Source organism: Ranitomeya imitator, chromosome 8 (genome assembly GCF_032444005.1).
Source record: "Ranitomeya imitator isolate aRanImi1 chromosome 8, aRanImi1.pri, whole genome shotgun sequence".
Taxonomy (NCBI): domain Eukaryota; kingdom Metazoa; phylum Chordata; class Amphibia; order Anura; family Dendrobatidae; genus Ranitomeya; species Ranitomeya imitator.
The window spans coordinates 80,040,770-80,184,948 of record NC_091289.1 but is presented as its reverse complement, the minus strand read 5'-3'; positions in this window follow the sequence as shown (position 1 = coordinate 80,184,948).

Genomic DNA, 144,179 nt, shown 5'->3' with positions numbered 1-144,179 from the left:
CAATCCGGTGTCTTTTCGTTTGGCTCTTCCAGCCTCTTTTGCCATTCATAATGTTTTCCATAGATCTTTGTTACGGAGATATGTGGTGCCCGTTGTTCCCTCGGTTGATCCTCCTGCCTCGGTGTTGGTTGAGGGAGAGTTGGAATATGAGGTTCAGAAAATTTTGGATTCTCGTTTTTCGAGGCGGAGGCTTCATTTTCTTGTCAAGTGGAAGGGTTATGGCCAGGAGGATAATTCTTGGGTTGTTGCCTCCGATGTCCATGCCGCCGATTTGGTTCGTGCTTTTCATTTGGCTCGTCCTGATCGGCCTGGGGGCTCTGGTGAGGGTTCAGTGACCCCTCCTCAAGGAGGGGTACTGTTGTGAATTCTGCTCTTGGGCTCCCTCCGGTGGTTGTAAGTGGCACTTTTGTGAGTTCTGCTCTTGGGCTCCCTCCGGTGGTTTTAAGTGGAATGGCTGCTCCTTGGATTTAGCAGTCAGCAGTGTTAGGTGTCGAGTTCCCGCTTCTGCACAGGGGGAATCTCGAGCCATCTCCGCTGCGGTCTCCCATTCTTCTCCAGCCGCAGTGGAGTCTGCTCAGTGGAGACGTCGGTCCCAGCGTCTTGCTCAGTCTCACTCTGTACAAAGAGTTACTGCTGCTTTTCCTGCTTCTGCCATTGAAGTCAGTGTTGGGCAGCGGCGAGCAGATGCTTTTGGGGCTAAGTCCTGCTTTTCTCTTTCTGAGCATGCCCAGGGCAAAATCTCCCATTGGAGATCGAGGGTCACATGCGCAGGAACTGCAGCACATCCCATTGGTCCTCCAGGAAGGTCCTGAAAGGGCAAAACTTCGGTAGCAGCTTTCCATTGGTCCTTTATTGGAAGGTCCTGAATGTGCTGCAACTATATAAGCTGCGCATGACCGCACGGCCATGCGCTAGTATAGACTTGAAAATGTGTGTGTGTTGATGGATGTTTGTCGATGGATGAAAGCTCCTAATCATTCCCATTCCTAGTGTTGTTGACTGGTCGCGAATGTAGGATTGCTATCTAGCGCCCGACTTAGCCATCAGCATGTAAACACACAATACAGCGTCTTATTGCTTTGACCGCCAGTGCAGCGCCTTGTGCTTTCACAGCGCTTTCCTGACCCAAGCCTGGGTGGTTAGTGGCGTTCGCCAGTGCGGCACTGCATGCACTCTCGTGCTCCTAATGCTGTCACTCTGACACCCCAATAGCGGTGTCGAGCGCATGAGGTCTATGTACTCAAATCCTGTGCCTTGGGATTGAGTTCTGAGTCTCCTTGCTTGCGCTCTTGGTGTGGTACCGCGGCCCTCTGACGCAACAGGGTTCGCTTCCTTCACACAGGGTGAGGTTAACCCGTGTGTGTATTTACTTTGTACCGCCATATAGTCCGTCATTGCTTGGCAGCAGGTTCCATCTCTGCACGGTGGACCCCGGGCTGTGAACGCACCATACTCTCTCTGTCTTATTATTTGGTGCGTTCTGCTAGCCCTAACATTATACTAGCGCCAGGGTCTGGCTAGTAATGATGGACAAACAGCAATCCTTGCGGTATATCCAGCAGCTGGAGGATAGGTTGGCGGCTCTCGAGAGCTCAACCTCAGCTGTGGATGTTACCGCAGTTGCTGTACAGGCTGCTAGCGTGGCTGCAGCAGCCTTGTCCATTGCCACCCCTGTTCCGACATTATCTCGCCTCCCGCTGCCAGAAAAATTTTGTAGGGGATTCGTGAGTCAGTGCTCTATTCACCTCGAGCTCCTGGCTGCACGTTTTCCCACAGAGCGGGCTAAGGTGGGATTTATAGTGTCTCTCTTGTCGGACAGGGCGTTGGAATGGGCTACGCCGCTGTGGGAGCGTGGCGATCATGTGGTGCAGAGTGCTCCGCTGTTCCTGAGCACTCTGAAATAGGTCTATTTAGGACCTCAAGTCACCCATGATACTGCGCTCCAACTGCTCGCACTAACTCAGGGTGAGTCCTTGGTCAGTCATTTTGCCGTCCAATTCCGCACTTTAGCTTCTGAGCTGGAGTGGTCGGATAAAGCCCTTATCCCCATATTTTGGAGGGGCCTGGCTGATCACGTTAAGGACGCTCTGGCCACTAGGGAGATTCCTGCCACACTGGAGGAGTTAATAACTGTCTCTACTCGAATTGACCTCCGTTTTAACGAGCGGAGGTTAGAGTAAGCCCAGTGTAGGCAGAGGTTTCCGCTGGCTCCTACCTTCGCCAAATGTTAGGGCTAGCGGAACGCACCAAATATTAAGACAGATAGAGTATGGTGCGTTCGCAGCCCGGGGTCCACCGTGCAGAGATGGAACCTGCTGCCAAGTAACGACGGACTATATGGCGGTACTCATAAGTATACACACGTGGGTTAAACTTCACCCAACGTGAAGGAAGCGATCCTGTTGCGTCACAGGACCGCGGTACCGAACATAGAGCGCGAGCAAGTAGTCAGCGAACTCAACCCCAACTAGGATTGAAGTCCGATTAGACCCTTGCTGGCATAACACCACAACTGGGTGTGTAAGGAAACTAAATAACAATTTTAAGGCACAAGAGTGCATGCGGTGCCGCACTGATGAACGCCACTAACCACCCAGGCTTGGGTAAGGAAAGCACAGAGGAAGTGCACGGCGCCGTACTGGCGGTCACAACAACTGGACGCTGTAATGTGTGATTCGTGCTGTAGGCTAAGTCGGGCGCTAGATAGCAACCATACACCTTCTGCGAACAGACATTCAATAGGGTAGGGGTATCCAAGGACGACTTGCACTCACAACATACACACATTAACAATTGTACACTAGCGCATGGCCGTGCGGTCATGCGCAGTTTATATAGTTGCAGCACAGGAAGTGGCCACAGAAACTTTGCCCTTCCAAGACCTGCCAAGAGGACCAATGGAATGTGCTGCAGAGCCTGAGCACATGACCCTCGATCTCCAATGGGAGATCTTGCCCTGGGCATGCTCAGTGTGTGCAGACAAGGACTTAGTCCCAGAGAAGTCCGCTCGCTGCTGACCAGCACTGACTTTAATGGCAGAAGCTGCAGAAGCAGCAGTAACTCTCTGTACAGCGTGAGACTGAGCAAGACGCTGGGACCGACGTCCCTGCTGAGCAGACTCCACTGCGGCTGGATAAGAATGGGAGACCACAGCGGAGATGGCTCGAGATTCCCCCTGTGCAGAAGCGGGAACTCAAGACCTAACACCAAACCTCTGGAATCTCCAGTCCTGGTTCCTGAGTCACATGAGGTCATGGAGATGCCACAAGCGGGATCTAAGTCCCGGACCGCTTGTGCACTCAAGGTTTCTCATGTTTGCCAGCAGTCAGGGCATCTAGCCACCAGGTGTCCTCAGTGGTCGAGGAAACATCAGCGTATAGTGGTAGTAGGTGGAGGTACACTAGACACGGCGACGTTTGCCTCCAAATTGTCCTTTAAGGGGACAATTATTATAGGCTCATTCTCCCTCTCGGTAGAGCTCTGCGTGGATTCTGGGGCGGAGGGCAATTTTATGCCTTCTGCCTTCGCCCAACGTCACGCAATACCCCTGGTTATGCTAGCTCAACCAGTAATGGTACGAGTGGTGAATGAGTCGACACTGCCCTCACAGATAACACACCAGACCATCCCTTTTACACTGTCCATGTCACCATCTCATCAGGAGATTATATCTCTGCTCGTCATTCCTGAGGGAATTAATGAGGTCCTGTTGGGAATGCCTTGGCTACGGTACCACTCTCCCCATATCGAGTGGTCCTCAGGCAGAATTCTGGGATGGGGCGAATCTTGTGGGGGTAGGTGTCAGAGGGAGTGCGTTCAGGTTGCTACTACAGAGGTACCCGCAGATCTATCCTCTCTCCCCAAGCAGTATTGGTCTTATGCAGACATGTTCTCCAAAAAGGCGGCGGAGACCCTTCCGCCCCATTGCCCCTATGACTGTCCTATTGATCTCTTGCCTGGTGCTGAGCCTCCCCGGGGTCGAGTCTATCCGTTATCTCTCCCGGAGACTGAGGCAATGTCACAGTACATCCAAGAAAATCTGGCAAGAGGATTCATTAGGAAGTCAGTGTCACCTGCTGGGGCAGGGTTCTTCTTCGTGCAGAAGAAGAATGGGGAATTGCGTCCATGCATAGACTACAGGGGTCTTAACGCCATCACCGTTAAGAATAAGTATCCTTTGCCCTTGATATCTGAGCTATTCAATAGGCTTCGGGGAGCAAGGGTATTTACTAAATTAGATCTGCGGGTTGCTTACAACCTGATTCGCATCCGTGAGGGGGACGAATGGAAGACGGCTTTTAACACCAGGGATGGGCACTATGAATATCTGGTGATGCCCTTCGGGCTCTGTAATGCCCCAGCCGTTTTCCAAGACTTTGTGAACGACATCTTCCGGGATATGCTTTCCACCTCGGTCGTAGTCTATCTGGATGATATTCTCATCTACTCTCCAGATATTGACTCCCACCGGAGAGATGTTTGCAAAGTCTTCGACCTCCTACGGGCAAACTCCCTCTATGCCAAGTTGGAGAAGTGTATGTTCGAGCAGGAGCCCTTACCTTTCCTAGGCTATATCATCTCTGCCCAGGGATTGGCTATGGATCCTGCCAAACTACAGGCTGTGATGGACTGGCAGGAACCCCATTCTCTTAAAGCGGTGCAGCGCTTTATGGGGTTCATTAATTATTATCGCCAGTTCATTCTACACTTCTCAACTTTGGTAGCTCCCTTGTTTGCCCTCACCAAGAAGGGGGCAAATCCCAAATTGTGGTCTGAGGAGGTCTCCAAGGCCTTTAACTCCATAAAGTCACACTTCGCTAGCGCTCCCATCCTACATCGCCCCGATGTTGATAAGCCATTTATCATGGATGTGGATGCCTCTTATGTTGGTGCAGGAGCAGTCCTCTTCCAAATGGATGCTCAAGGTCGGAAGCATCCTTGCTTCTTCTTTTCTAAGACCTTCTCACCAGCAGAGAGGAATTATTCCATCGGGGACAGGGAGTTGCTAGCCATGAAGTTGGCTTTCTCGGAGTGGAGACATCTCTTGGAGGGAGCTCGTTTTCCCTTCCAAGTCTTCACAGACCATAACAATTTGGTGTACCTGCAGACAGCCCAGCGGTTGAATTCTCGATAGGCCAGATGGTCCTTATTCTTCTCCCGGTTTCATTTCACCCTCCATTTTCTTTTCTGTCATCTGCGGAGGAGGAAGAGGAGCCTCGGCTTATTGTCCCCACCGAGAGCTTGAGAACTGTGGCCCCGGTTTCGCTAGAGTCTGTGCCTCCGGGCAAGACTTTTGTACCATCCAGTTTACGACCGGAGGATCTCTCTTGGGCACACTCGTCCAGGGTGGGTGGACATTTTGGTTCCAAAAGGACGTCTGAGTTACTGGCGAGGACATACTGGTGGCCGCATATGGCTCGTGATGTCGCAGAATATGTTCGGGCATGTGTCTCTTGCGCCAAGAACAAGTCCCCTTGGCAACGGCCAGCTGGTTTGCTTTACCCTCTGCCGGTGGCAGACAGGCCCTGGGAGATGGTCGGGATGGACTTTGTGGTGGGCTTACCCAAGTCTCGTAACTGCACCATTATCTGGGTGATCACCGACCATTTTTCCAAAATGGTGCACTTGGTGCCTCTTACACGGCTACCTTCTGCACGGGCTTTGGCTGTCCAGTTCATCAAACATATCTTTCGACTACACGGTATGCCAGACAAAATTGTTAGTGACCGGGGTCCCCAGTTTGCGTCTCGATTCTGGAGAGAGCTTTGTCGTCTACTCAGTATTGAGTTGAATCTCTCTTCGGCATATCATCCCGAGACGAATGGGTTGGTAGAGAGGGCCAACCAGACCTTGGTCACATATTTACGACATTTTGTTTCTGCCAGGCAGGATGACTGGGCATCCTTGCTACCGTGGGCAGAATTTGCGCTTAACAACGCCGTAGCCGACTCCACCGGTCAGACTCCATTCCTCCTAAATTACGGCCAGCATCCGCGTGTCCCTGTGCCCATGCCTGTGTCTCCGGCTGACTCAAGGGTGGAAGACTGGGCTGTGGAGGCACGGGACATTTGGGACCGCACTCAGGATGCCATTCGGGCCTCCAAGGAGAGAATGAGGTCCTCCGCTCCGACCTTTGCTCCTGGCGACTTAGTGGGGCTCTCCGCCCGTAACATCAGGCTGCGTGTTGAGTCCACTAAGTTTGCACCTCGCTACTTGGGTCCCTTCAAGGTCCTTGAACAGGTTAACCCTGATGTCTACCGTCTGGCCCTTCCTCCACGCTTGGGTATCACCGACACCTTTCATGTGTCCCTCTTGAAACCCGTATACATGTCCCGGTTTTCCGAGTCATCTGCCGGGACATCGGATTCGTCTACGGACGATTACGAGGTGAACGCTATTTTGGGGTGCAAGGTGGTACGTGACAAAAAGTTCTATCTGGTGGATTGGAAGGGTTATGGCCCAGAGGACAGGTCCTGGGAGCCTGCTGAAAACATTCGGGCCCCACAGCTCATTGCTGCCTTCGAGCTTAGCGAGGTCCAAGGAGGTGGGCCCTAGGAGGGGGGGTAATGTTAGGTGTCGAGTTCCCGCTTCTGCACAGGGGGAATCTCGAGCCATCTCAGCTGCGGTCTCCCATTCTTCTCCAGCCGCAGTGGAGTCTGCTCAGCGGAGACGTCGGTCCCAGCATCTTGCTCAGTCTCACTCTGTACAAAGAGTTACTGCTGCTTTTCCTCCTTCTGCCATTGAAGTCAGTGTTGGGCAGCGGTGAGCAGATGCTTTTGGGGCTAAGTCCTGCTTTTCTCATTCTGAGCATGCCCAGGGCAAGATCTCCCGTTGGAGATCGAGGGTCACATGCTCAGGTACTGCAGCACATCCCATTGGTCCTCCAGGAAGGTCCTGAAAGGGCAAAACTTAGGTAGCAGCTTCCCATTGGTCCTTTATTGGAAGGTCCTGAATGTGCTGCAACTATATAAGCTGCTCATGACCGCACGGCCATGCGCTAGTATAGACTTGATAATGTGTGTGTGTTGATGGATGTATGTCGATGGATGAAAGCTCCTAATCATTCCCATTCCTAGTGTTGTTGACTGGTCGCGAATGTAGGATTGCTATCTAGCGCCCGACTTAGCCATCAGCACGTAAACACACAATACATCGTCTTATTGCTTTGACCGCCAGTGCGGCTCCGTGTGCTTTCACAGCGCTTTCCTGACCCAAGCCTGGGTGGTTAGTGGCGTTCGCCAGTGCGGCACTGCATGCACTCTCGTGCTCCTAATGCTGTCACTCTGACATCCCAATAGCGGTGTTGAGCGCATGAGGTCTATGTACTCAAATCCTGTGCCTTGGGATTGAGTTCTGAGTCTCCTTGCTTGCGCTCTTGGTGCGGTACCGCGGCCCTGTGACGCAACAGGGTTCGCTTCCTTCACACAGGGTGAGGTTAACCCGTGTGTGTATTTACTTTGTACCGCCATATAGTCCGTCATTGCTTGGCAGCAGGTTCCATCTCTACATGGTGGACCCCGGGCTGCGAACGCACCATACTCTATCTGTCTTATTATTTGGTGCGTTCCGCTAGCCCTAACAGCAGCTGCTTCCACTAATTGTCTATTCTGCTTGGCTATTTAGCCTGGCTCTTCCCTTCAGCTTATGCCAGTTGTCAATGGTTCCTGGTTGGATTCACATCTCTGCTTGGATTTCCCTGATATCCTGACCAGTTCAGCAAAGATAAGTCCTTGCTTTGCTCTTTTCTGTCCACATGTTGTGGACTTCATTGTTCGGTACATTCTATGTTTTTGTCCAGCTTGTCAGTATGGATTAATTCAGTTAAGCTGGAAGCTCTGGGAAGCAGATTTACCCTCCACACCTTTAGTCAGGTGTGGAGATTTTTGTAAACTCTGTGGTGGATTTTTCTAGTTTTTAATACTGACCACACAGTATTCCGTCCTGTCCTATCTATCTAGCTAGACTGGCCTCCTTTGCTACATCCTGGTTTCATTCTACGTATGTCTTTTCCCTCTCCACTCACAGTCATTATTTGTGGGGGGCTATCTATTCTTTGGGGATTTTCTCTGAGGCAAGATAGCTTTCCTGTTTCTATCTTTAGGGGTAGTTAATTCTCAGGCTGTGACGAGATGTCTAGGGAGGGACAGGAACATCCCACGGCTGCTTCTAGTGTGGTGTTGAGCTTAGGAACTGCGGTCAGTACAGGTACCACCTCCTTCAGAGCTTGTCCCATGTTGCTCCTAAACCACCAGTTCATAACATCTCCCCTTCTTTTTTTTATGGGAGACTAGTGAATAAATCTGGCCCACTGTTTTACAGTATAGTTTCTGTGGCAGAGAATGACTGACAGATACCACAGACTGGACTGGCACAGATGCACAGATTTGGCAATATTAATCTCACCTTCTTTTTTTTTATGGGAGACTAGTGAATAAATCTGGCCCACTGTTTTACAGTATATTTTCTGTGGCAGAAAATGACTGACAGATAACACAGACTGTACTGGCACAGATGCACGGATTTGCCAATATTAATCTCCCTTTTTGTTTTTATATGGAAGACTCGTGAATAAATCTGGCCCACTGTTTTACAGTATAGTTTCTGTGGCAGAGAATGACTGACAGATAACACAGACTGGACTGGCACAGATGCATAGCTTTGCCAATATTAATCTCCCCTTTTTGTTTTTATATGGAAGACTAGTGAATAAATCTGGCCCACTGTTTTACAATATAGTTTCTGTGGCAGAGAATGACTGACAGATAACACAGACTGGATGGACTGGCACAGATGCACAGATTTGCCAATATTAATCTCCCCTTCTTTTTTTATGGGAGACTAGTGAATATATCTGGCCCACTGTTTTACAGTATAGTTTCTGTGGCAGAGAATGACTGACATAACAGACTGGACTGGCACAGATGCACAGATTTGCCAATATTAATCTCCCCTTTTTGTTTTTATATGGAAAACTAGTGAATAAATCTGGCCCACTGTTTTACAGTATTGTTTCTGTGGCAGAAAATGACTGACAGATACAACAGACTGGACTGGCACAGATGCACTGATTGGCAATATAAATCTCCCTTTTTTAGGTGTGGGACAGTGCAGAAAAATACAGGCCCACTGTTTCACACTACACAGTTTCAGGGGCAGAAAGTGGCTTGAAGATATATATATATATATATATATATAAAAAAAGGGACTGTACTACAATTACTATCTCCCTACAGTAATCTCAGAAAAGTATGGCAGGCAGCAATAAAAAGGACTGCTGCACACAAAAGTGTGGACAAACAAACAAGATAGCTGTGCAGAAAGGAAAGAGCAACAGGATCTGTGCTTTGAAAAAAAGCAGTTGGTTTGCACAGCGGCATACAAACAGCAATGCAGCTATCAGGGAGCCTTCTAGGGCAGTCCAATAAGCTACAGAGCTGATGCACAGAAATCTAGCCTCCACTGTCCCTGCAAAGAAAAGGTGGTGTTGGACAGTGGATATCGCTACAGCACGAGCGGTTTGGGGGTTTATATTCCCTGCCTAACGCTATCCCTGCTTCTAACAAAGCGGCAGCAACCTCTCCCTATGCTCAGATCAGCAGCAGTAAGATGGCGGTCGGCGTGCACGCCCTTTATAGCCCCTGTGACGCCGCAGAAAGCAAGCCAATCACTGCCATGCCCTTCTCTAAGATGGTGGGGACCGAGAACTATGTCATCACGCTGCCCACACTCTGCGTCCTCCTTCATTGGCTGAGAAATGGCGCTGAACGCGTCATATGAAATGCGACTTTGGCGCGAAGGTCGCGTACCGCATGGCCGATCCCACGTTGGGATCGGATCGGGTTTCATGAAACCCGACTTTGCCAAAAGTCGGCGACTTATGAAAATGACGATCCGTTTTGCTCAACCCTAGCCCCTGGCTACCACCTCCGCTAAATCCTTATCTCTCTCTAAGATGTGCCAATTCTTTCTTATAGAAGCCAGAATCTGCTGGTCCATAACGTTATATCCAAAACAAAAATTGAATCTTTTTTCTCTTTTCTTTTTCTTATTTTCAACTGACATGCTACCCTCTTGGGCCTTCGTACCTCCTACCATACCCCTTTTTACCTTCTCAAATGTTGTGTTCAATAAATCCTCTGGGTAGCCTCTTTGTCGAAATCTATCATACAGCTCCCCTGACTGTCTCAAAAAGCTTTCCTCTGTGTAGTTAACCCTCCTGATCCTTAGGAACTGACTATAAGGTAGTGAACGTTTTACGTGTGCGGGGTGGAAGCTATCATAATGCATCATCATGTTTGTCGCCATAGGCTTCCGATGTACCGATGTGCACAGTGACCCCTCCTTAATCTCTACAAGTACATAAAAAAAACTCCAACGGCTGTCCTCCAAACGCGGCAGTGAACGTCATATTCATTGTGTTGGTTGTATTAAGGTGGGTTACGAATTCCTGAAAGGTTTCCACAGACCCATCCCACACGATGAATCTGTCGTCGACATATCTTAAATATAACTTGATATGTTTCAAAAATCCATTTTCTGCGCAATATATGTATCTCTCCTCAAAGAGTCCCAGATACAAGTTAGCGAACGTGCACGCTGCCGGAGTCCCCATCGCTGTCCCGACCTCTTGGCGGTACCACCTGTCCATGAAAGTAAATGCATTGTGGGATAGAACAAATGATAATCCCTCACACACAAAATCTGTGAATAGACAATTCTTTCCTACTGTGCTTAGTATCTGGTGGACGGCTTGAACCCCCATATCCTGAGGAATTCTCGTGTACAAGCTTTCGACATCAATAGATGCCAAAGCAAAACTGGGTTGCCATGTAAACCGCTGCACATTGTCTAAAAATCCATTGTTGTCTCTCAAATAAGATGGCATATCTTTCAATAGTGGACGTAAAAGCCAATCAATGTACTGGGACAGGGGCTCAGTGAGCGACCCTATCCCAGACACGATGGGCCTTCCCGGAGGGAAAATTATGGATTTGTGAATCTTGGGAATGTGGTACCAATGTGGTCTCGATGGGAACTCCGGCAGCAGTCCCTCCGACTTCTTCTGTGATATGACCCCCAAATAAACATATTTTCTTAGGTATGACATTAATTAATTTCTATACCTGTGCCCTGGGTTTCCATCTAACGGTTTGTATGTCTTAGTAGCTGTCTGGTGGCTTCTGTTATATATTGGGGTCTAGGGAGCAAGACCACCTTGCCCCCTTTATCGGCCAGTCAAACCACCGTATCCCCCCACCCTTTTATCTCTTTTAGTGCCTTTATTTCCGAATCCGTTAAATTTGATGGAGCCTTCTGATATACCAGAGCCTCTATATCCCTGATCACCTGTGTTTCAAATAGGTCAATCAGGTTACCCGGTGCTACTGGGGGCATATAACTAGAGGGAACCCCCCCAAAAAAGGGGTTGAGTGCCTCAGTTTCACTGTCAGCCATCATCCCCTCCTCCCCTGTCAAACCTACCAATAGTCTAGCATCCCTGACTGTATCTGTTGATGTATCCATATGGGCTAAAAAGCCTAGAGGACCAATGCTGCATGGGCTTTCACCCTCTAACACCACATTGGCAGGAGATTTATTCAGGAAGGCTTTATGTAAATGGATCTTTCTGACTGATTTGAACAAATCAATTCTGAAATCAACAAGATCAAACTCCTCTGGGATATTAAAACTCAGTCCTTTGGAAAGTAATAATAAATGTGCTGGAGTCAGCTGATGTTCAGTAACATTCAATACGGACTCCTCTAATGGGGCAGTTAGTATCTCCGTGTTCACGAAACATGCTTCCTTTTGTGCTGATGTACTAATCCAGTGTTTGTTTCTCCCCCTCCGTGTCCTTCTCCTAAAGGGACAATGGTGTCGCTTGTCTGGCCGCAATCTGCTGCCAATTGTTCCACCGAGCTATTGGATGCGACTGCTCCCTCACTCAAACTGGAGTCTGATTCTGTGGTCAAATAGTCTCTTCTCTGTTTAGGACTCCTGCTCTTATCGAAATTCCTCCTTCTTCTCCATTTGGCAGGGTTTCTTCCTGATGTTGCATCTCCAGGCTGCTGTTTCCATTTATTCCAGGAGAAAACTTGGCCGGTTTCAAAATCTATTTTATCTCGTATGAACTTATCACGCTTTCTCTGTTTTATGTCAGCTTGTATAGGTATAAGAAAACTTGGCCGGTTTCAAAATCTATTTTATCTCGTATGAACTTATCACGCTTTCTCTGTTTTATGTCAGCTTGTATAGGTATAAGTTTGCTGTCCATTTTCTTATTCAACATACTCCATTGATTCTCAGTTAACCGTCGCTTTAACTCCTAGGTGCTAGTCAAGTTCGCATTTAGTGACTCGTAATTGAGTACATTTGTTTTTATGACAAGTTGTAACAGTTCTTGCGAGCATTTCAATATTATACAGTGGAGCAGATGGAAGTATCAAAAAATGTAGTAAGGCCGCACCCTATAATTACATTGTCTCTATGGACATCAGGGCTATAAATTCCAGATGAGGCACAAAAACAGCAGGTGCTTGAACGGATATCAAGTACTTGTTCAAGTGGGCTCTCCTCCACCTCAACTTCAACATGACAAATACTCCAGTCCTCAGAGGTGTCACCCCAATCGCACTTGCTTCCTTACAGCTCCCAAATCTCCAGCATTATGTTTTGCTGTTATCCATATATCCATGCTTAGGTAGTGGTGTGACAGATATATATATATATATATACATATACATATACGGATATCTCAAGGCTGCGATAGTCTAATCTCCACCACCAATAATGAACATCAGTATATGGCTATATATTAATCTCACTGTGTTACGCACAGGTGTTCGTTTTGATGATATGGATTACAGAGCCAAAGAAAAAGCGTGGCTCAGCCAGATGGACTAGACCTTTGGTACCAGTGGGGTTAATACGCAGCAGTGTGGTGACCTGAGATTTGATGATAAATTAGCAATGATGCTAGTAAAGGCTCTAGACCAGTGGTCCCCAACTCCAGGCCTCGAGGGCCGCCAACAGTGCAGGTTTTCAGGATTTCCTTAGTATTGCACAGGGGTTGGAATCCAACCCCTGTGCAATACTAAGGAAATCCTGAAAACCTGCACTGTTGGCGGCCCTCGAGGCCTGGAGTTGGGGACCACTGCTCTAGACTGTGGTGGAATCACATATTTCTGGAAAAGTATATGACCAATAAATTGGTTCCATGGGGGTTACGTGTCCGTGTGATTCCGACTTTCCCTGTTAGTGATGATTTATTTATTCGGAAATGGAGCAATTTATGCTCTTTTACTCTTATGCAGCTCCTAACTGACTTGAATACCTCTAAAATCAATGAGTTGGACAAAAATATAGATGAAATGCAAGCCACACTAAAGACTGAATGCCTAAAAGAAAAACTACAAGTTTGATTCGGATCTGGAGAAATCCTTAGACTCCTTGGCCAAGAAAATTCAGGAGAATCAATCATCTAAGCATAATAGGGACCTTAAAGATTACCAAACAAACAGGGTATAACTGTGGAGAAACGTTAATCTTCCTCGCATTTCATATAATACATCATTATCCTCTATGTGTGGACAGTCAGATATATCTGTCTCCTCTGGATCCACACACCTAAGGGATCATTCTTATCATCCCTATAGGAGATAGCTGAAATATCCGATGGAATCCGATAGTAAAAATAATCGGGTAATCGATTTGAGTCATTATTCACTCTCTCCCGCTGATCTTTCACAACTTGGCAGAGGTTTTTCCTTCTCACAGAATATGGTAAGTTTACCACTGTTAAAGATTTACATCTTTTTGCTAGATCATTACTGCTGAGACGTCATTTCTATGATAATGAAAGTAATTTACTTTTTCCTACAGAGGAAGAGCAGACTACATTGAGAATTCTGGAGGAGCTGGTGGTGGAACATGTCCATGAGGGAGGTAAGATAACTCCCTCTATTTGTTCTCGGTCAACCAAGTTTCCCCCTCTGGCTACGTGTTCGTGTGTTGAACTTTTTGTCCGGGTGGTGACTCAGGATCTGTGTCAAATTCCTAGGTTCTCACACTCTGATAATTTGTCTAAGATGGAACGTAAGCGACTGGACTACTTTAAAAATATGCCTGATGCATTACTAAAACCTGCTGACAAGGGAGGGAATGTCATCCTGTGGCCCACAGGAATGTATGAAAAGGAGTCCTTCTGCCAGCTAAATAATGCTGTTTGTTACAAAAAATTAACATATAATCCATTGAGTCCATATTCTGGCCAACTAGTGACTATTAGGGTTGAGCGAAACGGGTCGAACATTTTCAAAAGTCGCCGACTTTTGGCGAAGTCGAGTTTCATGAAACCCGATCCGACCCCTGTGCGTGGTCGGCCATGCGGTACGCGACTTTCGCGCCAAAGTCGCGTTTCAATGACGCGAAAAGCGCCATTTCTCAGCCAATGAAGGTAAACGCAGAGTGTGGGCAGCGTGATGACATAGGTCCTGGTCCCCACCATCTTAGAGAAGGGCATTGCAGTGATTGGCTTGCTGTCTGCGGCGTCACAGGGGCTATAAAGGGGAGTTCCCGCCGACCGCCATGTTACTGCTGCTGATCTGAGCTTAGGGAGAGGTTGCTGCCGCTTCGTCAGAAGCAGGGATAGCGTTAGGCAGGGTCCATTAACCACAAAACCGCTTGTGCTGTAGCGATTTCCACTGCCCAACACCACCTTCGGTGTGCAGGGACAGTGGAAGCTCCTTTTTTTTTTTTTTTCCTCAGCGCTGTAGCTCATTGGGCTGCCCTAGAAGGCTCCCTGATAGCTGCATTGCTGTGTGTACGCCGCTGTGCAAACCAACTGCTTTTTTCAAAGCACAAATCCTCTTGTTCCTTCCTTTCTGCACAGCTATCTTGTTTGTTTGTCCACACTTTTTATTTAATTTGTGCATCAGTCCACTCCTTATTGCTGCCTGCCATACCTGGCTGAGATTACTGCAGGGAGATAGTAATTGAAGGATAGTTCCTTTTTTTTTTTTTTTTTTTTTGTGGGAGATTAAGATTGACATTTCTGCTAGAGTGCCATCTCTGTCTGTGTCATCTCTCACTCAGTGGGCCCTAGAAAGCCTATTTATTTTTTTGCTTGATTTGGGTTCCAAAATCTACCAGAAAAAATCACAACATCAATCAGTGGGAGAAAAATATTGGCCTCAGGGCTTGTGTGCCACTCCTTACTCCTGTGTGTGCCATCTCTCACTCAGTGGGCCATAGAAAGCCTATTAATTTTTTTGCTTGATTTGGGTTCTAAATTCTACCTGAAAAAATCAATAAATCAATCAGTGGGAGATTAATATTGGCCTTTGGGCTTGTGTGCCAGTCCTAAGCGTGCCATCTCTCTCTCTCAGATAGTGGGCCATAGAAAGCCTATTTTTTTATTATTTTATTGGGTTTATAAATTTTCCCTGGAAAAAAAAAAAAAGTGGGAGATTAATATTGGCCTCTGGGCTTGTGTGCCAGTCCTGAGCGTGCCATCTCTCTCACAAATAGTGGGCCATAGAAAGCCTATTTATTTTTTTGGTTGATTTGGGTTCATAATTCTACCTGAAAATATCAATCAATCAATCAGTGGGAGATTAATATTGGCCTTTGGGCTTGTGTGCCAGTCCTAAGCGTGCCATCTCTCTCTCTCAGATAGTGGGCCATAGAAAGCCTATTTATTATTATTTTTTTTATTGGGTTTATAAATTTTCCCTGGAAAAAAAAAAAAGTGGGAGATTAATATTGGCCTCTGCGCTTGTGTGCCAGTCCTGAGCGTGCCATCTCTCTCACAAATAGTGGGCCATAGAAAGCCTATTTATTTTTTGGGTTGATTTGGGTTCCTAATTCTACCTGAAAAAATCAATCAATCAGTGGGAGAAAAATATTGGCCTCAGGGCTTGTGTGCCACTCCTTACTCCTGTGTGTGCCATCTCTCACTCAGTGGGCCATAGAAAGCCTATTAATTTTTTTGCTTGATTTGGGTTCTAAATTCTACCTGAAAAAATCATTAAATCAATCAGTGGGAGATTAATATTGGGCTTTGGGCTTGTGTGCCAGTCCTAAGCGTGCCATCTCTCTCTCTCAGATAGTGGGCCATAGAAAGCCTATTTATTATTATTTTTTTTATTGGGTTTATAAATTTTCCCTGGAAAAAAAAAAAATGGGAGATTAATATTGGCCTCTGGGCTTGTGTGCCAGTCCTGAGCGTGCCATCTCTCTCACAAATAGTGGGCCATAGAAAGCCTATTAATTTTTTTGCTTGATTTGGGTTCCAAAATCTACCTGAAAAAAATCACTAAATCAATCAGTGGGAGATTAATATTGGCCTCTGGGCTTGTGTGCCACTCCTGACTCCTGTGTGCGTCATCTGTCACTCAGTGGGCCCTAGAAAGCCTATTTTTTGTTTTATTTGTTTTCTAAATTCTCCCTGAAACAATCATTTTATTTTCTTTGGTTTCTAAATTATTCCTGAAAAAAAATCATTTTTTTTGTATTTTTTTTTCTCTCAAGTCTCCCTGAAAAAAAAAAAAAAAAAAAAAAATCTGTGGGAGATTCATATTGCCCCTTCTGCTTGTGTGCCAGTCTTGACTCCTGGGTGTGCCATCTCTCTCTCTCTCCCCAATTGTTGGCCACAGAAAGCCTATTAATTTTTTTGCTTGATTTGGGTTCCAAAATCTACCAAAAAAAATCACTAAATCAATCAGTGGGAGATTAATATTGGCCTCTGGGCTTGTGTGCCACTCCTGACTCCTGTGTGCGTCATCTGTCACTCAGTGGGCCCTAGAAAGCCTATTTTTTGCTTTATTTGTTTTCTAAATTCTCCCTGAAACAATCATTTTATTTTCTTTGGTTTCTAAATTATTCCTGAAAAAAATCATTTTTTTTGTATTTTTTTTTCTCTCAAGTCTCCCTGAAAAAAAAAAAAAAAAAAAAAAATCTGTGGGAGATTCATATTGCCCCTTCTGCTTGTGTGCCAGTCTTGACTCCTGGGTGTGCCATCTCTCTCTCTCTCCCCAATTGTGGGCCATAGAAAGCCTATAAATTTTTTTGCTTGATTTGGGTTCCAAAATCTACCAAAAAAAATAACTAAATCAATCGGTGGGAGATTAATATTGGCCTCTGGGCTTGTGTGCCACTCCTGACTCCTGTGTGCGTCCTCTCTCACTCAGTGGGCCCTACAAAGCCTTTTTTTTTTTTTTTTCCCTAAATTCTCCCTGAAACAATCATTTCATTTTATTTGTTTTATAAATTCTTCTGTAAAAAATAATTTTTTTTAAATTTTTTTTTTTCTGAAGTCTCCCTTTTAAAAAAAACAAATACAAATCAGTGGGAGATAAATATTTACATTTGCGCTTCAGTGACAGTCCTGCGTGTGTGCCATCTCATTTGTTGCCAACAACAACAGAGTGTGTAACATTGTGGCTGATTTTCGTTGTGGTCTCACCCACCTGTAAAGGGGTAGCTAAATCATACTGAAGTTATAGCTCACCGTGTAAGTTGTGTGACAGCAACAAATACCGTTCGTTTGTTAACGTTTTTAAAACAATGAGAAAGTCTGGTGGAAGAGGTCGTGGCCGGGGGCTTTCATTGTCAGCTGGTAATGAGGGTAGTGGTAGTGGTGGAGCATCAGCTGGTCGTGGGAAAAAAAATATTGCACCTAAGTCTGGAGCTGTGGAGCCAGGTTCGTCGTCTGGCTACACAAGGCCTCGAACGCTCCCTTTTCTGGGAGTAGGAAAACCGCTTTTAAAGCCGGAGCAGCAAGAGCAAGTTTTGGCTTATCTTGCTGACTCAGCCTCTAGCTCTTTTGCCTCCTCTCGTGAAACTGGTAAATGTCAAAGCAGCGCGTCGTTAGTGGATGTTCACGGTCAGGGACAAGTCGCTTCCTTGTCCTCTTCAGCAAAAACAACAACAGAGAAGAATGCAGCAGGCGACACAACGGGTTACTCCATGGAGCTCTTTACACATACCGTCCCTGGCTTAGAAAGTGAAGCAGTTAACAGTCCATGCCCATTACAAGTTGAATCTGACATGGAGTGCACTGATGCAAAGCCACAGCCAGACTACTATCCTGGTCCTTTGACTCAGACCACAACATTGCCATCGCAGGGTGCTGATCAAGAATCAGACCCTGATGAGACTATATTGCCCCATCACGAACGCTATACCACCGACCGCCACGGTGACACAGACGAAGTTGCACACGAGCTACAAGAAGAGGTAATAGATGACCCAGTTCTTGACCCCGATTGGCAGCCATTGGGGGAACAGGGTGCAGGCGGCAGCAGTTCTGAAGCGGAGGAGGAGGGGCCGGAGCAGGCATCAACATCGCAACAGGTTCCATCTGCCGGGCCCGTATCTTGCCCAAAACGCGTGGCAAAGCTAAAACCTGTTGGAGGACAGCGTGGCCATCCGGTTAAAGCTCAGTCTGCAATGCCTGAAAAGGTATCCGATGCTAGAATGAGTGCAGTCTGGCATTTTTTTAAACAACATCCAATTGATCAGCGCAAAGTCATCTGTCAAAAATGTTCAACTACCTTAAGCAGAGGACAGAATCTGAAAAGTCTCAATACAAGTTGCATGCATAGACATTTAACCACCATGCATTTGCAAGCCTGGACTAACTACCAAACGTCCCTTAAGGTTGTAGCACCCTCGGCCAATGAAGCTAGTCAGCAACGCAACATCCCTTCCGGCAGTGTAGGGCCACCATTTTCCGCACCACCTGCAGTATCTGTGCAGGTTTCTTTGCCAGGCCAAAGCCGTCAGGGTCAGGGAATCACCAGTTTCGTAGTAGGAAACACTGCACCTAGGGCACCGGTGGCAACAATACCATCTCCCACCGTCTCTCAGTCTGCCATGTCCACCGGCACCCCCGCTAGTTCCACGATCTCCAGCTCTCCAGTCCAGCTCACCCTACATGAGACTATGGTTAGAAAAAGGAAGTACTTAGCCTCGCATCCGCGTACACAGGGTTTGAACGCACACATAGCTAGACTAATCTCGTTAGAGATGATGCCCTACCGGTTAGTTGAAAGCGAAGCTTTCAAAGCCCTGATGGACTACGCTGTACCACGCTACGAGCTACCCAGTCGACACTTTTTTTCCAGAAAAGCCATCCCAGCCCTCCACCAGCATGTTAAAGAGCGCATCGTCCATGCACTCAGGCAATCTGTGAGCACAAAGGTGCACCTGACAACAGATGCATGGACCAGTAGGCATGGCCAGGGACGTTACGTGTCCATCACGGCACACTGGTTAAATGTGGTGGATGCAGGGTCCACAGGGGACAGCAAGTTTGGGACAGTTCTGCCTAGCCCACGGTCTAGGAAACAATTGGCTGTAGCCGTTCGCACCCCCTCCTCCTCCTCTTCGTCCTCCTGCAGAAGCGAGAGCTCGTCCACAGACCGCAGTCGCACAACCACTCCATCCGCAGCTGCCACTGTTGCACACCAGGTCTCCCATTATGGGGCAGCTACTGGCAAACGTCAGCAGGCTGTATTGGCTATGAAGTGTTTGGGCGACAACAGACACACCGCGGAAGTTCTGTCCGAGTTCTTGCAGAAAGAAACGCAGTCGTGGCTGGGCACTGTAGATCTTGAGGCAGGCAAGGTAGTGAGTGATAACGGAAGGAATTTCATGGCTGCCATCTCCCTTTCCCAACTGAAACACATTCCTTGCCTGGCTCACACCTTAAACCTGGTGGTGCAGTGCTTCCTGAAAAGTTATCCGGGGTTATCCGACCTGCTCCTCAAAGAGCGTGGACTTTGCTCACATATCCGCCGTTCGCCCGTACACTCCAGCCGTATGCAGACCTATCAGCGTTCTTTGAACCTTCCCCAGCATCGCCTAATCATAGACGTTGCAACAAGGTGGAACTCAACACTGCACATGCTTCAGAGACTGTGTGAACAGAGGCGGGCTGTTATGTTTTTGTGGGAGGATACACATACACGGGCAGGCAGTAGGATGGCAGACATGGAGTTGTCAGGTGTGCAGTGGTCGAAGATTCAAGACATGTGTCAAGTCCTTCAGTGTTTTGAGGAATGCACACGGCTGGTTAGTGCAGACAACGCCATAATAAGCATGAGCATCCCCCTAATGCGTCTGCTGATGCAAAGTTTGACGCACATAAAGGATCAGGCGTCTGCAGCTGAGGAAGAGGAAAGCCTTGATGACAGTCAGCCATTGTCTGGCCAGGGCAGTGTACAGGACGAGGTAGCGGGCGAAGAGGAGGAGGAGGACGAGGAGGATGATGGGGATGATTATATTTTTAATGAGGAAGCTTTTCCGGGGCCACTGGAAATTGGTGGCGCGGCAAGGCCGGGTTCTGGTTTTTTGAGGGACACAAGTGACGTGGATTTGCCTGAAACTGCCCCTCAACCAAGCACAACCGCAGATTTGAGAACTGGAACTTTGGCCCACATGGCGGATTATGCCTTACGTATCCTCAAAAGGGACACACGCATAACTAAAATGATGAATGATGACGATTACTGGTTGGCCTGCCTCCTTGATCCTCGCTATAAAGGCAAATTGCAAAATATAATGCCACATGAGAACTTGGAACTAATATTAGCAACCAAACAATCAACTCTTGTTGACCGTTTGCTTCTGGCATTCCCTGCACACAGCGCCCGTGATCGTTCTCACACGAGCTGCAGGGGCCAGCAGACCAGAGGAGTTAGAGGGGCAGAAATCAGAAGTGGCGTTGGCCAGAGGGGTTTTCTGACCAGGTTGTGGAGTGATTTTGCTATGACCGCAGACAGGACAGGTACTGCAGCATCAATTCAAAGTGACAGGAGACAACATTTGTCCAGTATGGTTACAAACTATTTTTCATCCCTTATCGATGTTCTCCCTCAACCGTCATTCCCATTTGATTACTGGGCATCAAAATTAGACACCTGGCCAGAATTGGCAGAATATGCATTGCAGGAGCTTGCTTGCCCGGCAGCTAGTGTCCTATCAGAAAGAGTATTCAGTGCTGCAGGTTCAATACTAACAGAAAAAAGGACTCGTCTGGCTACCCAAAATGTAGATGATCTAACCTTCATTAAAATGAACCACAACTGGATTTCGAAATCTTTTGCCCCACCTTGCCCGGCTGACACCTAGCTTTCCTATGAAAAGGTCTTGCCTGTGGACTATTCTGAATGCCTTTTCCAATCTCGTAATTTTCAGCACCTGATTGTCCAGCATACGACATGTTTACACCTCACTAAATGGCCAAACTCCCCACACGGGGCCGTGGTATCGACACTTGGCGACAGCACCCGTGAGAGTGCAGTTTGTCTGAAGAGGTGGGTGAGCCCGCTTTTCGTCGACGGCACTGCCACTGGGTCCCTCCTAGTACAATAAAGTGTCTCTGGCGGTGGTGGTGCGCACCCAACGTCAGACACACCGTTGTAATATGAGGGGCCCTGGGCCTGTACCGCCGGCCACAAGACAGTTTCCCCCCACCCCAGCTCAAACAGTGCTCTACCACTTGCAAAATTATCTCACAGCTCCACCAATGTTTAGTCTATGCGCTGACATCCTTCAATGCCTGCCACTGACAATACCATTGTATTGACATTTTTGTTATGTTAGGCCTTCGATGCCTGTCTGTGGTCACTCCTTCCACTAGGCCTCCACTGACCACACCACTGCTGCCCGTGTACCCCTGGAACCAATTTAAAATTGCCTACAGCCATGTGTTATTATTTTAGGCCTTCAATGCCTGTCTGCGGTCACTCCTTCCACTAGGCCTCCACTGACCACACCACTGCTGCCCGTGTACCCCTGGAACCAATTTAAAATTGCCTACAGCCAGCCCAATTTTTTTATTTTAGGCCTTCGATGCCTGTCTGCGGTCCATTCTTTCAACTACTACTACACTGACCAGGGCACTGCTGCCCGTGTACCCCTGGAACCAATTTAAAATTGCCTACAGCCATGTGTTATTATTTTAGGCCTTCGATGCCTGTCTGCGGTCACTCCTTCCACTAGGCCTCCACTGACCACACCACTGCTGCCCGTGTACCCCTGGAACCAATTTAAAATTGCCTACAGCCATGTGTTATTATTTTAGGCCTTCGATGCCTGTCTGCGGTCACTCCTTCCACTAGGCCTCCACTGACCACACCACTGCTGCCCGTGTACCCCTGGAACCAATTTAAAATTGCCTACAGCCAGCCCAATTTATTTATTTTATGCCTTCGATGCCTGTCTGCGGTCCATTCTTTCAACTACTACTACACTGACCAGGGCACTGCTGCCCGTGTACCCCTGGAACCAACATCAGAAAATATAAAAATAAGTATTTTGCTTACAAAAAAGAAAATACTGGAGAGATATCAAATGCAGACATTTTAACATTAAAAACAAACACACAACTAAAATCTGGTACAGTACTTAAAATGGCCACCAGCTACAATTACTTTCTCCTGCAAGTAGTTAACTGAAAGGTTTTTTAAATTGAAAACACACATATGGCATCCACCGAGTGTTGTCCTGTCGCGTCTTCTTTATATTATTGCCGAGAAGATGCAAAACAATGAAAATAATAAAATCATTAATTACCAAAATAATAGAGAAAGTCAACACCACATTGCAAATAAACATTCATTCCAAATAAAGAAGCAGGGCGCGTCCGAGGGTGAGTATATACCTAATAAGAATATAATCACCCTCGGACGCGCAATGCTTATTTCCAACAGCCTTCCTTCCTAAGAATCAGCCCTTCCGTGGTGTAGAGAGACGTTGTGTTACACTCCAAGGTGTTCCCCAGGTTGCCTTTCCTGAGCTTCGATCTTCCGGCTCTCGTTTAGTAGTTGTTGGAAACTACGCTGCATTAGGCCTTCAAATTGGGTATGGGGTGTAGAGAGAGGGTGTGTTACACTCCAAGGTGTTCCCCAGGTTGCCTTTCCTGAGCTTCGATCTTCTGGCTCTCGTTTAGTAGTTCTTGGAAACTACACTGCATTAGGCCTTCAAATTGGGTATGGGGTGTAGAGAGAGGGTGTGTTACACTCCAAGGTGTTCCCCAGGTTGCCTTTCCTGAGCTTCGATATTCCGGCTCTCATTTAGTAGTTGTTGGAAACTACACTGCATTAGGCCTACAAATTTGGTATGGGGGAAACATTGGCGCATCTGCGGTCCCTCCTTCCTCTAGGCCTCCACTGACCTGTCTACTGCTGCCCGTGTTCCCCTGGAACCAATTTTAAATTGCCTACAGGCAGCCCAATTTATTATGTTAGGGCTTCGAAGCCTGTCTGCGGTCCCTCCTTCCACTAGGCCTCCACTGACCTGTCTACTGCTGCCCGTGTACCCCTTGAACCAACATCATAAAATAAAAAAAAAAGTATTTTGCTTATAAAAAAGAAAATACTGGTGAGATATCAAATGCAGACATTTTAACATTAAAAACAAACACACAACTAAAATCTGGTACAGTACTAAAAATGGCCACCAGCTACAATTACTTTCTCCTGCAAGTAGTTAACTGAAAGGTTTTTTAAATTGAAAACACACATATGGCATCCACCGAGTGTTGTCCTGTCGCGTCTTCTTTATATTATTGCCGAGAAGATGCAAAACAATGAAAATAATAAAATCATTAATTACCAAAATAATAGAGAAAGTCAACACCACATTGCAAATAAACATTCATTCCAAATAAAGAAGCAGGGCGCGTCCGAGGGTGAGTATATACCTAATAAGAATATAATCACCCTCGGACGCGCAATGCTTATTTCCAACAGCCTTCCTTCCTAAGAATCAGCCCTTCCGTGGTGTAGAGAGACGTTGTGTTACACTCCAAGGTGTTCCCCAGGTTGCCTTTCCTGAGCTTCGATCTTCCGGCTCTCGTTTAGTAGTTGTTGGAAACTACGCTGCATTAGGCCTTCAAATTGGGTATGGGGTGTAGAGAGATGGTGTGTTCCACTCCAAGGTGTTCCCCAGGTTGCCTTTCCTGAGCTTCGATCTTCCGGCTCTCGTTTAGTAGTTGTTGGAAACTACGCTGCATTAGGCCTTCAAATTGGGTATGGGGTGTAGAGAGAGGGTGTGTTACACTCCAAGGTGTTCCCCAGGTTGCCTTTCCTGAGCTTCGATCTTCATGCTCTCGTTTAGTAGTTGTCGGAAACTACGCTGCATTAGGCCTTCAAATTGGGTATGGGGTGTAGAGAGAGGGTGTGTTACACTCCAAGGTGTTCCCCAGGTTGCCTTTCCTGAGCTTCGATATTCCGGCTCTCGTTTAGTAGTTGTTGGAAACTACACTGCATTAGGCCTACAAATTTGGTATGGGGGAAACATTGGCGCATCTGCGGTCCCTCCTTCCTCTAGGCCTCCACTGACCTGTCTACTGCTGCCCGTGTTCCCCTGGAACCAATTTTAAATTGCCTACAGGCAGCCCAATTTATTATGTTAGGGCTTCGAAGCCTGTCTGCGGTCCCTCCTTCCACTAGGCCTCCACTGACCTGTCTACTGCTGCCCGTGTACCCCTTGAACCAACATCATAAAATAAAAAAAAAAGTATTTTGCTTATAAAAAAGAAAATACTGGTGAGATATCAAATGCAGACATTTTAACATTAAAAACAAACACACAACTAAAATCTGGTACAGTACTAAAAATGGCCACCAGCTACAATTACTTTCTCCTGCAAGTAGTTAACTGAAAGGTTTTTTAAATTGAAAACACACATATGGCATCCACCGAGTGTTGTCCTGTCGCGTCTTCTTTATATTATTGCCGAGAAGATGCAAAACAATGAAAATAATAAAATCATTAATTACCAAAATAATAGAGAAAGTCAACACCACATTGCAAATAAACATTCATTCCAAATAAAGAAGCAGGGCGCGTCCGAGGGTGAGTATATACCTAATAAGAATATAATCACCCTCGGACGCGCAATGCTTATTTCCAACAGCCTTCCTTCCTAAGAATCAGCCCTTCCGTGGTGTAGAGAGACGTTGTGTTACACTCCAAGGTGTTCCCCAGGTTGCCTTTCCTGAGATTCGATCTTCCGGCTCTCGTTTAGTAGTTGTTGGAAACTACGCTGCATTAGGCCTTCAAATTGGGTATGGGGTGTAGAGAGATGGTGTGTTCCACTCCAAGGTGTTCCCCAGGTTGCCTTTCCTGAGCTTCGATCTTCCGGCTCTCGTTTAGTAGTTCTTGGAAACTACACTGCATTAGGCCTTCAAATTGGGTATGGGGTGTAGAGAGAGGGTGTGTTACACTCCAAGGTGTTCCCCAGGTTTCCTTTCCTGAGCTTCGATCTTCATGCTCTCGTTTAGTAGTTGTCGGAAACTACGCTGCATTAGGCCTACAAATTGGGTATGGGGTGTAGAGAGAGGGTTTGTTACACTCCAAGGTGTTCCCCAGGTTGCCTTTCCTGAGCTTCGATCTTCCGGCTCTCGTTTAGTAGTTGTTGGAAACTACGCTGCATTAGGCCTTCAAATTGGGTATGGGGTGTAGCGAGAGGGTGTGTTACACTCCAAGGTGTTCCCCAGGTTGCCTTTCCTGAGCTTCGATCTTCCGGCTCTCGTTTAGTAGTTCTTGGAAACTACACTGCATTAGGCCTTCAAATTGGGTATGGGGTGTAGAGAGAGGGTGTGTTACACTCCAAGGTGTTCCCCAGGTTGCCTTTCCTGAGCTTCGATCTTCCGGCTCCCGTTTAGTAGTTCTTGGAAACTACACTGCATTAGGCCTACAAATTGGGTATGGGGTGGAGAGAGATGGTGTGTTACACTCCAAGGTGTTCCCCAGGTTTCCTTGCCATTGCTTCGGTCTTCCGACTCTCGTTTAGTAGTTGTAGAAAAGTACACTGCATTAGGCCTACAAAATGGGTATGGGGTGGAGAGAGATGGTGTGTTACACTCCAAGGTGTTCCCCAGCTTGCCTTTCCTGAGCTTCTATCTTCAGGCTCTCATTAAATTGTGGTTAAATGGAACAACTGCATTTGGCGTACTAGTTGGTTTGGGGCCTACTATCGGTGTCTGCCACTCCTTGCTGTTCTCCTGGTTTCCTGTCCTGAAATTCCATTTTCAGGCTCTCGTTAAGTAGTTGTTAATGTTAGACTGCATTTGGCCTACTAGTTGGGTTGGGGCCTACTATCGGTGTCTGCCACTCCTTGCTGTTCTCCTCCACTGAACAAAGCTGTGCCGCCTGTTTACTACGGTTGCCAATTTTGAACTGCATTTCGACTACATACTGATTTGGCCCTACTCTCTGTGTCAGCCTCTCATTCCAGTTGTCCTCCACTGCAATGCCCCCTGGTTATTCCTGTGTTACCAATTTTGAACTGCATTTAGCCCACTTTATTCTTTGGGCCTATATCTGTGTTTCCACTTCATCGTGCCCATTGCCCAGCCAGTGATAGATGAGTCTGCTGGTACATTGACCCATAACGCAACATTCCCCGTGCATGCTACACAACAACATTGTGACCCTGCTGAAAGTCAGGTTGCTCTTCCCGCATACCATACCACCTTACATGGGGACAAAGAGGAAGGTGCAGATGAAAGTGCAGGTTCCTTCATCAGGTGGGGGGAGGAATACTAGTTGGCGACGTCACTGGCACAGGGCCTCTCATAGTACGCAAAAGTGTTGCTGCCGGTGGGAGGCGCCCCCGCCGTGCAAACACACCGCTGTACTTTGAGGGGCCCTGTGCCAGTGCCAATGCCAACAAGTGGCCCCCCCCTGCTTGCTCAGGATCACAGCACTTGCAAAGTTGAAATACTTACCTCTCCCTGCTCCACTGCCGTGACGTGGTCCAGATTTCCTGGGCCCACTAATTACTTGAACCAGCCCTACCCCACACAACTTTAGCCAAATGACCCCCAATTTCAAATGCCTTCCAATTATTATAAGGTAAATTACGCTTGACAAGCTTCATTAAGAAGAATGGATGGTTTTGACATTAAAATGGGCACTCTAGGTGTTTTCCTGGCCCCCACTCACTGCCGACTATGCTGCCCCATTGACTTGCATTGGGTTTCGTGTTTCGGTCGATCCCGACTTTACGTCATAATCGGCCGATTTCACTCGACCCGACTTTTGAGATAGTCGGGTTTCGCGAAACCCGGCTCGACTCTAAAAAGGTCAAGGTCGCTCAACTCTAGTGACTATCGTTAAAGGGAACCTGAATTTGGCGGGACCGGTTTTCGGTCATATGGGCGGAGTTTTTAGGTGTTTGATTCACCCTTACCCGCTGGCTGCATGCTGGCCGCAATATTGGATTGAAGTTCATTCTATGTCCTCCGTAGTACACGCCTGCGCAAGGCAATTGTGCAAGGTGAGCTGCTCCACAGGGTCGATGGCCTTAATTTTGAGGGTGAATCTCTACTGGTTTCAGCAGATGTGGAGTCCCTCTATACAATCATTAGACACAAAGACGGCATCGCCGCGGTCAAATTTTTTCTTGATACATCTACATTGTCCACGGGTCTTAGGGGACTCCTGTTGGAACTACTGGAATTCACCCTCACACATAACTTTTGTACTTTTTTTTGTAAATACTTTATTTATAATAAAACACAAAGAACATTACAGATGTTTTAGAGTAGTAAAAATGAACAATGATTGCTCCAGAGTGATGATGGACCAGCACAACAAGGGAGGGGAGAGGGAAAATAGGTAAAGGAGAAGGGAAAGGAAAAGGGATAGGAAAAGGGAAGGGAATAGGTAAATTCTGGTGGGTAGGAAAAAAGACTAGGTGTAAGAAGGGGAGGGAAGGTAGGGGGAATCAACATTAAATGTAAACAACTTAACAAGCACACGTGTGGATACATCTACTATATAAAGCTGAATGTGTGTGTGTGTATGTGTGTATGTCCGGGATTGGCATCTGCACCGTCGCAGCTACAGCCACAAAATTTTGCACAGTCACACGTCTGGACCCCGAGAGCGTCATAGGCTATATTGTGAGGCGAAATTTTAACCCCGCGCGTTCCAATTCACCAAACAATTTTGCCCCTATCTACATAATGGGGAAAAAAGTGAAAGGAAAAGTGTTGGAGGCGTCGCAGCTACAGAAACAAAATTTTGCACAGTCACACGTCGGGACCCTGAGAGCGTCATAGGCTTCGTTGTGAGGTGAAATTTTAACCCCGCACGTTCCAATTCACCAAACAATTTTGCCCCTATCTACATAATGGGGAAAAAGTGAAAGGAAAAGTGTTGGAAGCGTCGCAGCTACAGCAACAAAATTTTGCACAGTCACATGTCTGGAACCTGAGAGCGTCATAGGCTATGTTGTGAGGTGAAATTTTAACCCCGCGCTTTCCAATTCACCAAACAATTTTGCCCCTATCTACATAATGGGAAAAAATGAAAGGAAAAGTGTAGGAGGCAAATTGACAGCTGCCAGATGTGAACAAGGGGGACTTAAAGAATGAGAGCGATGGCGCCAAAGAGTATATACCGTACAGTTGCTAAGGTGGGGCCTCGACATGGGATACTCACTACACACGGGGATATGAACACACACAAAAAGCGCCACACACTACCACGTGCTTGAACACATATTACCCTCAGCACACATTTCACCACAAATACACCAACCTCGCCACATAAAAGTCAAAACACAAAAGTCGCCACTCAAAACTCGCCACGCGCAGAACTCGCCACATGCAAAAACTAGGCTCTTGCAAAACTCGCCACAAGTGCAAAATTCTCCTCATGAAAAACTCGCCACACGCAAAACTTGCACACGCGGAAAAATTGCCACATGCACAAAAGTTGCAACACATGCAAAAGTTGCCTCACACAAAACTTGCACATAGTCAAAAGGCACCACACATAATACTCGCAACGCGCAAAACTCGCCATGCGCAAAACTTGCTGCACACAACTTGCTACACTAACCTGTCACATGCAACTCGACACACAAAAAGTTGCTACACACATGTTGCTACACAAAACTCATCTCACAAAAGTCGCTACATGCATGTCGCCACACGCAACTCAACACACACAACTTGACAAACGAAAATCGCCCTAAAACACACACAAGTCTGGTATTAGCCTTCAAAAATAAAATTCTGATTAATAAGCAGACAAACTACAAGAGCAACAAATGTACCATATAGGAAATACGGCAGCTGTCAGTCACATGACCTGTCTATTATGTGTATGTGTGAGCTAATATATACTGCCAGGAGGAGGGCCTCCTGTTGGCTGGGGATTTATCAGGCTGCCAATTTAGCTTACAAATACTGAGGTAAAAATACTGAGCAAATAACGTGTGAACGAGGTCTAATACAGGAGGAGATGACACACAGGTATATACTATATACAGGGGAGATGACACACAGATATATACTATATACAGGAGAGATGACACACAGGTATATACTATATAGAGGAGGAGATGACATATAGGTACATATATATACAGGAGGAGATGACATACAGGTATATACTATATACAGGAGGAGATGACATACAGGTATATGCTATATATAGAAGATGACATGCAGGTATATACTATATGCAGAAGGAGATGACACTCAGATATATATTATATACAGGGGAGATGACACACAAGTATATACTATATACAGGAGGAGATGACATACAGGTATATGCTATATATAGAAGATGACATGCAGGTATATACTATATGCAGGAGGAGATGACACTCAGATATATACTATATACAGGGGAGATGACACACAGGTATATACTATATACAGGAGGAGATGACATACAGGTATATACTATATATAGAAGGAGATGACATTCAGGTATATACTATATATAGGGGAGATGACACACAGCAGGTATATACTATATACAGGGGAGATGACATACAGGTATATACTATATACAGGAGATGACATACAGATGTATACTATATATAAGGGAGATGACAAACATGTATATACTGAGGTGATGAGGTGAAAATGAGAGGTGTGAGGTGAAAATGAAAAGGTGTGAGTGCAAAATCAGAGGAGTGAGGAAAAATAGTGGAGTGATCAGAAAATGACAGATGTGAAGTTGAAATGACAAGTGTTAGGGGGGAATGAGAGGAGTGAGGGAGAAAATGAGAGGTGTGAGGGAGAAAATGAGAGATGTGAGGGGGAAAATGAAAGATGTCATTGGGAAAATGAGAGGCGTGATGGGAAAATAAGAGAAGTAAGGTGCTATAACTAACCACAGATATTTACTATGCCCAGGCAACGCCGGGCTCTTCAGCTAGTCTAGTATATAATCAATACAGTAGCCGATAATATGCGAAAGGGCGAGAGCGGGCAAATAACATTGTTAAGTCTTATCCGTTTGCATGTTTTTCCAGGGAGACCAAATCTTCAGAAACAGGTCGTGATTATGTACCTCCCAGCTCGAGAGTTCCTCTAGTCTGTAGATTAGTTCTATTTTAGTGATCCATTCACCTAACGTAAGAGGGATCTCACTTTTCCAGTGTATTGTTATTAAATGTTTTGCAGCACTTAATAATAAGGGGAGAATGCCATGCTTAGATGGTTTTAAATTGTTTGTCGGACATGAGAGAATAGCCTCGGAGGCTAATAGATTAGTTTTGATTACTTTTAGCTTTTTAAGGGTGAGGTTTACATCATCGCAAAAATGTCTGATTAAAGAGCACTCCCAAAATATATGTGTATGTTTGCCCTGACACCTATGACACCTCCATCATAAGTCAGAAACAGATAGACCTAGATGATGGAGTTTAACCGGGGTCATCTAGTTAAAATTTGGTATGAGTTTTCTTGGAGAAGGATACAGCGAGAGAAACCTCGAGCATAGAGCAATATTTTAGTAATCTGGCCCTCAGAAAATTGGGTATTTAATTTGGATTCCCAAGAATATATAAAAGATGGTTTAAAATTTTGAGGAGGAGTAATAAGGCGGGAGTAAACACGTGATATAATTTTAAATCTTGGGGATGCTGTTTTAAACATCAGCCACGACCAGTTGGATTTATGTGGGTATTGTTGGCGAAATTGTAGGAGAGTCTGTTTAACATGTTGTTCTTGAAGGAAATTTTTTTGGGAAACCAGAGCGTTACTAGGCCAAATGTCATCTTTGAAGATTTTCTTGTCATAAAAGTTGTTTAAGAAGTCTTTAGGTAGTATCAACCATAGATTGTATGGATCCTTAAAATTAGGATTAACTAGGTATGGTATGGTTGCTATAGGAGTTAATGATGAAGGGAATGACTCTGGTGGTAGATCGTTGAGTATCAAGCGCCTGACTCGTACGGTAGTCAGAGTAATTTCGTCTAATCTCAATGAGCTAGAAGGCTTTGATCGAGACCATAAAAGTGGGATTCCTTTAGTGCCCAGTAAGGCTAAGTCGATGGTGTTCTGTACATCCCTTTCAAAGCTAAGCACAATTATCAACCATTTACTCAAGTGAATAGCTTTATAATAAATATAAGGGTCCGGTACTCCTAAGCCTCCGCAGAAGGTGGGATAAGTCTGTAGTTTGTAGGGCAACCTAGCTGTTTTATGTCTCCATATAAAGCTAGATATCAGAGATTTTATATTTTTGAAAAAGGTATGAGGGAGATAAATAGGTACCATGTTCATGTTATATAAAAGTATAGGCATCAGGTACGCTTTTAAAATATTAATGCGTCCCACCCATGATAGAGTAGGTAAGTCATAAGACTTCATCAGCGTTTCTAGTTTCATTAATCAGGGGGAAAAATTGGAGCTAAATAGATCAATAGGATCTCTAGTTATGTATATCCCCAAGTATTTCATAGAGGGTGTGGACCAAGAGAAGGGTGTTAGTTTGTGAATTTTAGATAACTGAGAGTGTGATAAAGTAATGTTAAGAGCTTCTGATTTTGAGTTGGTAATTTTGAAATTTGATAGTAAGCCGAAGTAATTGAGAATATTGAGAATGAGAGGGAATGCTTTAAAAGGAACATAGATAAGGAAAATTTTCCTATTTGTAATCCCTTGATCTGTTCATCTTGTCTAATTCTTTGAATCAGCGTCTCGATGGTTAGTATGAATAAAGACGGGGACAAAGGGCACCCTTGTCTAGTGCCGTAATTAATCTTAAAATTGTCTGATAGGGTGCCATTGACTCTAACCTTGGCAGTGGGAAAGGAATATAGAGAAAAAATTGCTGAAATTAATTTGCGAAGGGAATCCGAATTTAAACAATACTTTCTCCATATATCTCCAACTCACGCTATCGAAAGCTTTCTCAGCATCTGTGGACAGGAGAGTTAGGGGGATGTTCCATTTCTTAGCGTACATTATGGATCGGAGAATTTTGGCCGAATTGTCCTTGCCCTCCCTCCCTCGTACAAACCCTGCCTGATCTGAGTGTATTAGTTTAGAAAGAATGTTTCCCAGCCTTGTCGCTAAAATTTTTGCCCATAATTTTGTGTCGACATTAAGGAGGGATATCGGTCTATAACTTGCGCAAAGATTGGGGTATTTCCCTTCCTTTGGCAGTATTTTAATAATGGCTTCCAGGGCTTGTTTCGGAAGGGAGTGTCCTGTAAGATAAGAATTAAAAAGAGCTACTAGGTGAGGTAACAGTGATTTGATTAGTTTTTGTAATAGATGATTGAGAAACCATCAGGGCCCGGGGCTTTCCCATTAGCAGTAGTCGAGAGAACCTCTAAAACTTCTTCAGGGGTAATTGGAATCGTCAAACATGCAAAGTCATCTCTAGATAGTGAGGGGAGTTTCAAGGAGGAGAGGAAGTTATCGATTGCGTCAACAGCAACTGAAGGGTCTTCCATTTCCTCTGGTGTTTCTAAGTTATAAAGGCGTTCATAGAAATTCTTAAATTCCCTGGCAATATCAGTAGTCCCCGTAACCATTGTAAAATTTAAGGCTTTTAATTGTGTAATAAAAGTTTGCCCACTGCGTTTCTTTAGAAGAGAGGTCATGAGTTTACTGCCTCTGTTGCCATGGAGATAGAACCTCTGTCAGCTCCTCATATAAATCTTAGCAGAGTGAACATTAAGGAGATCCCCTAGAGTCCTTCCAACAGTTATAAGTAGGGTTGAGCAACCTTGACCTTTTTAGAGTCGAGTCGGGTTTCGCGAAACCCGACTATCTCAAAAGTCGAGTCGAGTGGAATCGGCTGATTATCGCGAAAAGTCGGGGATCGACCGAAACATGAAACCCAATGCAAGTCAATGGGGGAGCATAGTCGGCAGTGAGTAGAGGCCAGGAAAACATGTACAGAGCCCATTTTACTGGCAAAAACATCCATTCTTGTTACTGAAGCTTGTCAATCTTAATTTAGCTTATAATAATTGTAAGGCATTTGAAATTGGGGGTCATTTAGCTAAAGTTGTGGGGGGTAGGGCTGGTTCAGGTAATTAGTGGGCCCAGTAAATCTGGACCACGTCACGGCAGTGGAGCAGGGAGAGGTAAGTATTTCAACTTTGCAAGTGCTGTGATCCTGAGCAAGCAGGGGGGGCCCACTCGTTGGCATTGGCACTGGCACAGGGCCCCTCAAAGTACAGCGGTGTGTTTGCACGGCGGGGGCGCCTCCCACCGGCAGCAACACTTTTGCGTACTATGAGGGGCCCTGTGCCAGTGACGTCGCGAACGAGTATTCCTCCCCCCCACCTGATGAAGGAACCTGCACCTTCATCTGCACCTTCCTCTTTGTCCCCGTGTAAGGTGGTATGGTATGCGGGAAGGGGGACCTGACTTTCAGCAGGGTCACAATCTTGCAGTGTAGCAAACAGATATGGGCCCAAAGAATAAAGTGGGCTAAATGCAGTTCAAAATTGGTAACAGGACTAACCAGGGGGCATTGTTTTGCTCAGTGGAGGACAACTGGAATGAGAGGCTGACACAGAGAGTAGGCCCAAATCAGTAAGTATTCTAAATGCAGTTCAAAATTGGCAACAGTAGTAAACCGGCGGCACAGCTTTGTTCACTGTAGGAGAACAGCAAGGAGAGGCAGACACAGATAGAAGGCCCCAACCCAACTAGTAGGCCTAATGCAGTGTTGTTTTCAACAACTACTAAACGAGAGCCAGAAGATCGAAGCAATGGAGAGGAAACCTGGGGAACACCTTGGAGTGGAAGACACCGTCTCTACACCCCAGACCCAACTTGTAGGCCGAATGCAGTGTTGTTTTCAACAACTACTAAACGAGAGCTTTAAGATTGAAGCAATGGAGAGGCAACCTGGGGAACACCTTGGAGCGGAAGACACCGTCTCTACACCCCAGACCCAACTTGTAGGCCGAATGCAGTGTTGTTTTCAACAACTACTAAACAAGAGCTTTAAGATTGAAGCAATGGAGAGGAAATCTGGAGAACACCTTGGAGCGGAAGACACCGTCTATACAACCCAGACCCAACTTGTAGGCCGAATGCAGTGTTGTTTTCAACAACTACTTAAGAAGAGCCAGAAGATAGAAGCAATGGAGAGGCAACCTGGGGAACACCTTGGAGCAGAACACACCGTCTCTACACCCCAGACCCAACTTGTAGGCCGAATGCAGTGTTGTTTTCAACAACTACTAAACGAGAGCTTTAAGATTGAAGCAATGGAGAGGCAACCTGGGGAACACCTTGGAGCGGAAGACACCGTCTCTACACCCCAGATCCAACTTGTAGGCCGAATGCAGTGTTGTTTTCAACAACTACTAAACGAGAGCTTTAAGATTGGAGCAATGGAGAGGAAACCTGGAGAACACCTTGGAGCGGAAGACACCGTCTCTACAACCCAGACCCAACTTGTAGGCCGAATGCAGTGTTGTTTTCAACAACTACTAAACAAGAGCTTTAAGATTGAAGCAATGGAGAGGAAACCTGGAGAACACCTTGGAGCGGAAGACACCGTCTCCACAACCCAGACCCAACTTGTAGGCCGAATGCAGTGTTGTTTTTAACAACTACTTAAGAAGAGCCAGAAGATCGAAGCAATGGAGAGGCAACCTGGGGAACACCTTAGAGCGGAAGACACCATCTCTACACCCCAGACCCAACTTGTAGGCCGAATGCAGTGTTGTTTTCAACAACTACTAAACGAGAGCTTTAAGATTGAAGCAATGGAGAGAAAACCTGGAGAACACCTTGGAGTGGAACACACCGTCTCTACAACCCAGACCCAACTTGTAGGCCTAATGCAGTGTTGTTTTCAACAACTACTAAACAAGAGCTTTAAGATTGAAGCAATGGAGAGGAAACCTGGAGAACACCTTGGAGCGGAAGACACCGTCTCTATACCCCAGACCCAACATGTAGGCCGAATGCAGTGTTGTTTTCAATAACTACTAAACGAGAGCCAGAAGATTGAAGCAATGGAGAGGCAACCTGGAGAACACCTTGGAGCAGAAGACACCGTCTCTACACCCCAGACCCAACTTGTAGGCCGAATGCAGTGTTGTTTTCAACAACTACTAAACAAGAGCTTTAAGATTGAAGCAATGGAGAGGAAACCTGGAGAACACCTTGGAGCGGAAGACACCGTCTCTACAACCCAGACCCAACTTGTAGGCCGAATGCAGTGTTGTTTTCAACAACTACTAAACAAGAGCTTTAAGATTGAAGCAATGGAGAGGAAACCTGGAGAACACCTTGGAGCGGAAGACACCATCTCCACAACCCAGACCCAACTTGTAGGCCGAATGCAGTGTTGATTTTAACAACTACTTAAGAAGAGCCAGAAGATCGAAGCAATGGAGAGGCAACCTGGGGAACACCTTGGAGCGGCAGACACCGTTAGTAGGCCCTACCGAAGTAGTAGTAGTAGCCCCAATGCAGTTTCCAAATTCCTATAGGCTGAAAACCAGACTATTGACGCTCAGCTTTTTTAAAAGGAGGACAGCTGTATTGAGTGGCGCAGACAGACACAAGTAGTAGGCCTTAAACACATCATTTGGCTCAATGCAGTTTAAAAAAGGTTACAGGGGTACACAGGCAGCATTGGTCTGTTCAGTGGAGGACAATTTAAATTATGGACCACAGACAGAGTTTCTATGCCTACTAGGATGCTCTATGCAATTTAAAATAGGTTCCAGGGGTACACGGGCAGCAGTGGTCTGGTCAGTGGAGGACTAGTGGAAGGAGGGACCGCAGACAGGCGTAGTATGCCTAACATAACAAAATTTGGCTGTAGGCACTTTTAAATTGGTTCCAGGGGTACACGGGCAGCAGTAGACAGGTCACTGGAGGACTAGTGGAAGGAGGGACCGCAGACAGGCGTAGTAGGCCTAACATAACAAAATTTGGCTGTAGGCACTTGCAATTCTCTTGCAGGGGCACGCAGGCAGCATTGGTGTTGTCAGCAGAGGCCGATTGTAATGAGTGTCTGCCAGTTAGTACTCCAATAAAATAAATAGATGTTAATGTCTCGCATTACAACAAAACCATAACACAAAAGGGTGGAATACTTAGGTACAGGGGTGGGCTCCTCTACCGAGTTTTAGACCTAGTAATTTGGCGCTAATTATTTACTGGTGTAAATATAGGACACTGCCCCTGACTATGTTAAGTACCATCATACATGTCAACACATTGGTATTGTCAGTGCCAGGCATTGAATGATGTCAGCGCATAGACTAAACATTGGTGGAACTGTGAGAGATAATTGTGCAAGTGGTAGAGCAATGTTTGAGCTGGGGGGGGGAACTCTCTTGTGGCCGGCGGTACAGGCCCAGGGCCCCTCATGTTACAACAGTGTGTCTGACGTTGGGTGCGCACCACCACCGCCAGAGACACTTTATTGTACTATGACGGACCCAGTGGCAGTGCCGTCGACCAAAAGCGGGCACACCCACCTCTTCAGACAAACGGCACTCTCACGGGTGCTTGCGCCAAGTGGTGAGACCACGGCCCCGTGGGGGGGAATTTGGCCATTTAGGGAGGTGTAAACATGTCGTATGCTGGACAATCAGCTGCTGCAAATTACGCGATTGGAAAAGTCAGTCAGAGAAGTCAACAAGCAAGACCTTTTCATAGGAAAGCTAGGTGTCAGCCGGGCAAGGTGGGGCAAAAGAATTCGAAATCCAGTTGTGGTTCATTTTAATGAAGGTTAGATCATCAACATTTTGGGTAGCCAGACGAGTCCTTTTTTCGGTTAATATTGAACCTGCAGCACTGAATACTCTTTCTGATAGGACACTAGCTGCCGGGCAGGCAAGCTCCTGCAATGCATATTCTGCCAATTCTGGCCAGGTGTCTAATTTGGATGCCCAGTAATCAAATGGGAATGACGGTTGAGGGAGAACATCGATAAGGGATGAAAAATAGTTTGTAACCATACTGGACAAATGTTGTCTCCTGTCACTTTGAATTGATGCTGCAGTACCTGTCCTGTCTGCGGTCATAGCAAAATCACTCCACAACCTGGTCAGAAAACCCCTCAGTCCAACGCCACTTCTGATTTCTGCACCTCTAACACCTCTGGTCTGCTGCCCCCTGCAGCTCGTGTGAGAACGATCACGGGCGCTGTGTGCTGGGAATGCCTGAAGCAAATGGTCAACAAGAGTTGATTGTTTGGATGCTAATATTAGTTCCAAGTTCTCATGTGGCATAATATTTTGCAATTTGCCTTTATAGCGAGGATCAAGGAGGCAGGCCAACCAGTAATCGTCATCGTTCATCATTTTAGTAATGCGTGTGTCCCTTTTGAGGATACGTAAGGCATAATCCGCCATGTGGGCCAAAGTTCCAGTTGTCAAATCTGCGGTTGTGCTGGGTTGAGGGGCTGTTTCAGGCAAATCTACGTCACTTGTGTCCCTCAAAAAACCAGAACCCGGCCTTGCCACGCCACCAATTTCCAGTGGCCCCGGAAAAGCTTCCTCATTAAAAAAATACTCATCCCCATCATCCTCCTCGTCCTCCTCCTCCTGTTCGCCTGCTACCTCGTCCTGTACACTGCCCTGACCAGACAATGGCTGACTGTCATCAAGGCTTTCCTCTTCCTCTGCTGCAGACGCCAGCTCCTTTATGTGCGTCAAACTTTGCATCAGCAGACGCATTAGGGGGATGCTCATGCTAATTATGGCGTTGTCTGCACTAACCAGCCATGTGCATTCCTCAAAACACTGAAGGACTTGACACATGTCTTGTATCTTCGACCACTGCAGACCTGACAACTCCATGTCTGCCATCCTACTGCCTGCCTGTGTATGTGTATCCTCCCACAAATACATAACAGCACGCCTCTGTTCGCACAGTCTCTGAAGCATGTGCAGTGTTTAGTTCCACCTTGTTGCAACATCTATGATTAGGCGATGCTGGGGAAGGTTCAAAAACCGCTGATAGGTCTGCATACGGCTGGAGTGTACGGGCGAACGGCGGATATGCGAGCAAAGTCCGCGCACTTTGAGGAGCAGGTCGGATAACTGTTATGTAGGCAATCCAGTGACACAGTGTGCCAGCAATCAGAGCACATACAGTGATCTGACAATAACCCAAAAACAATAGAACGAGCTCTGAGACGTTGAATCTCTGTAGACCGCAATACCTGAACCTATCCTAAGCACAACTAAAGGCAGCTGTGGATTGCGCCTGACACTACCTATGCAACTCGGCACAGCCTGAGGAGCTGACTAGCCTGAAGATAGAAAAACAAGCCTGACTTGTCTCAGAGAAATACCCCAAAGGAAAAGGCAGCCCCCCACATATAATGACTGTTAGCAAGAAGAAAAGACAAACGTAGGGATGAAATAGATTCAGCAAAGTGAGGCCCGATATTCTAGATAGAGCGAGGATAGCAAAGAGAACTTTGCAGTCTACAAAAAACCCTAAAGCAAAAAACCACGCAAAGGGGGCAAAAAGACCCACCGTGCCGAACTAACGGCACGGCGGTACACCCTTTGCGTCTCAGAGCTTCCAGCAAAACGAATAGACAAGCTGGACAGAAAAAGTAGCAACAAAAGCAAAAAAGCACTTATCTAAGCAGAGCAGCAGGCCACAGGAAAGATCCAGAAGCTCAGATCCAACACTGGAACATTGACAAGGAGCAAGGAAGACAGAATCAGGCGGAGTTAAATAACAAAGCAGCCAACGAGCTCACCAGAACACCTGAGGGAGGAAGCTCAGAAGCTGCAGTACCACTTGTGACCACAGGAGTGAATTCAGCCACAGAATTCACAACAGTACCCCCCCCTTGAGGAGGGGTCACCGAACCCTCACCAGAGCCCCCAGGCCGACCAGGATGAGCCACATGAAAGGCACGAACAAGATCTGGAGCATGGACATCAGAGGCAAAAACCCAGGAATTATCTTCCTGAGCATAACCCTTCCATTTAACCAGATACTGGAGTTTCCGTCTAGAAACACGAGAATCCAAAATTTTCTCCACAATATACTCCAATTCCCCCTCCACCAAAACCGGGGCAGGAGGCTCAACAGATGGAACCATAGGTGCCACGTATCTCCACAACAACGACCTATGGAATACATTATGTATGGAAAAGGAGTCTGGGAGGGTCAGACGAAAAGACACAGGATTGAGAATCTCAGAAATCCTATACGGACCAATAAAACGAGGTTTAAATTTAGGAGAGGAAACCTTCATAGGAATATGACGAGAAGATAACCAAACCAGATCCCCAACACGAAGTCGGGGACCCACACGGCGTCTGCGATTAGCGAAAAGTTGAGCCTTCTCCTGGGACAAGGTCAAATTGTCCACTACCTGAGTCCAGATCTGCTGCAACCTGTCCACCACAGAATCCACACCAGGACAGTCCGAAGACTCAACCTGTCCTGAAGAGAAACGAGGATGGAACCCAGAATTGCAGAAAAATGGAGAGACCAAGGTAGCCGAGCTGGCCCGATTATTAAGGGCGAACTCAGCCAACGGCAAAAAGGACACCCAATCATCCTGGTCTGCAGAAACAAAACATCTCAGATATGTTTCCAAGGTCTGATTGGTTCGTTCGGTCTGGCCATTAGTCTGAGGATGGAAAGCCGAGGAAAAAGATAGGTCAATGCCCATCCTACCACAAAAGGCTCGCCAAAACCTTGAAACAAACTGGGAACCTCTGTCAGAAACAATATTCTCAGGAATGCCATGCAAACGAACCACATGCTGGAAGAACAAAGGCACCAAATCAGAGGAGGAAGGCAATTTAACCAAGGGCACCAAATGGACCATTTTAGAAAAGCGATCACAGACCACCCAAATGACTGACATCTTTTGAGAAACGGGAAGGTCAGAAATGAAATCCATCGAAATATGTGTCCAAGGCCTCTTTGGGACCGGCAAGGGCAAAAGCAACCCACTGGCACGTGAACAGCAGGGCTTAGCCCTAGCACAAATCCCACAGGACTGCACAAAAGTACGTACATCCCGTGACAGAGATGGCCACCAGAAGGATCTAGCCACTAACTCTCTGGTACCAAAGATTCCAGGATGACCAGCCAACACCGAACAATGAAGTTCAGAGATAACTTTACTAGTCCACCTATCAGGGACGAACAGTTTCTCCGCCGGACAACGATCAGGTTTATTCGCCTGAAATTTTTGCAACACTCGCCGCAAATCAGGGGAGATGGCAGACACAATGACTCCTTCCTTGAGGATACTCGCCGGCTCAGATGTACCCGGAGAGTCGGGCACAAAACTCCTAGACAGAGCATCCGCCTTCACATTTTTAGAGCCCGGAAGGTACGAAATCACAAAATCGAAGCGGGCAAAAAATAACGACCAACGGGCCTGTCTAGGATTCAAGCGCTTGGCAGACTCGAGATAAGTAAGGTTCTTATGATCAGTCAATACCACCACGCGATGCTTAGCTCCTTCAAGCCAATGACGCCATTCCTCGAATGCCCACTTCATGGCCAGCAACTCTCGGTTGCCCACATCATAATTACGCTCAGCAGCCGAAAACTTCCTGGAAAAGAAAGCACATGGTTTCAACACTGAGCAACCAGAACCTCTCTTTGACAAAACCGCCCCTGCTCCAATCTCAGAAGCATCAACCTCGACCTGGAACGGAAGAGAAACATCTGGTTGACACAACACAGGGGCAGAACAAAAACGATGCTTCAACTCCTGAAAAGCTTCCACAGCAGCAGAAGACCAATTAACCAAATCAGCACCCTTCTTGGTCAAATCGGTCAATGGTTTGGCAATGCTAGAAAAATTACAGATGAAGCGACGATAAAAATTAGCAAAGCCCAGGAATTTTTGCAGACTTTTCAGAGATGTCGGCTGAGTCCAATCCTGGATGGCTTGGACCTTAACCGGATCCATCTCGACAGTAGAAGGGGAAAAGATGAACCCCAAAAATGAAACTTTCTGCACACCGAAGAGACACTTTGATCCCTTCACAAACAAAGAATTAGCACGCAGGACCTGGAAAACCATTCTGACCTGCTTCACATGAGAGTCCCAATCATCTGAGAAGATCAAAATGTCATCCAAGTAAACAATCAGGAATTTATCCAGATACTCACGAAAGATGTCATGCATAAAAGACTGAAACACAGATGGAGCATTGGCAAGTCCGAACGGCATCACTAGATACTCAAAATGACCCTCGGGCGTATTGAATGCAGTTTTCCATTCATCTCCTTGCCTGATTCTCACCAGATTATACGCACCACGAAGATCTATCTTAGTGAACCAACTAGCCCCCTTAATCCGAGCAAACAAGTCAGATAACAATGGCAAGGGATACTGAAATTTAACAGTGATCTTATTAAGAAGGCGGTAATCAATACACGGTCTCAGCGAACCATCCTTCTTGGCTACAAAAAAGAACCCTGCTCCCAGTGGTGATGACGATGGGCGAATATGTCCCTTCTCCAGGGATTCCTTCACATAACTGCGCATAGCGGCATGTTCAGGCATGGATAAATTAAATAATCGACCTTTAGGGAATTTACTACCAGGAATCAATTTGATAGCACAATCACAATCCCTATGCGGAGGTAGGGCATCGGACTTGGGCTCTTCAAATACATCCTGATAATCAGACAAGAACTTTGGGACCTCAGAAGGAGTGGATGACGAAATAGACAAAAATGGAACATCACCATGTACCCCCTGACAACCCCAGCTGGATACCGACATAGAGTTCCAATCCAATACTGGATTATGGGTTTGCAGCCATGGCAACCCCAACACGACCACATCATGCAGATTATGTAGCACCAGAAAGCGAATAACTTCCTGATGTGCAGGAGCCATGCACATGGTCAGCTGGGTCCAGTACTGAGGTTTATTCTTGGCCAAAGGTGTAGCATCAATTCCTCTCAACGGAATAGGACACCGCAAAGGCTCCAAGAAAAATCCACAACGTTTAGCATAATCCAAATCCATCAGATTCAGGGCAGCGCCTGAATCCACAAACGCCATGACAGAATACGATGACAAAGAGCATATCAAGGTAATGGACAGAAGGAATTTGGATTGTACAGTACCAATGACGGCAGACCTATCGAACCGCTTAGTGCGCTTAGGACAATCAGAAATAGCATGATTGGAATCACCACAGTAGAAACACAGACCATTCAGACGTCTGTGTTCTTGCCGTTCAACTCTGGTCATAGTCCTATCGCACTGCATAGGCTCAGGTTTAATCTTAGACAATACCGCCAAATGGTGCACAGATTTACGCTCGCGCAAGCGTCGACCGATCTGAATGGCCAAAGACATAGACTCATTCAAACCAGCAGGCATAGGAAAACCCACCATGACATCCTTAAGAGCCTCAGAGAGACCCTTTCTGAACAAAGCTGCCAGCGCAGATTCATTCCACAGAGTGAGTACTGACCACTTCCTAAATTTCTGACAATATACTTCTATATCATCCTGACCCTGGCACAAAGCCAGCAAATTTTTCTCAGCCTGATCCACTGAATTAGGCTCATCGTAAAGTAATCCGTGCGCCAGGAAAAACGCATTGACATTACTCAATGCAGGGTCTCCTGGCGCAAGAGAAAATGCCCAGTCCTGAGGGTCGCCGCGCAAAAAATAAATAATAATCAAAACCTGTTGAATAGGATTACCAGAAGAATGAGGTTTCAAGGCCAGAAATAGCTTACAATTATTTTTGAAATTAAGAAACTTAGTTCTATCACCAAAAAACAAATCAGGAATAGGAATTCTTGGTTCTAACATAGATTTCTGATCAATAGTATATTGAATCCTTTGTACATTTGTAACGAGATTATCCATTGAAGAGCACAGACCCTGAATATCCATGTCCACACCTGTGTCCTGAAACACCCAAATGTCTAGGGGGAAAAAAAGACTGAACACAGAGCTGAGAAAAAAAAATGATGTCAGAACTTCTTTTTTCCCTCTATTGAGAATCATTAGGTAGGCTCCTTGTACTGTTATGTAGGCAATCCAGTGACACAGTGTGCCAGCAATCAGAGCACATACAGTGATCTGACAATAACCCAAAAACAATAGAACGAGCTCTGAGACGTGGAATCTCTGTAGACCGCAATACCTGAACCTATCCTAAGCACAACTAAAGGCAGCTGTGGATTGCGCCTGACACTACCTATGCAACTCGGCACAGCCTGAGGAGCTGACTAGCCTGAAGATAGAAAAACAAGCCTGACTTGCCTCAGAGAAATACCCCAAAGGAAAAGGCAGCCCCCCACATATAATGACTGTTAGCAAGAAGAAAAGACAAACGTAGGGATGAAATAGATTCAGCAAAGTGAGGCCCGATATTCTAGATAGAGCGAGGATAGCAAAGAGAACTTTGCAGTCTACAAAAAACCCTAAAGCAAAAAACCACGCAAAGGGGGCAAAAAGACCCACCGTGCCGAACTAACGGCACGGCGGTACACCCTTTGCGTCTCAGAGCTTCCAGCAAAACGAATAGACAAGCTGGACAGAAAAAGTAGCAACAAAAGCAAAAAAGCACTTATCTAAGCAGAGCAGCAGACCACAGGAAAGATCCAGAAGCTCAGATCCAACACTGGAACATTGACAAGGAGCAAGGAAGACAGAATCAGGCGGAGTTAAATAACAAAGCAGCCAACGAGCTCACCAGAACACCTGAGGGAGGAAGCTCAGAAGCTGCAGTACCACTTGTGACCACAGGAGTGAATTCAGCCACAGAATTCACAACAGATAACCCTGGATAACTTTTCAGGAAGCACTGCACCACCAGGTTTAAGGTGTGAGCCAGGCAAGGAATGTGTTTCAGTTGGGAAAGGGAGATGGCAGCCATGAAATTCCTTCCGTTATCACTCACTTCCTTGCCTGCCTCAAGATCTACAGTGCCCAGCCACGACTGCATTTCTTTCTGCAAGAACTCGGACAGAACTTCCGCGGTGTGTCTGTTGTCGCCCAAACACTGCATCTGTTGTCAGGTGCACCTTTGTACTCACAGATTGCCTGAGTGCATGGACGATGCGCTCTTTAACATGCTGGTGGGGGGCTGGGATGGCTTTTCTCGAAAAGAAGTGTCGACTGGGTAGCTCATAGCGTGGTACAGCGTAGTCCATCAGGGCTTTGAAAGCTTTGCTTTCAACTAACCGGTAGGGCATCATCTCTAACGAGATTAGTCTAGCTATGTGGGCGTTCAAACCCTGTGTACGGGGATGCGAGGCTAAGTACTTCCTTTTTCTAACCAGAGTCTCATGTAGGGTGAGCTGGACTGGAGAGCTGGAGATCGTGGAACTAGCGGGGGTGCCGGTGTATTGTTGCCGCCGGTGCCCTAGATGCAGTGTTTCCTACTACGAAACTGGTGATTCCCTGACCCTGACTGCTTTGGCCTGGCAAAGAAACCTGCATAGATACTGCAGGTGGTGCGGAAAATGGTGGCCTTACACTGACGGAAGGGTTGTAGCGTTGCTGACTAGCTTCATTGGCCGAGGGTGCTACAACCTTAAGGGACGTTTGGTAGTTAGTCCAAGCTTGCAAATGCATGGTGGTTAAATGTCTATGCATGCAACTTGTATTTAGAATTTTCAGATTCTGACCTCTGCTTAAGGTAGTTGAACATTTTTGACAGATGACTTTGCGCTGATCAATTGGATCTCCCTAACAACGTGGGAGATTAATATTGGCCTTTCTGCTTGTGTGCCAGTCCTGAGTGTGCCATCTCTCTTAAATAGTGGGCCATAGAAAGCCTAGTGTTTTTTTTTTTTAAATTTGGTACCTAAATTTTCCCTGAAAAAATAAAAAAACGTGGGAGATTAATATTGGCCTTTCTGCTTGTCTGCCAGTCCTGAATGTGCCATCTCTCTTAAATAGTGGGCCATAGAAAGCCTAGTGTTTTTTTTTCCATTTGGTATCTAAATTCTCCCTGAAAAAATAAAAAAAACGTGGGAGATTAATATTGGCCTTTCTGCTTGTGTGCCAGTCCTGAGTGTGCCATCTCTCTTAAATAGTGGGCCATAGAAAGCCTAGTGTTTTTTTTTTTAATTTGGTATCTAAATTCTCCCTGAAAAAATAAAAAAAAATGTGGGAGATTAATATTGGCCTTTCTGCTTGTGTGCCAGTCCTAAGTGTGCCATCTCTCTTAAATAGTGGGCCATAGAAAGCCTAGTGTTTTTTTAAAAAAAATTTGGTATCTAAATTCTCTCTGAAAAAATAAAAAAACGTGGGAGATTAATATTGGCCTTTCTGCTTGTGTGCCAGTCCTGAGTGTGCCATCTCTCTTAAATAGTGGGCCATAGAAAGCCTAGTGTTTTTTTTTTAAATTTGGTATCTAAATTCTCCCTGAAAAAAAAAAAAAACGTGGGAGATTAATATTGGCCTTTCTGCTTGTGTGCCAGTCCTGAGTGTGCCATCTCTCTTAAATAGTGGGCCATAGAAAGCCTAGTGTTTTTTTTTTAAATTTGGAATCTAAATTCTCCCTGAAAAAAAAAAACAGTAGGAGATTAATATTTGCCTTTCTGCTTGTCTGCCAGTCCTGAGTGTGCAATCTCTCTTAAATAGTGGGTCATAGAAATCCTAGTGTATTTTTTTTTAATTTGGTATCTAAATTCTCCCTGAAAAAAAAAAACGTGGGAGATTAATATTGGCCTTTCTGCTTGTGTGCCAGTCCTGAGTGTGCCATCTCTCTTAAATAGTGGGCCATAGAAAGCCTAGTGTTTTCTTTTTTTAAATTTGGTATCTAAATTCTCCCTGAAAAAAAAAAATGTGGGAGATTAATATTGGCCTTTCTGCTTGTGTGCCAGTCCTGAGTGTGCCATCTCTCTTAAATAGTGGGCCATAGAAAGCCTAGTGTTTTTTTTTTAATTTGGTATCTAAATTCTCCGTGAAAAAAAAAAAACAGTGGGAGATTAATATTGGCCTTTCTGCTTGTCTCCCAGTCCTGAGTGTGCCATCTCTCTTAAATAGTGGGCCATAGAAACCCTAATTTTTTTTTAAATTTGGTATCTAAATTCTCCCTGAAAAAATAAAAAAAAACTTGGGAGATTAATATTTGCTTTTCTGCTTGTCTGCCAGTCCTGAGTGTGCCATCTCTCTTAAATAGTGGGCCATAGAAAGCCTAGTTTAAAAAAAAAAAAAATTTGGTATCTAAATTCTCCCTGAAAAAAAAAACAGTGGGAGATTAATATTTGCCTATCTGCTTGTCTGCCAGTCCTGAGTGTGCCATCTCTCTTAAATAGTGGGCCATAGAAAGCCTAGTGTTTTTTTTTTTTAATTTGGAATCTAAATTCTCCCTGAAAAAAAAAACAGTGGGAGATTAATATTTGCCTTTCTGCTTGTCTGCCAGTCCTGAGTGTGCAATCTCTCTTAAATACTGGGCCATAGAAAGCCTAGTGTGTTTTTTTTTTAAATTTGGTATCTAAATTCTCCCTGAAAAAATAAAAAAAAACGTGGGAAATTAATATTGGCCTTTCTGCTTGTGTGCCAGTCCTGAGTGTGCCATCTCTCTTAAATAGTGGGCCATAGAAAGCCTAGTGTTTTTTTTTTTTAAATTTGGTATCTAAATTCTCCCTGAAAAAAAAAACAGTGGGAGATTAATATTGGCCTTTCTGCTTGTCTGCCAGTCCTGAGTGTGCCATCTCTCTTAAAAAGTGGGCCATAGGAAGCCTAGTGTTTTTTTTTTTAAATTTGGTATCTAAATTCTCCCTGAAAAAAAAAAAACAGTGGGAGATTAATATTTGCCTTTCTGCTTGTGTGCCAGTCCTAAGTGTGCCATCTCTCTTAAATAGTGGGCCATAGAAAGCCTAGTGTTTTTTTAAAAAAAATTTGGTATCTAAATTCTCTCTGAAAAAATAAAAAAACGTGGGAGATTAATATTGGCCTTTCTGCTTGTGTGCCAGTCCTGAGTGTGCCATCTCTCTTAAATAGTGGGCCATAGAAAGCCTAGTGTTTTTTTTTTTTTAAATTTGGTATCTAAATTCTCCCTGAAAAAAAAAAAACAGTGGGAGATTAATATTGGCCTTTCTGCTTGTCTCCCAGTCCTGAGTGTGCCATCTCTCTTAAATAGTGGGCCATAGAAACCCTAGTTTTTTTTTAAATTTGGTATCTAAATTCTCCCTGAAAAAATAAAAAAAAACTTGGGAGATTAATATTTGCCTTTCTGCTTGTCTGCCAGTCCTGAGTGTGCCATCTCTCTTAAATAGTGGGCCATAGAAAGCCTAGTTTAAAAAAAATAAAATTGGTATCTAAATTCTCCCTGAAAAAAAAAAACAGTGGGAGATTAATTTTGGCCTTTCTGCTTGTCTGCCAGTCCTGAGTGTGCCATCTCTCTTAAATAGTGGGCCATAGAAAGCCTAGTGTTTTTTTTTTAAATTTGGAATCTAAATTCTCCCTGAAAAAAAAAAACAGTAGGAGATTAATATTTGCCTTTCTGCTTGTCTGCCAGTCCTGAGTGTGCAATCTCTCTTAAATAGTGGGTCATAGAAAGCCTAGTGTATTTTTTTTTAATTTGGAATCTAAATTCTCCCTGAAAAAAAAAAACAGTAGGAGATTAATATTTGCCTTTCTGCTTGTCTGCCAGTCCTGAGTGTGCAATCTCTCTTAAATAGTGGGCCATAGAAAGCCTAGTGTTTTTTTTTTAAATTTGGAATCTAAATTCTCCCTGAAAAAAAAAAACAGTAGGAGATTAATATTTGCCTTTCTGCTTGTCTGCCAGTCCTGAGTGTGCAATCTCTCTTAAATAGTGGGTCATAGAAAGCCTAGTGTATTTTTTTTTAATTTGGTATCTAAATTCTCCCTGAAAAAAAAAAACGTGGGAGATTAATATTGGCCTTTCTGCTTGTGTGCCAGTCCTGAGTGTGCCATCTCTCTTATATAGTGGGCCATAGAAAGCCTAGTGTTTTCTTTTTTAAAATTTGGTATCTAAATTCTCCCTGAAAAAAAAAAACGTGGGAGATTAATATTGGCCTTTCTGCTTGTGTGCCAGTCCTGAGTGTGCCATCTCTCTTAAATAGTGGGCCATAGAAAGCCTAGTGTTTTTTTTTTAATTTGGTATCTAAATTCTCCGTGAAAAAAAAAAAACAGTGGGAGATTAATATTGGCCTTTCTGCTTGTCTCCCAGTCCTGAGTGTGCCATCTCTCTTAAATAGTGGGCCATAGAAACCCTAATTTTTTTTTAAATTTGGTATCTAAATTCTCCCTGAAAAAATAAAAAAAAACTTGGGAGATTAATATTTGCTTTTCTGCTTGTCTGCCAGTCCTGAGTGTGCCATCTCTCTTAAATAGTGGGCCATAGAAAGCCTAGTTTAAAAAAAAAAAAAATTTGGTATCTAAATTCTCCCTGAAAAAAAAAACAGTGGGAGATTAATATTTGCCTTTCTGCTTGTCTGCCAGTCCTGAGTGTGCCATCTCTCTTAAATAGTGGGCCATAGAAAGCCTAGTTTTTTTAAAAAAATTTGGTATCTAAATTCTCCCTGAAAAAAAAAACAGTGGGAGATTAATATTTGCCTTTTTGCTTGTCTGCCAGTCCTGAGTGTGCCATCTCTCTTAAATAGTGGGCCATAGAAAGCCTAGTGTTTTTTTTTTTAATTTGGAATCTAAATTCTCCCTGAAAAAAAAAACAGTGGGAGATTAATATTTGCCTTTCTGCTTGTCTGCCAGTCCTGAGTGTGCAATCTCTCTTAAATAGTGGGCCATAGAAAGCCTAGTGTGTTTTTTTTTAAAATTTGGTATCTAAATTCTACCTGAAAAAATAAAAAAAAACGTGGGAAATTAATATTGGCCTTTCTGCTTGTGTGCCAGTCCTGAGTGTGCCATCTCTCTTAAATAGTGGGCCATAGAAAGCCTAGTGTTTTTTTTTTTAAATTTGGTATCTAAATTCTCCCTGAAAAAAAAAAACAGTGGGAGATTAATATTGGCCTTTCTGCTTGTCTGCCAGTCCTGAGTGTGCCATCTCTCTTAAAAAGTGGGCCATAGGAAGCCTAGTGTTTTTTTTTTTAAATTTGGTATCTAAATTCTCCCTGAAAAAAAAAAAACAGTGGGAGATTAATATTGGCCTTTCTGCTTGTCTGCCAGTCCTGAGTGTGCCATCTCTCTTAAATAGTGGGCCATAGAAAGCCTAGTTTTTTTTTTAAATTTGGTTTCTAAATTCTCCCTTAAAAAATAAAAAAAAACGTGGGAGATTAATATTTGCTTTTTTGCTTGTCTGCCAGTCCTTAATGTGCCATCTCTCTTAAATAGTGGGCCATAGAAAGCCTAGTTTTAAAAAAAAAAAAAATTTGGTATCTAAATTCTCCCTGAAAAAAAAAATGGGAGATTAATATTGACATTTGTGCTTGAGTGACAGTCCTGCGTGTGTGGCATCTCTGTGATTTGGTGCCACAGAAAACAGAGTGTGTAACATTGTGCCTGATTTTCCTTGCGGTCTCACCAACCTGTAAAGGGATATCGAAATCATACTGAAGTTATAGCTCACCGTGTAAGTTGTTTGACAGTAACAAATACCGTTACTTTGGTGACGTTTTTAAAACAATGAGGAATTCTGGTGGAAGAGGTCATGGCCGTGGGCGTTCATTGTCAGCTGGAAATGATGGTAGTGGTAGTGGAGCATAGGGTGGTCGTGGGAAAAAAAATATTGCACCTAAGTCTGGAGCTGTGGAGCCAGGTTCGTCGTCTGGCTACACAAGGCCTCTAACGCTCTCTTTTCTGGGAGTAGGAAAACCGCTTTTATAGCCGGAGCAGCAACAGCAAGTTTTGGCTTACCTTGCAGACTCAGCCTCTAGCTCTTTTGCCTCCTCTTCTGAAACTGGTAAATGTAAAAGCAGCGCGTCTTTTGTGGATGTTCACGGTCAGGGACAAGTCGCTTCCTTGTCCTCTTCAGCAAAAACAACAAGAGAGAAGGATGCAGCAGGCGACACAACGGGTTACTCCATGGAGCTCTTTACACATACCGTCCCTGGCTTAGAAAGTGAAACAGTTAACAGGCCATGCCCATTACAAGTAGATTCTGACATGGAGTGCACTGATGCACAGCCACAGCCAGACTACTATGCTGGTCCTTTGACTCAGACCACAACATTGCCCTCTCAGGGTACTGATCCACAATCAGACCCTGATGAGACTATGTTGCCCCGTCATGAACGCTATACCACCGACCGACACGGTGACACAGACGAAGTTGCATACGAGCTAGAAGAGGAGGTAATAGATGACCCAGTTGTTGACCCCGATTGGCAGCCATTGGGGGAACAGGGTGCAGGCGGCAGTAGTTCTGAAGCGGAGGTGGAGGAGGGGCCGCAGCAGGCATCAACATCGCAACAGGTTCCATCTGCCGGGCCCGTATCTGGCCCAAAATGCGTGGCAAAGCCAAAACCTGTTGGAGGACAGCGTGGCCATCCGGTTAAAGCTCAGTCTGCAATGCCTGAAAAGGGATCCGATGCTAGGAAGAGTGCAGTCTGGCATTTTTTTAAACAACATCCAATTGATCAGCGCAAAGTCATCTGTCAAAAATGTTCAACTAGCTTAAGCAGAGGTCAGAATCTGAAAAGTCTCAATACAAGTTTCATGCATAGACATTTAACCACCATGCATTTGCAAGCCTGGACTAACTACCAAACGTCCCTTAAGGTTGTAGCACCCTCGGCCAATGAAGCTAGTCAGCAACGCAACATCCCTTCCGTCACTGTAAGGCCACCATTTTCCACACCACCGGCAGTATCTGTGCAGGTTTCTTTGCCAGCCCAAAGCAGTCAGGGTCAGGGAATCACCAGTTTTGTAGGAGGAAATACTGCATCTAGGGCACCGGTGGAAACAATACCGTCTCCAACCGTCTCTCAGTCTGCCATGTCCACCTGCACACCCGCTAGTTCCACGATCTCCAGCTCTCCAGTCCAGCTCACCCTACATGAGACTCTGGTTAGAAAAAGGAAGTACTTATCCTCGCATCCGCGTACACAGGGTTTTAACGCCCACATAGCTAGACTAATCTCTTTAGAGATGATGCCCTACCGGTAAGTTGAAAGCGAAGCTTTCAAAGCCCTGATGGAGTACGCTGAACCACGCTACGAGCTACCCAGTCAACACTTTTTTTCCAGAAAAGCCATCCCAGCCCTGCACCAGCATGTTAAACAGCGCATCGTCCATGCACTCAGGCAATCTGTGAGTACAAAGGTTCACCTGACTACAGATGCATGGACCAGTAGGCATGGCCAGGGACGTTACGTGTCCATCACGGCACACTGGGTGAATGTGGTGGATGCAGGGTCCACAGGGGACATCAATTTCGGGACAGTTGTGCCTAGCCCACGGTCTAGGAAACAGTTGGCTGTAGGCGTTCGCACCCCCTCCTCCTCCTCGTCCTCCTGCAGAAGCGAGAGCTCTTCCACAGACCGCAGTCGCCCAACCACTCCATCGGCAGCTGACACTGTTGCACACCAGTTGTCCCATTATGGGCCAGCTACTGGCAAGCGTCAGCAGGCTGTATTGGCTATGAAGTGTTTGGGCGACAACAGACACACCGCGGAAGTTCTGTCCGAGTTCTTGCAGCAAGAAACGCAGTCGTGTCTGGGCACAGTAGATCTTGAGGCAGGCAAGGTAGTGAGTGATAACGGAAGGAATTTCATGGCTGCCATCTCCCTTTCCCAACTGAAACACATTCCTTGCCTGGCTCACACCTTAAACCTGGTGGTGCAGTGCTTATTGAAAACTTTTCCTGGGTTCTCCGACCTGCTCCTCAAAGTGCGTGGACTTTGCTCACATATCCGCCGTTCGCCTGTACACTCCAGCCGTATGCAGACCTATCAGCGGTCTGTGAACCTTCCCCAGCATCGCCTAGGTGGGACTCAACACTGCACATGCTACAGAGACTGTGCGAACAGAGGCGTGCTGTTATGTATTTGTGGGAGGATACACATACACGGGCAGGCAGTAGGATGGCAGACATGGAGTTGTAAGGTGTGCAGATACAAGACATGTGTCAAGTCCTTCAGTGTTTTGAGGAATGCACACGGCTGGTTAGTGCAGACAACGCCATAATAAGCATGAGCATCCCCCTAATGTGTCTGCTGATGCAAAGTTTGACGCACATAAAGGATCAGGCGTCTGCACCAGAGGAAGAGGAAAGTGTTGTGAGTTCTGTTTTTGGGCTCCCTCTGGTGGTTACTGATGGTGCTGGGTGACTTGTCTTTCCTGGGTCTCTGGGTTCCACCTGTTCCATCAGGATATGGGAGTTTCCTATTTAACCTGGCTTTGCTGGCATTTCCTCGCCGGTTATCAATGTATCCAGTGTGTCTTGTTACCTCTGCTCCCTGCTCCTAGAACCTTCTGGTCAAGCTAAGTTTGGATTTTTCTGTTTTGGTGTTTTGCTTTATTTGGTTTTTTAGTCCAGCCTGCAGATATGTGATTCTTTGTTGCTGGTTGCTCTAGTGGGCTGAAATTGCTCCTCATGTACCATGAGTTGGCACATGAGTTCAAGTAATTTCAGGATGGTTTTTTGAAGGGTTTTTCGCTGACCGCGCAGTTCACTTTTGTATCCTCTGCTATCTAGCTTTAGCGGGCCTCATTTTGCTGAAACTGTTTTCATACTGCGTATGTGCTTTCCTCTCATTTCACCGTCATTATATGTGGGGGGCTGCTATTTCTGTGGGGTATTTCTCTGGAGGCAAGAGAGGTCTGTGTTTCTTCTAATAGGGGAAGTTAGATCTTCGGCTGGAGCGAGACGTCTAGGATCATCGTAGGCACGTTCCCCGGCTACTTTTATTTGTGTGTTAGGTTCAGGGTCGCGGTCAGCTCAGGTTCCATCGCCCTAGAGCTTGTTTGTATCTGTGCTTGTCCTTTAGTGATCCCCTGCCATTGGGATCATGACAGTATAACCGGCCCACAAAGTGTTAATTGTATTGGCTGAAGTAGGAGGATAAGTAGTCTGAGGAATTTTTGTTTTTTTTTTGTTTTTTTTTCTCTCTTTCCCTCAGAGTTTGCTGCCTAGCCTTATTGCAGCCTGGCTACTTCCTCCTCCTCTTAATCTTTGAATGGCTCTGATCCCAGCTGTTTATCATGGACGTCCAGAGTTTGGCTTCCAGCCTGAATAATCTTGCCGCTAAGGTTCAAAATATACAGGATTTTGTTGTACATGCTCCTATGTCTGAACCTAGAATTCCTGTCCCAGAGTTTTTTTCTGGAGATAGATCTCGTTTTCTGAATTTTAGGAACAATTGCAAGTTGTTTCTTTCTTTGAAATCTCGCTCCTCTGGAGACCCTGCTCAGCAAGTCAAGATTATTATATCTTTCCTGCAGGGTGACCCTCAGGATTGGGCATTTGCATTGGCACCAGGGGACCCTGCGTTGCTTAATGCGGATGCGTTTTTTCTGGCATTGGGTTTGCTCTATGAGGAACCTAACCAAGAGATTCAGGCTGAAAAAGCTTTGTTGGCCCTCTCTCAGGGGCAAGATGAAGCACAAATTTATTGTCAAAAATTTCGGAAGTGGTCGATGCTTACTCAGTGGAATGAGTGCGCCCTGGCTGCAAAGTTCAGAGATGGCCTTTCTGAGGCCATTAAAGATGTTATGGTGGGGTTCCCTGCGCCTACTGGTCTGAATGAGTCTATGACTATGGCTATTCAGATTGATCGGCGTTTACGGGAGCGCAAACCTGTGCATCATTTGGCGGTGTTGTCTGAACCGTCACCTGAGATAATGCAATGTGATAGAATTCAGTCCAGAAGTGAACGGCAAAATTATAGGCGGAAAAAAAGGTTGTGCTTTTATTGTGGTGATTCAGCTCATGTTATATCAGCATGCTCTAAACGCACAAAAAAGGTTGATAAGTCTGTTGCCATTAGTACTTTACAGTCTAAGTTCATTCTGTCTGTGACTCTGATTTGTTCATTATCATCCATTTCCGTCGATGCCTATGTGGATTCAGGCGCTGCCCTGAGTCTTATGGATTGGTCATTTGCCAATCACTGTGGGTTTAGTCTGGAGCCTCTGGAAGTCCCTATTCCTTTGAAGGGAATTGACTCTACACCTTTGGCTATGAGTAAACCTCAGTACTGGACACAGGTGACCATGCGTATGACTCCTGTTCATCAGGAGGTGATTCGCTTCCTGGTACTGTATAATTTGCATGATGTCCTAGTGCTTGGTCTGCCATGGTTACAAACTCATAATCCAGTCCTTGACTGGAAATCGATGTCTGTGTTAAGCTGGGGTTGTCAGGGGGTTCATGATGATGCACCTCCGATTTCTATCGCTTCATCTACTCCTTCTGAGATTCCTGTGTTTTTGTCTGACTATCGGGATGTTTTTGAGGAGCCTAAGCTCAGTTAGCTTCCTCCTCACAGGGATTGCGATTGTGCTATAAATTTGATTCCAGGCAGTAAATTTCCTAAAGGCCGTTTGTTCAATCTGTCAGTGCCAGAGCATACTGCTATGCGGGATTATGTTAAGGAGTCCTTGGAAAAGGGACATATCCGTCCATCTTTGTCCCCTTTGAGAGCAGGTTTTTTTTTCGTGGCCAAAAAAGATGGTTCCTTGAGGCCTTGTATAGATTATCGTCTTTTGAATAAGATTACCGTAAAATATCAGTATCCTTTGCCATTGTTGACTGATTTGTTTGCTCGCATTAAGGGGGCTAAATGGTTCACTAAGATTGATCTTCGGGGTGCGTATAATCTTATACGAATAAAGCAAGGTGATGAGTGGAAAACCGCATTTAATACGCCTGAGGGCCATTTTGAGTATTTGGTAATGCCTTTCGGACTTTCTAATGCTCCTTCAGTCTTCCAGTCCTTTATGCACGATATTTTCCGTGAATATCTGGATAAATTTATGATTGTGTATTTGGATGATATTTTGGTTTTTTCTGATGACTGGGAGTCTCATGTTCAGCAGGTCAGGAAGGTGTTTCAGGTCCTGCGGGCCAATTCCTTGTTTGTAAAAGGCTCAAAGTGTCTCTTTGGAGTCCAGAAGATTTCTTTCTTGGGGTATATTTTTTCCCCTTCTACTATTGAGATGGATCTTGTCAAGGTTCAGGCTATTTGTGACTGGACGCAGCCTACATCTCTTAAGAGTCTACAGAAGTTCTTGGGCTTTGCTAATTTCTATCGTCGTTTTATAACTAATTTTTCTAGTGTTGTTAAGCCTTTGACGGATTTGACTAAGAAGGGTGCTGATGTTGCTAATTGGTCTCCTGCGGCTGTGGAGGCCTTTCAGGAACTTAAGCGCCGGTTTTCTTCTGCTCCTGTGTTGCGTCAGCCAGATGTTTCGCTCCCTTTTCAGGTTGAGGTTGATGCTTCCGAGATTGGAGCGGGGGCGGTTTTGTCACAGAGAAGCTCCGATGGCTCGGTGATGAAGCCATGCGCGTTTTTTTCTAGAAAGTTTTCACCGGCTGAGCGGAATTATGATGTTGGTAATCGGGAACTTTTGGCCATGAAGTGGGCATTTGAGGAGTGGCGTCATTGGCTAGAGGGTGCTAGACATCGTGTGGTGGTCTTGACTGATCACAAAAAATTTGATTTACCTTGAGTCTGCCAGGCGTCTGAATCCTAGACAGGTTCGTTGGTCACTGTTTTTCTCTCGTTTCAATTTTGTGGTTTCATACCTGCCAGGTTCAAAGAATGTGAAGGCGGATGCTCTTTCTAGGAGTTTTGTGCCTGACTCCCTTGGAAATTCTGAGCCCTCTGGTATCCTTAGGGATGGGGTGATTTTGTCTGCTGTCTCCCCAGACTTGCGACGTGCTTTGCAGGAGTTTCAGGTGGGTAAACCTGATCGTTGTCCGCCTGAGAGACTGTTTGTTCCGGATAATTGGACCAGTAGAGTCATCTCCGAGGTCCATTCTTCTGCGTTGGCAGGTCATCCTGGAATATTTGGTACTAGAGACTTGGTGGCCAGGTCTTTTTGGTGGCCTTCCTTGTCGAGGGATGTGCGTTCTTTTGTGCAGTCTTGTGAGGTTTGTGCTCGGGCTAAGCCTTGCTGTTCTCAGGCCAGTGGATTGTTGTCACCTTTGCCTATCCCGAAGAGGCCTTGGACGCACATTTCCATGGACTTTATTTCGGATCTCCCTGTCTCTCAAAAAATGTCCGTCATCTGGGTTGTGTGTAATCGCTTTTCTAAAATGGTTCATCTGGTACCCTTGCCTAAGTTACCTTCCTCCTCTGAGTTGGTCCCTCTGTTTTTTCAGAATGTGGTTCGTTTGCATGGGATTCCTGAGAACATCGTTTCTGACAGGGGATCCCAGTTTGTGTCTAGATTTTGGCGGACGTTCTGTGCTAAGATGGGCATTGATTTGTCCTTTTCGTCTGCATTCCATCCTCAGACGAATGGCCAGACTGAACGAACTAATCAGACCTTGGAAGCTTATTTAAGGTGTTTTGTTTCTGCTGATCAGGATGACTGGGTTACCTTTTTGCCGCTGGCCGAGTTTGCCCTTAATAATCGGGCTAGTTCTGCTACCTTGGTTTCTCCTTTCTTTTGTAATTCGGGGTTTCATCCTCGTTTTTCCTCTGGTCAGGTGGAACCTTCTGATTGTCCTGGAGTGGACATGGTGGTGGATAGGTTGCATCAGATTTGGAGTCATGTGGTGGACAATTTGAAGTTGTCCCAGGAGAAGGCTCAGCAGTTTGCTAATCGCCATCGCCGCGTGGGTCCTCGACTTCTTGTTGGGGACTTGGTGTGGTTGTCTTCTCGTTTTGTTCCTATGAAGGTCTCTTCTCCTAAGTTCAAGCCTCGGTTCATCGGTCCCTATAGGATCTTGGAAATTCTTAACTCTGTGTCGTTTCGTTTGGATCTCCCGGCATCGTTTGCTATTCATAATGTGTTCCATCGGTCGTTGTTGCGGAAGTATGAGGTACCTGTTGTTCCTTCGCTTGAGCCTCCTGCTCCAGTGCTGGTGGAGGGAGAATTGGAGTATGTTGTGGAGAAGATCTTGGATTCTCGTGTTTCCAGACGGAAACTCCAGTATTTGGTCAAGTGGAAGGGTTATGGTCAGGAGGATAATTCTTGGGTGGTTGCCTCGGATGTTCATGCTGATGATTTGGTTCGCGCTTTTCATAGGGCTCATCCTGGTCGCCCTGGTGGTTCTCGTGAGGGTTCGGTGACCCCTCCTCAAGGGGGGGTACTGTTGTGAGTTCTGTTTTTGGGCTCCCTCTGGTGGTTACTGATGGTGCTGGGTGACTTGTCTTTCCTGGGTCTCTGGGTTCCACCTGTTCCATCAGGATATGGGAGTTTCCTATTTAACCTGGCTTTGCTGGCATTTCCTCGCCGGTTATCAATGTATCCAGTGTGTCTTGTTACCTCTGCTCCCTGCTCCTAGAACCTTCTGGTCAAGCTAAGTTTGGATTTTTCTGTTTTGGTGTTTTGCTTTATTTGGTTTTTTAGTCCAGCCTGCAGATATGTGATTCTTTGTTGCTGGTTGCTCTAGTGGGCTGAAATTGCTCCTCATGTACCATGAGTTGGCACATGAGTTCAAGTAATTTCAGGATGGTTTTTTGAAGGGTTTTTCGCTGACCGCGCAGTTCACTTTTGTATCCTCTGCTATCTAGCTTTAGCGGGCCTCATTTTGCTGAAACTGTTTTCATACTGCGTATGTGCTTTCCTCTCATTTCACCGTCATTATATGTGGGGGGCTGCTATTTCTGTGGGGTATTTCTCTGGAGGCAAGAGAGGTCTGTGTTTCTTCTAATAGGGGAAGTTAGATCTTCGGCTGGAGCGAGACGTCTAGGATCATCGTAGGCACGTTCCCCGGCTACTTTTATTTGTGTGTTAGGTTCAGGGTCGCGGTCAGCTCAGGTTCCATCGCCCTAGAGCTTGTTTGTATCTGTGCTTCTCCTTTAGTGATCCCCTGCCATTGGGATCATGACAGGAAAGCCTTGATGACAGTCAGCCATTGTCTGGTCAGGGCAGTGTACAGGACGAGGTAGCGGGCGAAGAGGAGGTGGAGGACAAGGAGGATGATGGGGATGAGTATATTTTTAATGAGGAAGCTTTCCCGGGGGCACTGGAAATTGGTTGCGTGGCAAGGCCGGTTTCTGGTTTTTTGAGGGACAAAAGTGACGTAGATTTGCCTGAAACTGCCCCTCAACCAATCACAACCGCAGATTTGACAACTGGAACTTTGGCCCACATGGCGGATTATGCCTTACGTATCCTCAAAAGGGACACACGCATTACTAAAATGATGAACGATGACGATTACTGGTTGGCCTGCCTCCTTGATTCTCGCTATAAAGGCAAATTGCAAAATATTATGCCACATGAGAACTTGGAACTAATATTAGCAACCAAACAATCAACTCTTGTTGACCGTTTGCTTCAGGCATTCCCAGCACACAGCGCCCGTTTTCGTTTTCACACGAGCTCCAGGGGGCAGCAGACCAGGAGTGTTAGGGGTGCACACATCAGAAGTGGCGTTGGACAGAGGGGTTTTCTGACCAGGTTGTGGAGTGATTTTGCTATGACCGCAGACAGGACAGGCACTGCTGCATCAATTCAAAGTGACAGGAGACAACATTTGTCCAGTATGGTTACAAACTATTTTTCATCCCTTATCGATGTTCTCCCTCAACCGTCATTCCCATTTGATTACTGGGCATCCAAATTAGACACCTGGCCAGAATTGGCAGAATATGCATTGCAGGAGCTTGCTTGCCCGGCAGCTAGTGTCCTATCAGAAAGAGTATTCAGTGCTGCAGGTTCAATATTAACCAAAAAAAGGACTCGTCTGGCTACCCAAAATGTTGATGATCTAACCTTCATTAAAATGAACCACAACTGGATTTCAAATTCTTTTGCCCCACCTTGCCCGGCCGACACCTAGCTTTCCTATGAAAAGCTCTTGCCTGTGGACTACTGTGAATTACTTTTCTAATGTCTTAATTTGCTGCAGCTGATTGTCCAGCATACGACATGTTTACACCTCCCTAAATGGCCAAACTCCCCACACGGGGCCATGGTATCGCGACTTGGCGCAAGCATCCGTGAGAGTGCTGTTTGTCTGAAGAGGTGGGTGTGCACTGCCGACAGCACTGCCACTGGGTCCCTCATAGTACAATAAAGTGTCTCTGGCGGTGGTGGTGCGCACCCAACGTCGGACACACTGTTGTAACATGAGGGGCCCTGGGCCTGTACGGCCGGCCACAAGAGAGTTCACCCACCCCCAGGTCAAACATTGCTCTACCACTTCCACAGTTATCTCTCACACTTCCACCAATGTTTAGTCTATGCGCTGACATCCTTCCATTCCTGCCACTGACAGTACCATTGTGTTGACATGTATGATGGTACTTAACATAGTCAGGGGCAGTGTCCTCTATTTACCAAAGTAAATACTTTGCGCCAAATTAGTAGGTCTGAAACTACGCAAAGGATCCCACCCCTGTACCTAATTATTGCACCCTTTAGTGTTTTCGTTTTGTTTTACTGCGAGACATTCACATTTATTTATTGTTTTGGACTACTAACTGGCAGACACTCATTACAATCGGCCTCCGCTGACCAGACCACTGCTGCCCGTGTACCCCTTGGAACCAATTTTAAATTGCCTACAGCCAGCCCAATTTTATTATGTTAGGCCTTCGAAGCCTGTCTGCGGTCCCTCCTTCCACTAGGCCTCCACTGACCAGACCACTGCTGCCCGTGTGCCCCTGGAACCAATTTTAAATTGCCTACAGCCAGCCCAATTTATTATGTTAGGCCTTCGAAGCCTGTCTGCGGTCCCTCCTTCCACTAGGCCTCCACTGACCTGTCTACTGCTGCCCGTGTACCCCTGGAACCAATTTTAAATTGCCTACAGCCAGTCCAATTATATTATGTTAGGCCTTCGAAGCCTGTCTGCGGTCCCTCCTTCCACTAGGCCTCCACTGACCTGTCTACTGCTGCCCGTGTACCCCTGGAACCAATTATAAAGTGCCTACAGCCTGTCCAATTTTATTATGTTAGGCCTTCGAAGCCTGTCTGCGGCCCGTTCTTTCTACTACTCCTACACTGACCAAACCACTGCTGCCCGTGTACCCCTGGAACCTATTTAAAAGTGCCTACAGCCCAATTTTTTTTATGTTAGGCCTTCGAAGCCTGTCTGCGGTCCCTCCTTCCACTAGGCCTCCACTGACCAGACCACTGCTGCCCGTGTACCCCTGGAACCAATTTTAAATTGCCTACAGCCAGCCCAATTTATTATGTTAGGCCTTAGAAGCCTGTCTGTGGTCCCTCCTTCCACTAGGCCTCCACTGACCTGTCTACTGCTGCCCGTGTACCCCTGGAACCAATTATAAAGTGCCTACAGCCTGTCCAATTTTATTATGTTAGGCCTTCGTAGCCTGTCTGCGGCCCCTTCTTTCTACTACTCCTACACTGACCAGACCACTGCTGCCCGTGTACCCCTGGAACCTATTTAAAAGTGCCTACAGCCCAATTTTTTTTATGTTAGGCCTTCGAAGCCTGTCTGTGGTCCCTCCTTCCACTAGGCCTCCACTGACCAGACCACTGCTGCCCGTGTACCCCTGGAACCAATTTTAAATTGCCTACAGCCAGCCCAATTTATTATGTTAGGCCTTCGAAGCCTGTCTGCGGTCCCTCCTTCCAGTAGGCCTCCACTGACCAGACAACTGCTGCCCGTGTACCCCTGGAACCAATTTTAAATTGCCTACAGCCAGCCCAATTTATTATGTTAGGCCTTCGAAGCCTGTCTGCGGTCCCTCCTTCCAGTAGGCCTCCACTGACCTGTCTACTGCTGCCCGTGTACCCCTGGAACCAATTTTAAATTGTCTACAGCCAGCCCAATTTATTATGCTAGGCCTTTGAAGCCTGTCTGCGGTCCCTCCTTCCACTAGGCCTCCACTGACCTGTCTACTGCTGCCCGTGTACCCCTGGAACCAATTATAAAGTGCCTACAGCCTGTCCAATTTTATTATGTTAGGCCTTCGAAGCCTGTCTGCGGTCCTTCCTTCCACTAGGCCTCCACTGACCTGTCTACTGCTGCCCGTGTACCCCTGGAACCAATTATAAAGTGCCTACAGCCAGTCCAATTTTATTATGTTAGGCCTTTGAAGCCTGTCTGCGGTCCCTCCTTCCACTAGGCCTCCACTGACCAGACCACTGCTGCCCGTGTACCCCTGGAACCAATTTTAAATTGCCTACAGCCAGCCCAATTTATTATGTTAGGCCTTCGAAGCCTGTCTGCGGTCCCTCCTTCCACTAGGCCTCCACTGACCTGTCTACTGCTGCCCGTGTACCCCTGGAACCAATTTTAAATTGCCTACAGCCAGCCCAATTTATTATGTTAGGCCTTCGAAGCCTGTCTGCGGTCCCTCCTTCCACTAGGCCTCCACTGACCAGACCACTGCTGCCCGTGTACCCCTGGAACCAATTTTAAATTGCCTACAGCCAGCCCAATTTATTATGTTAGGCCTTCGAAGCCTGTCTGCGGTCCCTCCTTCCACTAGGCCTCCACTGACCTGTCTACTGCTGCCCGTGTACCCCTGGAACCAATTATAAAGTGCCTACAGCCTGTCCAATTTTATTATGTTAGGCCTTCGAAGCCTGTCTGCGGCCCGTTCTTTCTACTACTCCTACACTGACCAGACCACTGCTGCCCGTGTACCCCTGGAACCTATTTAAAAGTGCCTACAGCCCAATATTTTTTTATGTTAGGCCTTCGAAGCCTGTCTGCGGCCCGTTCTTTCTACTAGTACTACAATGACCAGTCTACTGCTGCCCGTGTACCCCTGGAACCTATTTAAAAGTGCCTACAGCCCAATATTTTTTTATGTTAGGCCTTCGAAGCCTGTCTGCGGCCCGTTCTTTCTACTAGTACTACAATGACCAGTCTACTGCTGCCCGTGTACCCCTGGAACCTATTTAAAAGTGCCTACAACCCAATATTTTTTTATGTTAGGCCTTCGATGGCTGTCTGCGGCCCGTTCTTTCTACTAGTACTACAATGACCAGTCTACTGCTGCCCGTGTACCCCTGGAACCTATTTAAAAGTGCCTACAACCCAATATTTTTTTATGTTAGGCCTTCGAAGCCTGTCTGCGGCCCGTTCTTTCTACTACTCCTACACTGACCAGTCTACTGCTGCCCGTGTACCCCTTGAACCAATGTTAAAGTGCCTACAACCCAATATTTTTTTATGTTAGGCCTTCGAAGCCTGTCTGCGGCCCGTTCTTTCTACTACTCCTACACTGACCAGTCTACTGCTGCCCGTGTACCCCTTGAACCAATGTTAAAGTGCCTACAGCCCAATATTTTTTTATGTTAGGCCTTCGAAGCCTGTCTGCGGCCCGTTCTTTCTACTACTACTACAATGACCAGTCTACTTCTGCCCGTGTACCCCTGGAACCTATTTAAAAGTGCCTACAACCCAATATTTTTTTATGTTAGGCCTTCGAAGCCTGTCTGCGGCCCGTTCTTTCTACTACTCCTACACTGACCAGTCTACTGCTGCCCGAGTACCCCTTGAACCAATGTTAAAGTGCCTACAGTCCAATATTTTTTTATGTTAGGCCTTCGAAGCCTGTCTGCTGCCCGTTCTTTCTACTACTCCTACACTGACCAGTCTACTGCTGCCCGTGTACCCCATGAACCAATGTTAAAGTGCCTACAGCCCAATATTTTTTTGTTAGGCCTTTGAAGCCTGTCTGCGGCCCGTTCTTTCTACTACTGCTACACTGACCAGACCACTGCTGCCCGTGTACCCCTGGAACCTATTTAAAAGTGCCTACAGCCCAATATTTTTTTATGTTAGGCCTTCGAAGCCTGTCTGCGGCCCGTTCTTTCTACTACTCCTACACTGACCAGACCACTGCTGCCCGTGTACCCCTGGAACCTATTTAAAAGTGCCTACAGCCCAATATTTTTTTATGTTAGGCCTTCGAAGCCTGTCTGCGGCCCGTTCTTTCTACTACTACTACACTGACCAGTCTACTGCTGCCCGTGTACCCCTGGAACCTATTTAAAAGTGCCTACAGCCCAATTTTTTTTATGTTAGGCCTTCGAAGCCTGTCTGCGGCCCGTTCTTTCTACTACTCCTACACTGACCAGTCTACTGCTGCCCGTGTACCCCTTGAACCAATGTTACAGTGCCTACAGCCCAATATTTTTTTATGTTAGGCCTTCGAAGCCTGTCTGCGGCCCGTTCTTTCTACTACTCCTACACTGACCAGACCACTGCTGCCCGTGTACCCCTGGAACCTATTTAAAAGTGCCTACAGCCCAATATTTTTTTATGTTAGGCCTTCGAAGCCTGTCTGCGGCCCGTTCTTTCTACTACTACTACACTGACCAGTCTACTGCTGCCCGTGTACCCCTGGAACCTATTTAAAAGTGCCTACAGCCCAATTTTTTTTATGTTAGGCCTTCGAAGCCTGTCTGCGGCCCGTTCTTTCTACTACTCCTACACTGACCAGTCTACTGCTGCCCGTGTACCCCTTGAACCAATGTTACAGTGCCTACAGCCCAATATTTTTTTATGTTAGGCCTTCGAAGCCTGTCTGCGGCCCGTTCTTTCTACTACTCCTACACTGACCAGTCTACTGCTGCCCGTGTACCCCTTGAACCAATGTTAAAGTGCCTACAGCCCAATATTTTTTTATGTTAGGCCTTCGAAGCCTGTCTGCGGCCCGTTCTTTCTACTACTCCTACACTGACCAGTCTACTGCTGCCCGTGTACCCCTTGAACCAATGTTAAAGTGCCTACAGCCCAATATTTTTTTATGTTAGGCCTTCGAAGCCTGTCTGCGGCCCGTTCTTTCTACTACTCCTACACTGACCAGTCTACTGCTGCCCGTGTACCCCTTGAACCAATGTTAAAGTGCCTACAGCCCAATATTTTTTTATGTTAGGCCTTCGAAGCCTGTCTGCGGCCCGTTCTTTCTACTACTCCTACACTGACCAGACCACTGCTGCCCGTGTACCCCTGTAACCTTTTTTAAGCTGGAGTGAGCCACATTTTTGGTTTAAGGCTTACTACCTGTGTCTGTCTGCGCCACTCAATACAGCTGTGTTCCGTTGAAAAAAGCTGAGCGTCAATAGTCTTGTTTTCAGCCTCTAGGAATTTTAAAACTGCATTGGGGCTACAACTTTGGAAGGGCCTACTAACGGTGTCTGCCGCCCCAAGGTGTGCCCCAGGTTTCGTCCACATTGCTTCGATCTTCCTACTCTCGTTTAGTAGTTGTTGCAAACTACACTGCATTAGGCCTACAAATTTGGTATGGGGTGTAGAGATACGGTGTGTTACACTCCAAGGTGTTCCCCAGGTTTCGTCCACATTGCTTCGATCTTCCTACTCTCGTTTAGTAGTTGTTGGAAACTACACTGCATTAGGCCTACAAATTGGGTATGGGGTGTAGAGACGGTGTCTTCCACTCCAAGGTGTTCTCCAGGTTGCCTTTCCTGAGCTTCTATCTTCAGGCTCTTGTTAAATGGTGGTTAAATGGAACAACTGCATTTGGCGTACTAGTTGGTTTGGGGCCTACTAACAGTGTCTGCCGCTCCTTGCTGTTCTCCTGGTTTCCTGTCCTGAAATTCCATTTTCAGGCTCTCGTTAAGTAGTTGTTAATGTTAGACTGCATTTGGTCTACTAGTTGGGTTGGGGCCTACTATCGGTGTCTGCCACTCCTTGCTGTTCTCCTCCACTGAACAAAGCTGTGCCGCCTGTTTACTACGGTTGCCAATTTTGAACTGCATTTCGACTACTTACTGATTTGGGCCTACTCTCTGTGTCAGCCTCTCATTCCAGTTGTCATCCACTGCAATGCCCCCTGGTTAGTCCTGTGTTACCAATTTTGAACTGCATTTAGCCCACTTTATTCTTTGGGCCTATATCTGTGTTTCCTCCTCATCCTGCCCATTGCCCAGCCAGTGGTAGATGAGTCTGCTGGTACATTGACCCATAACATAACATTCCCCGTACACGCTACACAGCAAGATTGTGACCCTGCTGAAAGTCAGGTTCCTCTTCCCGCATACCATACCACCTTACACGGGGACAAAGAGGAAGGTGCAGATGAAAGTGCAGGTTCCTTCATCAGGTGGGGGGAGTACGCAAAAGTGTTGCTGCCGGTGGGAGGCGCCCCCGCCGTGCAAACACACCGCTGTACTTTGAGGGGCCCTGTGCCAGTGCCAATGCCAACGAGTGGGCCCCCCCTGCTTGCTCAGGATCACAGCACTTGCAAAGTTGAAATACTTACCTCTCCCTGCTCCACTGCCGTGATGTGGTCCAGATTTCCTGGGCCCACTAATTACTTGAACCAGCCCTACCCCCCCACAACTTTAGCCAAATGACCCCCAATTTCAAATGCCTTCCAATTATTATAAGGTAAATTACGATTGACAAGCTTCTGTAACAAGAATGGATGTTTTTGCCATTAAAATGGGCAGTGTAGGTGTTTTCCTGGCCTCCACTCACTGCCGACTATGCTCCCCCATTGACTTGCATTGGGTTTCGTGTTTCGGTCGATACCCGACTTTTCACGATAATCGGCTGATTTCACTCGACTCGACTTCTAAGATAGTCGGGTTTCGCGAAACACGGCTCGACTCTAAAAAGGTCAAGGTCGCTCAACCCTAATAAGGACCATCTGGCCTGGCGAGAATTTAGCCGCTGGGCTGTTTGCAAATATAGCAAATTTTTGTGGTCTGTAATAACTTGAAAGGGAAAACGAGCCCCCTCCAAGAGATGTCTCCACTCTGAGAAAGCCAATTTCATCGCTAGCAACTCCCTGTCCCCAATGGAATAATTCCTCTCTGCTGGTGTGAAGGTCTTGGAGAAGAAGAAGCACGGATGCTTCCGACCTTGAGCATCCTTTTGGAAGAGGACTGGTCCAGCACCAACGGAAGAGGCATCCACCTCCATTATAAATGGCTTATCGACATCAGGACGATGTAGGATGGGAGCGCTAGCAAAATGAGACTTAGTAGAAGAAAAGGCCCTGGAGACCTCTTCAGACCACACTTTGGGATTTGCTCCCTTCTTGGTGAGGGCTACCAAGGGAGCTACCAAAGTTGAGAAATGGGGAATGAACTGGCGGTAATAATTAATGAACCCCATAAAGCGCTGCACCGCTTTAAGTGAATGGGGTTCTTGCCAGTCCATCACAGCCTGTAGTTTGGCAGGATCCATAGCCAATCCCTGGGCAGAGATGATATAGCCCAGGAAAGATAAAGACTCCTGCTCAAACACACACTTCTCCAACTTTGCGTAAAGAGAGTTTGCCCGTAAGAGGTCGAAGACTCTGCCATCATCTCTCCGGTGGGAGTCAATATCTGGAGAGAAGATGAGAATATCATCCAGATAGACTACGACCGAGGTGGAAAGCATATCCCGGAAGATGTCGTTGACAAAGTCTTGGAAAGCGGCTGGGGCATTACAGAGCCCGAAGGGCATCACCAGATACTCATAGTGCCCATCTCTGGTGTTAAACGCCGTCTTCCATTCGTCTCCCTCACGGATGCGAATCAGGTTATAAGCTCCCCGCAGGTCTAATTTGGTAAATACCTTAGCTCCCCGTAGCCTATCGAAAAGCTCAGAAATCAGGGGCAGCGGGTACTTAATCTTAACGGTGATGGCGTTAAGACCCCTGTAGTCTATGCAAGGACGCAATTCTCCATTCTTCTTCTGTACGAAGAAGAACCCTGCCCCTGCTGGTGACACTGACTTCCTAATAAACCCTCTTGCCAAATTCTCCTGGATGTATTTGGACATAGCCTCCGTTTCCGGGAGACAGAGGGGATAGACATGTCCCCGAGGAGGTTCTGCTCCAGGCAAGAGATCTATAGGACAGTCATAGGGACGGTGAGGCGGAAGGGTCTCCGCTGCCTTTTTGGAGAAGACGTCTGCATAAGACCAATAGTATTTGGGGAGAGTAGAGAGATCTGCGGGTATCTCAGTGGTGGAAACCTGAACGCACTCTTTTACACATCTGCCCTTACAGGATTCACTCCAACCCAATATCCTCCCAGAGGTCCACTCAATATATGGGGAGCGGAAACGGAGGCAGGGCATTCCCAGCAGAATCTCATCCATTCCCTCGGGAAGGACAAGAAATAATCTCCTGGTGGGATGGGGACATGGCTAACGTGAAAGGAACAGTCTGATGTGTGATCTGTAACGGAAGTGTCGACCCATTCACCACTCTAACGGTTACTGGTTTGGCAAGCATAACCAGAGGTACTGCGTGGAGCAGAGCAAAAGCAGAAGACATAAAATTTCCTTCTGCTCCTGAATCCACACAAAGCTCTACTGTAAGAGTGGATGTGCCTAACAGGATTGTCCCTTTAAAGGACAATTTGGAGGAAAATGCCGCTGTGTCCAGTGAACCTCCTCCAATGGTCACTAGACGCGATCGTTTTCCCAACCGCCGTGGACATTTATTAGCGTAATGTCCCGGTTGCTGGCAATTTTTACACACCACAGGTACTCGAGCGGTCTGAGACCTAGGTCCCGCTCGAGAAACCTCCATGGCCTCATGAGAGTCGGACGCCATAACAGGAGATTCTAGAGGTTTGGCAAAGGTGGGAGCCAGCCGAAACCTCTGCCTACACTGGGTCCGCTCCAACCTCCGCTCCAGGGAACCATATGTGTCTAACACCAAAAATCACTGTAGAAATCTCTCCTGGGACCCCACATAAACCAAGGATCTACCCCCAGGGGGTAGCGCCCAATCCAGGGGGCATCTTCATGTGGTAAGATCCTTGGTTTATGTGGGGTCCCAGGAGAGATTTCTACAGTGATTTTTGGTGTTAGACACATATGGTTCCCTGGGACACACTTTATGTCCACCCTTGTTTGCGGTAGGATGTGTCTCCCTTTATTGCATTCATTACCTTCCCACATGCACACAGCCACAGTGGCTATACTTGCAGGACGTGGGGTGTGTAGGTTGTTTTGCCATTAGGAGGTATTTTTCTCCGCTCCTGGGGGTCGCTTAGGAGATTTAGGATCTTATTTGTGTCATATTTTGAGTATGGTTACATTTGGTCCACACTTTATATATATCTACATGTATGTCCCTCTGGTATGTTTCATTGGTGTTTTTTAATTGTTTGTTAATTTTTTTTTAACTAGTTTTCTAATAAATATGTATCTTTTTCTAAAAACTCCCGTTGTCCTCCTATATGTATATCGTTATATGGGGAGTAGCTTGTGAAGTGAGCCGAGATATGTTCTCTGGCCACTGTTCTATTATGAGTCTGGGTTTATTTGGTGTGATGATAGAAAATAACCAAGTGTGACACCATTCTAAAAACTGCACCCCTCATGGTGCTCAAAACCACATTCAACAAGTTTATTAACTCTTCAGGTGTTTCACAGGAATTTTTGGAATGTTTAAATAAAAAAGTAATACATACATGCTAGCCACCTTAGGGAGAGACCCAAGTTGGGCTAAATGTAGCGGGACGAAAGAGACCGAAAAGCCCTCTACTTAAAGGATAAAAATAAAGGATAAATAAAAAAGAGCATTTAACTTTTTTTCACAAAAAGTGTATTTCAGCTCCAATTTGTTTTATTTTACCCAGGGTGACAGGAGAAAATGGACCCCAAAAGTTGTTGTAAAATTTGTCCTGAGTTGGCTGATACCCAATATGTGGGGGTAAACCACTGTTTGGGCGCATGGCAGAGTTCGGAAGCGAAGGAGCGCCATTTGGCTTTTCAATGCAAAATTGACTGGAATTGAGATGGGACGCCAAGTTGCGTTTGGAGAGCCCCTGATGTGCCTAAACATTGAAACCCCCCACAAGTGACACCATTTTGGAAAGTAGACCCCCTAAGGAACTCATCTAGGTGTGTTGTGAGAGCTTTGAACCCCCAAGTATTTCACTACAGTTTATAACGCAGAGCCGTGAAAATAAAAATATTTTTTTTCCCACAAAAATTATTTTTTAGCCCCCAGTTTTGTATTTTTCCAAGGGTAACAGTTGAAATAGGACCACAAACATTGTTGTCCAATTTGTCCTGAGTATGCTGATGCCCCATATGTGAGGGGTACCACCGTTTGGGCGCATGGGAGAGCTCGGAAGGGAAGGAGCGGCATTTGCAGACTTAGATGGAATGGTCTGCAGGCGTCACATTGCGTTTGCAGAGCCCCTAATGTACCTAAACAGTAGAAACCCCCCACAAGTGACCCCATATTAGAAACTAGACCCCCCAAGGAACGTATCTAGATGTGTTGTGAGAACTGTGAACTCCCATGTGTTTCACTACAGTGTATAACGCAGAGCCGTGAAAATAAAAAATCTTTTTTTCCCACAAAAATTATTTTTTAGCCCCCAGTTTTGTATTTTTCCAAGGGTAACAGTTGAAATTGGACCCCAAAAGTTGTTGTCCAATTTGTTCTGAGTACGCTGATACCCCATATGTGGGGGGGGGGAACCACCGTTTGAGCGCATGGCAGAGCTCAGAAAGGAAGGAGCGTCATTTGGAATGCAGACTTAGATGGATTGGTCTGCAGCTTCATATTGCATTTGCAGAGCCCATAATGTACCTAAACAGTAGAAAACGCCCACAAGTGAACCCAAATTGGAAACTAGACCCCCCACAGAACTTATCTAGATGTAATGTGAGAATTTTGAACCCTCAAGTGTTTCACTACAGTTTATAACGCAAAGCCGTGAAAATAAAAAATCTTTTTTTACCACAAAAATTATTTTTTAACCCTTAGTTTAGTATTTTCCCAATGGTAACAGAATAAATTGGACCCCAAAAGTTGTTGTCCAATGTGTCCTGAGTACGCTGATACCCCATATGTTGGGAAGGGAAGGAGCACTGTTTTACTTTTTCAACGCAGAATTAGCTGGAATTGAGATCGGACGCCATGTCGCGTTTGGAGAGCCCCGATGTGCCCAAACAGTGGAAACCCCCCAATTATAAGTGAAACCCTAATTCAAACACACCCCTAACCCTAATCCCAATGGTAACCCTAACCACACTCCTAACCCTGACACACCTCTAACCCTAATCCCATCCCTATTCCCAACCATAAATGTAATCCAAACCCTAACCCTAACTTTGGCCCCAACCCTAACCCTAACATTAGCCCCAACCCCAACTGTAGCCTTAACCCTAACCCTAGCCCTAACCCCAGCCCTAACCCTAACCGTAACCCTAGCTCTAACCCTAGCCCTAACCCTAACCCTAACCCTAGCCCTAACCCTAGCCCTAACTCTAGCCCTAACCCTAATGGGAAAATGGAAATAAATACATTTTTTTAATTTTTACATTTTTCCCTAACTAAGGGGGTGATGAAGGGGGGTTTGATTTACTTTTATAGTGGGTTTTTTAGTGGATTTTTATGATTGGCAGCCGTCACACATTGAAAGACGCTTTTTATTGGAAAAAATATTTTTTGCGTTACCACATTTTGAGAACTATAATTTTTCCATATTTGGGTCCACAGAGTCATGTGAGGTCTTTTTTTTTTTGCAGGACGAGTTGACGTTTTTATTAGTAACATTTTCGGGCACGTGACAATTTTTGATCGCTTTTATTCCGATTTTTGTGAGGCAGAATGACCAAAAACCAGCTATTCATGAATTTCTTTTGGGGGAGGCGTTTATACCGTTCCGCGTTTAGTAAAATGGATGAAGCAGTTTTATTCTTCGGGTCAGTACGATTACAGCGATACCTCATTTGTATCATTTTTCATGTTTTGGCGCTTTTATACGATAAAAGCTATTTTATAGAAAAAAAAATATTTTTGCATCGCTTTATTCTGAGAACTATAACTTTTTTTATTTATTCGCTGATGATGCTGTATGGTGGCTCGCTTTTGTGGGACAAGATGTCGTTTTCAGCGGTACCATGGTTATTTATTTCCGTCTTTTTGATCGCGTGTTATTCCACTTTTTGTTTGGCGGTATGATAATAAAGCGTTGTTTTTTGCCTCGTTTTTTTTTTTAACCGCGTTCACTGAAGGGGTTAACAAGTGGGACAGTTTTATAGGTGGTATCATTCCGGACGCGGCGATACTAAATATGTGTACTTTTATTGTTTTTTTTTATTTAGATGAAGAAATGTATTTATAGGAACAATATTTTATTTTTTTTGGAATTTTTTGGGGGGATTTTTTTAATTTTTTTTTACACATGTGAATATTTTTTTTTTACACTATAACATTGCCCCGAGGGGGGCATCATGTTATAGTGTAAGATCGCTGATCTGACACTTTTCTGTGCACTGTGTCAGATCAGCGATCTGACATGCACTCTGCAGGCTTACCAGCGCTTGCTCTGAGCAGGCGCTGGTAAGCCACCTCCCTGCAGCCCCGCAGCCATCTTGGATCCGGGCCTGCTGCAGGGAGGAGGAGGTCTCAGGGAAAAACGCAGGGAGCCCCCTCCCTGCGCGATGCTTCCCTATACCGCCGGAATACTGCGATCATTTTTGATCGCAGTGTGCCGGGGGTTAATGTGCCGAAGGCGGTCCGTGACCGCTCCTGGCACATTGTGCCAGATGTCAGCTGCGATAGTCAGCTGACACCCGGCCGCGATTGGCCGCGCTCCCCCCGTCAGCGTGGCCGATCGCTATGACGTACTATTCCATCGGTGGTCATACAGCCCACCCCACTTCAACGGGATAGTACGTCAGATGTCAGAAAGGGGTTAAACAAACTAAGAGTTTTGAATGTTTTACACAACCAACCAGTTTTATTATTGTTCGGGGCATAGAGATTACAGAGAGTGACTTTTGTGTTGGCTAGCAAGCCTTTAACCATAATGTATCGCCCCTCTGAATCAGATAAGGTGTCTTTCAAAGTAAAGGGAACATTTTTTTTGATTGCTATACTCACTCCTCTTGAAGCCGTGGTACCCGTACTGTGATACCAAATAGGGTAACGTATTCTTGACACATCTGGAATTCTACCTTTTTTAAAGTGAGTTTCCTGGAAAAATACAATACTAGAACTTTTGGAATGTAAAAATCTCAACAACTGCCCTCGTTTCCTTGGTGAGCACAAACCTTTAACGTTGTACAAAGCCACTACTATACTGGCTGATTTAAAATTGCTACCGGTCATGACCTAGGAGGAAAGAAAAAAGACGTCACGCTATACAATGGGGACCACCACAAGAACAATTTTAGAAATTATCTTAAATTCTTTATTTATTCAGCCACAAACAGAACAACACAACACCCTATTAAAAACATTTAAAAATACATGTATGACATCAAAGGTTCCCAATAAGGGACCTCCCCCTGGACATGATTTGTGATAGGAACCCACATATAAGAAAGAGTATATACAATTCAATACTAATAAACTATCTTGGATACAGGTCAAATTGAATATTTAAATATTTAAAACATGCACAGTCCCGCTGACCAAAGGTCTCATACAGATCAAAAAAAATGTGTACAGATTGTATACTATTAGCGTGGCCCAGCTCATAGCACCAAGTAGTTATAGACTTGTACACAAATGTGAATTCCCACTAGCTGGAAACCAGCCAAGAATGCATGATAGATGTAGATACGATAACACAAGTGAGCAAAATAAACAGGTCACATGTTCCCTAAACAGGCAAGATTATTCATAGTGAGTCACATTTACCACTAAAAATCAGACAATGGTACTTATGCTGACAGGTACAAAAATTTCCCTTGTATTAAGGAGATGTGTCATGAGTCATGGAAAATCTAAGCACGTTTATGATAGCCCATATCAAGCATAAATCATGCCTGACAAATTTCACTGAGGTGTATCCGAACCGTGATACAAAATCCAGAACACCATAGTACTAAGGTAAATACCTATGCATAAAGCTGTGTAAATGCAGCATATAAGGGAACAAACCGCTGTATTAGGCAAAGTGCTGATACCCACAAGCTGGGTTAGGCTTAGGGGAAGCCCAACGCGCATCGCCACAGAAGTGGCTTCGTCAGGAGCAAGTGCCGAAATGTGCGACTGAATACTTTATATATAACCATTAAAGCATACCCGGATGAGCAGATCTCCATCAGCTGTAAAACGGCGGTATGGTAGAGCGGCGGCGGATATAGAGTCGGAGTTCCAAGCGCCGGAAATGACGATATGCACCCAGAGATCAAGGAGTATCAAGATGGCCGTAAGAATGTTATATGCGCATGCGCAACACTCACATCAATGCATGCGATGTGGAGTGCCAAGATGGCCGCAAAAAGGCGATACTGCGCAAGCGCTAGTTAGAGGCTCCGCCCGATAAGCGGAGATGAATTATTGGTGAACCGTCAAAGTAATTCCAGTTATAAATAGCTGCGTGTGCTAGATACCAAAAACTGATATAGTACAATGGGGCCAGATCAGGCTGGAGAGGCGCGCCCGCACTCTATATGCAGGAATAGTATTTAAAAAGAATTTATGAACAGATATCAAATACGGCTGTAGCCAGAATAAATGAAAGCCATAGCGGCACTTATTCTCTTAGTAATCCGACCTGTAAAAAATGCCAAGCCAAAGGAGTGATACCCCAGTGGATCTATTTATTAAGAACAACAGAGCGACATACGCAACTAAAGGTTTGTGAAATACATTAAGCCTAGCTATGTATGTTAAAGAGATCATATTTTACCAATGTTGACAGATCAAGAACTACAAGGATGCCGCAATTTGACTATACCATGTATAAATAACTACTATAATAAATCAAATGCAGATAGTTTACCAAGGTACCATATAAAGTCATTGACTGAGGTGGTCTTTAATAGCCGCACTCTCTAATACACAGAGCTTATATCAGAGACTTATATACTTTATTATTACAGCCTAAGAGAGTCTGATAGTGGGTAAAAAAGATATACCAGCTTAGGCTGGTTTCACATTGGCGTTTTTTTTGGGTGCGTTTTTGCGGTAAAAAACGCAAAAAAACGCATGGTGAAAAAACGCATGTAAACGCGTGTAAACGCTGTGGTTTTTTGACGCATGCGTTTTTGCATGTGGTGAAAAAAACGCGGCGTTTTGACGCGTTTACATGCGTATTTACATGCGTTTGCGTTTTTTAAACGCATGCTGAGAAATGTGTGACAGCTGCCAATCATCAAAATAAAGTAAAAAACCCACTATAAACAGAAATAGTTAGGGTTAGGGGTAGGGTTAGGGGTAGGGATCATAACCCTAACCCTAACCCTAAAGGGATCCTACCCCTAACCCTACCCCTAACCCTAACCATAAGGGATCCTAACCCTACCCATAACCCTAACCCTAAGGGATCCTAACCATAACCCTACCCCTAACCCTAACCCTACCCCTAACCCTAACCCTTAGGGATCTTAACCCTAACCCTAACCATAACCCTACCCCTAACCCTAACCCTAACCATAAAGGGATTAGGGTTAGGGTTAGGGTTAGGATCCCTTAGGGTTAGGGGTAGGGTTAGGGGTAGGGTTAGGGGTAGGGTTAGGGGTAGGGTTAGGGTTATGGGTAGGGTTAGGGGTAGGGTTAGGGGTAGGGTTAGGGGTAGGGTTAGGGTTAGGATCCCTTAGGGTTAGGGTTAGGGGTAGGGTTAGGGGTAGGGTTAGGGGCAGGGTTAGGTTCCCTTTATCACCTTTATGTTGGGGGGTGGCATATCAGTGTGTTTTCTGTTTTTTTAATAAAAAAACGCATGCGTTTTTTACCGCAAAAAACGCATGCACCAAAAAACGCATGCGTCCCCATTGACTCCAATGTATTTTTTGACCCAAAAAAAAACGCATGAAAACGCATGCGTTTTTTTTTGGTCCAAAAAACGCTTCTAAAAATACTACAAGTAGCATTTCAGAAAAAGAACGCATGCAGTAAAAAAACGCATGCGTCAAAAAATGCGACCAAACGCGTACACAAAAAAACGCATGCGTTTTCAATGTTAAATATAGGGAAAAAAACGCATGCGTTTTTTTGAAAAAAAAAAACGCTGCAGACAAAAACGCAAGTGTGAAACCACCCTTATTTAGAGCTACCGCATTACTGCATCTAGCTGGGCTGCACATACGAGTGGAAAATCCCAGATGCACGAGCTACCCTATAGCCACCAACTCATATGCTATGTATACCAATGTCAATAAGGCTATCTCATGCATACAGCCAGCCAGCAAGCGACCTTGTAAAGCACACAAAGGGGCAAGCGGGCAACCAAAGTTTGTGTCTATGTTATATGCACGTGCCGATGGCAATATGGCGAGTGCCAGCGATAAAAACGGCCTTGCCAGGTATTGACCATAATAGTCAATAAACACAATCCTCATTCGACGCCAATAAAGCAAAAACATATAAACGTAGCATATAGAAACAGACCTTTTTAGTTGTCCTTTCCATAATAGGCTGTTTAATCAAAGACAGAGATTTACAACCCCTTTATCCATATATATATATAGATATATATCTATATATATATATATATATATGAAATGAAAGAAGGAACAGCATCAAAATACTGCATTGAAAAAACGTGCAGAGCTTTCCAAACCACTATTGCGAGAGGTAAAAATATAAAAAAGAAAAAGGAAAACAGCACAACAAAAATGAAAAAAAAAGGTGGACTTTATTGCCTGAACGGCGTGGCAACGTTTCGGATATAGTATCCTTTCTCAAGCAGTGCATACATAGAAATGTCAGGTTTTTATACAGACCACAGGTAAATCTCATTACAAATATCGTTACATCAATTTGTCAAAAATACAGTACTATCAAAGTGCAAAGTGACAAGAAAAAGTGCATACGTGCAATGATCACAAGATCCCTTTAAAACATCACATTAATCAGTATTTGCTGTACAGCGATCTCTCATATAAAACAAAAGTACATTAAGTACCTAATCGCCATAATTACACTAGCCAGGTGTCTCCATATGAAGCGCAATCCAAAAAAAGGCACTCACAACTGTTTTTGCTTGCAGACGCCATGTCCACGGCGTTCCCAGACTCAAACTGCGCATGTCCATGACGATATTACCCATGGATCATAGCGCCACTCTTTGCGCCTGCGCAGACCGCATCTGAGGTGCCGGACGCCATCTTGCTTAAGGTACCACTAATCTCCAGTCGCCGTTATACATATACATAGATGTCACAGCAATGGCAGAATTAAAGCAGAGCATAATCTGCATATAGCATATATTAAGATGCATCTTATCATCCCACATAAAGGATCCATAAGCATCGTTAAATAACGGCACACATGCCAAACTATGAGGGCATCATTAAAGAGCAATATCCATTCTTATGAATGGACAATAAGTAAGATCAAAATTTGGACAGTTGTAAAAATAACCAAGGTCAAGGCATAAGCCTAATAATGTGCTACGAGACACCGGGAACACCCCACTCATAAAGAAAGGTCTCCTGTGTCAAAAGCGCAGACCAGAGCGAAAAAGGAGGAAATTAAACCCCCTTTCCACTCAGCCCACAACAAGTAGCACAAAAAGACCAAAGGTAAAACAACTCTAAATGTCCATATTTCAAATTATAAATGAACCAAAACACATCAAGTGAAGTTCAATACAGAGATTTTATTACGTCCCCCAGTTTTACAGTCTGGATGATAGTGTTGTAACTTCAAAACACTGTTTTGCATATGCTATTGTTATGTTATGTTACAAAAAAACAAGCAATGTGAAAAAAATATAATAAAGAAAAAACAAAAAGAAAAAAATATTTTTATTGGCATTGTCGCTTCATATGGCGGTACACCTGAAAAAAAGAAAAAAAGAATGAATCCGGAGAAAAAGGATCTTCATATACATATAAAAACACACTCAAACATATGGGGAAAAGAACCCACAATGTATCTTACAGAAGCTAATTACATTTAAAATCTACATTCAAACCATGAGGTTTAAGGGTATTTAGTTTCGTTATCCATTCCAGTTCCTTCCTCTTTAATAATCTTAAACGATCCCCTCCCCTCCTCTGAACAGGTATAGTGTCAACTATACGAAATCGTAATTGTTTTTCAGTGTGATTTTTTTTCTGAGAAATGTTTGGAGACTGGAAGGTCCATACGTTTTTTTCATATAGTATGCCGGTGTTGATTGATTCTTATTTTAAAATCACAACTAGTCTCACCCACATACCATAAATGACACGGACATTCAAGTAAATAAATCACATATTCCGAGTCACATGTCAAAAAATAACGGATTTTAAATACTTCATTGGTCGCAGGATGGGTAAAGATTGAGCCCTTCAACATTAAACAACAATTGACACAAGAGAGACAAGGAAAGCAGCCTCTGCGAGTCTGTCCTGTAAGTGTCAACTGGTTACTTTTTTTAAAAGATCCTACGTCAGACCTAACCAGAGTCGAAGCTATAGTACGGCTCCTTTTATATGAGAACAATGGTGGCCGTGAGAATTCAGATACTTGTGGCAAACACCTATGCAACATCCCCCAGTGTTTAGTTATAATGTTCGCAATAATGCCACTCTCCTCACAATAGGATGATACAAAGGGAATACGATTTAAAACTTTGGCCCTTGGTTTTTTATGAAAAAGATCCTCTCTGTTTACATCATCTACTCTACCTTTTTGGGTTTCCAACAAACTTTGGGGATAACCCCTATCCAAAAATTTCTTCATAACATTTTGAAAGGAATTTTCTAGTGAATAAGCATCACTCTCAATTCTCTTAATACGCAAGAGCTGACTATAAGGTATCGATTCTTTCATTTTTTTCGGATGTTGGCTTTCAAAATCATTTCTATCAGTTGGTTTAATGTATGGTGGTCAATTTATTTGCCTCACATCTTACATTAACATCCAGAAATTGAATATCGGTTTTAGAGTATACGAGGGTAAATTTAATTGTCTCATCAATTGTATTGAGATACCTATGAAAATCATGAAGCAACTTTTCTGTTCCAGTTCAAATGAGGAAGACATCGTCTATGTATCTCCACCACGCGGCAACAAGGCCGAAGTGGTGGGACACATAGACGAAGTCTTCCTCAAGGACACTCATTACTATATTTGCATACGCGGGCGCCATGTTGGCACCCATGGCGGTCCCGTGTAATTGCAAATAAAAAGAATCCCCAAACAAAAAATAATTCTTTGTAAGTACCAGTTTCAACAACTCCACTATGAATTCCCTAGCATCTGACGAAAAATGCATAGATAACAATTTTTTACTAATAGCCTCCAACCCTCTTCCATGATCTATTGAGGTATACAGAGACGTGACGTCAAAAGACGCCAACAATACCTCACCCAGTATATTCACTTCTTTGATCTTATTCAAAAAATCAGTTGTGTCACGTAAAAAAGACTCAGCCCGGCCTGCAATGGGATTAAGTACCTTATCCAGGAAAATCCCTATGTTGGAAAAAATAGAATCATTACCAGAGACAATTGGCTTACCCGGAGGATGCACGAGAGATTTATGTATTTTTGGCAAGATGTATATCACAGGAGTGATAGGAAATTTTATCGTTAGAAAATCATACAAATCTTGATCAATAATAAATTTATCTTTAGCTTTCCCCAAGATCATTTTAATATCTCTAGCTATATCAAACTTAGGATCCTGTGGTAATCTCTCGTACACCTCCGGGTCGGCCAACTGCCTCCTAATCTCATTCAAATAGTCCTCTCTGTCTATGACAACTGTTGCTCCACCCTTATCCGCCTTTTTAATTACTATTTCATTGTCATGAGACAGTTCATGTAGGGCTTCCATCTCCCTTTTAGACATATTAGGACCTTTAAATTTTTTTGAACACTCTTTTTTCAAATTGTCAATATCCCCATTGACTGCTAACACAAAGGCTTTTATAGCAGGAGGGCAATTAAAGGGAACAAAGTTGCTTTTTTTCTTTAATTCTACACTTTTTAGATTGAGTTCACTACTTAAATCGTGTTCCTCCACAGTATTGTGACTGAACCATTCCTTCAATTTAATAGATCTAAAAAAAATGCTGCAAATCTAAAGTTAATTGAAACCAGTCTACATGGGAAGAGATACCAAAAGATAGCCCCTTATTTAAATCAGAGACTTGATTATCAGTAAGAGTTTTTTTTAATATATATTTACAATTAGACTTGTTCTTTGCTCCTCGTTACCACTTGTTTTTCCACCGGTGATGTGCCTTTCCCTTTTTTCTCTTTTTTGTTGTCTCCGATGCTTCTTTCCTCCCCTTTTCCTGATGTGCTCGGTTTTTCCTTGAGAGGATCTGTACCTAAAAAAAACCATGTTTAGACGAAAAAATCTCATCATTAATAGCACAAACATTATGCCCAGAAAGTCTGAAACCTTTCTTCTTCCAATTCCCTGAACTTTCTCTTTGCCAGTTATAGATGTTTCTATCCTTATAGTCCTCCATGTCTCGGTTCCATTTTCTACGCTTCATATCCTCCAGTTCAAGCCGTAGTTTATCAAATTTAATTTTTAGGGACTCATAAAACCCACTCCACACATTGTCTTTCATAAGACCCTTAATTTCCAACTCCAAAATCGGCATCTCAGAATTATATTTCTTAATTTCTTGTTGTAAAAATTCAATATTCAAAAGAATTATGTCAAGTCCATATTTGTTAGATATCATGCTGAACTTAGCACAAAAGGTGGGGTCATTGTTCATAAGGTTGGGGCAGATATTTGAACGCAAACCTCTAGAAATTTTTTCACTTTGAAATATTCACTGAGGGTAACTAAATGTAGTTGCACCGTAGTCGATTTTCTCATAGAATTTTCATACTTCAGCTTCAAATCATACAGTGATGGTGTACTTAGGAAGGTGGCATTTGCCTCCACACCTCAAAGTATTCTTTCCCATCCTCACTAGTATACGCAAAAACGCCTGGTTCAAACACATTGTTTTCCATAGTCCACAACAAACAACTAGAAAAAATATAAAGAGCTTCAAAAAAAGAAAAAATAGACAAAAAATACCAAAAGTAAAACATTAGATGCAAATTTCCACAAAAAGCATATAAAATGAAAGAAGGAACAGCATCAAAATACTACCTTGAAAAAACGTGCAGAGCTTTCCAAACCACTATTGCGAGTGGTAAAAATATAAAAAAGAAAAAGGAAAACAGCACAACAAAAATGAAAAAAAAAAGGTGGACTTTATTGCCTGAATGGCGTGGCAACGTTTCGGATATAGTATCCTTTCTCAAGCAGGGCATACATAGAAATGTCAAGTTTTTATACAGACCACAGGTAAATCTCATTACAAATATCGTTACATCAATTTGTCAAAAATACAGTACTATCAAAGTGCAAAGTGACAAGAAAAAGTGTATACGTGCAAAGATCACAAGATCCCTTTAAAACATCACATTAATCAGTATTTGCTGTACAGCGATCTCTCATATAAAACAAAAGTACATTAAGTACCTAATAACCATAATTACACTAGCCAGGTGTCTCCATATTAAGCGCAATCCAAAAAAAAGGCACTCACACATGTTTTTGCTTGCAGACGCCATGTCCACGGCGTTCCCAGACTCAAACTGCGCATGTCCATGACGATATTACCCATGGATCATAGCGCCACTCTTTGCGCCTGCGCAGACCGCATCTGAGGTGCCGGATGCCATCTTGCTTAAGGTACCACTAATCTCCAGTCGCCGTTATACATATACATAGATGTCACAGCAATGGCAGAATTAAAGCAGAGCATAATCTGCATATAGCATATATTAAGATGCATCTTATCATCCCATATAAAGGATCCATAAGCATCGTTAAATAACGGCACACATGCCAAACTATGAGGGCATCATTAAAGAGCAATATCCATTCTTATGAATGGACAATAAGTAAGATCAAAATTTGGACAGTTGTAAAAATAACCAAGGTCAAGGCCTAATAATGTGCTACGAGACACCGGGAACACCCCACTCATATTGAAGGGTCTCCTGTGTCAAAAGCGCAGACCAGAGCGAAAAAGGAGGAAATTAAACCCCCTTTCCACTCAACCCACAACAAGTAGCACAAAAAGACCAATGGTAAAACAACTCTAAATGTCCATATTTCGAATTGTAAATGAACCAAAACACATCAAGTGAAGTTCAATACAGAGATTTTATTACGTCCCCCAGTTTTACAGTCTGGATGATAGTGTTGTAACTTCAAAACACTGTTTTGCATATGGTATTGTTATGTTACAAAAAAACAAGCAATGTGAAAAAAATATAAAAAAGAAAAAACAAAAAGAAAAAAATATTTTATTGGCATTGTCGCTTCATATGGCGGTACACCTGAAAAAAAGAAAAAAGAAAAAAAGAATGAATCCGGAGAAAAAGGATCTTCATATACATATAAAAACACACTCAAACATATGTGGAAAAGAACTAACAATGTATCTTACAGAAGCTGATTACATTTAAAATCTACATTCAAACCATGAGGTTAAGGGTATTTAGTTTCGTTATCCATTCCAGTTCCTTCCTCTTTAATAATCTTAAACGATCCACTCCCCTCCTCTGAACAGGTATAGTGTCAATTATACGAAATCGTAATTGTTTTTCAGTGTGATTTTTTTCTGAGAAATGTTTGGAGACTGGAAGGTCCATACGTTTCTTTCGTATAGTATGCCGGTGTTGATTGATTCTTGTTTTAAAATCACAACTAGTCTCACCCACATACCATAAATAGGGTTGACTTTTTTAGAGTCAAGTCGGGTTTCGCGAAACCCGACTATCTCAAAAGTCGAGTCGAGAGGAATCGGCCGATTACCGCGAAAAGTCGGGGGTCGACCGAAACACGAAACCCAATGCAAGTCAATGGGGGAGCATAGTCGGCAGTGAGTGGAGGCCAGGAAAACATGTACAGAGCCCATTTTAATGGCAAAAACATCCATTCTTGTTACTGAAGCTTGTCAATCTTAATTTAGCTTATAATAATAGTAAGGCATTGGAAATTGGGGGTCATTTGGCTAAAGTTGTGGGGGGTAGGGCTGGTTCAAGTAATTAGTGGGTCCAGTAAATCTGGACCACGTCACGGCAGTGGAGCAGGGAGAGGTAAGTATTTCAACTTTGCAAGTGCTGTGATCCTGAGCAAGCAGGGGGGGCCCACTCGTTGGCATTGGCACTGGCACAGGGCCCCTCAAAGGACAGCGGTGTGTTTGCACGGCGGGGGCGCCTCCCACCGGCAGCAACACTTTTGCGTACTATGAGGGGCCCTGTGCCAGTGACGTCGCCAACGAGTATTCCTCCCCCCACCTGATGAAGGAACCTGCACCTTCATCTGCACCTTCCTCTTTGTCCCCGTGTAAGGTGGTATGGTATGCGGGAAGGGGGACCTGACTTTCAGCAGGGTCACAATCTTGCAGTGTAGCGTGCACGGGGAATGTTGCGTTATGGGTCAATGTACCAGCAGACTCATCTATCACTGGCTGGGCAATGGGCAGGATGAGGGGGAAACAGATATGGGCCCAAAGAATAAAGTGGGCTAAATGCAGTTCAAAATTGGTAACAGGACTAACCAGGGGGCATTGTTTTGTTCAGTGGAGGACAACTGGAATGAGAGGCTGACACAGAGAGTAGGCCCAAATCAGTAAGTAGTCTAAATTCAGTTCAAAATTGGCAACAGTAGTAAACCGGCGGCACAGCTTTGTTCACTGTAGGAGAACAGCAAGGAGCGGCAGACACAGATAGAAGGCCCCAACCCAACTAGTAGGCCCACTACAGTTTTAAAATTCCGATAGGCTGAAAACCAGATAATTGTAGGTCATTTTTTGTAAAGAGGACAGCTGTATTGAGTGGCGCAGCCAGACACTACAAGTAGGCCTTAAACCACAAAGTTGGCTCGACGCTGATTTAAAAAAGGTTACATGGGTACACGGTCTGCATTGTTGTGCTCAGTGGAGGACAATTGGAACGAGGGACAGCAGAAAGACTTTGTAGGCGTAAAATTACAAAATAGGCTCTATGCAGCTTCGATTATGTGGCAACCTGCAGAACACCTTGGAGCGTCAGACACCGTCTCTGCGACCCAGACCCAACTTGTAGGCCTAATGTAGTGTTGTTTCAACAACTACTTAAGACGAGCATGAAGATTGAAGCAATGGAGAGGAAACCTGGAGAACACCTTGGAGTGGAACACACCATCTCTACACCCCAGACCCAACTTGTAGGCCTAATGCAGTGTTGTTTTAAACAACTACTAAACGACAGCCAGAAGATCGAAGCAATGGAGAGGAAACCTGGGGAACACCTTGGAGTGGAACACACCGTCTCTACACCCCAGACCCAACTTGTAGGCATAATGCAGTGTTGTTTTAAACAACTACTAAACGAGAGCTAGAAGATCGAAGCAATGGAGAGGAAACCTGGGGAACACCTTGGAGTGGAACACACCGTCTCTACTCCCCAGACCCAACTTGTAGGCCTAATGCAGTGTTGTTTTCAACAACTACTAAACGAGAGCCAGAAGATCGAAGCAATGGAGAGGAAACCTGGGGAACACCTTGGAGTGGAACACACCGTCTCTACACCCCAGACCCAACTTGTACGCCTAATGCAGTGTTGTTTTCAACAACTAGTAAACGATAGCCAGAAGATCGAAGCAATGGAGACGAAACCTGGGGAACACCTTGGAGTGGAAGACACCGTCTCTACACCCCAGACCCAACTTGTAGGCCTAATGCAGTGTTGTTTTCAACAACTACTAAACGAGAGCCAGAAGATTGAAGCAATGGAGTGGAAACCTGGGGAACACCTTGGAGTGGAACACAACGTCTCTACACCCCAGACCCAACTTGTAGGCCTAATGCAGTGTTGTTTTAAATAACTACTAAACGAGAGCCAGAAGATCGAAGCAATGGAGAGGAAACCTGGGGAACACCTTGGAGTGGAAGACACCATCTCTACACCCCAGACCCAACTTGTAGGCCTAATGCAGTGTTGTTTTCAACAACTACTAATCGAGAGCCAGAAGATCGAAGCAATGGAGAGGAAACCTGGGGAACACCTTGGATTGGAACACACCGTCTCTACACCCCAGACCCAACTTGTAGGCCTAATGCAGTGTTGTTTTCAACAACTACTAAACGAGAGCCAGAAGATCGAAGCACTGGAGAGGAAACCTGGGGAACACCTTCGAATGTAACACACCGTCTCTACACCCCAGACTAACTTTTGGCCTAATGCAGTGTTGTTTTCAACAAATACTAAACGAGATCCAGAAGATCGAAGCAATGGAGACGAAACCTGGGGAACACCATGGAGTGGAACACACCGTCTCTACACCACAGACCCAACTTGTAGGCCTAATGCAGTGTTGTTTTCAACAACTACTAAAAGAGAGCCAGAAGATCGAAGCAATGGAGAGGAAACCTGGGGAACACCTTGGAGTGGAACACACCGTCTCTACACCCCAGACCCAACTTGTAGGCCTAATGCAGTGTTGTTTTAAACAACTACTAAACGAGAGCCAGAAGATCGAAGCAATGGAGAGGAAACCTGGGGAACACCTTGGATTGGAACACACCGTCTCTACACCCCAGACCCAAATTGTAGGCATAATGCAGTGTTGTTTTCAACAACTACTAAACGAGAGCCAGAAGATCGAAGCAATGGAGACGAAACCTGGGGAACACCTTGGAGTGGAAGACACCGTCTCTACACCTCAGACCCAACTTGTAGGCCTAATGCAGTGTTGTTTTCAACAACTACTAAACGAGAGCCAGAAGATCGAAGCAATGGAGAGGAAACCTGGGGAACACCTTGGATTGGAACACACCGTCTCTACACCCCAGACCCAACTTGTAGGCCTAATGCAGTGTTGTTTTCAACAACTACTAAACGAGAGCCAGAAGATCGAAGCAATGGAGTCGAAACCTGGGAAACACCTTGGAGTGGAACAAACCGTCTCTACACCCCAGACCCAACTTGTAGGCCTAATGCAGTGTTGTTTTCAACAACTACTAAACGAGAGCCAGAAGATCGAAGCAATGGAGACTAAACCTGGGGAACACCTTGGAGTGGAAGACACCGTCTCTACACCCCTGACCCAACTTGTACGCCTAATGCAGTGTTGTTTCAACAACTACTTAACGAGAGCATAAAGATTGAAGCTATGGAGAGGCAACCCGGAGAACACCCTGGAGCGGCAGACACCGTTAGTAGGCCCTACCGAAGTAGTAGCCCCAATGTAGTTTTCAAATTCCTATAGGCTGAAAACCAGACAATTGACGCTCAGCTTTTTTCAGAGGAGGACAGCTGTATTGAGTGGCGCAGACAGACACAGGTAGTAGGCCTTAAACCAAATATTTGGCTCAATGCAGTTTAAAAAAGGTTACAGGGTTACACAGGCAGTAGGGTTGAGCGAAACGGGTCGTTCATTTTCAAAAGTCGCCGACTTTTGGCAAAGTCAGGTTTCATAAAACCCGATCTGACCCTTGTGCGTGGTCTGCCATGCGGTACGCGACTTTCACGCCAAAGTCGCGTTTCAATGACGCGAAAAGCGCCATTTCTCAGCCAATGAAGGTGAACGCAGAGTGTGGGCAGCGTGATGACATAGGTCCTGATCCCCACCATCTTAGAGAAGGGCATTGCAGTGATTGGCTTGCTGTCTGCGGCATCACAGGGGCTATAAAGGGGCGTTCCCACCGACCGCCATCTTACTGCTGCTGATCTGAGCTTAGGGAGAGGTTGCTGCCGCTTCGTCAGAAGCAGGGATAGCGTTAGGCAGGGTCCATTAACCCCCAAACCGCTTGTGCTGTAGCGATTTCCACTGTCCAACACCACCTTCGGTGTGCAGGGATAGTGGAAGCTACATTTTTTATTTATTTTTTTTCCTCAGCGCTGTAGCTCATTGGGCTGCCCTAGAAGGCTCCCTGATAGCTGCATTGCTGTGTGTACTCAGCTGTGCAAACCAACTGCTTTTTTCAAAGCACAAATCCTGTTGTTCCTTCCTTTCTGCACAGCTATCTTTTTTGTTTGTCCACACTTTTTATTTAATTTGTGCATCAGTCCACTCCTTATTGCTGCCTGCCATACCTGGCTGAGATTACTGCAGGGAGATAGTAATTGTAGGACAGTCCCTGTTTTTTTTTTTTGTGGGAGATTAAGATTGGCATTTCTGCTAGAGTGCCTATTTATTTTTTTGCTTGATTTGGGTTCTAAATTCTACCTGAAAAAATCAATAAATCAATCAGTGGGAGAAAAATATTGGCCTCTGGGCTTGTGTGCCACTCCTGACTCCTGTGTGTGCCATCTTTCACTCAGTGGGCCATAGAAAGCCTATTTATTTTTTTGCTTGATTTGGGTTCTAAATTCTACCTGAAAAAATCAAAAAATCAATCAGTGGGAGAAAAATATTGGCCTCTGGGCTTGTGTGCCACTCCTGACTCCTGTGTGTGCCATCTCTCACTCAGTGGGCCATAGAAAGCCTATTTATTTTTTTGCTTGATTTGGGTTCTAAATTCTACCTGAAAAAATCAATAAATCAATCAGTGGGAGAAAAATATTGGCCTCTGGGCTTGTGTGCCACTCCTGACTCCTGTGTGTGCCATCTCTCACTCAGTGGGCCATACAAAGCCTATTTATTTTTTTGCTTGATTTGGGTTCTAAATTCTACCTGAAAAAATCAATAAATCAATCAGTGGGAGAAAAATATTGGCCTCTGGGCTTGTGTGCCACTCCTGACTCCTGTGTGTGCCATCTCTCACTCAGTGGACCATAGAAAGCCTATAAATTTTTTTACTTGATTTGGGTTCTAAATTCTACCTGAAAAAATCAATAAATCAATCAGTGGGAGAAAAATATTGGCCTCTGGGCTTGTGTGCCACTCCTGACTCCTGTGTGTGCCATCTCTCACTCAGTGGGCCATAGAAAGCCTATTTATTTTTTTGCTTGATTTGGGTTCTAAATTCTACCTGAAAAAATCAATAAATCAATCAGTGGGAGAAAAATATTGGCCTCTGGGCTTGTGTGCCACTCCTGACTCCTGTGTGTGCCATCTCTCACTCAGTGGGCCATAGAAAGCCTATTTATTTTTTTGCTTGATTTGGGTTCTAAATTCTACCTGAAAAAAATCAATAAATCAATCAGTGGGAGAAAAATATTGGCCTCTGGGCTTGTGTGCCACTCCTGACTCCTGTGTGTGCCATCTCTCACTCAGTGGGCCATAGAAAGCCTATTTATTTTTTTGCTTGATTTGGGTTCTAAATTCTACCTGAAAAAATCAATAAATCAATCAATGGGAGAAAAATATTGGCCTCTGGGCTTGTGTGCCACTCCTGACTCCTGTGTGTGCCATCTCTCACTCAGTGGGCCATAGAAAGCCTATTTATTTTTTTGCTTGATTTGGGTTCTAAATTCTTCCTGAAAAAATCATTTTATTTTATTTTGTTTCTAAAGTCTCCCTGAAAAAAAAAAAATCAGTGGGAGATTAATATTGCCCTTTCTGCTTGTGTGCCAGTCTTGACTCCTGGGTGTGCCATCTCTCTCTCTCTCTCAAATAGTGGACCATAGAAAGCCTATTTATTTTTTTGCTTGATTTGGGTTCTAAATTCTACCTGAAAAAATCAATAAATCAATCAGTGGGAGAAAAATATTGGCCTCTGGGCTTGTGTGCCACTCCTGACTCCTGTGTGTGCCATCTCTCACTCAGTGGGCCATAGAAAGCCTATTTTTTTTTAATTTGGTTTCTAAATTCTCCCTGAAAAAAATCATTTTATTTTATTTGGTTTCTAAATTCTTCCTGAAAAAATCATTTTATTTTATTTTGTTTCTAAAGTCTCCCTGAAAAAAAAAAATCAGTGGGAGATTAATATTGCCCTTTCTGCTTGTGTGCCAGTCTTGACTCCTGGGTGTGCCATGTCTCTCTCTCTCTCAAATAGTGGGCCATAGAAAGCCTATTTATTTTTTTGCTTGATTTGGGTTCTAAATTCTACCTGAAAAAATCAATAAATCAATCAGTGGGAGAAAAATATTGGCCTCTGGGCTTGTGTGCCACTCCTGACTCCTGTGTGTGCCATCTCTCACTCAGTGGGCCATAGAAAGCCTATTTTTTTTTTTATTTGGTTTCTAAATTCTCGCTGAAAAAATCATTTTATTTTGTTTCTAAATTCTTCCTGAAAAAATCATTTTATTTTATTTTGTTTCTAAAGTCTCCCTGAAAAAAAAATAACAAAAAAAAATGGGAGATTAATATTGACATTTGTGCTTGAGTGACAGTCCTGCGTGTGTGGCATCTCTGTGATTTGGTGCCACAGAAAACAGAGTGTGTAACATTGTGCCTGATTTTCCTTGCGGTCTCACCAACCTGTAAAGGGATATCGAAATCATACTGAAGTTATAGCTCACCGTGTAAGCTGTTTGACAGCAACAAATAAAGTTACTTTGGTTAAGTTTTTAAAACAATGAGGAAGTCTGGTGCAAGAGGTCGTGGCCGTGGGCGTTCATTGTCAGCTGGTAATGATAGTAGTGGTAGTGGAGCATCAGGTGGTCGTGGGAAAAAAAATATTCCACCTAAGTCTGGAGCTGTGGAGCCAGGTTCGTCGTCTGGCTACACAAGGCCTCGAACGCTCTCTTTTCTGGGAGTAGGAAAACCGCTTTTAAAGCCGGAGCAGCAACAGCAAGTTTTGGCTTACCTTGCAGACTCAGCCTCTAGCTCTTTTGCCTCCTCTTCTGAAACTGGTAAATGTAAAAGCAGCGCGTCGTTTGTGGATGTTCACGGTCAGGGACAAGTCGCTTCCTTGTCCTCTTCAGCAATAACAACAACAAGAGAGAAGGATGCAGCAGGCGACACAACGGGTTACTCCATGGAGCTCTTTACACATACCCTCCCTGGCTTAGAAAGTGAAACAGTTAACAGGCCATGCCCATTACAAGTAGATTCTGACATGGAGTGCACTGATGCACAGCCACAGCCAGACTACTATGCTGGTCCTTTGACTCAGACCACAACATTGCCCTCTCAGGGTACTGATCCACAATCAGACCCTGATGAGACTATGTTGCCCCGTCACGAACGCTATACCACCGACCGACACGGTGACACAGACGAAGTTTCACACGAGCTAGAAGAGGAGGTAATAGATGACCCAGTTGTTAACCCCGATTGGCAGCCGTTGGGGGAACAGGGTGCAGGCGGCAGTAGTTCTGAAGCGGAGGTGGAGGAGGGGCCGCAGCAGGCATCAACATCGCAACAGGTTCCATCTGCCGGGCTTGTATCTGGCCCAAAATGCGTGGCAAAGCCAAAACCTGTTGGAGGACAGCGTGGCCATCCGGTTAAAGCTCAGTCTGCAATCCCTGAAAAGGGATCCAATGCTCCAATGAAGAGTGCAGTCTGGCATTTTTTTAAACAACATCCAATTGATCAGCGCAAAGTCATCTGTCAAAAATGTTCAACTAGCTTAAGCAGAGGTCAGAATCTGAAAAGTCTCAATACAAGTTGCATGCATAGACATTTAACCACCATGCATTTTCAAGCCTGGACTAACTACCAAACGTCCCTTAAGGTTGTAGCACCCTCGGCCAATGAAGCTAGTGAGCAACGCAACATCCCTTCCGTCACTGTAAAGCCACCATTTTCCGCACCACCGGCATTATCTGTGCAGGTTTCTTTGCCAGCCAAAAGCAGTCAGGGTCAGGGAATCACCAGTTTTGTAGGAGGAAATATTGCATCTAGGGCACTGGCGGAAACAATACCGTCTCCAACCGTCTCTTAGTCTGCCATGTCCACCGGCACACCCGCTAGTTCCACGATCTCCAGCTCTCCAGTCCAGATCACCCTACATGAGACTCTGGTTAGAAAAAGGAAGTACTTATCCTCGCATCCACGTACACAGGGTTTTAACGCCCACATAGCTAGACTAATCTCGTTAGAGATGATGCCCTACCGGTTAGTTGAAAGCGAAGCTTTCAAAGCCCTGATGGAGTACGCTGAACCACGCTACGAGCTACCCAGTCGACACTTTTTTTCCAGAAAAGCCATCCCAGCCCTGCACCAGCATGTTAAACAGCGCATCGTCCATGCACTCAGGCAATCTGTGAGTACAAAGGTGCACCTGACTACAGATGCATGGACCAGTAGGCATGGCCAGGGACGTTACGTGTCCATCACGGCACACTGGGTGAATGTGGTGGATGCAGGGTCCACAGGGGACATCAATTTCAGGACAGTTGTGCCTAGCCCACGGTCTAGGAAACAGTTGGCTGTAGGCGTTCGCACCCCCTCCTCCTCGTCCTCCTGCAGAAGCGAGAGCTCTTCCACAGACCGCAGTCGCCCAACCACTCCATCGGCAGCTGACACTGTTGCACACCAGTTGTCCCATTATGGGACAGCTACTGGCAAGCGTCAGCAGGCTGTATTGGCTATGAAGTGTTTGGGCGACAACAGACACACCGCGGAAGTTCTGTCCGAGTTCTTGCAGCAAGAAACGCAGTCGTGGCTGGGCACAGTAGATCTTGAGGCAGGCAAGGTAGTGAGTGATAACGGAAGGAATTTCATGGCTGCCATCTCCCTTTCCCAACTGAAACACATTCCTTGCCTGGCTCACACCTTAAACCTGGTGGTGCATTGCTTATTGAAAACTTATCCTGGATTCTCCGACCTGCTCCTCAAAGTGCGTGGACTTTGCTCACATATCCGCCGTTCGCCTGTACACTCCAGCCGTATGCAGACCTATCAGCGGTCTTTGAACCTTCCCCAGCATCGCCTAATCATAGACGTTGCAACAAGGTGGAACTCAACACTGCACATGCTTCAGAGACTGTGCGAACAGAGGCGGGCTGTTATGTTTTTGTGGGAGGATACACATACACGGGCAGGCAGTAGGATGGCAGACATGGAGTTGTCAGGTGTGCAGTGGTCGAAGATACAAGACATGTGTCAAGTCCTTCAGTGTTTTGAGGAATGCACACGGCTGGTTAGTGCAGACAACGCCATAATAAGCATGAGCATCCCCCTAATGTGTCTGCTGATGCAAAGTTTGACGCACATAAAGGATCAGGCGTCTGCACCAGAGGAAGAGGAAAGCCTTGATGACAGTCAGCCATTGTCTGGTCAGGGCAGTGTACAGGACGAGGTAGCGGGCGAAGAGGAGGTGGAGGACGAGGAGGATGATGGGGATGAGTATATTTTTAATGAGGAAGCTTTCCCGGGGGCACTGGAAATTGGTTGCGTGGCAAGGCCGGGTTCTGGTTTTTTGAGGGACACAAGTGACATAGATTTGCCTGAAACTGCCCCTCAACCAATCACAACCGCAGATTTGACAACTGGAACTTTGGCCCACATGGCGGATTATACCTTACGTATCCTCAAAAGGGACACACGCATTATGAAAATGATGAACGATGACGATTATTGGTTGGCCTGCCTCCTTGATCCTCGCTATAAAGGCAAATTGCAAAATATTATGCCACATGAGAACTTGGAACTAATATTAGCAACCAAACAATCAACTCTTGTTGGCCGTTTGCTTCAGGCATTCCCAGCACACAGCACCCGTGATCGTTCTCACACGAGCTCCAGGGGGCAGCAGACCAGGAGTGTTAGGGGTGCACACATCAGAAGTGGCGTTGGACAGAGGGGTTTTCTGACCAGGTTGTGGAGTGATTTTGCTATGACCGCAGACAGGACAGGTACTGCTGCATCAATTGAAAGTGACAGGAGACAACATTTGTCCAGTATGGTTACAAACTATTTTTCATCCCTTATCGATGTTCTCCCTTAACCGTCATTCCCATTTGATTACTGGGCATCAAAATTAGACACCTGGCCAGAATTGGCAGAATATGCATTGCAGGAGCTTGCTTGCCCGGCAGCTAGTGTCCTATCAGAAAGAGTATTCAGTGCTGCAGGTTCAATATTAACCGAAAAAAGGACTCGTCTGGCTACCCAAAATGTTGATGATCTAACATTCATTAAAATGAACCACAACTGGATTTCGAATTCTTTTGCCCCACCTTGCCCGGCCGACACCTAGCTTTCCTATGAAAAGCTCTTGCCTGTGGACTACTGTGAATTACTTTTCTAATGTCTAATTTGCTGCAGCTGATTGTCCAGCATACGACATGTTTACACCTCCCTAAATGGCCAAACTCCCCACACGGGGCCGTGGTATCGCCACTTGGCGCAAGCACCCGTGAGAGTGCTGTTTGTCTGAAGAGGTGGGTGTGCCCGCTTTTGGTCGACAGCTCTGCCACTGGGTTCTTCATTGTACAATAAAGTGTCTCTGGCGGTGGTGGTGCGCACCCAACGTCAGACACACTGTTGTAACATGAGGGGCCCTGGGCCTGTACCGCCGGCCACAAGAGAGTTCACCCACCCCCAGGTCAAACATTGCTCTACCACTTCCACAGTTATCTCTCACACTTCCACCAATGTTTAGTCTATGCGCTGACATCCTTCCATTCCTGCCACTGACAATACCATTGTGTTGACATGTATGATGGTACTTAACATAGTCAGGGGCAGTGTCCTCTATTTACCACAGTAAATACTTTGCGCTAAATTAGTAGGTCTGAAACTACGCAGAGGATCCCACCCCTGTACCTAATGATTGCACCCTTTAGTGTTTTCGTTTTGTTTTAATGCGAGACATTCACATTTATTTATTGTTTTGGACTACTAACTGGCAGACACTCATTACAATCGGCCTCCGCTGCCCGTGTACCCCTGGAACCAATTTTAAATTGCCTACAGCCAGCCCAATTTTATTATGTTAGGCCTTCGAAGCCTGTCTGCGGTCCCTCCTTCCACTAGGCCTCCACTGACCAGACCACTGCTGCCCGTGTACCCCTGGAACCAATTATAAAGTGCCTACAGCCTGTCCAATTTTATTATGTTAGGCCTTTGAAGCCTGTCTGCGGTCCCTCCTTCCACTAGGCCTCTACTGACCTGTGTACTGCTGCCCGTGTACCCCTTGAACCAATTATAAAGTGCCTACAGCCTGTCCAATTTTATTATGTTAGGCATTTGAAGCCTGTCTGCGGTCCCTCCTTCCACTAGGCCTCCACTGACCTGTGTACTGCTGCCCGTGTACCCCTGGAACCAATTATAAAGTGGCTACAGCCTGTCCATATTTATTATGTTAGACCTTCGAAGCCTGTCTGCGGTCCCTCCTTCCACTAGGCCTCCACTGACCAGACCACTGCTGCCCGTGTACCCCTGGAACCAATTTTAAATTGCCTACAGCCTGCCCAATTTATTATGTTAGGCCTTTGAAGCCTGTCTGCGGTCCCTCCTTTCACTAGGCCTCCACTGACCAGAACACTGCTGCCCGTGTACCCCTGGAACCAATTATAAAGTGCCTACAGCCTGTCCAATTTTATTATGTTAGGCCTTCGAAGCCTGTCTGCGGTCCCTCCTTCCACTAGGCCTCCACTGACCAGACCACTGCTGCCCGTGTACCCCTGGAACCAATTTTAAATTGCCTACAGCCAGCCCAATTTATTATGTTAGGCCTTCGAAGCCTGTCTGCGGTCCCTCCTTCCACTAGGCCTCCACTGACCTGTCTACTGCTGCCCGTGTACCCCTGGAACCAATTTTAAATTGCCTACAGCCTGTCCAATTTTGTTATGTTAGGCCTTCGAAGCCTGTCTGCGGCCCGTTCTTTCTACTACTACTACACTGACCAGTCTACTGCTGCCCGTGTACCCCTGGAACCAATGTTAAAGTGACTACAGCCCAATATTTTTTTATGTTAGGCCTTCGAAGCCTGTCTGCGGCCCGTTCTTTCTACTACTCCTCCACTGACCAGACCACTGCTGCCCGTGTACCCCTGGAACCTATTTTTAATTGCATAGAGCATCCTTTTTTTAATAGTAGGCGTACAAAGTCTGTCTGCGGTCCACTATTGAAATTGTCCTTCACTGCCCAGAGCAATGTTGCCTGTGTACCCCTGTAACCTTTTTTAAGCTGCAGTGAGCCACATTTTTGGTTTAAGGCCTACTACCTGTGTCTGTCTGCGCCACTCAATACAGCTGTGTTCCTTTGAAAAAAGCTGAGCGTCAATAGTCTTGTTTTCAGCCTCTAGGAATTTTAAAACTGCATTTGGGCTACAACTTTGGAAGGGCCTACTAACGGTGTCTGCCACCCCAAGGTGTGCCCAAGGTTTCGTCCACATTGCTTCGATCTTCCTACTCTCGTTTAGTAGTTGTTGCAAACTACACTGCATTAGGCCTACAAATTGGGTATTGGGTGTAGAGAGACGGTGTGTTCCACTCCAAGGTGTTCCCCAGGTTTCCTCTCCACTGCTTCAATCTTAATGCTCTCGTTTAGTAGTTGTTGGAAACTACACTGCATTAGGCCTACAAATTGGGTATGGGGTGTAGAGACGGTGTGTTCCACTCCAAGGTGTTCCCCAGGTTTCCTCTCCATTGCTTCAATCTTAATGCTCTCGTTTAGTAGTTGTTGGAAACTACACTGCATTAGGCCTACAAATTGGGTATGGGGTGTAGAGAGACGGTGTGTTACACTCCAAGGTGTTCCCCAGGTTTCCTCTCCATTGCTTCAATCTTAATGCTCTCGTTTAGTAGTTGTTGGAAACTACACTGCATTAGGCCTACAAATTTAGTATGGGGTGTAGAGACGGTGTGTTCCACTCCAAGGTGTTCCCCAGGTTTCCTCTCCATTGCTTCAATCTTAATGCTCTCATTTAGTGGTTGTTGGAAACTACACTGCATTAGGCCTACAATTTTGGTATGGGGTGTAGAGACGGTGTGTTCCACTCCAATGTGTTCCCCAGGTTTCCTCTCCATTGCTTCAATCTTAATGCTCTCGTTTAGTAGTTGTTGGAAACTACACTGCATTAGGCCTACAAATTTGGTATGGGGTGTAGAGACGGTGTGTTGCACTCCAAGGTGTTCCCCAGGTTTCCTCTCCATTGCTTCAATCTTAATGCTCTCGTTTAGTAGTTGTTGGAAACTACACTGCATTAGGCCTACAAATTGGGTGTGGGGTGTAGAGACGGTGTGTTCCACTCCAAGGTGTTCCCCAGGTTTCCTCTCCATTGCTTCAATCTTAATGCTCTCGTTTAGTAGTTGTTGGAAACTACACTGCATTAGGCCTACAAATTGGGTATGGGGTGTAGAGAGACGGTGTGTTACACTCCAAGGTGTTCCCCAGGTTTCCTCTCCATTGCTTCAATCTTAATGCTCTCGTTTAGTAGTTGTTGGAAACTACACTGCATTAGGCCTACAAATTTGGTATGGGGTGTAGAGACGGTGTGTTCCACTCCAAGGTGTTCCCCAGGTTTCCTCTCCATTGCTTCAATCTTAATGCTCTCGTTTAGTAGTTGTTGGAAACTACACTGCATTAGGCCTACAAATTGGGTGTGGGGTGTAGAGACGGTGTGTTCCACTCCAAGGTGTTCCCCAGGTTTCCTCTCCATTGCTTCAATCTTAATGCTCTCATTTAGTAAATGTTGGAAACTACACTGCATTAGGCCTACAAATTGGGTATGGGGTGTAGAGAGACGGTGTGTTACACTCCAAGGTGTTCCCCAGGTTTCCTCTCCATTGCTTCAATCTTAATGCTCTCGTTTAGTAGTTGTTGGAAACTACACTGCATTAGGCCTACAAATTTGGTATGGGGTGTGGAGACGGTGTCTTCCACTCCAAGGTGTTCTCCAGGTTGCCTTTCCTGAGATTCTATCTTCAGGCTCTTGTTAAATAGTGGTTAAATGGAGCAACTGCATTTGGCGTACTAGTTGGTTTTGGGCCTACTAACAGTGTCTGCCGCTCCTTGCTGTTCTCCTGGTTTCCTGTCCTGAAATTCCATTTTCAGGCTCTCGTTAAGTAGTTGTTAATGTTAGACTGCATTTGGCCTACTAGTTGGGTTGGGGCCTACTATCGGTGTCTGCCACTCCTTGCTGTTCTCCTCCACTGAACAAAGCTGTGCCGCCTGTTTACTACGGTTGCCAATTTTGAACTGCATTTCGACTACTTACTGATTTGGGCCTACTCTCTGTGTCAGCCTCTCATTCCAGTTGTCCTCCACTGCAATGCCCCCTGGTTAGTCCTGTGTTACCAATTTTGAACTGCATTTAGCCAACTTTATTCTTTGGGCCTATATCTGTGTTTCCTCCTCATCCTGCCCATTGCCCAGCTAGTGATAGATGAGTCTGCTGGTACATTGACCCATAACGCTACACAACAAGATTATGACCCTGCTGAAAGTCAGGTTCCTCTTCCCGCATACCATACCACCTTACACGGGGACAAAGAGGAAGGTGCAGATGAAAGTGCAGGTTCCTTCATCAGGTGGGGGGAGGAATACTAGTTGGCGACGTCACTGGCACAGGGCCTCTCATAGTACGCAAAAGTGTTGCTGCCGGTGGGAGGCGCCCCCGCCGTGCAAACACAACACTGTACTTTGAGGGGCCCTGTGCCAGTGCCAATGCCAACGAGTGGGCCCCCCCTGCTTGCTCAGGATCACAGCACTTGCAAAGTTGAAATACTTACCTCTCCCTGCTCATCTGCTGTGACGTGGTCCAGATTTCCTGGGCCCACTAATTACTTGAACCAGCCCTACCCCCCAACAACTTTAGCCAAATGACCCCCAATTTCAAATGCCTTCCAATTATTATAAGGTAAATTACGATTGACAAGCTTCTGTAACAAGAATGGATGTTTTTGCCATTAAAATGGGCAGTGTAGGTGTTTTCCTGGCCTCCACTCACTGCCGACTATGCTCCCCCATTGACTTGCATTGGGTTTCGTGTTTCGGTCGATACCCGACTTTTCGCGATAATCGGCCAATTCCACTCGACTCGACTTCTAAGATAGTCGGGTTTCGCGAAACACGGCTCGACTCTAAAAAGGTCAAGGTCGCTCAACCCTAACAGGCAGCATTGGTGTGGTCAGCGGAGGACAATTTGAATTAGGGACTGCTGACAGACTTAGTAGGCTATCCCCTGTGGACCATGCATCCACCACATTAACCCAGTGCACCGTAATGGACACGTAACCTTCTGTTGACATGCCTACTGGTCCATGCGTCTGTTGTCAGGTGCACCTTTCTACTCTTAGATTGCCTGAGTGCATGGACAATGCGGACTTTTTCATGCTGGTGGAGGGCTGGGATGGCTTTTCTCGCAAAAGAAGTGTCGACTGGGTAGCTCGAACCGTGGTACAGTGTAGTTCATCTGGGCTTTATAAATATAAAATAAAGAAAAAAGTAGGCTCTATGCACTTTCAGCTAGGTTCCAGGGGTACACGGCCAGCATTGGTCTGGTCAGTGGAGGACTATTGGAAGGAGGGACCGCAGACAGGCTTATTAGGCCTAACATAAGAAAAGTAGACTCTAGGTACTTTAAAATAGGTTCCAGGGGTACATGGCCAGCATTGGTCTGGTCAGTGGAGGACTATTGGAAGGAGGGACCGCAGATAGGCTTAGTAGGCCTAACATAAGAAAAGTAGGCTATAGGCACTTTAAAATAGGTTCCAGGGGTACACGGCCAGCATTGGTCTGGTCAGTGGAGGACTATTGGAAGGAGGGACCGCAGACAGGCTTAGTAGGCCTAACATAAGAAAAGTAGGCTGTAGGCACTTTAAAATTGGTTCCAGGGGTACACGGGCAGCAGTGGTCTGGTCAGTGGAGGAGTATTGGAAGGAGGGACCGCAGACAGGCTTAGTAGGCCTAACATAACAAAAGTTGGCTGTAGGCACTTTAAAATAGCTTCCAGGGGAACACGGGCAGCAGTGGTGTGGTCAGTGGAGGACTATTGGAAGGAGGGACCGCAGACAGGCTTAGTAGGCCTAACATAACAAAATTAGGCTGTAGGCACTTTAAAATTGGTTCCAGGGGTACACGGGCAGCAGTGGTCTGGTCAGTGGAGGACTAGTGGAAGGAGGGACCGCAGACAGGCGTAGTAGGCCTAACATAACAAAATTAGGCTGTAGGCACTTTAAAATTGGTTCCAGGGGTACACGGGCAGCAGTGGTGTGGTCAGTGGAGGACTATTAAAAGGAGAAACCGCAGACAGGCTTAGTAGGCCTAACATAACAAAATTAGGCTGTAGGCACTTTAAAATTGGTTCCAGGGGTACACGGGCAGCAGTGGTCTGGTCAGTGGAGGAGTACTGGAAGGAGAGACCGCAGACAGGCGTGTAGGCCTAACTGTTGTGAATTCTGTGGTCGAGCTCCCTCCTGTGGTCATGAGTGGTACTTCGGCTGGTTCTGTCTATGAGCTTCCTCTGGTGGATGTGAGTGGGGCTGCGGCTTCTGAGTTTCCTTCCTCAGGTGACGAGGTTAAGTCATTAGGTGCTGCTCTATTTAACTCCACCTAGTTCTTTGTTCCTTGCCTCCAGTCAATGTTCCAGTATTGGTCTTGCTCTCTCCTGGATCGTCCTTGTGGCCTGCATAAGCTAAGTTCTGCTTGTGTTTCTTGGTTTGCTATTTTTTCTGTCCAGCTTGCTATTTTGGTTTGTCTTGCTTGCTGGGACGCAGAGGAAGCACCTCCGTACCGTTAGTCGGTGCGGAGGGTCTTTTTGCGCCCTCTGCGTGGTTGTTTGTAGGTTTTTGTGCTGACTGCAAAGCTATCTTTCCTATCCTCGGTCTATTCAGTAAGTCGGGCCTCACTTTGCTAAAATCTATTTCATCTCTGTGTTTGTATTTTCATCTTTGCTCACAGTCATTATATGTGGGGGGCTGCCTTTTCCTTTGGGGAATTTCTCTGAGGCAAGGTAGGCTTATTTTTCCATCTTCAGGGCTAGCTAGTTTCTCAGGCTGTGCCCGAGGCGCCTAGGTCTGGTCAGGAGCGCTCCACGGCTACCTCTAGTGTGGTGTGATAGGATTAGGGATTGCGGTCAGCAGAGTTCCCACGTCTCAGAGCTCGTCCTATGTTATTAGTAACTATCAGGTCACTTTGTGTGTTCTTAACCACCAGGTCCATTGTGTTTCTGAACCACCAGTTCATAACAGTACTGGAGGCCCAAAGTACTAATGCTTCTCAATAGAGGGAAAAGAGAAGTTCTGAGACCATTTTTTTTCTCTGCACTGTGTTTTGTCTTTCTTTTCCCCTAGACATTTGGGTGGTTCAGGACACAGGTGTAGTGATGGACATTAAAGGTCTGTTTTCTTGTGTGGATCATCTCACTGCAAGAGTACAAAATATTCAAGACATTGTGGTTCAGAAATCTATGTTAGAACCTAGAATTCCTATTCCTGACTTATTTTCTGGAGATAGAGCTAAGTTTTTGAATTTCAAAAATAATTGTAAACTGTTTCTGGCTTTGAAACCCCGCTCCTCTGGTGACCCAGTTCAACAAGTTAAGATCATTATTTCTTTATTACGTGGCGACCCTCAAGACTGGGCATTTTCCCTTGCGCCAGGAGATCCTGCATTATGCGATATTGATGCGTTTTTTCTGGCGCTCGGATTGCTTTATGATGAACCTACTTCAGTGGATCAGGCAGAGAAAAATTTGCTCGCTCTGTGTCAGGGTCAGGATGAGGTAGAGATATATTGTCAGAAGTTTAGGAAGTGGTCTGTGCGCACTCAATGGAATGAATGTGCGCTGGCAGCAATTTTCAGAAAGGGTCTCTCTGAAGCCCTTAAGGATGTCATGGTGGGATTTCCTATGCCTGCTGGTCTGAATGAGTCTATGTCTTTGGCCATTCAGATCGATCGACGCTTACGTAAGCGTAAAAATGTGCACCATTTGGTGGTATTATCTGAGCATAAACCTGAGCCTATGCAATGTGATAGGACTTTGACCAGAGCTGAGCGGCAAGAACACAGACGTCGGAATGGGCTGTGTTTTTATTTGGGTGATTCCACTCATGCTATCACCGATTGTCCTAAGCACACTAAGGGGTTCGCTAGGTCTGCCACCATTGGTACGGTACAGTCGAAATTTCTTTTGTCCGTTACTTTGATCTGTTCTTTGTCATCCTATTCTGTCATGGCTAGTGTTGAGTGATACCGTCCGATACTTGAAAGTATCGGTATCGGATAGTATCGGCCGATACCCGAAAAGTATCGGATATCGCCGATACCGATACCCGATACCAATACAAGTCAATGGGACACCAAGTATCGGAAGGCATCCTGATGGTTCCCAGGGTCTGAAGGAGAGGAAACTCTCCTTCAGGCCCTGGGATCCATATTAATGTGTAAAATAAAGAATTAAAATAAAAAATATTGATATATTCACCTCTCCAGCGGCCCCTGGACATCACCGCGGGTAACCGGCAGGCTTCTTTGTTTAAAATGAGCGCGTTTAGGACCTGAGGAATGATGTCGCGGCTTCTGATTGGTCGCGTGCCGCTCATATGACCGCCACGCGACCAATCAGAAGCCGCGACGTCATTCGCAGGTCCTAAATTCCTAGAAAGAGGAGTTTAGTGCCTGAGAATGACGTCGCGGCTTGTGATTGGTCGCGTGGCGGTCACATGAGCGGCACGCGACCAATCAGAAGCCGCGACGTCATTCTCAGGTCCTAAACGCGCTCATTTTAAACAAAGAAGCCTGCCGGTTACCCGCGGTGATGTCCAGGGGAGGTGAATATATCAATATTTTTTATTTTAATTCTTTATTTTACACATCACTATGGATCCGATACCGATTCCCGATACCACAAAAGTATCGGAACTCGGTATCGGATTCCGATACCGCAAGTATCGGCCGATACCCGATACTTGCGGTATCGGAATGCTCAACACTAGTCATGGCATTTGTGGATTCAGGCGCTGCCCTGAATTTGATGGATTTGGACTTTGCTAGGCGCTGTGGGTTTTTCTTGGAGCCCTTGCAGTATCCTATTCCATTGAGAGGAATTGATGCTACGCCTTTGGCCAAGAATAAGCCTCAGTACTGGACCCAACTGACCATGTGCATGGCTCCTGCGCATCAGGAGGATATTCGCTTTTTGGTGTTGCATAATCTGCATGATGTGGTCGTGTTGGGGTTGCCATGGCTACAAGTCCATAACCCAGTATTGGATTGGAAATCTATGTCTGTGTCCAGCTGGGGTTGTCAGGGGGTACATGGTGATGTTCCAGTTCTGTCTATTTCATCATCCACCCCTTCTGAGGTCCCAGAGTTCTTGTCGGATTACAGGGATGTCTTTGATGAGCCCAAGTCCAGTGCCCTACCTCCGCATAGGGATTGCGATTGTGCTATCGATTTGATTCCTGGTAGTAAGTTTCCTAAGGGTCGACTGTTTAATTTGTCTGTGCCTGAGCACGCCGCTATGCGGAGTTACGTAAAGGAATCCTTGGAGAAGGGTCATATTCGCCCGTCGTCGTCGCCATTGGGAGCAGGGTTCTTTTTTGTGGCCAAGAAGGATGGTTCGTTGAGACCTTGTATTGATTACCTCCTTCTAAATAAAATCACAGTCAAATTTCAGTACCCCTTGCCGCTGCTGTCTGATTTGTTTGCTCGGATTAAGGGGGCTAGTTGGTTCACCAAGATAGATCTTCGTGGTGCGTATAATCTTGTGCGTATTAAACAGGGCGATGAATGGAAAACAGCATTTAATACGCCCGAGGGCCATTTTGAGTACCTGGTTATGCCATTCGGGCTTTCCAATGCTCCATCAGTATTTCAGCCCTTTATGCATGACCTCTTCCGAGAGTACCTGGATAAATTCCTGATTGTATACTTGGATGATATTTTGGTCTTCTCGGATGATTGGGAGTCTCACGTGAAGCAGTTTAGAATGGTGCTCCATGTCCTGCGTGCAAATTCTTTGTTTGTGAAGGGGTCAAAGTGTCTCTTTGGTGTTCAGAAGGTTTCATTTTTGGGTTTCGTTTTTTCCCCTTCTACTATTGAGATGGACCCTGTTAAAGTTCAGGCCATTTATGATTGGACTCAGCCGACATCTCTGAAGAGTCTGCAAAAGTTCCTGGACTTTGCTAATTTTTATCGTCGCTTCATCAATAATTTTTCTAGTATTGCTAAACCGTTGACTGGTTTAACCATGAAGGGTGCTGATGTGGTCAATTGGTCTTCTGCTGCTGTAGAAGCTTTTCAGGAGTTGAAGCATCGTTTTTCTTCTGCCCCTGTGTTGTGCCAGCCAGATGTTTCGCTCCCGTTCCAGGTCGAGGTTGATGCTTCTGAGATTGGAGCAGGGGCTGTTTTGTCGCAAAGAAGTTCTGATGGCTCGGTGATGAAACCATGTGTCTTCTTTTCCAGGAAGTTTTCGCCTGCTGAGCGTAATTATGATGTTGGCAATCGAGAGTTGTTGGCCATGAAGTGGGCATTCGAGGAGTGGCGTCACTGGCTTGAAGGAGCTAAGCATCGCGTGGTGGTCTTGACTGATCACAAGAACTTGACTTATCTCGGGTCTGCCAAACAGTTGAATCCTAGACAGGCTCATTGGTCGCTGTTTTTCTCCCGTTTTGACTTTGTGGTTTCGTACCTTCCGGGCTCTAAGAATGTGAAGGCAGATGCCCTGTCTAGGAGTTTTGTGCCCGACTCTCCGGGTTTGCCTGAGCCGGCGGGTATTCTCAAAGAGGGGGTAATTTTGTCTGCCATCTCCCCTGATTTGCGGCGGGTGCTGCAAAAATTTCAGGCTAATAGACCTGACCGTTGCCTAGCGGAGAAACTGTTTGTCCCTGATAAATGGACTAGTAGAGTTATCTCTGAGGTTCATTGTTCGGTGTTGGCTGGTCATCCTGGAATCTTTGGTACCAGAGATTTGGTAGCTAGATCCTTTTGGTGGCCGTCTCTGTCGCGGGATGTGCGTTCGTTTGTGCAGTCCTGTGGGATTTGTGCTCGGGCTAAGCCCTGCTGTTCTCGTGCCAGTGGGTTGCTTTTGCCCTTGCCAGTCCCGAAGAGGTCCTGGACACATATCTCTATGGATTTTATTTCGGATCTCCCCGTCTCTCAAAAGATGTCGGTCATTTGGGTGGTTTGTGATCGCTTCTCTAAGATTGTCCATTTGGTACCCTTGTCTAAATTGCCTTCCTCCTCTGATTTGGTGTCATTGTTTTTCCAGCATGTGGTTCGTTTACATGGCATTCCGGAGAACATCGTTTCTGACAGAGGTTCCCAGTTTGTTTCGAGGTTTTGGCGAGCCTTTTGTGCTAGGATGGGCATTGATTTGTCTTTTTCCTCGGCTTTCCATCCTCAGACAAATGGCCAAACTGAACGAACCAATCAGACCTTGGAAACATATCTGAGATGTTTTGTTTCTGCTGATCAGGATGATTGGGTGTCCTTTTTGCCTTTGGCTGAGTTCGCCCTTAATAATCGGGCCAGCTCGGCAACTTTGGTTTCGCCATTTTTCTGCAATTCTGGTTTCCATCCTCGTTTCTCTTCAGGGCAGGTTGAGTCTTCGGACTGTCCTGGTGTGGATACTGTGGTGGATAGGTTGCAGCAGATTTGGACTCATGTGGTGGACAATTTGACAGTGTCCCAGGAGAAGGCTCATCGTTTTGCTAACCGCAGGCCCTGTGTGGGTCCCCGACTTCATGTTGGGGATTTGGTTTGGTTGTCGTCTCGTTATTTTCCTATGAAAGTTTCCTCTCCTAAGTTTAAGCCTCGTTTCATTGGTCCGTATAGGATTTCTGAGGTCCTTAATCCTGTGTCTTTTCGTGTGACCCTTCCAGCTTCTTTTTCCATCCATAATGTATTCCATAGGTCATTGTTGCGGAGATACGTGGCACCTGTGGTTCCATCCGTTGATCCTCCTGCCCCGGTTTTGGTTGAGGGGGAGTTGGAGTATATAGTGGAGAAGATTTTGGATTCTCGTACTTCGAGACGGAAACTCCAGTACCTGGTTAAGTGGAAGGGTTATGGTCAGGAAGATAATTCCTGGGTCTTTGCCTCTGATGTTCATGCTGCCGATCTGGTTCGTGCCTTTCATTTGGCTCATCCTGGTCAGCCTGGGGGCTCTGGTAAGGGTTCGGTGACCCCTCCTCAAGGGGGGGGGTACTGTTGTGAATTCTGTGGTCGAGCTCCCTCCTGTGGTCGTGAGTGGTACTTCGGCTGGTTCTGTCTATGAGCTTCCTCTGGTGGATGTGAGTGGGGCTGCGGCTTCTGAGTTTCCTTCCTCAGGTGACGAGGTTAAGTCGTTAGGTGCTGCTCTATTTAACTCCACCTAGTTCTTTGTTCCTTGCCTCCAGTCAATGTTCCAGTATTGGTCTTGCTCTCTCCTGGATCGTCCTTGTGGCCTGCATAAGCTAAGTTCTGCTTGTGTTTCTTGGTTTGCTATTTTTTCTGTCCAGCTTGCTATTTTGGTTTGTCTTGCTTGCTGGAAGCTCTGGGACGCAGAGGAAGCACCTCCGTACCGTTAGTCGGTGCGGAGGGTCTTTTTGCGCCCTCTGCGTGGTTGTTTGTAGGTTTTTGTGCTGACTGCAAAGCTATCTTTCCTATCCTCGGTCTATTCAGTAAGTCGGGCTTCACTTTGCTAAAATCTATTTAATCTCTGTGTTTGTATTTTCATCTTTGCTCACAGTCATTATATGTGGGGGGCTGCCTTTTCCTTTGGGGAATTTCTCTGAGGCAAGGTAGGCTTATTTTTCCATCTTCAGGGCTAGCTAGTTTCTCAGGCTGTGCCCGAGGCGCCTAGGTCTGGTCAGGAGCGCTCCATGGCTACGTCTAGTGTGGTGTGATAGGATTAGGGATTGCGGTCAGCAGAGTTCCCACGTCTCAGAGCTCGTAACTATCAGGTCACTTTGTGTGTTCTTAACCACCAGGTCCATTGTGTTTCTGAACCACCAGTTCATAACACCTAACATAACCAAAGTAGGCTGTAGGCACTTTGAAATAGCTTCCAGGGGTACACGGGCAGCAGTGGTGTGGTCAGTGGAGGACTATTGGAAGGAGGGACCGCAGACAGGCTTAGTAGGCCTAACATAACAAAATTAGGCTGTAGGCACTTTAAAATTGGTTCCAGAGGTACACGGGCAGCAGTGGTCTGGTCCGTGGAGGACTAGTGGAAGGAGGGACCGCAGACAGGCGTAGTAGGCCTAACATAACAAAATTAGGCTGTAGGCACTTTAAAATTGGTTCCAGGGGTACAGGGGCTGCAGTGGTCTGGTCAGTGGAGGACTAGTGGAAGGAGGGACCGCAGACAGGTGTAGTAGGCCTAACATAACAAAATTAGGCTGTAGGCACTTTCAAATTGGTTCCAGGGGTACACGGGCAGCAGTGGTCTGGTCAGTGGAGGACTAGTGGAATGAGGGACCGCAGACAGGCGTAGTAGGCCTAACATAACAAAAGTGGGCTGGAGACACTTGGAATTCTCTTGCAGGGGTACACAGGCAGCATTGGTGTTGTCAGCGGAGGCCGATTTTAATGAGTGTCTGCCAGTTAGTACTCCCAAAAAATAAATAGATGTTAATGTCTCGCATTACAACAAAAACAAAACACAAAAGGGTGGAATACTTAGGTAGAGGGGTGGGCTCCTCTGCTGAGTTTCAGACCTAGTAATTTGGCGCAAAGTATTTACTGGTGTAAATATAGGCCACTGCCCCTGACTATGTTAAGTTCCATCATACATGTCAACACAATGGTATTGTCAGTGCCAGGCATTGAAGGATGTCAGCGCATAGACTAAACATTGGTGGAACTGTGAGAGATAATTTTGCAAGTGGTAGAGCAATGTTTGAGCTGGGGGGGGAACTCTCTTATGGCCGGCGGTACAGGCCCAGGGCCACTCATGTTACAACGGTGTGTCTGACGTTGGATGCGCACCACCACCACCGCCAGAGACACTTTATTGTACTATGAGGGACCCAGTGGCAGTGCCGTCGACCAAAAGACGAGTCCTTTTTTCGGTTAATATTGAACCTGCACCACTGAATACTCTTTCTGATAGGACACTAGCTGCCGGGCAAGCAAGCTCCTGCAATGCATATTCTGCCAATTCTGGCCAGGTGTCTAATTTGGATGCCCAGTAATCAAATGGGAATGACGGTTGAGGGAGAACATCGATAAGGGATAAAAAATAGTTTGTAACCATACTGGACAAATGTTGTCTCCTGTCACTTTGAATTGATGCTGCAGTACCTGTCCTGTCTGCAGTCATAGCAAAATCACTCCACAACCTGGTCAGAAAACCCTTCTGTCCAATGCCACTTCTGATTTGTGCACCTCTAACACCTCTGGCCTGCTGACCCCTGCAGCCCGTGTGATAACGATCACCGGTGCTGTGTGCTGGGAATGCCTGAATCAAACGGTCAACAAGAGTTGATTGTTTGGTTGCTAATATTTGTTCCAGGTTCTCATGTGGCATAATATTTTGCAATTTGCCTTTATAACGAGGATCAAGGAGGCAGGCCAACCAGTAATCGTCATCGGCCATCATTTTACAAATGTTTGTGTCCCTTTTGAGGATTAAGGCATATTCCGCCATGTGGGCCAAAGTTCCAGTTGTCAAATCTGCGGTTGTGCTGGGTTGAGGTGCAGTTTCAGGGACTTTTAAGTCACTTGTCTCCCTAAAAAAACCTGACCCAGGCCTTGCAACGCCACCAGTTGCTATTGGCCTCGTAGAAGCTTCCTCATTACAAAAATAATCATCCCCATCATCCTCCTCATCCTCCTCCTCCTCCTGTTCGCCCGCTACCTCGTCCTGTAGACTGCCCTGACCAGACAATGGCTGACTGTCATCAAGGCATTCCTTTTCCTCTGCTGCCGACGCCTGCTCCTTTATGTGCATCAAACTTTGCATCAGCAGACGCACTAGGGGGATGCTCATGCTTATTATAGCGTTGTCTGCACTAACCAGCCGTGTGCATTCCTCAAAATACTGAAGGACTTGACACATGTCTTGTATCTTCGACCACTGCACACCTGACAACTCCATGTCTGCCATCCTACTGCCTGCCCGTGTATGTGTATCCTCCCACAAATACATAACAGCACGCCTCTGTTCGCACAGTCTCTGTAGCATGTGCAGTGTTGAGTTCCACCTTGGTGCAACGTCGATGATTAGGCGATGCTGGGGAAGGTTCAAAGACCGCTGATAGGTCTGCATACGGCTGGAGTGTACGGGCGAACGGCGTATATGCGAGCAAAGTCCGCGCACTTTGAGGAGCAGGCCGGATAACCCCGGATAACTTTTCAGGAAGCACTGCACCACCAGGTTTAATGTGTGAGCCAGGCAAGGAATGTGTTTCAGTTGGGAAAGGGAGATGGCAGCCATGAAATTCCTTCCGTTATCACTCACTACCTTGCCTGCCTCAAGATCTACAGTGCCCAGCCACAACTGCGTTTCTTTCTGCAAAAACTCGGACAGAACTTCCGCTGTGTGTCTGTTGTCGCCCAAACACTTCATAGCCAATACAGCCTGCTGACGCTTGACAGTAGCTGCCCCATAATGGGACACCTGGTGTGCAACAATGGCAGCGGCGGATGGAGTGGTTGTGCGACTGCGGTCTGTGGACGAGCTCTCGCTTCTGCAGGAGGACGAGGAGGAGGAGGAGGGGGTGCGAACGGCTACAGCCAACTGTTTCCTAGACCGTGGGCTAGGCAGAACTGTCCCAAAATTGCTGTCCCCTGTGGACCCTGCATCCACCACATTCACCCAGTGTGCCGTGATGGACACGTAACGTCTCTGGCCATGCCTACTGGTCCATGCATCTGTTGTCAGGTGCACCTTTGTACTCACAGATTGCCTGAGTGCATGGACGATGCGCTCTTTAACATGCTGGTGGAGGGCTGGGATGGCTTTTCTCGAAAAGAAGTGTCGACTGGGTAGCTCGTAGCGTGGTACAGCGTAGTCCATCAGGGCTTTGAAAGCTTCGCTTTCAACTAACCGGTAGGGCATCATCTCTAACGAGATTAGTCTAGCTATGTGGGCGTTCAAACCCTGTGTACGCGGATGCGAGGCTAAGTACTTCCTTTTTCTAACGAGAGTCTCATGTAGGGTGAGCTGGACTGGAGAGCTGGAGATTGTGGAACTAGCGGGGGTGCCGGTGGACATGGCAGACTGAGAGAAGGTTGGAGGCGGTATTGTTGCCGCCGGTGCCCTAGATGCAGTGTTTCCTACTTCGAAACTGGTGATTCCCTGACCCTGAGTGCTTTGGCCTGGCAACGAAACCTGCACAGATACTGCAGGTGGTGCGGAAAATGGTGGCCTTACAGTGACGGAAGGGATGTAGTGTTGCTGACTAGCTGCATTGGCCGAGGGTGCTACAACCTTAAGGGACGTTTGGTAGTTAGTCCAGGCTTGCAAATGCATGGTGGTTAAATGTCTATGCATGCAACTTGTATTTAGACTTTTCAGATTCTGACCTCTGCTTAAGGTAGTTGAACATTTTTGACAGATGACTTTGTGCTGATCAATTGGATGTTGTTTAAAAAAATGCCAGACTGCACTCTTTCTAGCATCGGATCCCTTTTCAGGCATTGCAGACTGAGCTTTAACCGGATGGCCACGCTGTCCTCCAACAGGTTTTGGCTTTGCCACGCGTTTTGGACCAGATACGGGCCCGGCAGATGGAACCTGTTGCGATGTTGATGCCTGCTGCGGCCCCTCCTCCTCAACTTCAGAACTACTGCCGCCTGCACCCTGTTCCCCCAATGGCTGCCAATCGGGGTCAACAACTGGGTCATCTATAACCTCCTCTTCTATCTCGTGTGCAACTTCGTCTGTGTCACCGTGTAAGTCGGTGGTATAGCGTTCGTGATGGGGCACCATAGTCTCATCAGGGTCTGATTCTGGATCAGTACCCTGCGAGGGCAATGTTGTGGTCTGAGTCAAAGGAACAGCATAGTAATCTGGCTGTGGCTGTGCATCTGTGCACTCCATGTCCGATTCAACTTGTAATGGGCATGGCCTGTTAACTGTTTCACTTTCTAAGCCAGGGACGGTATGTGTAAAGAGCTCCATGGAGTAACCTGTTGTGTCGCCTGCCGCATCCTTCTCTGTTGTTGTTTTTGCTGAAGAGGACAAGGAAGCGACTTGTCCCTGACCGTGAACATCCACTAACGACGCGCTGCTTTTACATTTACCAGTTTCAGAAGAGGAGGCAAAAGAGCTAGAGGCTGAGTCAGCAAGGTAAGCCAAAACTTGCTCTTGCTGCTCCCGCTTTAAAAGCGGTTTTCCTACTCCCAGAAAAGGGAGCGTTCGATGCCTTGTGTAGCCAGAAGACGAACCTGGCTCCACAGCTCGAGACTTAGGTGCTATATTGTTTTTCCCACGACCACCTGATGCTCCACCACCACTACCATCATTACCAGCTGTCAATGAACGCCCACGGCCACGACCTCTTCCACCACACTTCCTAATTGTTTTAAAAACGTAACCAAAGTAACGGTATTTGTTACTGTCAAACAACTTACAAGGTGAACTCTAACTTCTGTAGGATTTAGATATCCCTTTATAGGTGGATGAGACCGCAAGCAAAATCTGGCACAATGTTACACACTTGGTTTTCTGTGGCACCAAATGAGAGAGATGCCACACATGCAGGACTGTCACTCAAGCACAAAGTGTTAGGACTGGCGGAACGCACCAAGTACTAGATGAAATGGAACTAGGTGCGTTCGCAGTCCGAGGTCCACCGTGCAGGTAAAAAACCCTGCTGCTAGTAAGACGGACTATATGGCGGTACTGCAAGCATGCACGCACGGGTTAACTACACCCTGCGTGAAGGAAGCGATCCTTTTGCGTCACAGGACCGCGGTACCGCACATAGAGCGCGAGCAAGTAGTCAGCGAACTCAACCCCAAGTAGGATTGAAGTCCGATTAGACACTTGCTAGCACAACACCGCAACTGGGTGTGTAAGGAAACTAAATAATAATATGAAAGGCACAAGAGTGCGTGCGGTGCCGCACAGACGGACGCCACTAACCACCCAGGCTTGGGTCAGGAAAGCGCAGAGCAAGCGCACGGCGCCGTACAGGCGGACACAGCAACTGGTAGCTGTAATGTGTGTTACGTGCTGTTGGATAAGTCGGGCGCTAGATAGCAAACATACACCTTCCGCGAACAGACATTCAATAGGGAGGGTTATTTAAAGAGCGACTTTCACTCACAACACACACACATATTTACAAGACAATACTAGCGCATGGCCGTGCGGTCATGCGCAGTTTATATAGCTGCAGCACAGGAAACAGCTACAGAAGTTTTGCCCTTTCAGGACCTGCCAAAAGGACCAATGGGATGTGCTGCAGTACCTGAGCATGTGACCCTCGATCTCCAACAGGAGATCTTGCCCTGGGCATGCTCAGTGTGTGCAAATAAGGACTTAGATCCAGAAACGTCCACTCGCCGCTGCCCAGCACTGGCTTCAATGGCAGAAGCAGGAAAAGCAGCAGTAACTCTTCGCACAGAGTCAGACTGAGCGAGATGCTGGGATCGACGTCCCTGCTGAGCAGACTCCACTGCGGCTGGAGAAGAATGGGAGACCGCAGCGGAGACGGATCGAGATTCCCCCTGTGCAGCAGAGGAAACTCGACTCCTAACATTACCCCCCCTCCTAGGGCCCCCACCTCCTTGGGCCTCGCTACGTTCGAAGGCAGCAATGAGCTGCAGGGCCCGAATGTGCTCAACAGGCTCCCAGGACCTGTCCTCGGGGCCATAACCCTTCCAGTCTACCAAATAAAATTTTTTGCCACGTACCACCTTGCACCCCAAAATAGCGTTCACCTCATAATCGTCCGTAGACGAACCCGATGTCCCAGCAGATGACTCAGAGAACCGGGACATATACACGGGTTTCAAGAGGGACACATGAAAGGTGTCGGTGATACCCAGGCATGGCGGAAGAGCCAAACGATAGACCACAGGATTAACCTGCTCGAGGACCTTGAATGGGCCCAAGTAGCGAGGAGCAAATTTAGTGGACTCAACTCGCAGCCTGATGTTACGGGCGGAGAGCCACACCAAGTCACCAGGAGCAAAGGTCGGAGCGGGGCGCCGATGAGCATCGGCGGAGGACCTCATTCTCTCCTTAGAGGCCCGAATGGCATCCTGAGTGCGGTCCCAAATATCCCGTGCCTCCACAGCCCAGTCTGCCACCCTGGAGTCGGCGGAAGACACTGGCATAGGCACAGAGGTATCCGTGGATGCTGACCATAGTTGATGAGGAATGGGGTTTGTCCAGTGGAGTCGGCTACGGCGTTGTTCAGTGCAAACTCTGCCCATGATAGCAAGGATGCCCAGTCATCCTGCCTGGCTGAAACAAAATGTCGCAGGTATGTGACCAAGGTCTGGTTGGCCTTCTCTACCAACCCATTCGTCTCGGGATGATATGCGGAAGAGAGATTTAACTCAATGCTGAGAAGACGACAAAGCTCTCTCCAGAACCGAGATGCAAACTGGGGACCCCGGTCACTGACAATTTTGTCTGGCATGCCGTGTAGGCGGAAGATGTGTCTTATGAACAACGCTGCCAAGGCCCGTGCAGAAGGTAACCGTGGGAGCGGCACCAAATGCACCATTTTCGAGAAATGATCAGAAATAACCCAAATGACGGTACAGCCGCGAGACTTGGGCAAACCCACTACAAAGTCCATCCCGACCATCTCCCAGGGCCTGTCTGCCACCGGCAATGGATAGAGTAAGCCAGATGGCCGTAGTCGGGGAGACTTATTTTTGGCGCATGAGACACACGCCAGAACGTAATCTCTTACATCCCGGACCATATGCGGCCACCAGTACGTCCTCGCCAGTAGCTCAGATGTCCTCTTTGTCCCAAAGTGTCCACCCACCCTGGACGAATGAGTCCAAGAGAGAACCTCCGGTCGCAAATTAATGGGCACAAAAGTCTTGCCCGGAGGCACAGACTCTAGCGAAACCAGCGCTATGGTTCTCAGGCTCTCGGAAGGGACAATAAGCCGAGGCTCCTCTTCCTCCTCCTCAGTTGACATAAGGGAGCGAGAGAGAGCGTCAGCACGGATATTCTTCTCCCCGGCGAGATAATGAAGGGAAAAGTGGAACCGGGAGAAGAACAGGGACCATCTGGCCTGGCGAGAATTTAGCCGCTGGGCTGTCTGCAAATAGACCAAATTTTTGTGGTCCGTGTAAACTTGGAAGGAAAACCGCGCACCTTCCAGAAGGTGTCTCCACTCTGAAAAGGCCAACTTCATTGCTAGCAACACCCTGTCCCTGATGGAGTAGTTTCTCTCCGCTGGCATGAAGGTCTTAGAGAAGAAGAAGCATGGATGCTTCCGACCTTGAGCATCCTTTTGATAGAGGACTGCTCCAGCACCAACGGACGAGGCATCCACCTCCATTAGGAATGGCTTATCCACATCGGGACGATGTAAGATGGGAGCGCTAGCAAAGTGGGACTTAATAGAAGTGAAGGCCTTGGAGACCTCTTCCGACCACAATTTGGGATTCGCTCCCTTCTTGGTGAGGGCTACCAAGGGAGCTACCAGAGTTGAGAAGTGGGGAATGCACTGGCGGTAATAGTTTATGAACCCCATAAAGCGCTGCACCGCTTTAAGAGAATGGGGCTCTTGCCAGTCCTTCACAGCCTGTAGTTTGGCAGGATCCATAGCCAATCCCTGGGCGGAGATGATATAGCCCAGGAAAGGTAAAGACTCCTGCTCAAACATACACTTCTCCAACTTTGCATAAAGAGAGTTTGCCCGTAGGAGGTCGAAGACTCTGCCAACATCTCTCCGGTGGGAGTCAATATCTGGAGAAAAGATGAGAATATCATCCAGATAGACTACAACTGAGGTGGAAAGCATATCCCGGAAGATGTCGTTGACAAAGTCTTGGAAAACGGCTGGGGCATTACAGAGCCCGAAGGGCATTACCAGATACTCATAGTGCCCATCTCTGGTGTTAAACGCCGTTTTCCATTCATCCCCCTCACGGATGCGAATCAGGTTGTAAGCACCCCGCAGATCTAGTTTAGTAAACACCCTTGCTCCCCGAAGCCTATCGAAAAGCTCAGATATCAAGGGCAAAGGATACTTGTTCTTAACCGTGATGGCGTTAAGACCCCTGTAGTCTATGCATGGACGTAGTTCCCCATTCTTCTTCTGCACGAAAAAGAACCCTGCCCCAGCAGGTGACACCGACTTCCTGACGAACCCTCTTGCCAGATTCTCTTGAATGTACTGAGACATTGCCTCCATCTCCGGGAGAGATAATGGATAGACTCGACCCCGGGGAGGCTCAGCACCAGGCAAGAGATCAATAGGACAGTCATAGGGGCGATGGGGCGGAAGGATCTCCGCCGCCTTTTTGGAGAACACGTCTGCATAAGACCAATATTGCTTGGGGAGAGAGGATAGATCTGCGGGTACCTCTGTAGTAGCAACCTGAACGCTCTCTCGGTGACACCTACCCCCACAAGATTCACCCCATCCCAGAATTCTGCCTGAGGACCACTCGATGTGAGGAGAGTGGTACCGTAGCCAAGGTATCCCCAACAGGACCTCATCAATACCCTCAGGAATGACGAGCAGAGAAATAATCTCCTGATGGGATGGCGACAGGGACAGAGTAACAGGGATGGTCTGATGCGTTATCTGTGCGGGGAGTGTCGACCCATTCACCACTCGTACCGTTACTGGTTGAGATAGCATAACCAGGGGTATTGCGTGACGTTGGGCGAAGGCAGAAGACATAAAATTGCCCTCCGCCCCAGAATCCACGCAGAGCTCTACCGAGTGGGAGGATGAGTCTAATGTTATTGTCCCCTTAAAGGACAATTTGGAGGCAAACGTCGCCGTGTCTAGTGTACCTCCACCTACTACCACTAGACGCTGACGTTTCCTCGACCGCTGGGAACATCTGGTGGCAAGATGTCCTGACTGCTGGCACACATGACAAACCTGGAGTGCACGAGCGGTCCGGGACTTAGATCCCGCTTGTGACACTACCATAGGCTCATGGGACTCAGGGGCCTGGACTGGAGATTCCAAAGGTTTGGCGAAGGTGGGAGCCAGCCGAAACCTCTGCCTACTCTGGGCTCGCTCTAACCTCCGCTCGTGGAAACGGAGGTCAATACGAGTGGATATTGTTATTAATTCCTCCAGTGTGGCGGGAATCTCCCTAGTGGCCAGAGCGTCCTTTGTTAGGACTGGCGGAACGCACCAAGACAGATGGTATAGATGCATTCGCAGTCCGGGGTCCACCGTGCAGGTGAAAACCTGCTGCTAGCAATTAGCAGACTATATGGCGGTACACTAGAGTATACTCGCGTGGGTTAACCTCACCCAGCGTGAAAGAAGCAATCCTGTTAAGGCACAGGACCGCGGTACCGCACCTAAAGCGCAAGCAAGTAGTCAGCGAACTCAACCCCAACTGGGATTGAAGTTCGATTAGACCCTTGCTGGCGCAACACCGCAACTGGGTGTGAAATGAAACAGAAGAGCATGCAGTGCCGCACTGACAAACGCCACTAACCACCCAGGCTTGGGTAAGGAAAGCACAGAGGAAGTGCACGGCGCCGTACTGGCGGTCACAGCAACTGGACGCTATAATGTGTGACTAATGCTGTAGGATAAGTCGGGCGCTAGGTAGCAGCCATACACCTTCCGCGAACAGTCATACTATAGGGTAGGGGTATCCAAGGACGACTTGCACTCACAACATACACACATTAGCAATTGTTTGACAATACTAGCGCATGGCCGTGCGGTCATGCACAGTTTATATAGCAGCAGCACAGGAAGTGGCCACAGCACTTTTGCCCTTCTAGGACCTGCCAAGAGGACCAATGGAATGTGCTGCAGAACCTGAGCACATGACCCTCGATCTCCAACGGGAAACCTTACGCTGGGCATGCTCAGTACGTGCAGACAAGGACTTAGTCCCAGAGAAGTCCGCTCGCTGCTGACCAGCACAGACTTTAATAGCAGAGACTGGAGAAGCAGCAGTAACTCTCAGAACAGAGTGAGAATGAGCAAGACGCTGGGATCGACGTCCTTGCTGAGCAGACTCCACTGCGGCTGGACAAGAATGGGAGACCGCAGCGGAGGTGGCTCGAGATTCCCCCTGTGCAGAAGCGGGAACTCGACCCCTAACATTACCCCCCTCCTAGGGCCCCCCCCCTCCTTGGGCCTCGCTACGTTCGAAGGCAGCAATGAGCTGCGGAGCCTGAATGTGCTCAGCACACTCCCAGAACCTATCCTCAGGGCCGTAACCCTTCCAGTCCACCCAAAAAAATGTTTTGCCACGTACCACCTTGCACCCCAAGATAGCGTTCACCTCGAAATCGTCCGTAGACGAACCCGATGTCCCAGCAGATGACTCAGAAAACCGAGACATGTATAAGGGCTTAAGGAGGGACACATGAAAGGTGTCGGTGATACCAAGGCGTGGAGGAAGGGCCAGACGGTAGACCACAGGATTAACCTGTTCGAGGACCTTGAAGGGACCCAAGTAGCGAGGAGCAAATTTAGTGGACTCAACTCGCAGCCTGATGTTACGGGCGGAGAGCCACACCAATTCGCCAGGAGCAAAGGACGGGGCGGGGCGCCGATGAGCATCGGCGGAGGACCTCATTCTCTCCTTAGAGGCCCGAATGGCATCCTGAGTGCGGTCCCAAATATCCCGTGCCTCCACAGCCCAGTCTGCCACCCTGGAGTCTGCGGAAGACACGGGCATAGGCACAGGTACCCGTGGATGCTGACCATAGTTGAGGAGGAATGGGGTTTGTCCAGTGGAGTCGGCTACGGCGTTGTTCAGCGCAAACTCTGCCCATGATAGCAAGGATGCCCAGTCATCCTGCCTGGCTGAAACAAAATGTCGCAGGTATGTGACCAAGGTCTGGTTGGCCCTCTCTACCAACCCATTCGTCTCGGGATGATAAGCGGAAGAGAGATTCAACTCAATATTGAGAAGACGACACAGCTCTCTCCAGAACCGAGACGCAAACTGGGGACCCCGGTCACTGACAATTTTGTCAGGCATACCATGTAGGCGGAAGATGTGCTTAATGAACTACGCAGCCAAGGCCCGTGCAGAAGGTAACCATGGTAGCGGCACCAAATGCACCATTTTCGAGAAATGATCGGTGATGACCCAAATGATGGTACAGCCGCGAGACTTGGGCAAACCCACGACAAAGTCCATCCCGACCATCTCCCAGGGCCTATCTGCCACCGGCAAGGGATAGAGCAACCCAGCTGGCCTTTGACGCAGAGATTTATTTTTGGCGCAGGAGACACACGCCAGAATATAATCCCTGACATCCCGGACCATATGCGGCCACCAGTACGTCCTCGCCAGTAGCTCAGATGTCCTCTTTGTCCCAAAGTGTCCACCCACTCTGGACGAATGAGCCCAAGAGAGAACCTCCGGTCGCAAATTAATGGGCACAAAAGTCTTGCCCGGAGGCACAGACTCAAGCGAAACCGGTGCTACGGTTCTCAGGCCCTCAGAGGGAACAATAAGCCGAGGCTCCTCTTCCTCCTCTTCAGTTGACATAAGGGAGCGAGAGAGAGCATCAGCACGAATATTCTTCTCCCCGGCGAGAAAATGCAAAGAAAAGTGGAACCGGGAAAAGAACAAGGACCATCTGGCTTGGCGAGAATTTAGCCGCTGGGCTGTCTGTAAGTAGACCAAATTTTTGTGGTCAGTGTAAACCTGGAAGGGAAACCGCACACCTTCCAGAAGATGTCTCCACTCTGAAAAGGCCAACTTCATTGCTAGCAGCTCCCTATCCCTGATGGAGTAGTTTCTCTCCGCTGGCGAGAAAGTCTTAGAGAAGAAGAAGCATGGATGCTTCCGACCTTGAGCATCCTTCTGGTAGAGGACTGCTCCAGCACCAACGGACGAGGCATCCACCTCCATTAGGAATGGCTTATCCACATCGGGACGATGTAAGATGGGAGCGCTAGCAAAGTGGGACTTAATAGAAGTGAAGGCCTTGGAGACCTCTTCCGACCACAATTTAGGATTCGCTCCCTTCTTGGTGAGGGCTACCAAGGGAGCTACCAGAGTTGAGAAGTGGGGAATGAACTGGCGGTAATAGTTAATGAACCCCATAAAGCGCTGCACCGCTTTAAGAGAATGGGGCTCTTGCCAGTCCATCACAGCCTGTAGTTTGGCAGGATCCATAGCCAATCCCTGGGCGGAGATGATATAGCCCAGGAACGGCAAAGACTCCTGCTCAAACATACACTTCTCCAACTTTGCATAAAGAGAGTTTGCCCGTAGGAGGTCGAAGACTCTGCCAACATCTCTCTGGTGGGATTCAACATCTGGAGAAAAGATGAGAATATCATCCAGATAGACTACAACTGAGGTGGAAAGCATATCCCGGAAGATGTCGTTGACAAAGTCTTGAAAAACGGCTGGGGCATTACAGAGCCCGAAGGGCATCACCAGATACTCATAGTGCCCATCTCTGGTGTTAAACGCCGTTTTCCATTCGTCCCCCTCACGGATGCGAATCAGGTTGTAAGCACCCCGCAGATCTAATTTAGTAAATACCCTTGCTCCCCGAAGCCTATCGAAGAGCTCAGATATCAAGGGCAAAGGATACTTGTTCTTAACGGTGATAGCGTTAAGATCCCTGTAGTCTATGCATGGACGTAGCTCCCCATTCTTCTTCTGCACGAAGAAGAACCCTGCCCCAGCAGGTGACACTGACTTCCTGATAAACCCTCTTGCCAGATTCTCTTGAATGTACTGAGACATGGCCTCCGTCTCCGGGAGAGATAATGGATAAACTCGACCCCGGGGAGGCTCCGCACCAGGCAAGAGATCGATAGGACAGTCATAGGGGCGATGGGGCGGAAGGGTCTCCGCCGCCTTCTTGGAGAACACGTCTGCGTAAGACCAATATTGCTTGGGGAGAGAGGATAGATCTGCGGGTACCTCTGTAGTAGCAACCTGAACGCACTCTCGGTGACACCTCCCCCCACATGATTCACCCCATCCCAGAATTCTGCCTGAGGACCATTCGATGTGAGGAGAGTGGTACCGTAGCCAAGGTATCCTCAACAGGACCTCATCAATACCCTCAGGAATGACGAGCAGAGAAATAATCTCCTGATGGGATGGCGACAGGGACAGAGTAACAGGGATGGTCTGATGCGTTATCTGTGCGGGGAGTGTCGACCCATTCACCACTCGTACCGTTACTGGTTGAGATAGCATAACCAGGGGTATTGCGTGACGTTGGGCGAAGGCAGAAGACATAAAATTGCCCTCCGCCCCAGAATCCACGCAGAGGTCTACCGAGTGGGAGGATGAGCCAAAGGTAATTGTCCCCTTAAAGGACAATTTGGAGGCAAACGTCGCAGTGTCTAGTGCACCTCCACCTACTACCACTAGACGCTGACGTTTCCTCGACCGCTGATGACATCTGGTGGCAAGATGTCCTGACTGTTGGCAAACATGGCAACCCTGGAGTGCACGAGCGGTCTGGGACTTAGATCCCGCTCGTGACACCACCTTAGGTTCCTGGAACTCAGGAGCCTGAACTGGAGATTCCAAAGGTTTGGCGAAGGTGGGAGCCAGCCGAAACCTCTGCCTACACTGGGCTCGCTCTAACCTCCGCTCGTGAAAACGGAGGTCAATGCGAGTAGATACTGCTATTAACTCCTCCAGTGTGGCGGGAATCTCCCTAGTGGCCAGAGCATCCTTAACGTGGTCAGCCAGCCCCCTCCAAAATATAGGGTTAAGGGCTTTGTCCGACCACTCCAGCTCAGATGCTAGGGTGCGGAAGTGTACGGCAAAATGGCTGACCAAGGACGAGCCCTGAGTCAATGCCAACAGTTGGAGCGCCGTATCATGGGTGACACAAGGTCCTAAAAAGACCTGTTTCAGAGTGCTCAGGAATAACGGAGCACTCTGCACCACATGATCCCCACGCTCCCACAGCGGCGTAGCCCACTGCAATGCCCTGTCCGACAGGAGAGACACGATAAACCCCACCTTTGCCCGCTCTGTAGGGAAACGAGAGGCCAGAAGCTCGAGATGTATAGAGCACTGACTCACGAAACCCCTACAAGACTTACTGTCACCAGAAAATTTCTCTGGTAGCGGGAGGCGAGATAGAGTCGGAACAGGGGTGGCAGTGGACAAGGTAGCTGCAGCCACGCTAGCAGCCTGAACAGCGACAGCAGTGACATCCACAGCTGAGGTTGAACGCTCTAGAGCCGCCAACCTTCCCTCCAGCTGCTGGATGTACCGCTGTAAACGCTGATCGTCCGCCATTTACTAGCCAGACCTTGGCGCTAGTATTATGTTAGGACTGGCGGAACGCACCAAGTACTAGATGAAATGGAACTAGGTGCGTTCGCAGTCTGAGGTCCACCGTGCAGGTAAAAAACCCTGCTGCTAGTAAGACGGACTCTATGGCGGTACTACAAGTATGCACGCACGGGTTAACTACACCCTGCGTGAAGGAAGCGATCCTGTTGCGTCACAGGACCGCGGTACCGCACATAGAGCGCGAGCAAGTAGTCATCGAACTCAACCCCAAGTAGGATTGAAGTCCGATTAGACACTTGCTAGCACAACACCGCAACTGGGTGTGTAAGGAAACTAAATAATAATATGAAAGGCACAAGAGTGCGTGCGGTGCCGCACAGACGGACGCCACTAACCACCCAGGCTTGGGTCAGGAAAGCGCAGAGCAAGCGCACGGCGCCGTACAGGCGGACACAGCAACTGGTAGCTGTAATGTGTGTTACGTGCTGTTGGATAAGTCGGGCGCTAGATAGCAAACATACACCTTCCGCGAACAGACATTAAATAGGGAGGGTTATTTAAAGAGCGACTTTCACTCACAACACACACACATATTTACAAGACAATACTAGCGCATGGCCGTGCGGTCATGCGCAGTTTATATAGCTGCAGCACAGGAAACAGCTACAGAAGTTTTGCCCTTTCAGGACCTGCCAAAAGGACCAATGGGATGTGCTGCAGTACCTGAGCATGTGACGCTCGATCTCCAACAGGAGATCTTGCCCTGGGCATGCTCAGTGTGTGCAAATAAGGACTTAGATCCAGAAACGTCCACTCGCCGCTGCCCAGCACTGGCTTCAACGGCAGAAGCAGGAAAAGCAGCAGTAACTCTTCGCACAGAGTCAGACTGAGCGAGATGCTGGGATCAACGTCCCTGCTGAGCAGACTCCACTGCGGCTGGAGAAGAATGGGAGACCGCAGCGGAGACGGATCGAGATTCCCCCTGTGCAGCAGAGGAAACTCGACTCCTAACACAAAGGCCAATATTAATGTCCTTCTTTTTTTTTTAAGGGAAAATTTAAAAACCTAAAACAGGCACTAGGCTTTCTGTGGCTCACTATTTGAGAGAGATGGCACACACGACTGGCACAGAAGCACAAAGGCCAATATTAATCTCCCACTGTTTTTTTTTTGTCAGGGAGAATTTATAAACCAAATAAAAAAAACAAAAAATAATAGGCTTTCTGTGGTCCACTATTTGAGAGAGATGGCACACACAGGACTGGCACACAAGCACAAAGGCCAATATTAATCTCCCACTGTTTTTTGTTTCAAGGGAGAATTTAAAAACCAAAAACAAGCACTAGGCTTTCTGTGGCTCACTATTTGAGAGAGATGGCACACAGGACTGGCACACAAGCACAAAGGCCAATATTAATCTCCCACTGTGTTTTTATTTGTCAGGTAGAATTCATAAACCAAATACAAAAAAAAAAACTAGGCTTTCTGTGGCCCACTATTTGAGAGAGATGGCACACACAAGACTGGCACACAAGCACAAAGGCCAATATTAATCTCCCACTGTTTTTTTTTTGTCAGGGAGAATTTATAAACCAAATAAAAAAACAAAAAAACAATAGGCTTTCTGTGGCCCACTATTTGAGAGAGATGGCACACACAGGACTGGCACACAAGCACAAAGGCCAATATTAATCTCCCACTGTGTTTTTTTTTGTCAGGGAGAATTTATAAAAAAAATACAAAAAAAACCCCAAAACACTAGGCTTTCTGTGGCCCACTATTTGAGCGAGATGGCACACAGGACTGGCACAGAAGCACAAAGGCCAATATTAATCTCCCACTGTTTTTTTTTTGGTCAGGGAGAATTTATAAACCAAATTAAAACAAAAAAAATAGGCTTTCTGTGGCCCACTATTTGAGACAGATGGCACACACAGGACTGGCACGCAAGCACAAAGGCCAATATTAATCTCCCACTGTTTTTTTTTTAAGGGAGAATTTAAAAACCAAAAACAGGCACTAGGCTTTCTGTGGCTCACTATTTGAGAGAGATTTCACACACGACTGGCACAAAAGCACAAAGGCCAATATTAATCTCCCACTGTTTTTTTGGGGGTCAGGGAGAATTTATAAACCAAATTAAAACAAAACAAAAAATAGGCTTTCTGTGGCCCACTATTTGAGAGAGATGGCACACACAGGACTGGCACACAAGCACAAAGGCCAATATTAATCTCCCACTGTTTTTTTTTTTTGTCAGGGAGAGTTTATAAACCAAATTAAAAAAAAAACAATAGGCTTTCTGTGGCCCACTATTTGAGAGAGATGGCACACACAGGACTGGCACGCAAGCACAAAGGCCAATATTAATCTCCCACTGTTTTTTTTTAAGGGAGAATTTAAAAACCAAAAACAGGCACTAGGCTTTCTGTGGCTCACTATTTGAGAGAGATGGCACACACGACTGGCACAGAAGCACAAAGGCCAATATTAATCTCCCACTGTTTTTTTTGGTCAGGGAGAATTTATAAACCAAATTAAAACAAATAAAACACTAGGCTTTCTGTGGCCCACTATTTGAGAGAGATGGCACACACAGGACTGGCACACAAGCACAAAGGCCAATATGAATCTCCCACTTTTTTTTTGACAGGCTTAGTGGGCCTAACATAACAAAATTAGGCTGTAGGCACTTTAAAATTGGTTCCAGGGGTACACGGGCAGCAGTGGTCTTGTCAGTGGAGGACTAGTGGAAGGAGGGACTGCAGACAGGCGTAGTAGGCCTAACATAACAAAATTAGGCTGTAGGCACTTTAAAATTTGTTCCAGGGGTACAGGGGCAGCAGTGGTGTGGTCAGTGAAGGACTATTAAAAGGAGGGACCGCAGACAGGCTTAGTAGGCCTAACATAACAAAATTAGGCTGTAGGCACTTTAAAATTGGTTCCAGGGATACACGGGCAGCAGTGGTCTGGTCAGTGGAGGAGTATTGGAAGGAGGGACCGCAGACAGGCGTGTAGGCCTAACATAACCAAAGTAGGCTGTAGGCACTTTAAAATAGCTTCCAGGGGTACACGGGCAGCAGTGGTGTGGTCAGTGGAGGACTATTGGAAGGAGGGACCGCAGACAGGCTTAGTAGGCCTAACATAACAAAATTAGGCTGTAGGCACTTTAAAATTGGTTCCAGAGGTACACGGGCAGCAGTGGTCTGGTCAGTGGAGGACTAGTGGAAGGAGGGACCGCAGACAGGCATAGTAGGCCTAACATAACAAAATTAGGCTGTAGGCACTTTAAAATTGGTTCCAGGGGTACAGGGGCAGCAGTGGTCTGGTCAGTGGAGGAGTATTGGAAGGAGGGACCGCAGACAGGCGTAGTAGGCCTAACATAACAAAATTAGGCTGTAGACACTTTAAAATTGGTTCCAGGGGTACACGGGCAGCAGTGGTCTGGTCAGTGGAGGACTAGTGGAAGGAGGGACCGCAGACAGGCTTAGTAGGCCTAACATAACAAAATTAGGCTGTAGGCACTTTAAAATTGGTTCCAGCGGTACACAGGCAGCAGTGGTCTGGTCAGTGGAGGAGTATTGGAAGGAGGGACTGCAGACAGGCGTAGTAGGCCTAACATAACAAAATTTGGCTGTAGGCACTTTAAAATTGGTTCCAGGGGTACACGGGCAGCAGTGGTCTGGTCAGTAAAGGACTAGTGGAAGGAGGGACCGCAGACAGGCGTAGTAGGCCTAACATAACAAAAGTGGGCTGGAGACACTTGGAATTCTCTTGCAGGGGCAGCATTGGTGTTGTCAGCAGAGGCCGATTTTAATGAGTGTCTGCCAGTTAGTACTCCCAAAAAATAAATAGATGTTAATGTCTCGCATTACAACAAAAACAAAACACAAAAGGGTGGAATACTTAGGTACAGGGGTGGGCTCCTCTGCTGAGTTTCAGACCTAGTAATTTGGCGCAAAGTATGTACTGTTGTAAATATAGGACACTGCCTCTGACTATGTTAAGTACCATCATACATGTCAACACAATGGTATTGTCAGTGCCAGGCATTGAAGGATGTCAGCGCATAGACTAAACATTGGTGGAACTATGAGAGATAATTTTGCAATTGGTAGAGCAATGTTTGAGCTGGGGGGGGAACTCTCTTGTGGCCGGCGGTACAGGCCCAGGGCCCCTCATGTTACAACGGTGTGTCTGACGTTGGGTGCGCACCACCACCACCAGAGACACTTTATTGTACTATGAGGGACCCAGTGGCAGTGCCGTCGACCAAAAGCGGGCACACCCACCTCTTCAGACAAACGGCAATCTCACGGGTGCTTGCGCCAAGTGGCGAGATTACGGCCCCGTGGGGGGAGTTTGGCCATTTAGGGTGGTGTAAACATGTCGTATGCTGGACAAACAGCTGCTGCAAATTACGAGATTGGAAAAGTCAGTCAGAGTAGTCCACAAGCAAGACCTTTTCATAGGAAAGCTAGGTGTCAGCTGGGCAAGGTGGGGCAAAAGAATTCGAAATCCAGTTGTGGTTCATTTTAATGAAGGTTAGATCATCAACATTTTGGGTAGCCAGATGAGTCCTTTTTTCGGTTAATATTGAACCTGCAGCACTGAATACTCTTTCTGATAGGACACTAGCTGCTGGGCAAGCAAGCTCCTGCAATGCATATTCTGCCAATTCTGGCCAGGTGTCTAATTTGGATGCCCAGTAATCAAATGGGAATGACGGTTGAGGGAGAACATCGATAAGGGATGAAAAATAGTTTGTAACCATACTGGACAAATGTTGTCTCCTGTCACTTTGAATTGATGCTGCAGTACCTGTCCTGTCTGCGGTCATAGCAAAATCACTCCACAACCTGGTCAGAAAACCCCTCTGTCCAACGCCACTTCTGATTTGTGCACCTCTAACACCTCTGGCCTGCTGACCCCTGCAGCTCGTGTGATAACGATCACCGGTGCTGTGTGCTGGGAATGCCTGAATCAAATGGTCAACAAGAGTTGATTGTTTGGTTGCTAATATTTGTTCCAGGTTCTCATGTGGCATAATATTTTGCAATTTGCCTTTATAACAAGGATCAAGGAGGCAGGCCAACCAGTAATCGTCATCGGCCATCATTTTACAAATGCGTGTGTCCCTTTTGAGGATTAAGGCATAATCCAACATGTGGGCCAAAGTTCCAGTTGTCAAATCTGCGGTTGTGCTGGGTTGAGGTGCAGTTTCAGGGACTTCTAAGTCACTTGTCTCCCTAAAAAAACCTGACCCCGGCCTTGCAACGCCACAAGTTGCTATTGGCCCCGTAGAAGCTTCCTCATTACAAAAATAATCATCCCCATCATCCTCCTCATTTTCCTCCTCCTCCTGTTCGCCCGCTACCTCGTCCTGTACACTGCCCTGACCAGACAATGGCTGACTGTCATCAAGGCTTTCCTCTTCCTCTGCTGCAGACGCCTGCTCCTTTATGTGTGTCAAACTTTGCATCAGCAGACGCATTAGGGGGATGCTCATGCTTATTATGGCGTTGTCTGCACTAACCAGCCATGTGCATTCCTCAAAACACTGAAGGACTTGACACATGTCTTGTATCTTCGACCACTGCACACCTGACAACTCCATGTCTGCCATCCTATTGCCTGCCCGTGTATGTGTATCCTCCCACAAATACATAACAGCACGCCTCTGTTCGCACAGTCTCTATAGCATGTGCAGTGTTGAGTTCCACCTTGTTGCAACGTCGATGATTAGGCGATGCTGGGGACGGTCCAAAGACCACTGATAGGTCTGCATACGGCTGGAGTGTACGGGCGAACGGCGTATATGCGAGCAAAGTCCGCGCACTTTGAGGAGCAGGTCGGATAACCCCGGATAACTTTTCAGAAAGCACTGCACCACCAGGTTTAAGGTGTGAGACAGGCAAGGAATGTGCTTCAGTTGGGAAAGGGAGATGGCAGCCATGAAATTCCTTCCGTTATCACTCACTACCTTGCCTGCCTCAAGATCTACAGTGCCCAGCCACAACTGCGTTTCTTTCTGCAAGAACTCGGACAGAACTTCAGTGGTGTGTCTGTTGTCGCCCAAACACTTCATAGCCAATACAGCCTGCTGAAGCTTGCCAGTAGCTGCCCCATAATGGGACACCTGGTGTGCAACAGTGGCAGCTGCGGATGGAGTGGTTGTGCGACTGCGGTCTGTGGATGAGCTCTCACTTCTGCAGGAGGACGAGGAGGAGGAGGAGGGTGTGCGAACGGCTACAGCCAACTGTTTCCTAGACCGTGGGCTAGGCAGAACTGTCCCAAAATTGCTGTCCCCTGTGGACCCTGCATCCAACACATTCACCCAGTGTGCCGTGATGGACACGTAACGTCCCTGGCCATGCCTACTGGTCCATGCATCTGTTGTCAAGTGCACCTTTGTACTCACAGACTGCCTGAGTGCATGGACGATGCGCTCTTTAACATGCTGGTGGAGGGCTGGGATGGCTTTTCTCGAAAAGAAGTGTCGACTGGGTAGCTCGTAGCGTGGTACAGCATAGTCCATCAGGGCTTTGAAAGCTTTGCTTTCAACTAACCGGTAGGGCATCATCTCTATCGAGATTAGGCTAGCTATGTGGGCATTCAAACCCTGTGTACGCGGATGCGAGGCTAAGTACTTCCTTTTTCTAACGAGAGTCTCATGTAGGGTGAGCTGGACTGGAGAGCTGGAGATCATGGAACTAGCGGGGGTGCCGGTGGACATGGCAGACTGAGAGACGGTTGGAGACGGTATTGTTGCCTCCGGTGCCCTAGATGCAGTGTTTCGTACTACGAAACTGGTGATTCCCTTACCCTGAGTGCTTTGGCCTGGCAATGAAACCTGCACAGATACTGCAGGTGGTGCGGAAAATGGTGGCCTTACAGTGACGGAAGGGATGTAGCGTTGCTGACTAGCTGCATTGGCCGAGGGTGCTACAACCTTAAGGGACGTTTGGTAGTTAGTCCAGGCTTGCAAATGCATGGTGGTTAAATGTCTATGCATGCATCTTGTATTTAGACTTTTCAGATTCTGACCTCTGCTTAAGGTAGTTGAACATTTTTGACAGATGACTTTGTGCTGATCAATTGGATGTTGTTTATAAAAATGCCAGACTGCACTCTTTCTAGCATCGGATCCCTTTTCAGGCATTGCAGACTGAGCTTTAACCGGATGGCCACGCTGTCTTCCAACAGGTTTTGGCTTTGCCACGCGTTTTGGACCAGATACGGGCCCGGCAGATGGAACCTGTTGCGATGTTGATGCCTGCTGCGGTCCCTCCTCCTCCGCTTTAGAACTACTGCCGCCTGCACCGTGTTCAACCAATGGCTGCCAATCGGGGTCAACAACTGGGTCATCTATAACCTCCTCTTCTATCTCGTGTGCAACTTCGTCTGTGTCACGGTGTAAGTCGGTGGTATAGCGTTTGTGACGGGGCACCATAGTCTCATCAGGGTCTGATTCTGGATCAGTACCCTGCGAGGGCAATGTTGTGGTCTGAGTCAAAGGAACAGCATAGTAATCTGGCTGTGGCTGTCATGATTCCAATGGCAGGGCATCACAAAAGGACAAGCACCAACGAGCTCTAGGGTGATGGAACCTAAGCTGACCGCGAACCTAAACCTGAACACACAAATAACAATAGCCGGGGAACGTGCCTACATTGATCCTAGACGTCTCACACCAGCCGAAGATCTAACTTCCCCTATTAGAAGAAACACAGACCTCTCTTGCCTCCAGAGAAATACCCCACAGAAATAGCAGCCCCCCACATATAATGACGGTGAAATGAGAGGAAGGCACATACACAGTATGAAAACAGATTCAGCAAAATGAGGCCCGCTAAAACTAGATAGCAGAGGATACAAAAGTAAACTGCGCGGTCAGCAAAAAACCCTTCAAAAAACCATCCTGTAATTACTTGAACTCATGTTCCAACTCATGGAACATGAGGAGCAATTACAGCCCGCTAGAGCAACCAGCAGCAAAGAAACAATTATATGCAAGCTGGACAAGACAAAAATAAAGCAAAACGTGGAACAAGAAAATCAAAAACTTAGCTTGTCCTGAAGATTACTGAAGCCAGAAGCTGAGGTAACAAAACACTCTGATAACCTTGATAGCTGGCGGGGAAATGACAAGAAAGCCCGGTTAAATAGGAAACTCCCAAATCCTAATAGAACAGGTGGACACCAGAGACAGCAGAACACAAATCACCCAGTACCATCAGTAACCACCAGAGGGAGCCCAAAAACAGAACTCACAACAGTACCCCCCCTTGAGGAGGGGTCACCGAACCCTCACGAGAACCACCAGGGTGACCAGGATGAGCCCTATGAAAAGCGCGGACCAAATCATCAGCATGAACATCAGAGGCAACCACCCAAGAATTATCCTCCTGACCATAACCCTTCCACTTGACCAAATATTGGAGTTTCCGTCTGGAAACACGAGAATCCAAGATCTTCTCCACAACATACTCCAATTCTCCCTCCACCAGCACCGGAGCAGGAGGCTCAAGCGAAGGAACAACAGGTACCTCATACCTCCGCAACAACGACCGATGGAACACATTATGAATAGCAAACGATGCCGGGAGATCCAAACAAAACGACACAGGGTTAAGAATTTCCAAGATCCTATAAGGACCGATGAACCGAGGCTTGAACTTAGGAGAAGAGACCTTCATAGGAACAAAACGAGAAGAAAACCACACCAAGTCCCCAACACGAAGTCGAGGACCCACGCGGCGACGGCGATTAGCAAACTGCTGAGCCTTCTCCTGGGACAACCTCAAATTGTCCACCACATGACTCCAAATCTGATGCAACCTATCCACCACCATGTCCACTCCAGGACAATCAGAAGGCTCCACCTGACCAGAGGAAAAACGAGGATGAAACCCCGAATTACAAAGAAAGGAGAAACCAAGGTAGCAGAACTAGCCCGATTATTAAGGGCAAACTCGGCCAGCGGCAAAAAGGTAACCCAGTCATCCTGATCAGCAGAAACAAAACACCTCAAATAAGTTTCCAAGGCCTGATTAGTTCGCTCCATCTGGCCATTCGTCTGAGGATGGAATGCAGACGAAAAGGACAAATCAATGCCCATCTTAGCACAGAACGTCCGCCAAAATCTAGACACAAACTGGGATCCCCTGTCAGAAACGATGTTCTCCGGAATCCCATGCAAACGAACCACGTTCTGGAAAAACAGAGGGACCAACTCAGAGGAGGAAGGCAACTTAGGCAAGGGTACAAGATGAACCATTTTAGAAAAGCGGTCACACACAACCCAGATGACGGACATTTTTTGAGAGACAGGGAGATCCGAAATAAAGTCCATGGAAATGTGCGTCCAAGGCCTCTTCGGGATAGGCAAAGGTGACAACAATCCACTGGCTCGAGAACAGCAAGGCTTAGCCCGAGCACAAACCTCACAAGACTGCACAAAAGAATGCACATCCCTCGACAAGGAAGGCCACCAAAAAGACTTGGCCACCAAGTCTCTAGTACCAAATATTCCAGGATGACCTGCCAACGCAGAAGAATGGACCTCGGAGATGACTCTACTGGTCCAACTATCCGGAACAAACAGTCTCTCAGGCGGACAACGATCAGGTTTACCCGCCTGAAACTCCTGCAAAGCACGTCGCAAGTCTGGGAAGACGGCCGACAAAATCACCCCATCCCTAAGGATACCAGTGGGCTCAGAATTTCCAGAGGAGTCAGGCACAAAACTCCTAGAAAGAGCGTCCGCCTTCACATTCTTTGAATCTGGCAGGTATGAAACCACAAAATTGAAACGAGAGAAAAACAGTGACCAACGAGCCTGTCTAGGATTGAGACGCCTGGCAGACTCAAGGTAAATCAGATTTTTGTGATCAGTCAAGACCACCACACGATGTCTAGCACCCTCCAGCCAATGACGCCACTCCTCAAATGCCCACTTCATGGCCAAAAGTTCCCGATTACCCACATCATAATTCCGCTCAGCGGGCGAAAATTTTCTAGAAAAGATTGCACATGGCTTCATCAGCGAGCAATCGGAGCTTCTCTGTGACAAAACCGCCCCCGCTCCAATCTCGGAAGCATCAACCTCAACCTGGAAAGGAAGCGAAACATCAGGCTGACGCAACACAGGAGCAGAAGAAAACCGGCGTTTAAGTTCCTGAAAGGCCTCCACAGCCGCAGGAGACCAATCAGCAACATCAGCACCCTTCTTAGTCAAATCCGTCAAAGGCTTAACAACACTAGAAAAATTAGTTATAAAACGACGATAGAAATTAGCAAAGCCCAAGAACTTCTGCAAACTCTTAAGAGATGCAGGCTGCGTCCAGTCACAAATAGCCCGAACCTTGACGGGATCCATCTCAATAGTAGAAGGGGAAAAAATATACCCCAAGAAAGAAATCTTCTGGACTCCAAAGGGACACTTTGAGCCCTTTACAAACAAGGAATTAGCCCGCAGGACCTGAAACACCTTCCTGACCTGCTGAACATGAGACTCCCAGTCATCAGAAAAAAACAAAATATCATCCAAATACACAATCATAAATTTATCCAGATATTCACGGAAAATATCGTGCATAAAGGACTGGAAGACTGAAGGAGCATTAGAAAGTCCGAAAGGCATTACCAAATACTCAAAATGGCCCTCAGGCGTATTAAATGCGGTTTTCCACTCATCACCTTGCTTTATTCATATAAGATTATACGCACCCCGGAGATCAATCTTAGTGAACCATTTAGCCCCCTTAATGCGAGCAAACAAATCAGTCAACAAAGGCAAAGGATACTGATATTTTACGGTAATCTTATTCAAAAGACGATAATCTATACAAGGCCTCAAGGACCCATCCTTCTTGGCCACGAAAAAAAAACCTGCTCCCAAAGGGGACGAAGATGGACGGATATGTCCCTTTTCCAAGGACTCCTTAACATAATCCCGCATAGCAGTATGCTCTGGCACTGACAGATTGAACAAACGACCTTTAGGAAATTTACTACCAGGAATTAAATTTATAGCACAATCGCAATCCCTGTGAGGAGGAAGCGAACTGAGCTTAGGCTCCTCAAAAACATCCCGATAATCCAACAAAAATACAGGAACCTCAGAAGGAGTAGATGAAGCGATAGAAATCGGAGGTGCATCATCATGAACCCCCTGACATCCCCAGCTTAACACAGACATTGTTTTCCAGTCAAGGACTGGATAATGAGTTTGTAACCATGGCAGACCAAGTACTAGAACATCATGTAAATTATACAATACCAGGAAGCGAATCACCTCCTGATGAACGGGAGTCATACTCATGGTCACTTGTGTCCAGTACTGAGGTTTATTCATAGCTAAAGGTGTAGAGTCAATTCCCTTCAAAGGAATAGGGACTTCCAGAGGCTCAAGACTAAACCCAGATCGCTTGGCAAATGACCAATCCATAAGACTCAGGGCAGCGCCTGAATCTACATAGGCATCGAAGGAAATGGATGATAATGAGCAAATCAGAGTCACAGACAGAATGAACTTAGACTGTAACGTACTAATGGCAACAGACTTATCAACCTTTTTTGTGTGTTTAGAGCATGCTGATATAACATGAGCTGAATCACCACAATAAAAGCACAACCCATTTTTCCGCCTATAGTTTTGCCGTTCACTTCTAGACTGAACTCTATCACATTGCATTGTCTCAAGTGCCTGTTCAGAAGACACCGCCAAATGGTGCACAGGTTTGCGCTCCCGTAAACGCCGATCAATCTGAATAGCCATAGTCATAGACTCATTCAGACCCGTAGGCGCAGGGAACCCCACCATAACATCTTTAATGGCCTCAGAAAGGCCATCTCTGAACTTTGCAGCCAGGGCGCATTCATTCCACTGAGTAAGCACTGACCATTTCCGAAATTTTTGACAATATATTTCTGCTTCATCTTGTCCCTGAGAGAGAGCTAATAAAGCTTTTTCAGCCTGAATCTCTTGGTTAGGTTCCTCATAGAGCAAACCCAATGCCAGAAAAAACGCATCCACATTAAGCAACACAGGATCCACTGGTGCCAATGCAAATGCCCAATTTTGAGGTCACCCCGCAGGAAAGATATAATAATCTTAACCTGCCGAGCAGGGTCTCCAGAAGAGCAAGATTTCAAAGAAAGGAACAGCTTGCAATTGTTCCTAAAATTCAGAAAACTAGATCTATCTCCAGCAAAGAACTCTGGAATAGGAATTCTAGGTTCAGACATAGGAGCATGTACAACAAAATCTTGTATATTTTGAACCTTAGCAGCAAGATTATTCAAGCTGGAAGCTAAACTCTGGACGTCCATGATAAACAGCTAAGGTCAGAGCCATTCAAGGATTAAGAGGAGGAAAAAAAAAAAAAAATCAGCCAGGCTGCAATTAGGGCTAGGCAGCAACCTCAGAGGAGAAAAAAAAAAAAAAAAAAATTCCTCAGACTACTTTCCCTCCTACTTCAGCCCAAACATTTTGGGCCGGCTATACTGTCATGATTCCAATGGCAGGGAATCACAAAAGGACAAGCACCAACGAGCTCTAGGGTGATGGAACCTAAGCTGACCGCGACCCTAAACCTGAACACACAAATAACAATAGCCGGGGAACGTGCCTACGTTGATCCTAGACGTCTCGCACAAGCCGAAGATCTAACTTCCCCTATTAGAAGAAACACAGACCTCTCTTGCCTCCAGAGAAATACCCCACAGAAATAGCAGCCCCCCACATATAATGACGGTGAAATGAGAGGAAGGCACATACACAGTATGAAAACAGATTCAGCAAAATGAGGCCCGCTAAAACTAGATAGCAGAGGATACAAAAGTAAACTGCGCGGTCAGCAAAAAACCCTTCAAAAAACCATCCTGTAATTACTTGAACTCATGTTCCAACTCATGGAACATGAGGAGCAATTACAGCCCGCTAGAGCAACCAGCAGCAAAGAAACAATTATATGCAAGCTGGACAAGACAAAAATAAAGCAAAACGTGGAACAAGAAAATCAAAAACTTAGCTTGTCCTGAAGATTACTGAAGCCAGAATCTGAGGTGTTATGCTGTGCTATCAGGCAACACAGTGTGCAGTAATCAGCGCACATACAGTGATATGGCAATAACCCAAAAACAATAGAACAAGCTCTGAGACGTGGAATCTCTGCAGACTGCAATACCTGAACCTATCCTCACACAACTAAAAGCAGCAGTGGATTGCGCCTAACACTACCTATGCAACTCGGCACTGCCTGAGGAGCTGACTAGCCTGAAGATAGAAATACAAGCCTGACTTGCCTCAGAGAAATACCCCAAAGGAATAGGCAGCCCCCCACATATAATGACTGTTAGCAAGATGAAAAGACAAAACGTAGGAATGAAATAGATTCAGCAAAGTGAGGCCCGATATTCTAGACAGAGCGAGGATAGCAAAGAGAACTATGCAGTCTACAAAAAACCCTAAAGCAGAACCACGCAAAGGGGGGCAAAAAGACCCACCGTGCCGAACTAACGGCACGGCGGTGCACCCTTTGCGTCTCAGAGCTTCCAGCAAAAGAGAATAGCACAGCTGGACAGAAAAAACGGAAACAAAAACAAAGTAACACTTATCTAGCAGAGCAGCAGGCCACAGGAAAGATGCAGTAGCTCAGATACAACACTGGAACATTGACAAGGAGCAAGGAAGACAGACTCAGGTGGAGTTAAATAGCAAGGCAGCCAACGAACTCACCAAAACACCTGAGGGAGGAAGCCCAGAGGCTGCAATACCACTTGTGACCACAGGAGTGAATTCAGCCACAGAATTCACAACAGTACCCCCCCTTGAGGAGGGGTCACTGAACCCTCACCAGAACCCCCAGGCCGACCAGGATGAGCCACATGAAAGGCACGAACAAGATCTGGGGCATGGACATCAGAGGCAAAAACCCAGGAATTATCCTCCTGAGCATAACCCTTCCATTTGACCAGATACTGGAGTTTCCGTCTAGAGACACGAGAATCCAAAATTTTCTCCACAATATACTCCAATTCCCCCTCCACCAAAACAGGGGCAGGAGGCTCCACAGATGGAACCATAGGTGCCACTTATCTTCTCAACAACGACCTATGGAATACATTATGTATGGAAAAGGAGTCTGGGAGGGTCAGACGAAAAGACACCGGATTGAGAATCTCAGAAATCCTATACGGACCAATAAAACGAGGTTTAAATTTAGGAGAGGAAACCTTCATAGGAATATGACGAGAAGATAACCAAACCAGATCCCCAACACGAAGTCGGGGACCCACACGGCGTCTACGATTAGCGAAAAGCTGAGCCTTCTCCTGGGACAAGGTCAAATTGTCCACTACCTGAGTCCAGATCTGCTGCAACCTGTCCACCACAGAATCCACACCAGGACAGTCCGAAGACTCAACCTGTCCTGAAGAGAAACGAGGATGGAACCCAGAATTGCAGAAAAATGGAGAGACCAAGGTAGCCGAGCTGGCCCGATTATTAAGGGCGAACTCAGCCAACGGCAAAAATGACACCCAATCATCCTGGTCAGCAGAAACAAAACATCTCAGATATGTTTCCAAGGTCTGATTGGTTCGTTCGGTCTGGCCATTAGTCTGAGGATGGAAGGCCGAGGAAAAAGATAGGTCAATGCCCATCCTACCACAAAAGGCTCGCCAGAACCTCGAGACAAACTGGGAACCTCTGTCAGAAACAATATTCTCAGGAATGCCATGCAAACGAACCACATGCTGGAAGAACAAAGGCACCAAATCAGAGGAGGAAGGCAATTTAACCAAGGGCACCAGATGGACCATTTTAGAAAAGCGATCACAGACCACCCAAATGACCGACATCTTTTGAGAAACGGGAAGGTCAGAAATGAAATCCATCGAAATATGTTTCCAAGGCCTCTTCGGGACCGGCAAGGGCAAAAGCAACCCACTGGCACGTGAACAGCAGGGCTTAGCCCTAGCACAAATCCCACAGGACTGCACAAAAGCACGCACATCCCGTGACAGAGATGGCCACCAGAAGGATCTAGCCACTAACTCTCTGGTACCAAAGATTCCTGGATGACCAGCCAGCACCGAACAATGAAGTTCAGAGATAACTTTACTAGTCCACCTATCAGGGACGAACAGTTTCTCGGCCGGACAACGATCAGGTTTATTAGCCTGAAATTTCTGCAACACTCTCCGCAAATCAGGAGAGATGGCAGACACAATGACTCCTTCCTTGAGGATACTCGCCGGCTCAGATAGCCCCGGAGAGTCGGGCACAAAACTCCTAGACAGAGCATCCGCCTTCACATTTTTAGAGCCCGGAAGGTACGAAATCACAAAATCAAAACGAGCAAAAAATAACGACCAACGGGCCTGTCTAGGATTCAAGCGCTTGGCAGACTCGAGATAAGTAAGATTCTTATGATCAGTCAATACCACCACGCGATGCTTAGCTCCCTCAAGCCAATGACGCCACTCCTCGAATGCCCACTTCATGGCCAGCAACTCTCGGTTGCCCACATCATAATTACGCTCAGCAGCAGAAAATTTCCTGGAAAAGAAAGCACATGGTTTCAACACTGAGCAACCAGAACCTCTCTGTGACAAAACCGCCCCTGCTCCAATCTCAGAAGCATCAACCTCGACCTGGAACGGAAGAGAAACATCTGGTTGACACAACACAGGGGCACAGCAAAAATGACGCTTCAACTCCTGAAAAGCTTCCACGGCAGCAGAAGACCATTTAACCAAATCAGCACCCTTCTTGGTCAAATCGGTCAATGGTCTGGCAATGCTAGAAAAATTACAGATGAAGCGACGATAAAAATTAGCAAAGCCCAGGAATTTCTGCAGACTTTTCAGAGATGTCGGCTGAGTCCAATCCTGGATGGCCTGGATTTTAACCGGATCCATCTCGATAGTAGAAGGGGAAAAGATGAACCCCAAAAATGAAACTTTCTGCACACCGAAGAGACACTTTGATCCTTTCACGAACAAGGAATTAGCACGCAGTACCTGGAAAACCATTCTGACTTGCTTCACATGAGACTCCCAATCATCAGAGAAGATCAAAATGTCATCCAAGTAAACAATCAGGAATTTATCCAGATACTCACGGAAAATGTCATGCATAAAAGACTGAAAAACAGATGGAGCATTGGCAAGTCCGAACGGCATCACCAGATACTCAAAATGACCCTCGGGCGTATTAAATGCCGTTTTCCATTCATCTCCCTGCCTGATTCTCACCAGATTATACGCACCACGAAGATCAATCTTAGTAAACCAACTAGCCCCCTTAATCCGAGCAAACAAGTCAGATATCAATGGCAAGGGATACTGAAACTTAACAGTGATCTTATTAAGAAGGCGGTAATCAATACACGGTCTTAGCGAACCATCCTTTTTGGCTACAAAAAAGAACCCTGCTCCCAATGGTGATGACGATGGGCGAATATGTCCCTTCTCCAGGGATTCTTTCACATAACTGCGCATAGCGGTGTGTTCAGGCACGGACAAATTAAATAAACGACCCTTAGGGAATTTACTACCAGGAATCAAATTGATAGCACAATCACAATTCCTATGCGGAGGTAGGGCATCAGACTTGGGCTCTTCAAATACATCCTGAAAGTCAGACAAGAACTCTGGGATGTCAGAAGGAATGGATGACGAAATAGACAAAAATGGAACATCACCATGTACTCCCTGACAACCCCAGCTGGTTACCGACATAGAGTTCCAATCTAATACTGGATTATGGGTTTGTAGCCATGGCAACCCCAACAGGACCACATCATGCAGATTATGCAGTACCAGAAAGCGAATAACTTCCTGATGTGCAGGAGCCATGCACATGGTCAGCTGGGCCCAGTACTGAGGCTTATTCTTGGCCAAAGGTGTAGCATCAATTCCTCGCAACGGAATAGGACACCGCAAAGGCTCCAAGAAAAATCCACAACGTTTAGCATAATCCAAATCCATCAGATTCAGGGCAGCGCCTGAATCCACAAACGCCATGACAGAATACGATGACAAAGAGCATATCAAGGTAATGGACAGAAGGAATTTGGACTGTACAGTACCAATGACGGCAGAGCTATCGAACCGCCTAGTGCGCTTAGGACAATTAGAAATAGCATGAGTGGAATCACCACAGTAGAAACACAGCCTGTTCAGACGTCTGTGTTCTTGCCGTTCAACTTTAGTCATAGTCCTGTCGCACTGCATAGGCTCAGGTTTACTCTCAGACAATACCGCCAGATGGTGCACAGATTTACGCTCGCGCAAGCGACGACCGATCTGAATGGCCAAGGACATAGACTCATTCAAACCAGCAGGCATAGGAAATCCCACCATGACATCCTTAAGAGCTTCAGAGAGACCCTTTCTGAACAAAGCTGCCAGCGCAGATTCATTCCACAGAGTGAGTACTGACCACTTCCTAAATTTCTGACAATATACTTCTACATCATCCTGACCCTGGCATAAAGCCAGCAAATTTTTCTCAGCCTGATCCACTGAATTAGGCTCATCGTAAAGCAATCCAAGCGCCTGGAAAAACGCATCAACATTACTCAATGCAGGGTCTCCTGGCGCAAGAGAAAACGCCCAGTCCTGTGGGTCGCCGCGCAAAAAAGAAATAATAATCAAAACCTGTTGAATAGGATTACCAGAAGAATGAGGTTTCAAGGCCAGAAATAGCTTACAATTATTTTTGAAGCTCAGGAACTTAGTTCTGTCACCAAAAAACAAATCAGGAATAGGAATTCTTGGTTCTAGCATAGATTTCTGATCAATTGTATCTTGAATCTTTTGTACATTTATAACGAGATTATCCATTGAGGAGCACAGAGCCTGAATATCCATGTCCACAGCTGTGTCCTGAAGCACTCTAATGTCTAGGGGAAAAAAAAAAAAAAAAAAACTGAAGACAGAGCTGAGGAAAAAAAAATGATGTCAGGACTTCTTTTTTCCCTCTATTGAGAATCATTGGTTTGGGCTCCTTGTACTGTTATGCTGTGCTATCAGGCAACACAGTGTGCAGTAATCAGCGCACATACAGTGATATGGCAATAACCCAAAAACAATAGAACATGCTCTGAGACGTGGAATCTCTGCAGACTGCAATACCTGAACCTATCCTCACACAACTAAAAGCAGCAGTGGATTGCGCCTAACACTACCTATGCAACTCGGCACTGCCTGAGGAGCTGACTAGCCTGAAGATAGAAATACAAGCCTGACTTGCCTCAGAGAAATACCCCAAAGGAATAGGCAGCCCCCCACATATAATGACTGTTAGCAAGATGAAAAGACAAAACGTAGGAATGAAATAGATTCAGCAAAGTGAGGCCCGATATTCTAGACAGAGCGAGGATAGCAAAGAGAACTATGCAGTCTACAAAAAACCCTAAAGCAGAACCACGCAAAGGGGGGCAAAAAGACCCACCGTGCCGAACTAACGGCACGGCGGTGCACCCTTTGCGTCTCAGAGCTTCCAGCAAAAGAGAATAGCACAGCTGGACAGAAAAAACGGAAACAAAAACAAAGTAACACTTATCTAGCAGAGCAGCAGGCCACAGGAAAGATGCAGTAGCTCAGATACAACACTGGAACATTGACAAGGAGCAAGGAAGACAGACTCAGGTGGAGTTAAATAGCAAGGCAGCCAACGAGCTCACCAAAACACCTGAGGGAGGAAGCCCAGAGGCTGCAATACCACTTGTGACCACAGGAGTGAATTCAGCCACAGAATTCACAACACTGAGGTAACAAAACACTCTGATAACCTTGATAGCCGGCGGGGAAATGACAAGAAAGCCCGGTTAAATAGGAAACTCCCAAATCCTAATAGAACAGGTGGACACCAGAGACAGCAGAACACAAATCACCCAGTACCATCAGTAACCACCAGAGGGAGCCCAAAAACAGAACTCACAACATGTGGCTGTGCATCTGTGCACTCCATGTCCGATTCAACTTGTAATGGGCATGGCCTGTTAACTGTTTCACTTTCTAAGCCAGGGACGGTATGCGTAAAGAGCTCCATGGAGTAACCCGTTGTGTCGCCGGCCGCATCCTTCTCTGTTGTTGTTTTTGCTGAAGAGGACAAGGAAGCGACTTGTCCCTGACCGTGAACATCCACTAACGACGCGCTGCTTTTACATATACCAGTTTCAGAAGAGGAGGCAAAAGAGCTAGATGCTGAGTCAGCAAGGTAAGCCAAAACTTGCTCTTGCTACTCCGGCTTTAAAAGCGGTTTTCCTACTCCCAGAAAAGGGAACGTTCGATGCCTTGTGTAGCCAGACGACGAACTTGGCTCCACAGCTCGAGACTTAGGTGCTATATTGTTTTTCCCACGACCACCTGATGCTCCACCACCACTACTGTTGTGAGTTCTGTTTTTGGGCTCCCTCTGGTGGTTACTGATGGTACTAGGTGACTTGTCTTTCCTGGGTCTCTGGGTTCCACCTGTTCCATCAGGATATGGGAGTTTCCTATTTAACCTGGCTTTGCTGGCATTTCCTCGCCGGTTATCAATGTGTCCAGTGTGTCTTGTTGCCTCTGCTCCCTGCTCCTAGAACCTTCTGGTCAAGCTAAGTTTGGTTTTTCCTGTTTTGGTGTTTTGCTTTATTTGGTTTTTAGTCCAGCCTGCAGATATGTGATTCTTTGCTGCTGGTTACTCTAGTGGGCTGAAATTGCTCCTCATGTACCATGAGTTGGCACATGAGTTCAAGTAATTTCAGGATGGTTTTTTGAAGGGTTTTTCGCTGACCGCGCAGTTCACTTTTGTATCCTCTGCTATCTAGCTTTAGCAGGCCTCATTTTGCTGAAACTGTTTTCATACTGCGTATGTGCTTTCCTCTCATTTCACCATCATTATATGTGGGGGGCTGCTATTTCTGTGGGGTATTTCTCTGGAGGCAAGAGAGGTCTGTGTTTCTTCTAATAGGGGAAGTTAGATCTTCGGCTGGAGCGAGACGTCTAGGATCATCGTAGGCACGTCTCCACGGCTACTTTTATTTGTGTGTTAGGTTCAGGGTCGCGATCAGCTCAGGTTCCATCGCCCTAGAGCTTGTTTGTATCTGTGCTTGTCCTTTAGTGATCCCCTGCCATTGGGATCATGACAGTATAACCGGCCCACAAAGTGTTAATTGTATTGGCTGAAGTAGGAGGATAAGTAGTCTGAGGAAGTTTTTTTTTTTTTTTTTTCTCTTTCCCTCAGAGTTTGCTGCCTAGCCTTATTGCAGCCTGGCTACTTCCTCCTCCTCTTAATCTTTGAATGGCTCTGATCCCAGCTGTTTATCATGGACGTCCAGAGTTTGGCTTCCAGCCTGAATAATCTTGCCGCTAAGGTTCAAAATATACAGGATTTTGTTGTACATGCCCCTATGTCTGAACCTAGAATTCCTGTCCCAGAGTTTTTTTCTGGAGATAGATCTCGTTTTCTGAATTTTAGGAACAATTGCAAGTTGTTTCTTTCTTTGAAATCTCGCTCCTCTGGAGACCCTGCTCAGCACGTCAAGATTATTATATCTTTCCTGCGGGGTGACCCTCAGGATTGGGCATTTGCATTGGCACCAGGGGACCCTGCGTTGCTTAATGCGGATGCGTTTTTTCTGGCATTGGGTTTGCTCTATGAGGAACCTAACCAAGAGATTCAGGCTGAAAAAGCTTTGTTGGCCCTCTCTCAGGGGCAAGATGAAGCAGAAATTTATTGTCAAAAATTTCGGAAGTGGTCGGTGCTTACTCAGTGGAATGAGTGCGCCCTGGCTGCAAAGTTCAGAGATGGCCTTTCTGAGGCCATTAAAGATGTTATGGTGGGGTTCCCTGCGCCTACTGGTCTGAATGAGTCTATGACTATGGCTATTCAGATTGATCGGCGTTTACGGGAGCGCAAACCTGTGCATCATTTGGCGGTGTCGTCTGAACCGTCACCTGAGATAATGCAATGTGATAGAATTCAGTCCAGAAGTGAACGGCAAAATTATAGGCGGAAAAAAAGGTTGTGCTTTTATTGTGGTGATTCAGCTCATGTTATATCAGCATGCTCTAAACGCACAAAAAAGGTTGATAAGTCTGTTGCCATTAGTACTTTACAGTCTAAGTTCATTCTGTCTGTGACTCTGATTTGTTCATTATCATCCATTTCCGTCGATGCCTATGTGGATTCAGGCGCTGCCCTGAGTCTTATGGATTGGTCATTTGCCAATCGCTGTGGGTTTAGTCTGGAGCCTCTGGAAGTCCCTATTCCTTTGAAGGGAATTGACTCTACACCCTTGGCTATGAATAAACCTCAGTACTGGACACAAGTGACCATGCGTATGACTCCTGTTCATCAGGAGGTGATTCGCTTCCTGGTACTGTATAATTTGCATGATGTCCTAGTGCTTGGTCTGCCATGGTTACAAACTCATAATCCAGTCCTTGACTGGAAATCAATGTCTGTGTTAAGCTGGGGTTGTCAGGGGGTTCATGATGATGCACCTCCGATTTCTATCGCTTCATCTACTCCTTCTGAGATTCCTGTGTTTTTGTCTGACTATCGGGATGTTTTTGAGGAGCCTAAGCTCAGTTCGCTTCCTCCTCACAGGGATTGCGATTGTGCTATAAATTTAATTCCAGGCAGTAAATTTCCTAAAGGTCGTTTGTTCAATCTGTCAGTGCCAGAGCATACTGCTATGCGGGATTATGTTAAGGATGTTAGGACTGGCGGAACGCACCTAGACAGATGATAAAGGTGCGTTCGCAGTCCGGGGTCCACCGTGCAGGTGAGAACCTGCTGCTAGCAATTCGCAGACAATATGGCGGTACACTAAAGTATACACGCGTGGGTTAAACCTCACCCAGCGTGAAGAAAGCGATCCTGTTAATTCACAGGACCGCAGTACCGCACTAGTGCGCGAGCAAGTGGTCAGCGGACTTAACCCCAGAAGGGATTGAAGCCCGATTAGACCCTTGCTGGCGTAACACCGCAACTGGGTGTGTAGAGAACCTTAAGATATATAAGTGCACAAGAGTGCGAGCGATGCCGCACTAACGGACGCCACTAACCACCCAGACTCGGGTATGGAAAGCGCAAGGCAGGCGCACGGCGCCGTACTGGCAGGCACAGCTACAGGACGCTGAGATGTGTGCTTAGTGCTGTAGGCTAAGTCGGGCGCTAGATAGCAGCCATACACCTTCCGCGAACAGACATTCAATAGGGTAGGGGTTTCCAAGGACGACTTGCACTCACAACATACACACATAAGCAATTGTCAGATAATACTAGCGCATGGCCGTGCGGTCATGCGCAGTTTATATAGCAGCAGCACAGGAAGAGGTCACAGCACCTTTGCCCTTCCAGGGCCTGCAAAGAGGACCAATGGAATGTGCTGCAGAGCCTGAGCACATGACCCTCGATCTCCAACGGGAGACCTTATGCTGGGCATGCTCAGTACGTGCAGACAAGGACTTAGTCCCAGGGAAGTCCGCTCGCTGCTGACCAGCATTGACTTTAATGGCAGAGACTGGAGAAGCAGCAGTAACTCTCAGAACAGAGTGAGGATGAGCAAGACGCTGGGACCGACGTCTTTGCTGAGCAGACTCCACTGCGGCTGGACAAGAATGGGAGACCGCAGCGGAGGCGGCTCGAGATTCCCCCTGTGCAGAAGCGGGAACTCGACCCCTAACATTACCCCCCCTCCTAGGGCCCCCCCTCCTTGGGCCTCGCTACGTTCGAAGGCAGCAATGAGCTGCGGAGCCCGAATGTGCTCAGCAGGCTCCCAGGATCTATCCTCAGGGCCGTAACCCCTCCAGTCCACTAAATAAAATTTTTTGCCACGAACCACCTTGTACCCCAAGATCGCGTTCACCTCGTAATCGTCCGTAGACGAACCCGACGTCTCAGTAGATGACTCAGAAAACCGGGACATGTAGACGGGCTTAAGGAGGGACACGTGAAAGGTGTCGGTGATACCCAGGCGTGGAGGAAGGGCCAGACGGTAAACCACAGGATTAACCTGTTCGAGGACCTTAAAAGGACCTAAGTAGCGAGGTGCAAACTTGGTGGACTCAACTCGCAGCCTGATGTTACGGGCAGAGAGCCACACTAAGTCGCCAGGAGCAAAGGTTGGAGCGGGGCGCCGATGTGCATCGGCGGAGGACCTCATTCTCTCCTTGGAAGCCTGAATAGCATCCTGAGTGCGATCCCAAATGTCCCGTGCCTCCACAGCCCAGTCTGCCACCCTGGAATCGGCGGAAGACACGGGCATGGGCACAGGTACCCTCGGATGCTGACCATAGTTAAGGAGGAATGGAGTCTGTCCAGTGGAATCAGCGACAGCATTGTTAAGAGCAAACTCCGCCCACGGTAGCAAAGATGCCCAGTCATCCTGCTTAGCAGAAACAAAATGTCGCAGATATGTGACCAAGGTCTGGTTGGCTCTCTCTACCAACCCATTCGTCTCGGGATGATAAGCCGAAGAGAGATTCAACTCGATACTGAGAAGACGACAAAGCTCTCTCCAGAACCGAGACGCAAACTGGGGACCTCGGTCACTGACAATTTTGTCTGGCATACCGTGAAGACGAAAGATGTGTTTGACAAACAACGCTGCCAAGGCCCGTGCAGAAGGTAACCGGGGAAGTGGCACCAAATGCACCATTTTAGAAAAATGGTCGGTGATTACCCAAATAATGGTACAGCCACGAGACTTGGGCAAACCCACAACAAAATCCATCCCGACCATTTCCCAGGGCCTGTCTGCCACCGGCAGAGGGTATAACAAACCAGCTGGCCGTTGTCGGGAAGACTTATTCTTGGCACAAGAGACACATGCCCGAACGTAGTCTCCGACGTCACGAACCATATGTGGCCACCAGTACGTCCTTGCCAGTAGCTCAGAGGTCCTTTTAGCCCCAAAGTGTCCACCCACTCTGGACGAATGAGCCCAAGAGAGAACCTCCGGACGCAAATTGATGGGAACCAAAGTCTTGCCCGGGGGCACAGACTCCAGCGAAACCGGAGCTACAGTTCTCAGACTCTCCGAAGGGACAATGAGCCGAGGCTCGTCCTCCTCCTCCTCAGCTGACACGAAGGAGCGAGAGAGAGCGTCGGCACGAATGTTCTTCTCCCCGGCGAGATAATGTAGGGTAAAGTGGAACCGGGAGAAAAACAAGGACCATCTGGCCTGACGAGAATTCAGCCGCTGGGCTGTTTGTAAATAGACCAAATTCTTGTGATCCGTGAAAACCTGGAATGGGAATCGGGCACCCTCCAAGAGATGTCTCCACTCAGAAAAGGCCAACTTCATTGCCAACAACTCTCTATCCCCGATGGAGTAATTTCTCTCCGCTGGTGTGAAGGTCTTAGAGAAAAAGAAGCATGGATGCTTCCGACCCTGAGCATCCTTTTGATAGAGGACTGCTCCAGCACCAACGGATGAGGCATCCACTTCCAAAAGGAATGGCTTACCCACATCGGGACGATGTAAGATAGGAGCGCTGGCAAAATGGGTCTTTATAGAAGAGAAGGCCTTGGAGACCCCTTCGGACCACAATTTGGGATTCGCTCCCTTCTTGGTGAGGGATACCAAGGGAGCTACCAAAGTTGAAAAGTGGGGAATGAACTGGCGATAGTAATTTATGAACCCCATAAAGCGCTGCACCGCTTTAAGAGAATGGGGTTCCTGCCAGTCCATCACTGCTTGTAGTTTGGCAGGATCCATAGCCAATCCCTGGGCCGAGACAATATAGCCCAGGAAAGGCAAGGACTCCTGTTCAAACACACACTTCTCCAACTTTGCATACAAGGAATTTGCCCGTAAGAGTTCGAAGACTCTGCCAACATCTCTCCGGTGGGAGTCAATATCTGGAGAAAAGATGAGAATATCATCCAGATAGACTACGACCGAGGTAGAAAGCATATCCCGGAAGATATCGTTGACGAAGTCCTGAAAAACGGCTGGGGCATTACAGAGCCCGAAAGGCATCACCAGGTACTCATAGTGCCCATCCCTGGTATTGAAAGCCGTCTTCCA